Raw genomic sequence first — 144,179 nt, 5'->3', positions numbered from 1 at the left:
GTGATTTTATTCTGAACTTTAACTAATCACGTTTTAAGCAACTTATGATATAAAACAAAATCGGATGGGGGGGGGGGTTCTTCCGAAGTTAGTTGGTGACGATTATAAGTAATTGCGAGATAAGATGGGAGCCAGAAATTAGGGGTGGGGGACTGAAAATGATAATATAATGGATTGATTATACAATATTTAAGATCAACTTGGTAGATAAACATTTATGGACGAGAAAAAAAAAAAAAAAAAAAAAAAAAAAAATTAAAGCTAGCATTTAATACAACAGAAATACATAAATTAAATACTGAAATAAAATGTAGTTATTAATATTTGAATCTTAAAATAAAAAGTGCGAATTAATAGAGAAAATCACTTATCACAACAACGCATTCCGTCTCCAAACTAGTGAAGAATTTAACTTTTAATAGCGTTCAGAAGATTTTTTTTTTTTAAATTAACCGTTAAGAGAAAGCGTGATTTTATTCTGAACTTTAACTAATCACGTTTTAAGCAACTTATGATATAAAACAAAATCGGATGGGGGGGGGGGGTTCTTCCGAAGTTAGTTGGTGACGATTATAAGTAATTGCGAGATAAGATGGGAGCCAGAAATTAGGGGTGGGGGACTGAAAATGATAATATAATGGATTGATTATACAATATTTAAGATCAACTTGGTAGATAAACATTTATGGACGAGAAAAAAAAAAAAAAAAAAAAAAAAAATTAAAGCTAGCATTTAATACAACAGAAATACATAAATTAAATACTGAAATAAAATGTAGTTATTAATATTTGAATCTTAAAATAAAAAGTGCGAATTAATAGAGAAAATCACTTATCACAACAACGCATTCCGTCTCCAAACTAGTGAAGAATTTAACTTTTAATAGCGTTCAGAAGATTTTTTTTTTTAAATTAACCGTTAAGAGAAAGCGTGATTTTATTCTGAACTTTAACTAATCACGTTTTAAGCAACTTATGATATAAAACAAAATCGGATGGGGGGGGGGGGGGTTCTTCCGAAGTTAGTTGGTGACGATTATAAGTAATTGCGAGATAAGATGGGAGCCAGAAATTAGGGGTGGGGGACTGAAAATGATAATATAATGGATTGATTATACAATATTTAAGATCAACTTGGTAGATAAACATTTATGGACGACAAAAAAAAAAAAAAAAAAAAAAAAATTAAAGCTAGCATTTAATACAACAGAAATACATAAATTAAATACTGAAATAAAATGTAGTTATTAATATTTGAATCTTAAAATAAAAAGTGCGAATTAATAGAGAAAATCACTTATCACAACAACGCATTCCGTCTCCAAACTAGTGAAGAATTTAACTTTTAATAGCGTTCAGAAGATTTTTTTTTTTTAAATTAACCGTTAAGAGAAAGCGTGATTTTATTCTGAACTTTAACTAATCACGTTTTAAGCAACTTATGATATAAAACAAAATCGGATGGGGGGGGGGTTCTTCCGAAGTTAGTTGGTGACGATTATAAGTAATTGCGAGATAAGATGGGAGCCAGAAATTAGGGGTGGGGGACTGAAAATGATAATATAATGGATTGATTATACAATATTTAAGATCAACTTGGTAGATAAACATTTATGGACGAGAAAAAAAAAAAAAAAAAAAAAAATTAAAGCTAGCATTTAATACAACAGAAATACATAAATTAAATACTGAAATAAAATGTAGTTATTAATATTTGAATCTTAAAATAAAAAGTGCGAATTAATAGAGAAAATCACTTATCACAACAACGCATTCCGTCTCCAAACTAGTGAAGAATTTAACTTTTAATCTAATGTAATTAACCTGAAATGTTTTTTTTTTTAATTCCATATCCGCGTGTACTGAAGAATACGTTAAATCAGTAATAATTGAATATGTTGAAAGGAGATTAAATCAGTAATACTTGAATATGTTGAAAGGAGATTTCTTTTTTCTTTAGATAGGCTTTTTGCCGCGTGCAGTTCGTTGGGAGTAACGTTCACACCTAGAACATGAAAACGACGTCTTTTAGCCGAATTTTTAACATTAAGAATTAAGAATTAAATTAAAATGAATTGTGGAGCATGTTGCGGACCAGGATATAAAATACCCTAACTCGCTACAAGAAAAATAATGAAACGAATTGAATGAATAAAAACACAGAACTCAAATGCTGGAATAAAATAAACATGTCGTTTATTTTCTGTTGAGAAATGAAAGTCTTCGTGTACACGTGTTCATTCAGCCGTTGACGACTACGCGCGTGGAAGGAATAGAGAAATGCGAAGTGGCAAGCCGGCTGTAGAAAGAAAGGGTTAAACTCAGTAGAAAGTAACGCACATGTCTGTGTCGATGGGCCAAAGCGAAGAGGAGATAGAGAGAGTAAGTCAATCCAGTTCATGGAGAGGAAAAGCGTATTAAGTGTGCTTGCGCTTGCCCCACATTACAGTAGCAGGGAAAGTGACGTTAGAACATGCGGTCAGTTCGTCGACTAAGCAGGTCGAACGCTGGTCCAGACGCAAAAAAGGGGTCACCAAATTTGTAGGGGACTAGGATATATAAATACCCCAATCCTGTTACAAAAGAATAATGAAACGAATGGAATTGAAGGAAACAAAGACTCAATTGATGGATAAGATAAACGTCGTTTATTTGCTGTTGAAAGAATGAACGTTTTAGTTATAACATGTGTTCATGTCCGCGCGTATGTAACCAATATTCGTTGCACGACTGGTGTTGTAGCAAGAAAAGGAAATGTGTTTTCATCTCAAGTTCGGGTCGCTATCGTTTGTTCGCGCGTGGGAAGAGAAATAAGTGTTGTAGTGAAAATTGAGAATGATAGTCGAGTGTGTAGACAAAGAATAGGATATGAGAGTTGACATCAGTTAGTTGTCAGCAACGCGAAGGTGTTCTCAGGGACCAGTAGTTGATACAGAGAGAAAGTGGGAATGTGTACATAAAGTCTGGTAGCTCCTGCCCCATACATAGTAGTAAGTGGGTGTGACGCGCACGAGCGTGCGCCTCCCGAAAGGGGGGCAGCTGGTTAGCCCAACCTCTCTGGTCGAGAGTTGGTTCTAAAAAGGGTTAGAAACAGCTTGTCTCTTTGTTTTATACTCGTTTCCGGTGGTCATTTGCGCATGTGTATTTTTCCTTAGAAAGCGGAAGTGACGTCGTCTATGTGTGTGTTCGTGTGCGCATTACCGTGTGTGTCTATACATGTGAATGTGGGTGTATGTACGCGAACGTGAATATGTGTACATGTGTGGACGTGGGCGTGTATGTTTGTGTGGGCGTATGTATATGACATAGCTTGAAATATGAACGTGTGTTTTTGTGTGAGGCTTGAAAAAGGCTTGTACAAGCATCCAAGTTGAACTTTGAAATTTAAATTGAGAGTTGCTTGGGGTTAACCGATCTTCTGCGTGACCGGTGTAGGTATGGTTGGACAGGGCCCGTTCGAACATACCACCAATCATAAGGGCACAGATTAATTGTATTGGAATTGAATTTTGTGTTTAAATTGACTATGAAAAAAAAACTGTGTGAGATTAAAAAAGAAGAAAAGGTAACTAATAAAATCGGATTAGGAAGATTAATTATGCCCTGACAAGAAGGGTTTCCTCATGTCGTTCCGGAGATGGGCGTGATCAAGCTAATATACCTGTTGGAACCAAGAGTAGATGAGCATCTAGCAGCATAGTAGGTGAGCAGTGGCCGGTATGAGGGGATGTTGTGTGACGTGAAGTGAACCCAGGGTTAGATGGAGTCGCGAATTGTTGAAACCCCTGTATCCCCTGAGCATCGTATTTGCTCTGCTCGTTGTTAGGTGAAAAAGGCATTGATAAACGCTCCACCTGGAGGGCAGTTGGGGAGATCGATGATCGTCAGTCATAACTGCTATAATTGAGATAAGAGATAATTAGGAGACAGAATAGTATACCCGAATATTAGAACCTGTGGAGGTTAAATCGTGAATATTAGATACTAGTGTACTGAGCAACAAGATTATCTAGGAAGCGGCTATATCCGTAATAGCTACAACCCCAGAAGCACTATTCGGAGTGATCATTGAAAGGACACATAAGATCGATAGGGTAACGGATGGATCAATTTTTAAGGGACTTGGGCAAGGTAGATTCAAGAAAAAGAGTAGACCCGGTTGGAAGGTCTGGAGGACAAGGAATCAAGAGCTAGATCTCATAAATTAGCGATCATGGAAGTGGGAATAAGCATGTTAGTAATGAGGAGTATGATTCTGGCGGCAGTGGTGTGTAAGAGGGAGAGTGAGAATGAGAGACAGCAAGAAGCATCTCGGGCCGTTTGCACTGATGTCAGAGGTAACTCCGGCCTAAATCCACCTGCAGGTAAGATGATCCCACCTGAGGTAAACTCAGTTCCTGACGAGCAACCAAATGAACCCCTTCAGAAACCGAGATGTGGAGTCAATGAGAGCGACCTTGATTCTCCTTCTCCTCTGTTTTTTTCGGTGGTATTTACGTCGAGGGGGCACAAGTGTTTGCAGTTCGTCAGAGCATTCACCGTTAAAGTACTTGTAGAACAGGCAGAGGGATGCAACATTTCGTCGATGGGACAGAGTTTAGATGACAGTTCAGGACATCAGATTGGCGACTCTCTTTTGAACCTTGTCTAGGAGCGAGAGACTAGTGGCAGATGCACCATCCCAAACATGACAACAATACTCCATACATGGGCGAATGGTGGCCTTATAGAGGTATAGGATACTTTCGGGCATTAGTAGCTTTCTAGCACGGTAGAGAGAACCTACCTTCTTCGCAGCGGTACTGGCGATACTCTCAATGTAATTGTTCCAACTCATGTTTCTTGAGAGCGTTAGGCCGAGGAGTTTAAAAGATGTACTTTCAGATAAAGTGTCATTGGCCATTGCTATTGGTGGTAGAAAAGGTTTCTTGTAATTATTGAAGGAAACGAGTTTTCTGATTGTGTTGAAGAAAAAATATGTGACGTATAATTTTGATTGAAAAAAAATTCGAGTGACTTTTCTAATTGTGTTAAAAAATAAGGAATAACTTTTTTATAATTTGATTGGAAAAAAACATGAAATTGCTTCCCTTCTAGCATGACAAATCGACGAAGTGGCAACATATCAACCCGATTGCGAAATTAAGAGCAACCAAATCGATTGACGGGTCCTGACACACTGAGATACCTTGCTGACCTGCGAAGCACGGGTCACACCGCTCTCCAATATCACACTGATCGAATGGGCAGGCGGAACGATTCGTGGATACACTCCAAGAGCACTGAAGAAGGCTCATGGTTCACCAATCGATCAAACTCTCCAACAGTTTTTATACGTGTATAGAAGTACACCTAATCCTAATACTCCAACAGCGGTTTCACTGGCAAAAACCATGTTCGCACGGAAGATGAGATCCATTTTTGACAAAATCTTACCAAATCAGACAAAACTGCAAGTGACTACTTGTGTACTCAGTAAACGTTTCACCCTTGCAGAGAGAGTTTCCTTCAAGAGTTACAAAAATAACACCTCATTCTGGGATGTGGGTACGATCAGTAAGAGAGTCGGGAACATAGTACATATCATGCACGAACCTAGACATACATATAAACGCCACCAGCTGTCACTCAGACGACATAAGCGACACACAACCGTTGGGGGAAGAATCGATCGATTCCGCTTTCGAGGCATTCGATCTCGACCCTCCCCAACCAACACCCAAACAACGACGGTCAGTTCGGCAAAAGAAAGTCACCGATCCACTAATGATCGATCCTAAACGAAAGAAATATTAACAGCTTTTACAAAAAAAAAAAAAAAAAAAGCTTGGGAAGTATTGGGGTGGCACCCCTACAAATTCTGACAATGGACTATTCCCAAGATCACTTCCGGTGACCAGGTTCTGCTTTTCAGCAGTCTGAACCCAAGACTCAGAGAGACACAATCGTAACTTTACTTTGTCCTTAAGTTGAGCGGAGTTTCTGTATTTCTGTTTAACATATTATTCATTTCACTGTTTTCGAGTCTTCTCTTTATTATTTCCAACATTTACACCATAAGATTGAGTTTTTGTTATCAGATTGTTTGTTGCTTTGTTGAATGACATCAAATTGTTTGGTTCCCGATAATTGTTTGTAACTGTTCAAAATTCCTTTAATCCTATATTCCCTAAATCTGGTAAACGTATTTGAACAGCTAATCAAATTGATCGAAACTTGATAATGATTTCTGAAGTGAATATTTTGTATTTCTGTAGAGTAGCAATAATGAGTGAAATTACAGAATAAGAAAAGAAGACACAGACGGTGCAGTTGCTAAAAATATAACAAATGTATTAAAGTTTCCGGTGTCGACCGGAAGAAGAGAAGGACAGAATAATGACTGGGTAAGTATCTGGCAAACACCTGTAAATATGATTTGTTATGAAGAGCGAGTCTTTGCAGAACCATTAGCGGTATTAATTAAACAATATGATATTGAATAAAAGCAACTTATAACATCTGCAAAATCTACAAAGGTATTGTTAGGCAGCGTGGCCATATTGATTTTATATGTTGCGTCCGTGTTTGTATTGCTATAATGTTTTTGGGGTTTTTTTCTAGACGGGAAAAATCGTTTCCATTTTATTAATTATAGAGTGGAAATGATCTGCCTTCATAAATCTATTTTTATTTTATTATTAATTTTATTTATTGCTAGACTACCCGTAACCCATTGGGTCAGTATGTTATATCAGCTATGGAATTAATGTATGAGCGTTACACTTGGGACATAAAGAAAATAGTTTTGTAACATAACAGAAACATTTCTATGAAAGTGTATTAAAATGAAAAAAAGAATATAAATAGATGTCGTTCTGTTTATGATTGTTTATTTAAAAAAAAAAAAAAACTTACATCCATTGAATTATAAGTGATGTTCTATACTTATAGGTAAATGTGCACCGAACAGATAGCATAATACTTAGTTAAATTCAAATTTCGTATATGTTTTAATTTAAAGGCGAAAAAAAAAACAATTGGGGCGTTTAAAACTTACACAGTAAAAAAATACGTTTTATTGTCGCGTTGATTATCTATTTGTAATGTAAATTAAAAAAAAAACATTTCGGGGTTATTTATTTATGTTGGTAGTGTAGAAGAAAATGTATGAATGTTTTTAAGAAAGGTGCATTAAAAAATGGAGAATAAATTCCAAGACAAAGGAAGGCAGTGGATTAATCGCCGTTGTAAAATGCTCTTATGGTTGTCAACGGGTTAAAGTAGATTTATTTGTAAGAAAACTGCGTTAAAATAACTTAAACGTAATACGGAAATGAACGATATAAAAAAAATGCAGAAAGTAATAACAAGTGTTTATTTGGATAATTTAAACGTGAAAACAAAAAAAAACAATTGGGATGCTGAAAACGTACACAGTAAAACAATACGTTTTATTGTCGCGTTGATTATTTGTTTATGTACGTATGCGCAACCGGAAGTCGTAAACCGGATGTTACAAGGTCATTTGAGTTTTATAATTATATAGATTATTATCTTTGTATCATTATCTTAATAATGTACAATAAGTTTCAATGAATTCATACAATTCGAACACATATAATAGTGACACATAGAAATTTAAGCAGAAAACACTTACCTTAATAACAGTAGCAAATATAAAATTGACAAGAAACGGATACACTCCAGATCTGACAAGAGTTAGTGACAATCCTGGAATGAAATAAAACAAGGTATTTTTCCAAAATCTGTAAAAATTAACAATTTTCGTTAGAACTATAATAGAACATTTGAGTCGAAGAACAGATGAAGCACGCTTTAACTTTAGTGGGCCATTAAATTGATAAAAACATCATTCTCCAATCACTTCACTGAACTGAAAAGGCATCCGGCCTATAAAAATTTTACCTCGATAAGGAAATGACTTTCAATGAAACCTGGCCATAGATACATTTGAAAGTCAATTTCTAAAAGCTGTACAACATATGCCAACATATGAAACAGACGTTTAATCAAATATGATGATAATGGTAATAATGTTGAGTCACATGCCATTTTTCTAATTGATTACATCTTTTCAAAGTGAAAAATTTTTCAGGTCAAAATCAACAGTTTTCCTTAAAGCTGTTATAGACAACTTCTATTTCATTCGCTTAGAGTACAGCAGACAAGTGGTAAGAAAATAATAGATAATTTAATTTGGTTAGAATTATGATAGACCATTTTATGTGTTTAGAACAATAGACCGTTTTTTTTGGTAAAAAATATAATAGAACATTTCATTTGGTAAGAACTATAATAGACAATTTAATCACAGAACTCTTCAAACCTTTAGGATTATTTGTCACGAAATGCATGGAATAGCAAGAGACACGTGACCATAATGACTAGGACGTTGGTTAAAGTGAGTTATCTTGCGGTTCTGAACAAAGAAAGTAAAAGAATTGAACTGAAAGAATGGAAGACAATGTACCAACATGATTTCAATTTCTAAGATGGTTCTGAAGTTCCATACAAGGTAGATGAAAAAGGACAAAGGTCAAACAACATACATTTAATTATGACAACAATTCAGATGAAGAAACCAAATTTGAAAATTGTAAATAGCAACCACATGATTAACATTTTCTGTAATTGTTTGCTAAAATATTCAAAGTAAAAGAAATATTATCATCATCATCATCATCATCATCATCATCATCGGTTTAATGCCCATTTTATGTGTTGGCATGTGTTGAACGGCTTTAGATAAATTGACTTTCTAAGTAAACTATCTCTGGTCAGGTCTTTATCTATACGTCTTTTATCGCTTCTTCCCTATATTTCTTTGGTCTTCTGTAAAATTCAGCTCAATAAATAAGCAACTACCTTGATGATGTGCTTATAGTCCTCACATAAAAACCATTGTCTTAGTCTCTGGTTACTATTGAGAAATCCAGTTCAATATTTAACTTTTACTTTTACGCAGACAAGAACAGTGCCCAACGTAGGATCTGAGCATCAGCCATAGCTGGAATTGGTTTGTTTATCTGTAAATAAACCCAACAACAGTGAACAATGTAAAGGTGTTTCCAAACAAATATTGATGTAACCTCTTCACTGCAAAACCAAGGACTGGTCTTTCCTTTTTAATATGTGTATAGAGTGTTCGAGAAATGCAACATAATGGCTTTTCACTGCCATCTTCCATTCTATGAGGCAACACAACTCCCAAATCATAAAGAGGTGCATATGTACACGTGTAACATTGATTTGGATCAAAATGATCAGATGGACTGCTGTACACGTTTTCTTTGTCTTCTCATAGGCTTTCTGTTCACACTTTAAAACTACATCCTTTTCCCAAGTGCTAAATATTCGACTTCTTCAGCCATGCCACCACGTCTCCTTTGTTGGTAAGTAGCTTTACCATGACTTTACCATTGCTGCCATAATAACTGCCAAAATAGATCGAAAAATTATTTATTTTACATGGTCGAAAGATGCATTTAAGCAATTAATTCCTTATTCAGTCACGTAAATTATTTCAAGCTAAAAAGAAAACACATACTCGAGACGAATTATTTTGTGTTTTTCCCCCCATGACAAAGATGTTCAATTTTTTTATCTTAACAGAAACAGTTCCTTTTTTTTCTTTTGTCTCTCTCTCTCTCTCTCTCTCTCTCTCTCTCTCTCTCTCTCTCTCTCTCTCTCTCTCTCTCTCTCTAACCACAATAAAATCACTGTCGAGCAAAAGCTCATCTTTTTATGTTGCCATCTTAGACTGCCAATATTGCTTAAATTTGCATACTTGTATTATGTTTGTACCTAAAAAGGGTTCTAGGTTTGTGTGCCATTGCTTCCCTTCAATAGATTAATACCAACGATGGCCTCTTATTGCTATGCCTCTCCACACCATTAACACAATTGTGCAGTGGTCCGTTGTGTCGACAAATTTGGTAAATGCTTATGATAATAATTCACTGCTTCAAAATGGATTTTCAATTCTGTAAGATTCCTGATTGTGCGTGGGCTTTTGTCATTGCAACTACTTTTTTGGTAAAGGAGTTGTACCTTCCTTGCTAACTTTGAACCCTAGATTGGTTATTTCCTCAAGGAAAGAATTCCCATTTGCTTCTCATCAATTTGAAGCCAACTTTGTTCAGCATATGAAATTCTCTCTCTCTCTCTCTCTCTCTCTCTCTCTCTCTCTCTCTCTCTCACTCGTTTTTTTAAGTGACTGTTGTCACTTCGCAGAAAAAAAACATCTTTCAACCTTTTGTCTATCTCTTGTTTAAAAATACTGCATCTTGAACTGTAATTTTGAGAGTTGGTACAGATCCCTATGTGTGTCTCAGTTAATAATTCCTGAGTACCCTCATCCAATTCCAGTTACTGATAGGCATGACCTAAATTCAATTTACTGAATTTTTCATCCCCTATCAATGTGGCAAATATATCTTCAGTTAGAAAATAGCGTAGCTAAAAAATGGAACGGCTGTTTTGATGGTTTGCTTATAGTCACTATATATTCGGATCTCCCCGTTATTGTATTTAACAATGAGTACTATGGGTGCAGCCCACCTAGAATATTATATACTTTTGTAAATGCCTTTATTTTCCAGGCAATCCAATTTTCTCTTCACTCCTTCCCCCAAAGTATAAGGTATAAGCAAGGCTAAACAAAATTTGGTCTCAGCTTATCAATGAATATATTTATCCATGAATATATTTATCAATGAATATATTTATCCATGAATATATTCACGTGCATTTGGTGAAACGAACATATGTAAGTGCCCACTCGGGTTTGTCCGGAACCTGACGTAAACTGCCAGAATATGGCGAGTGTTGATTGAGCACTGGTCAAAGTGATCAGCCAATCAGAAAGTGACAATGAACGTGAATGCGATTACTCAATGAGAAATTACATAATTAGCAGACGACTTTTGCTAAATTTTGGAAAAAAAATACATTCATAATATTTTTTCTAAAACTTTTTAAAAAAATTATCTTGCAAAAAAAATTTAATTTAATTTGTTATGTTTTATTCTTTCGCTTTTCAATGTTTTTTTAAATTGTAATTCGTATCCGATGAATGTTGCTATTTTCTGCTTTGTAGCATTCATAACACTTGCTCCACCATGCTCGACATGATCCACTTACATACACCCGGTTCACAAAATGCACTAGCACCTAATTTTCTTTTGACTTGAAGGGGTTTCACTTGTTCAATAGAACGCCGTTGTTAGTCTCACTCTAACTTCTTCATCCAGTTCCTATCCTGCACATTGAGAGACAGTTGCCTTCATGTTATATCTGTTATCTCCACCATAACAACAATTTTTGTTTATTAACAGCTCTGCCATTATCGTGGCGTTCGTAGGTTGGAAATGTATAAATTCAATCTTTATTACTCTACTCCACCCACCATTTTTCATCCAGACAACTTTTTTCCATGGCGAATCTCTTTTCATCTGTTTGGTCTTCATGCACTATATTCATTGCATTTCAATAGGTTACTCCAAAGTTAGATCCCTTTCATTTAGTAGACATTCCTGCATTTTCACGTCATTTAATTGTAAGTCTAAAAGGTCCTGTATGTATATACCAATCGTGTTTTTTTTTTCAAATTTTAAATGTTCACACATTAAAGCGGCTACATAGTCACTGATAAATTCTCCCTATTTTATCCCTTAACGTATTTCTGCATCAATTCAACTAATTCATCAAACATTTTCCCTTCTGACCCCTTCCTTTAGCATAGTGTTTTGATAAAATAATTATTAAATAATGAAAAATAATGTAATTATCCTAACACTCTTGTACGTCGTTCCATTCCTGTGCAATGTTGTTTCTGCGGTTTCTCTTTTATTTGTCATTTTCTAAACGCTTGAATGTAATGTTGAATATACGCCCAAACACATACACCAGTGTTTTTACTTTAACCTTAATAACCTTCGGATCATTGCTCAGTTTATACTTCCATATCTCTTCTATACTGCGTCCTCTACTACTTATGTCGCCATTTATTATGTTTCAGTTAGCTACATTAGAATTCTGAAACAGCCGATAAAAAGAAGTAGAAGAAGAATCATGGCAGTTGGGGTGCGGTAGTTGATCGAAAGGGTGGGCATAGCACTTCAAATGTTGCTGTGAGGAGACGCTGCTAGATTGATCCAATAGAGAGAAAACAAGAGATATGCCAATAAGAGAAAGTAAGTACCAGGGTGGGGTAAGGGAAGTGTTAGTTAAAGCAATAATTGTGAACCAATCAGCATGGAGGAAGGTCCAAGTATCAACCGGTCTGAAGCCATGGCATTGTTCAAGCAACATCGGCAATTCATTTCGAAGCAAATAGGATCCAACAAATAATAAAAACTGTGCAGCAATATTGTTGAGTGTTTTATAGAACTTGTATCAATAAAGACATAAAAAAGCTGTATATCTAAAAAGAAAATATCACTTTGTAGAAATATTGTTTTGTCTGTTTTGTTCTGTTAGTGTTGTTGGGCATCGGAGGTGTGTGATACTATTGAATGGCTCTATTTCTTCACAGTAAGGACCACCAGAAAAGAGATTAGCTAGGAAATTAATGATAATAGAAAAAAAAAGTGGATCCATTGAACTCCACAGACCAGTGACGCTATGACCATTATTTGTTGACTTTCTGGGTGGCCAGATAATGATAGTGAAAGTAAGATGAAGAGAAAATGGAGGCTGAAAGTTTTCAGTGATAGGCTGAGGGAAAACTGGACATATCTGGTTTCGAGAGGATGCTGACTGTTGATGGATAATGATCTCAGTGTGTGATAAAGAAGGTTGCCATTGGGGAAGGGGGGGTAAAAAAAAACGGACAACAATCATAATGGGTCCTTACCTATTAGAGTATCACACACATACCTCGAGCACAACTAAATTATCCCTACATTTTTTTTTTTACATAGGACTCACCACTTATCAATCACTTATCAAGACCTGGGGCACTCGAGGATAAAGGTTAATGAGTGTACAGTAGTCAATGGGATAATGTCGTAGAAATCGTTAGTAGTGAAAATTTGTTAAATTAGGGGACGATTCAACAAGAATTTGTTTACGTTGTATTCTTTCTACTCTAGCATCATTATTAACGAAGGAAGTTTTCCAATTTCAAGTTGAAAATCAATAGATGTTTTTTAATTAAAAAAATAAAGATTATTAAAAGAAATAAGAGTTAAATTTTCATTTAACATGATTAATTACTATCTTAATAAAACAGAAACTGTATTTTGAATATTAAGAACATAAAAAAAGATGTTTCATTATTTAATTATTACTCACCTAGAAAGCCTGTTCCAAGGATAGATGACACCGTTATAAAATCTACAAGAAATTAGAAGTTAAATCTATATAAATAAAACAGTATATGTATGTGTATGTAAATATCTAACAGATAAACTCTTAAACTACTAGTCACATAACACTGAAATTCTCAGGAAATAATATTCATGCACCAAGGATGGTTTATAGTGAGTTATATCTTTGTTTACATACATGAATAACGCGTACAGACATCGGCAAAACTTACATGTAAAATGTACATTAACCACTAGGAGACATTTTTGCGTTTAGATGACACTGTTACAAAATCTACAAGAAAAATTTGTTATTTATTTAAAAAAATTCATACATTAATAAATCTATATCTTTATGTATATATAAAATGCACTTTGTGTGTGTGTGTGTGTGTGTGTGTGTGTGTGTGTGTGTGTGTGTGCATTTGTCTATAGGAAGCTCTCAGTAAGTATCAAAAATCAATCGAAAAAATCCGATTTAAAAAGAAACAGTCCGATCTTGATCAAAGTCAACACTCTGACATAGCCTAACATCACAAGTACATTTTAGAATTTTTATCACCACACAAGCAGAAGGGTCCAGCATATAAAATCAACAGTAGGTTCTTTGATAAGAAAGGGGCGCGTTCGAAATGAATGTTTCTGTTTAAAGTACAATTTAACCATGATAACTTTTACACTGTAAACTAAAATTCAAGCCTTTATACAAAAATAATTATGATTATGAACAAATGTTTCATACTCCCATACTTTATTGTCATCGAAATCGATGAAATCGCCGATTTTCCAATGAAATCGATTCCCTGCTCTAGTTCAGGGTCCACCGCAGAGAACCAGAAAAAGCTTCACATGCCTCTCCACAATATATTGTAGTCTACATTGCACTGCAGATAACCAACTGTTGCTTAAATAAATTTATTTTTATTTTCATGCCTTCGACTACATTTGATAATTTTTTAATATCAGCTGTATTGCAGTGTCCTAGAATTTTATGCTAGGTTTTCAAGTCGTGACAGGCAATTTTTGAGGGAACCATACTTTTTAAATAATATAGTAGGCAATTTTCTTTAATATCAAATACAGTTCCATTGGGGTATGTCAATCTTGATGTATTTTGGCCAAATTATATATTCGCGCCTTGTTTAATTGCAGCCTGCACGAAAAATATGTCTTGCTTAAATGTAGGTATGAACAGAGCATGTTTTAGAATACAGTTACAGATTTCGCCTTTAATATTTTTTAGGTATATTTTAGCATCGCCTCTTTTCAAGACTATATTATTTATTTGACTACCGTCGGCAAGTTCGACGAAATGACTTTGAATCAAAATTAATAAAATCAGATTCCTTGGAGATAACGTGCGCTGTCGCACCACAGTCTACAAGGAGGTTTTTACCGTTTGTTCTATTGTCAAAGTTACATGTGAATAGAAATGTATGTTCTTCCTCAAAGTTCTCAACGTTTTTTACGGAGTCCATTTTAGAGCTTTTATATCGATATTGGAAACGTTTGTGGTTGGGTCGTCCACAATTATAGCATATAATTTTATTCTTTTTATCAGTTTAGTGAAAATGTCGGTTATATTATTCTCAGACGTCACATAAGTAAGAGTAATAGATTTTTTTCCTTATTTCATCCCTTAGAAAATGATATCTGATATCAATATGCTTTGACCTTGGATGAATCATAGAATTATTTGCTAATAAGATACTGCTCTGATTGTCACAATGAATTATTATAGGTTTTTTACTTAGACCTGGTTTTAAAATAGATTTTAGAAGGGTGTTCAGAAAAATTGCCTCCTGCGCGGAATGAGTAAGAGCCACATATTCTGCTTCACAAGTAGAAAGTGCAACAATTTGTTGCTTTTTAGTTTTCCAAGAGATCATAGGTCCAGTCTTTGACAGTCTAAAACAATACCTCGCTATACTCTTTCTATCCTCAGAGTTAACCCAATCTGAATCCGAAAAGCCTTATAAATTTAGAGGATATGTAGATTTTTTAAATCTTAAAGATTGTTCCTTGGTTCCTTTTAGGTAACAAAAGATTTGTTTTCACGATTAAGGTCTTTAATTGTCGGTTTCGATAAGTTTTGAGATAGCTTTGTTACAGTGTAACATATATCATGCCTTGTTACGGTCATCAAGTAGATGAGGCTCCCTACCATTTCCCTGTATATTCGGTTATCTATGAATTTTGTTTCGGTCCCTATATTTTTATTTATGTCCATTTCGACGGGAGTTGAACGCGGCTTACAATCTTGCATTCTGAACTTGAGCAGAATTTTTTCAATGTATCGTGATTGGTTCATAGTTATAGTTTCATTTTCACAGGTAAATTTTATACCGAGGAACCATGACAGTCGTCCAAGATCGGCCATTTTATATTTTTTATTTAATTCATTTTTAACAGTTTGAAGCGAGTAATATATCGTCAACCCAAAAAACCAAAATCAACAATTTATTACCTACCTTTTTGGTATACATGCACGCGTCTATGGGACATTGTTTGAATTCCTGTTCTATTAAATAATTATGGAGTGTTAAATTCCAATTGTGTGCACTTTTTTTAGTCCATATAACGATTTATTTAATTTCCACACCCAATTTTTATTTTTCATTTTAAATCCCTCTGGAGGGTAAATGTAGATTTCACAGTCAATCGGAACATTTAAATAAGCATTTTTTACATCCATTTCATGTATTTTTAAATTGTATTGAGTGGCAAGTTGTAATAAAATTCTAATTGTCGTTAAATTTGTCGTTGGTGAAAATGTTGCACAATATTCCACTCCAGGAATTTGTGAGAAACCTTTCCACAAATCTTGCTTTAAATGTTTCACTGCCAGAAGCTGTGATTTTTTTGGAAAAAAACCCAGCGTGAAGAAATTACATTTTTATCTGTTGGTTTTGCCACTATTTCGTATGTGTTATTTTCAGATAAAGCTTTCAATTCGGATATCATAGCTTTTTTTTTTTTACACAGTGATCGCCACTTATCAAGGCCCGGAAGCCACTCAGGGATAAGGGTTATTACAAGTACATTACGTTAGTGTGGAGATTTGATGAAGTGTTTACTTAAGGGGGCGGTTCATTAGGAATTTGTTAATGTTGGACTTGAAACATCCAAGTTGTAGTCAGGTGGAAAACAGGCAGACGGAACAGAGGTCCACAGGCGTGCAGTTCTAAGAAAGAAGCTTTGTTCATGGAATCCACGTTTTGATTTAGGCACAGATAAACAGTGGGGGAAATTTTTCACAGTGGATTCAGCTAGATGGGTGTTTTTCGTGAAAGATTGGCGAGGGGGGGACCAGAGATTGGAGTTCAGACGAGCACCTGCCATGGAAATAACGATAAAACAAGGATAGGCTCGCAACGTCTCTTCTGTGGGGGAGAGGTTGCAGGGTAGAGAAAAGGGCATCCCCCACTAAGCCACGAAGTCTATTTTGTACTCTGTCAAGGCAGGATAGGCTGTTTTTAGCAGCTCCTACCCAGATATGGCAACAGTATTCCATCCTTGGACGTACTTGGCTTTTATATAGATAGAGAATTGCATCAGTAGTGAGATATCTTCTGGAGCGGTAGAAGGATCCCACCATCTTTCCAGCGACCTTGGCAACAGACTTGATGTACGTGTTCCATTTCAGATCAGGAGTAATGGTCAAACCCAAAAGCTTGTCAAAACACGGGGCCTCACCCAGACGAGAGCCATCTATCCCAATTGATGCCAGATGGGGATCAGAGCGTTGATGATGTAAGGATAGGAGTTTGGTTTGGATGCATTATAGGTAACCAGCCACGTCTTCCCCCACTGAACCACGCGCTTGAGATCAGAGGAGAGAGAATCCAAGAGAACTTTGTCATTTACAGCCTTTGATGTGTTGCCGTAGATGGTCGTGTCATCAGCATAGATGTCAATGAATGATTTAAGTATGTGTTTAGGGAGGTCATTGATGTAGATCAGGAAGAGAGTTGGGCCCAGGATTGACCCCTGAGAGACTCCAGCATTTATATTGCAGGCCTCCGATTTTTGTCCAACTACCACTACTCTTATGAGCCTATCGGAGAGAAATGATTTAATGATTGAGAAAACATTTCCAGTTATACCGTAGCTGGAAATCTTGTGAAGTAGACCCTTATGCCATACCTTGTCGAAGGCCTTTGATATGTCAAGAGCAATTGCCCTAGAAAGGAAGCCTTTGTCAAGAGATTCACTAATCCTGTGGGATATAACCGTCAGCACATCTGCAGTAGATCTTGCAGAGCGGAAACCATATTGTGTGTCACTAAGAAGGTTATTCCTGCTGAGGTGGTTGACTATTTCTCTATTTAATATGGATTCCAGCAACTTACTCATAACACACAGGAGACTTATTGGTCTGTACTGAGAGGGAGATGACTTATCACCTGAATTCTTAAATACAGGGCAAACTGATGAGGTCTTCCAGGGAGTCGGAAAGCACTTCTCCTTAAGGCAGCGCTTAAATACTTTCGTAAGTATGGGAGCGAGTTCTGGTTGAAGCTTTTTTAACACTATAATTGGGATGCCATCAGGGCTAGTTGCTTTACTGGAATCTAGGTTCTTGATTAGCTTGGCGACCTCATACACGGATATTTGTATGTTACCTAGCTTGTTCTGTGCTATAGGAGGAAATATGGGGAGTTAATGGCCTTCGTCGCATAGGGTAGAATTAGCTGCAAAGTTCTTTGCAAATAGTTTGGCCTTGTCTGACGCTGACGAGATGACCTCTGGTCCATTGATAATGGTTGGGATAGAACGCACACTTCTGTTCAGGATCCTATTTGTTATTTGCCAAAACTGGTGGGAACCAAGCCGCTGATCAGCTACCTTGGATTTAACAGACTGGGCATATAGCTCTCTTGCATTTTTTATTACTCTTTTACAGTGGTTGCTGGCAGTCCTGAAAGCAGTTTTAGTCTCAGTGCATCTATTACGTTGGTAGCTATGGAAAAAGTGATTTCTGTGTGTGATAGCAGCAGCACATTCTGGGGAGAACCATGTCTGGCTGTTAGGTTTTTGTTGGAATTTTTTAGATGGTATGAATTGGTCTATGCCTACAATTAACCATCTGGTCAGATCTGATTCTATAGAGGACACTTCCTTTTTAAACATGGAGTGCAGAGGTAAATCAGATATGAATGTACGGAAGCTATCCCAATCATCCATAGAGTATCGGTATACAGTACGGTGGAGGGGTACGTCTGGGGACTTATTACATTTCGTTTTTATCTTAACTGATACGACAGAGTGGTCGGAGGATCCTAGAGGAGAATGAACGGAACATGAACATAGCTCAGGGGAAGTTTAGAGAAAAAGGTCTAGAAGGCTTGCATATTGATCGGGTGTATCGGGCACACGGGTGGGTTCGCGAACAATCTGAGTGAGGTCATAAGCAATGGCAAAATCATGACATCATCTGTCTTATTTGAATGGGTCAGCCATTCTACATTATGGACGTTGAAGTCACCACAGATGTGGATGTTAGCCGAGGGATGTGAAGACAGTATGTGGTCTATTTTATCAGATATGCTCTTAAAGATAGTAACTCTGCTGTTGTGGGGCCGATAGAGGGCAAATATAAATGCAGTGGTATTAGCAAGTGCAACCCTGAAGCACATATAGGGTAAATTAGGATCTTCTCTAGAGATATCCCTGGCACACGGGAAGCCATCCTTAATGTAGGCACATATTCCATGCCCATGGCGATCTTGGGGGTCAGATTTAGCTGTTAAGTTAGAGTATCCGTTAATTATGAACTCTTCTAGGGAAGTGGTCGGCCCTATTCCAGTTTCACTTAGAAATAATATGTTCGGTCTCGTCTCCTGTAATTGGGTTTCAACCTCTGGAAGGTTGGAACGTAGACCCCTGATGTTGGAGAAGGAGACCTGGTAGTAGGGGTCTACGTTGGAAGATGGGGTTCTAGGTTTAATCGAATTTTTATTCTGGAGATATTTCATGTTGAGGTTTTGGGATTTGGGGAATAGGTCGGCATACTTGGTTAGAACAGTACAGAGAGGGAAAGTACGAGAGAAAAAGACAGGGAATTTTTTTTTTTTATAGTAGCACACGAAAAGGTAAAGCCGTAACCCACTAATATGGCATCGAGAGACCCTACCAGAGACTACTGCATGGTCCAGATCCACTCACCAAATGGCAATACAGCAGTCCCAGTACTTTGCGCCTGCTGATAGGACAGCCTCCTTAGTGGTTTATCCAAGGTTTGGGTCCCTGACTATCAGGCGGATAACGTCAGCCCAGACAAAACGTTTACCTTCAGCACCCTTACTAGTGAGATGGCCACAAGGACAGACAGAGACAGAAAAATTTCCGACATCTCAGACTACTGGTCACCAAGTACTACCGACCTTTAAGCAGCTTTTTCTTCACCCTTTGTCAGAAAAATCACTCATTGAATGAGGACTGAGGGACAAAAAAGGAGAAGCGAGAGTTACTGGAGCTGCCGATAACACATCCACTGTATTATCTACTCTCCATTTTTTTTAAAAAAAGGGAGGAGGGGAATGAGTACAAGTGACTTATTTATATCTAAGTAGTAAGTCCGGTGCTAAGTTAACAATTCAGGACACTTTTGATGATAATCTCCCCTCCAATATTAACGGATGGAAGTTTGTCGTTATCTATCGAGTTTTAATCATTGGAGTTTCACCTTATAATTAATTAAAATCCAATAATTAACTTTTATCAATTTGTAAAGTCGGCTTAATATTAATTTACATTTCCAATTCATGGTGATTTTGTGAATTAATCGCCTCATTATAACTTTCCGGTGCGCTGTTCAACAAATAACAGTAATCCACGGCGTAATATTGTATCTTTTCGATTTGTAAGAAGTCTGGCCCTTTTCGCTCCCTTATTGGATATCGATATGTCTGGTTACTGTTAATATTTTCATTGTGATCAATTAAGATGCTAGGCAATATTTCACGTTTTTCATTCATTGGATCGACATTTTTAAAATTTAATGTATCATTGAATTTTACACATCTAACCCTTTTTATGGCATTTTGAGCTGCAAAGTAGATTAAGTATGCCGGGCTATTTTTATCGTAACCTACGAAAGTACCATTTTTCGCTTTTAGTATTTAGTTTACTGGTGTTTTCTATAAATGCAAAACAATCAGAACCAAATAGATGCATTCTGTTCATTTTAGGTTTTACACCGCAAAACGCTTCATACGGCATTTTTCCTAGCCTCTTATTGAACGATCTATTTCTGATATATGCTGCTGCCATTAAAGCGTACGTCCATAAACTATGCACTAATTTCGATTCGATAAGTAGGCATCTTGTCATCTCAAAAAGGGTTCGCCATGCCCTTTAAGCTGTGCCATTTTGGAAGGGGGTGTACGGCGCCCATTTCTCGTGTTTAATACGGTGGTTAATTAATAGAAGTTCAAAGTCTTTACTTGTAAATTCAGTCCCATTGTCTGAGCGAATACGTTTTACTGAACCGTACGGGGCAACATCAGCTAAATATTTCTTAGTGGCGATGATAGTGTCGGATTTGCTTTTTAGAAAATAAACCATAATTAAACCGGAAAAATCATCAATAAAGTTCAAAACGTACCTTAGATTATTTTATCCCCATCGGGCTGATCGGACCTGCTAAGTAACAATGCACAAGTGAGAGAATTTTCGTAGCATTTTGTCTGGCGTTCGGCTTATATCTTTTGTCATTTTCTAGAGGCTAGGAAAAACGCCATATGAAGCGTTTTGCGGTGTAAAACCTAAGATGAACAGAATGCATCTATTTGGTTCTGATTGTTTTGCATTTATAGAAAACACCAGTAAACTAAATACTAAAAGTGAAAAAGGTACTTTCGTAGGTTACGAAAAAAATAACCCGGCATACTTAATCTACTTTGCAGCTCAAAATGCCATAAACAGGGTTAGATGTGTAAAATTCAATGATACATTAAATTTTAAAAATGGCGATCCAGTGAATGAAAAACGTGAAATATTGCTTAGCATCTTAATCGATCACAATAAAAATATTAATAACGACGACAATTACTGTGCTTCTGACGAAAACAGTAACCAGACACGTCGATACCCAATAAGGGAGCGGAAAAGGCCAGACTTCTTACAAATTGAAAAGATACAAGATTACGCCGTGAATTACTGTTATTCGTTGAACAGTGCACCGGAAAGTTATAATGAGGCGATTAATTCAGAAAATCACCAAGAATGGGAAGAAGCTATGGTATCCGAATTGAAAGCTTTATCTGAAAATAACACATACGAAATAGTGGCAAAACCAACAGATAAAAATGTAATTTCTTCACGCTGGGTTTTTTCCAAAAAAAATCACAGCTTCTGGCAGTGAAACATTTAAAGCAAGATTTGTGGAAAGGTTTCTCACAAATTCCTGGAGTGGAATATTTATTGTGCAACATTTTCACCAACGACAAATTTAACGACAATTAGAATTTTATTACAACTTGCCACTCAATACAATTTAAAAATACATGAAATGGATGTAAAAAATGCTTATTTAAATGTTCCGATTGACTGTGAAATCTACATTTACCCTCCAGAGGGATTTAAAATGAAAAATAAAAATTGGGTGTGGAAATTAAATAAATCGTTATATGGACTAAAAAAAGTGCACACAATTGGAATTTAACACTCCATAATTATTTAATAGAACAGGAATTCAAACAATGTCCCATAGACGCGTGCATGTATACCAAAAAGGTAGGTAATAAATTGTTGATTTTTGTTTTTTGGGTTGACGATATATTACTCGCTTCAAACTGTGACAACACTTTTTTAAGAGATGTTAAAAATGAATTAAATAAAAAATATAAAATGGCCGATCTTGGACGACTGTCATGGTTCCTCGGTATAAAATTTACCTGTGAAAATGAAACTATAACTATGAACCAATCACGATACATTGAAAAAATTCTGCTCAAGTTCAGAATGCAAGATTGTAAGCCGCGTTCAACTCCCGTCGAAATGGACAAAAATATAGGGACCGAAACAAAATTCATAGATAACCGAATATACAGGGAAATGGTAGGGAGCCTCATCTACTTGATGACCGTAACAAGGCATGATATATGTTACACTGTAACAAAGCTATCTCAAAACTTATCGAAACCGACAATTAAAGACCTTAATCGTGCAAAACAAATCTTTCGTTACCTAAAAGGAACCAAGGAACAATCTTTAAGATTTAAAAAATCTACATATCCTCTAAATTTATAAGGCTTTTCGGATTCAGATTGGGTTAACTCTGAGGATAGAAAGAGTATAGCGAGGTATTGTTTTAGACTGTCAAAGACTGGACCTATGATCTCTTGGAAAACTAAAAAGCAACAAATTGTTGCACTTTCTACTTGTGAAGCAGAATATGTGGCTCTTACTCATTCCGCGCAGGAGGCAATTTTTCTGAACACCCTTCTAAAATCTATTTTAAAACCAGGACTAAGTAAAAACAACCTATAGTAATTCATTGTGATAATCAGAGCAGTATCTTATTAGCAAATAATTCTATGATTCATCAAAGGTCGAAGCATATTGATATCAGATATCATTTTCTAAGGGATGAAATAAGAAAAAAATCTATTACTCTTACTTATGTGACGTCTGAAAATAATATAGCCGACATTTTCACTAAAACTATAAAAAGAATAAAATTAAGACATTTGATAACCGAAGTTTTTGGAATCTAATTATGAATAAATCTCTTTTCAGAAACCCAAAAGGAGAAGCATGAACAGTTAAAATCACACCTAAAAAAAAAAGATTTTGTAAATTGTCCCGGGCACTACGTTAAACTGCGACCATTTCTACCTTACTAACCAAATGAACCAATTAATACCTAACATAATGTTTCCAGTTTTTGTTACAAAAAAAAAGCCACTTGTTAAAACCCTTTTGTAAACTTCCTATTTGTCAAATGGTTCTTTTTTATCTCTTTTTTTTGGCAAACATTTGTTAAAACAAAAATTGTATATTTGTGAATTTTTGGGCATATGTTTATATGTATATGAAAAGTATTCTATTTGTATGTTTATATATTTAAAAAGTGTTTATTTTTATATGTATCAAAAGAAAAATAAATAAAAGAAAAAAAATAGCTTCTTTTTGCACACATTATACCAATGTATTAATAATTCTTTTTGACCGATGAGAATAAAGACAAATTCCCATAAAACCAGAAGAAAAAGAAAAAAAAAAAGAAAAACAACAAAAAACAATTATTTTATTGGTTTATTTTTCTTTGTTCATTTATTTTTATTTATTTATTTTTCTTTCCTTTTCTCAAGTGAAACGAAAATTTAATCCGAAAGGATTTTTCCATTATATCAAAAAAGGGGGTGTGTAAAATGTTTTTGACTTCTAATGGGGGCATGAGACGAATGGATTCGCCAATCATTTTTATAACCAACGGCTGTGCTAAACAACCAATGAAAACGTCCCAAAATTATTATAAAAATTGTCTAATTTTGGATTTAATCAGTTCGCCGTTTACTACGCTTCCACGGCTCATATCCGCCCCTGCCGCTGAAGGTTGCAGAAGACCGGTGGGGGAACGGTGTTTCCTGACCGAATGCCGAGCTGCCCTTAGGGCATTGCCGGGGTCCAGGGACCTTGCACGGCCTAGGTGGAGGCTATATGAGGAGTTAGTGGTGGGGACTGCAAAAGACCCACTGGTGGAGCGGCTACATCTGTCGAGGGGGAAAGTTCTCTCGCTTTGGAATTGGGCGCCTGCCAGTAGCTACATCAATAATTCTGAATTTTCAATTACGTAGAGGCTAGTCCGGACGCGTTGCCACTCTTTGGCAGACTAGCCAGGGATTGTAGGGATAGTGAATATTATTATCCCCCGTGCCCACGCTGCTATGATGAAGAGGAGGAGGAAACGAGAGAACACGCATTCTTTCTTTGCAGCAGGGTGTGGAGTCTCTGGGAGTATGTCGGAGGGGTAACGGCTCGCATCGACCCCGAGCGGTCGGTGCCACTTGATTTAGCGTATGTAGTCGACAATGTGGACCCGCCGTTTGACAGGGAGAAACGGTCGGTGTTTCTAGCGATCCTAGCGGTAGCTCGGTTAGTAACATGGGTTACATGTCTGGGCATTGTCTATGAGGGGCGATCTGTTTCCGATCAGGATCTGGTTGTTTATTTTAAGCATCAACTTAAAATAAAAATCAGATGTGATTGGGAGAGATTGCACCGCATAGACTTTGATAGGAGATGGGTGCACAACACTAGTTTGTGCATCCGACAAGGAGCTAGGTTCGAGTTCACGTTTCCACCCTAGTGGTATTGGTCCTAAGGTGCTGAGGTCTATATTTTTTTTCGGAACCCAGCCCTTTGGTTAATACAAGGTTTACCTTGTAATATGGGTAGGAGTAGGGTTAGTTAGGCTGAGTAACCACCAAGAGTGGAAGATAAGTTCTTTATTAGGGCCTAGACTAGGGAAGTAAGTGTATCGATCCTGTCCCCGAGTCTTTATTTTTCATCGGCACTAGGAGAGCTTCCAAAGATGCCCAGTCCACTTGTTTGTTTTGTTCCCGGCCTGTTGTTTCGCCCATTACGTCCTTTATCTTGGAAGACGCCATCCATCCCTATTGACCCCAACCCCAAGTTATTTTCACAGAAGAGCAGTCCTTTAGATCCTCCACTCCCCACTAGGGAACGACCTGCTTGCTTTCACCTCTCCCCAGGGACCGGAAAACAGTGGGCGTTCTAATGGACAAATAGCAAGTAGGATGGGAGGGTCCCCTTACTAACCCGTCCCCATAGGCATTTTGTTTATTTGTTTTCTTTTTCTTTCTTTTTGGGTGTTTCATAGTTTGGCCCCCACCCCATCATCTCACCCCCATATTATAAAAAATAATAAAATAAAAAAAAAATACTTTCTTTTGTTTGTAAATATATATTTTATTTTTGTTTTGTAAATACCATTATTCTTTTTCAACAGAATGCATGAAGTTGCCTGCCATCCCGTAAGCTGGGGAGATGTTTTTAAAGTAGGTCCTGGTAAAAATGAAGGCGTATTTAGCGTGATAGATCTCTAATGTAGAAAAACTAATAAAGTACTTGTCTTTCGTACAAGTCTAGCATAACTTTAGTAAAGACCCGGTTTTCCCCCCCAATCCCCTTACTGGCCTTAGTGCCTAAGCTCTTTCGGACCCCAAATGAGGCCTTGGCAGTAGATAATGCCAAGGCCAGGGCCGAAAGGCTAAATAAAAGTTCGCCGTTTACTACGCCACGGACCGCATTTGATTCTTGGTCGCTATCTTGGTTACTGATCTGAACTACACTGCCATCTTTGTTCAACACAATGTCTCAAAGCTTAACAGAATATAACTACACGTAATAGTTAACTAAAGATGATCATCTCATAAGAAAACCGAAAAAACTAATATAAAATTAATTAAAATGAATGTTTAAAAAAATATGCAAATTAGCTAGATCTTTAGCAGATGAATGCAATTTCACGGCCCATATATAACAAAGTTTTATTTTCTTTTTAAATAAAAAAAAAAGGCCTTTTTTCTTTCTTGGCCTTAAAAGTTGCTGGCTGAGAGAGAAATCTTTTTAAGTTTCAAACAGAAAGGAGATGGACCAACCAACCTAATCTCCACTTCTCTTTGAGTTGGCCTTGTGCCTAAATTTTTTGTTCATTTTCCCATTCGTATTTTTTTTTTGCGCGAGGCAATGCTGTGCTGACGACACATTCCCATGCCCAGAACAAGCTGACAAGCATTTTTGGGGTAGTGTTTTGTTCGCACTCCCCACTTTGTCTGTCGTTCTTTAATCTCCCCCCTCGTGGGGGGATCTGAGCTGATAATTTATGACATTCCCGCGAGAGAGGAACGGAAACACTTTCTCTCTTCCCTCCATTAACTTTGCACTTCTTCTCTCAGTTCTATCTCCCCTCTTGCCCCATTTGGTGCCACTTCTTTTTTTCTTTTTTGGCGCCAAAGTTGGCTCCCCAGTTTGGACATCTCCACGTCAGTCAAAACTGTGATTTTTTAGATTTTTACCATACTCCTTGATTACCCATGGAGACCACAGATACGAGAAGAGAGAAAAAGGAGACAACCCTCAGCATGGAAATGATAACTCCCCCAAAGGACGACTCCCCAAATAGGGGAGCAACTCTAAAAAACGAAAGGGCGTACCATCCGGATAACATGGAAGCAGAGGCAACGGCCCCAAAAGACTGTGTCTGGGGAGCTGCTCCCCACGAGGGCAACTCCCCCAAAGAGGAAGTAAACTGCAAACCTGAGGAGGCACACCCACGAGATCCTTCAAACCAAGGGCAACAGCCCCAAAAGACATTACCAAGGAGAAGCTCCCCCGAGGAAGCTCTCCCAAAAAGAAGAGGCATACTGCCCGGAAATGAATGCTGGCAAGGAGACAGCTGTCTCAAGAGACATCATGAAAAGGGATGCCCCCACAAAGCGTAGCTCCCCAAATAAGGGAGCAGTACTGGACACACTCAAGGAAAGCATGGAAGAATCAACCCCTAAAAAGAAATCCATCTCATAAAACACCTCCAAAACAGCGGAACGATCATCTTACCCCACAAAAGACCTCTTGCCCAAGACATCAGAGGGATCTGCATGGGGTAAAACCGCTGAAAAAAGACTCTCCCCACAGGAATATAAAGACTTGTACCTTACCAAGTACAAAGAATATATTGAGGGGAACATCCTCAAACCAATATCTGGGGACTGGGGAGGCGATGGAGGACAAGGTCCTGTCTTTCATCACTTCGGACATCAGGGAAAATCGGCTAAAGGGAATCAAAAAAGAGGAAATGGCAGAGCTCTTTCAGAAACTGAATATACCCGCCAAGTACATACACCAGAGCAGCTTTGCGATGTGGGACATACTGCTCTCCACAAAAGTTCTCACAGACAGAACTTAAATGCACAGCAGTCAAGCTACTGGCGGAGTACCGAGGTAGGAGAAGAACCCAGGTACAAATATTTAATGGTCCTGCTGAACTATGTACAGAATTGCTGGAAGCCTTCCTTAGTAAATTTGGAGAGGTGGAGCGGATGGACCCAGTGCATTCCAAAAATGGTGTCCACCTGGGAATCTATACAGTAGCAATGCGGGGGTGACAAGAGAGGGCTTCCTAGGTATACCGGCAACAATGTGTGCAGTCAGCACCAACCCTATCCAGGGTTTAATCGGCTTCCTCCAAAAGAGGAAGTTTCATAGGAGTATGAAATGCACAAGCAATCCCCAGCCGCATGTATATCCCCATTAGAGGAGATGACGATGTTAGGGTTTTGCAACTTTTTGCAGGGAGGTTTCGACATACTCCTACATACAGCACCTGGACTTCCAAAATTGGTCACCCATTTTAGTAATGACCAGGCTCAACGTTGCTTAACTTTGGTGATCTGACGGGAACCGGTGTGTCAATGTGGTTATGCCGTATATACCGGCAACAATATCCCTCAAGGAAGCCAACATGAGAGTGATGGTCGAGGGTCGATGCCCTCACTGCTGGTTCTGTCTGAAACAGGGTCACATGGCAAAGAACTACCCCAAAAAAGCAGTTCCAAGCCAATCCGCACCACAGGTAAACACAGTTCCAGCAGTGGGGGTGGCAACAGCCACTGAAACTAAGGAATCGCCGACATCAGCCCTCGAGTCAACAAAGCGCAAGGAGACTAAGGATCAGTGGAGTACAGTGGCAGGATGTAAACAGAATAATACATTTATCTCCACCACCACAGCAGCAGTGGCAACAACAACAGTCGCAGCCACAATGGCAAACAGCAGCAGAAATAACATCATCATCAGCAGCAGCAGGAGCAGAAGCAGGAGCAGCAGGAGCAGTGGCAGGAAGAGCAGCAGCAGCAATAGCAACAGCAACAGCCACAACAGTAGGGACAGCAGCAGCTGAAGCAGCTGCAGCAACAATAACAGCTGCTGCAACCAAAGCTGCAGCTGGATCTGAAACAACAACTACTGCAGCAGCCAAAGCCACAGCCGAAGCTGCAGTCAAAGCTGCAGTTGAAGTCACAACCAAAGCCGCAAAAGCAGCTGCAACAACAACTACTGCAGCAGCAAAAACAGCAACAACCAAAGCTGCCGAAGTAGCAGCAACAACAACAACAACAGCCAGAGCAGCCAAAGCTGCAGCAACATCAACAACAGGAGCAGCAACTAGAGGAGCAGCAACAACCAACAATTCCCACACCAATTGAGACAAGGACCAAGCAGAGAAAAGACTGCTCCTCTGAGGATGAATCCACTAGTGAGAGGAAGAGGAATCCAACCTCACCACACCCCGGGTCATTCGAAAGAAAGAAAAAGAAAAACAAAAGAATGAAAGATGAAGAAAAGGTGGCCCTCCACCCCCTGTGAGCATAAACACCAGACACCACACCACACTAACATCAACACTAGACACCACACAAACACCTATTTCACCCCAATGCAAACTGAGTCACCAGTTGAAGAAGAAAGGAATGAGCCCAGTTCTCCTACTCATGGACTTACCTCAACAGGGACCCTCCCTCTTGAAATGATGGAGGAACTGGATTTTGTAGACCCCCTGTTTATGGCAATGAATTTACCACACTGGCAGACAAAAAATTTAAAACCTTTGCTGGATTGCCAAAAGATAGGGGGAAAATACGTTAATGTCCTCTCTAATTTCTCAGATGCCCCGCTTTTAACAACTTTGGTCAGGCTTCCAGAGGTCACAAGACCTACTTGTGAACAATGCTGGAGGGTTAGGGTTAGGGTTAGGGTTAGGAGGCTACTGAAGGGGCTGTTCCAAGAATGGGACTCATTAGGAAAAATAACCCTTCTCTTAACGAACTGTCAAAACAATGCAAGGGAAGGGTCCCAATGTTGGTTCATCCATCACTCTATAGGTCCCTTAAATTGATTTTCCTTTAGACGTCGGCGGCATTGCAAGAGAAGATCAGGACATGAAAAATCTGACCACCTTAAGTATTGCATACAATGTCAGCATCCTTTCTCCGGCTGACTTCAGAGTTGAATGTGGCACACCTTAAGGTAGGTACCATGGCTTTTAATTTGGCTAGTCTGAATGCGAGGAGCTTGAGATCATTGGGCTGGGCGACTCGCCTCTGGCACAACCTCTTGTCTCTGGGAGTGGATGTGGCTGCGATTCAGGAGACGCATTTCATTTTTTCTGTAGACTGTCAGGTGCTGGCTCAAGATTTTTTCAGCATATGGCAGCCTGCGGGGGAAGGGAGTCTCCTTGCTGGTTAAACGTACCCTGTCCATGACGATTGATGTTGTTCATAGAGATGCAGAGGGCAGGCTGGTTGTGGCCAATGTTGAACGTGCGTTGTGAGATTTCTAGGTGTGGCTTGGACAATTACATTGGCAAAGTGAAACATCCTGATGGACACACTTTGGAATCGAATCGGGAGATCTGCAAGGGGTTTCGAGAACATTTCAAGGAGTATTTTACACAGTAACCCGATCTTGTGGTCCTTGAGTTTAGTGACTATTTGGCCGACACTCCCCATCTCAAGGGGAGCAGATGGTTGTGAAGGCCGGGTGATGGGGTGGGAGGTTTTTAATACACTGAAGCAGGTCAGCTGTGACAGATCGCTGGGACTCGATGATCTGCCATACAAACTGTATTTGAGGCTGTTGCCCATGTTTCTGCCTCTTCTGATGGTGTAACAGGATCCCGGGCAACGCCAGAGATCCCGTTCAGATAGATGAAGATGAGAGAGGATGATATGGTTATTGGGGTTATGCTGACACTTGGTCAAGGAAAGACAGATGTCCATGAGGTTGTCCACCAGAGAAATAATAGCTATTTCAATGAAATGAAAATATAAATCTGATAATGGGATTCTTTGGAACAACAGAGCTGGGGGAGAGAGATTGTTTTCCTAGTTGGGTTTTGTAAAAATGGATGTTAAATAACTATTTGAGAGAGACAGGTACAATAACTTAGATTCAAAATGTCTGCTTTTGTGTCTGGAAAATGTTGTCATTTGGTCCATCTGTTATGTTTATGTTCTAGACCACCAAGCAAGTGATGGGGATTGAACCTTGGAAGATAATACAGTTTCTTTGAGAGAAAAGTCATTTGAATTGAAGAGAAAGAAAAGGGGGAAAAGAGAATTAAAGGCAGATATGGTTACGAAAGAGAAAGAAAAGATTCACAAGATTCATGAAATAATGAAATAGAGAAAGGAAAAGCAATCTTCAAATTACAGAGTGGGAAGAAGCCAATTTTATAAAAACGATTGTGCTTTTAAAAATAAGTCTTTTGCTGGTTAGTATTGAGGAGTGCACATCACCGTGGCCTCCCGCCTGGTGGTGGTGGGGGCAACCCCCCAGAAAAGCTAAGTCGAAAAGCTTCCGTTCCTAGCTGGGAAATTGTTTAAACGAACTTAAGTTGTACAATCTGCACCAGAAAGTCATTGAGAACTCGAAGAACTTAGCTTTCTATGTACAAAGTTTACTATGAAGCTTTCTTTAAAATAATTAGTTTTGTTCACAAAAAGTGCTCTAAATTATTTTTTTTTAACTGTTGAATTGAAACACGTTTTGTTACAGCACCGATGTCAAATTGCAGCTGAGAATGGCAGCATGCAAGCCATTCATTGGAGCATCTACAAAGGATGAACTCAATCCCAGCATCTGACAACAAACGGCCGAAGGAGTATATATATATATATATATATATATATATATATATATATATATATATATATACTCGTTTTTTTTTAATTTTTTTTTTTTTTATTCAAAAGTAATGGACTAGTGAATTCAACCAGGCTGTTAGATAGTGCTCAATAAAAAGAGCTGATAATACTTGTTTATTGTTATATAAACATGCTTACATCCTGCTGCTACAAACAGCCACTTGTTTCAATCAAACAACAGATATCATCAGGCAGCGACTTGACTATTCAAATGTTCAATGAATAATGGATTTTTATTTTAGGTAGGAACTCTTTAAAAGTTGGAGTTAAAAAACCTTAAAACACAGAACTTTAATTATAAGATGTAAAGAGGGAGGGGCAATCTAAAGAAAATTAAAAAAAATATAATGGAGAGAGAATGGTTAGGAGGAGAAAAAAGAAATAGAGAAAGAAAATAAATAGAGAAAGAAAATAGAGAGAAAAAAAAAGAAAAAATATAATATGGAGAATAAAAAAGATATAAAGGGTTATTATAAAGAAAACAAGGGCTAGAAGAGAAAAGAAATAATGATGAAATATAGTTAAAGAGAGAAAGAGACAAAGTAAGAATTAATAGGAAGAGAACCTTAAAATGTTTAGAGGATATAGAAAAGGAAAAAAATCTGCGTGTCAACCAATTTATGAACAATTATACATTTCAGTAACGAGACACGTTATTACAACACAAACAGAAAATACAATCTTAGCGTTAAAAGTGTACATGTACAAAAGTGACAGCGAATATATATATATATATATATATATATATATATATATATATATATATATATATATATATATACAGAGTAAGAGAGGGGGTGAGGGAGAGAGATAAAGAGATAAAAAAAAATCACACAAAATAATTATTTGGAATATGAGAGTAATATAATACTTAAAAAGTGATTAATCTTTTTTAATGCGTTCATTTACATTATATTTCTCTTTGCATATTCGTTCTACTTTTTCTCGGGAACTACTGAGCCAATCTGGCTGGAATTGTATATGGCCCTTTGTTATGATATAGTTTAGCGAACAAAGTATTATGGTTTCCGTTCGTTGCACAGTGAGGTATGAATAGGGAATAGTCACCACACTACTAAATTTACTCTAGAAGTTTGTCATTTTAAATCAACGGGCAAAAGTCGATTTTTAATTGGTTAAAATCCTAGTTTTTAAAATAAATAAACTTTCATATAATTCTGCAATTTAAACTAAGATTTTTATTTCACAACAGAAAATGGATAACAAAACATAAACATTCAATCAAATATTAAATTAAATGGCAAAAATAAAAATAAACTTACATGTTTCAAGGTAAACAGTATTCATGGAGAATTTTGATGTAAATAGAAAATATATTCAATTTGTTTATGAGTTTTTAAAAAAAAAACTGAAGACAATTTATCAAGAAGCTACAAAAATACGACGATAATTAGAAACAAATTCACTGTTAAACTTCAGATGAATGAATCAACTTAAATAAATGTGTTTCTTAGATGTGCACCTGTTTCAAATGAGAATAGGTAGAGTACCTTTAAATTAATTGACGTTTGAGAATATTTGTGGTTCAATAAGCCCAGATTAATCTATGATATATCTTTTGGTCACAGAATTGTACTTAACGATTGGACAAGTTTGAGAAATAATTGTGTAGCAGCTTTCAAATTAAGCATCATAATTTTTATAATAACATGTGCTGTATACCTCAAATGTCCGATTATATAATCACACTTTTAATGGAAGTCACTTCAAACAATCAATCTGCAGGGCAGGTCGTTCGGGGACAATCGACCCAACAACTAACAAGGTAGACACTGGCAAAAGTAAACAGCAAAAAGGCAAAGAAGAATAACAGAACAGGTTGTTTGGTTAAAGACGGGGGTTCGCCTTTGATTTGCAAAGAAAGCGAAAATTCGTATGATCTGGATGCTGGTTGTCCGGAAGGTCGTACGTTACTGTAGGCTAAGGTCTGGAGGTGTGGAACAGGTACTCTAGACGCAGCGTGGTTCAGGGTTGCTCGCTGGGTCTGGAACGATCGGCTAGACATCAGGACGATCCAGAACGCTTGGTGACACTGAGAATGAGGTGGTCAGTGTGAAGGAACAGATGACACTGTGAATGCGGTGTCAGTATTAAGGAACAGACGACACTGAGAACGTAGGGTCAGTGTTAAGGAACGGATGATACTGAGAACATAGGGTCAGTGTTAAGGAATGGACGGTCGGTAGGGAGCCAGGTGCAGGCAAGGTGGCAGACCGAAGGAGCAAGGTGCATGTGAGGTCACAGGTCGGAGGAGTGAGGTTGCAGGCCAGAGAAGCGAGGTGCAAGTGAGGTTGCAGGCCAGAGGAGCGAGGTGCAATCAAGGTTGCAGGCTGGAGGAGCGAGATTGCAGGCCAGAGGAACGATGTGGAAGCAAGGTTGCATGCCAGAGGAGCGAGGTGCAGGCGAGGTTGCTGGAAAGCTGCAGAAGGAGCTGGAAGGTTGCAGGAGTGAGCTGGAGGCACCAAGGGTTAGAAGGCTGCAGGAGTGAGCTGGAGGCACTGGAGCGAACTGGAGGTACCAAGGGCTGGAAAGGCTGCAGAAATGAGCAGGAAGCACTAGAGTGAGCTGGAAGCGCTGGAGATTGGTGGGTCTCAGGAGGCAAGCAGTAGTGAATCACATTTGTAGAAAAACTTATTAGCCCTGATAAGGGCTGGCTGTTTAGCCCTTATAAGGGCTGTTTGAACTGATGTTGAGATGACTGGTGTCGCAGGGAATCCTTTGGCTGGTGTGTTCGGTCGACGTGACTGGTAGTGTCTGTCATCGCTTCGGGAGCCTCCTCCCGCTCCCGGCCTGGACTGTGTATTTATTTGCTTCCCCACTGAGCAAATTAGGCACAAGGCCGTTTTTTAATGTGGAGAGATTGGGGAAATGGGGACCAGCTGGCCAGGGAATAGGCGAGCTGGATAATGACAATTGACATGAACGGTTTCTCCTACATTGACCACAAATAACTGATTGCCACAAAGGCAATGGTCTTATATGTCAGGTTGCTCCCACATATGGTCTTTGAGATTGGCCTGAAGGCCAAAAAGGCTGGCGGTCGGGGCTAGCACCCGACCAAAACGGAAGGTATTTATTTGCTTCCCCACTCAGCAAATTAGGCACAAAGCCGTTTTCAATAGGGAGAGTGAAGGGGAGGGGACCAGTTCCCCCGAGAGGGAACTAAATAGTGACAATTGGTATGAAGGGTTTCCCCTACAATGAGCAATAACTGATTGCTCAAGAGCAATGGTCTTATATATGGTGTTGCCTCCACATATGGTCTTTGATTCCAGCATCTGCCGGAACAGATACTACACTTTGAGATTTATCCCCAGCCCCCGCAGGGGCCAGCCGAAACTGAACAGATTTATTTGCTTCCCCACTCAGCAAATTAGGCACAAGGCCGTTTTACAATGTGGAGAGTGAAGGGGAAAAAGGGGCCAACTCCCCGGGGAGTAGGAGAGCTGGATAGTGATAATTGGTATGAAAGGTTTCCCCTACATTGACCAATAACTGATTGCTACAAGAGCAATTGTCTTATATGTGGGGGTAACCCCACATATGGTCTTTGAGATTAATGCCCAGCCACGCAGGGCAGCCATGGTATTTATTTGCTCCCCTACCGAGCAAATTAGGCACAAGGCCGATTTTTAATGTGAGGAGTGAAGGGGAAAAGAGGGCCAACTCCCCAGGGAGTAGGAGAGCTGGATAGTGACAATTGGTATGAAGGGTTTCTCCTACAGTGACCAATAACTGATTGTTCGAGCAATGGTCTTATATGTGGGTTTCCCCCACATATGGTCTTTGAGATTCATAGCCAGCCCCCCCAGGCTGTCTGTATTCATTTGGCCAGCGTAATGTTAGAGGTATCGCTCCCAATAAGACAAACAAACGACTCTAATTAATTCCAGAACAAAATTTATGCAATCAAAAGTAGCTTGGGAGTTTTTTGATTCCATTTAAATTAATTTCGTCTAAAAGTAAAAATGTCCATTGCCTGAATTATTGACGTATTGTTTGATATATTTGAATTCTGACATGTGTAGCGAAGTTGACGATGGAAAGAAAGGGAAAGTGAATGTATTCACTGAACCCGGATATTGTTCATACATTAGTTCGCATTAGCCAATTGCACCGAAAAGAACAACGAGGGTGGAGAGAGAGAAAAATGGAGGTGGTGATATTGAAACCGTGACAAATCTACTGGATTTAAAGAGATAAAAAAAAGTACTTCAAGATAAAAAAAAAATTACATAAAGATAGATTCTGACCCCGAAAAGAACAATTCTTCTTCCTTTGTCAGAAACATCGCTCATGGAATGTGAGGACTAACAGACAAAATAATGAAAGCGAGAGTTATGTGGTTGCTGGAAGTAAACTCAGTATTCACTTTCTACTCTCCTGTATTTAGAAAAAAGTGACATTTCTCATGATATTTACATAAATAAAATTGATATAAAATTTGGTAAAGCATAGGGTTGACGTAGTGGTATAGTTAAGGAAGTGGCAGACTGCCCCGGGTGCCAGCACAGAATTTATCCAACAGACTAAGATGTCAAAAATATGCTAAAAAAGGTGGTGGAGACACAGGTTTCGTAGGCAGGACCTCTAAATTATTTAATTCATGACCCTCCCCTAGCCCCCTCCCCTGTCCAAAATTTTCTAATAAATTGTTGGTAGTCAGGAAATTTGTTAGTAAGAAAAATAGCAATGTTTTCAAATTTCATGTGTTTCAATCTTGTTTACTAAGAAGATATTTCATAACATTTTATCAGATAATATGGTGTTTTAACTCTGCATCATTAATAAGAACAGAGCGAAATACGAAGCCAAAAGTGCAACAACTTCAGTCTTGCCTATGTAACAATTTGCTGAGATGCAATTTTCCTATGGAGACTATCATATTACAAGGAAAACAGCACAGAATAGTAAAACGTATTGGCAATAATATACAAAAGTGTGAGATTGTTTGTCTAGTCAATGAACAAGATTTGTTGGCTCTTAGGATCTAAACCTCTGCATTAATACCTTGTCTTCCAGTATTTATGTATATGGATCAGTTCATTTGTAGGTAATTCTGCTGCAACACCCTCTTCCATGCTGATTACTATGAAAGGTATATCAGTGTTTCAGTATTTCTTTCTCTTTGGGTGGATCATGGGTGGGCCTATGAACTTCCATTTTCTGCCAGAACATTGTGGATCTAGTGTGGTTTAGGGAGACTTAATATTAAATGTGTCGATTTTTGAAGCCTTCTTTTGAGCTCTTTTTAGTGTGTCCAACCAATCGACGAGGAGAATCATGACAAATAAAAGGTAGGGGATCCAGTTCGGGTTGGACTCCCTAGAAACTGGTGCACCACCAAGTTCAAGCGAGGACGAATATCTGGAGTGGTCAGCCAGCAGTCGGTCCTTGTTGATGGAACCCCACGCCATGTGCGCGATCTTCGCCCAGCTAGTGAAGTACATCCCACAACTACAGACAGCGATGAATCATCAGATGATGAGCTGCTGATGAGTGAGGTCACCGAGCAAGAGAGTGGTAGTTGTAGTTCGTCTGATCAGGCAGGATCAGAACCAGAACCAGAACCACACCCAGAACCAGAACCAGAACCTGAATCCGAGATTGTAAATACCACCCTTCGCAGAAGCCAACAAACTAAGAGGCCACCCCCGGAGTGCACTCTATGTGATCATCAGATCAGGGGGGAGTGTAGTACTTACCAACAAAACAAACGCCCACGTGTTTGTGCCTTGTATAGACATGCGCGACAACAAAACTTGCGTTTTTATAAGCAGAAGTCTCGAGGTTGTCAGGAATCTACAGGCGCATGCGCAAGAGAAGGGATTGAGATAGTGGTATAAAAGGCAGGTCGAGTGAGAAGATTGTTGTTGTTGTTGTCATTGGACGTTACAGTGATGCGTGCGTTAGCAGGTGATTAAGAGGCTGTTTTTTTTTGTGTGTCAAGTCGCGCAAGATCATATAAATCGTGCACCTCGCGTGCGTTAGCAGGTGATTAAGAGGCTGTTTTTTTTTGTGTGTCAAGTCGCGCAAGATCATATAAATCGTGCACCTCGCGTGCGTTAGCAGGTGATTAAGAGGCTGTTTTTTTTTGTGTGTCAAGTCGCGCAAGATCATATAAATCGTGCACCTCGCGTGCGTTAGCAGGTGATTAAGAGGCTGTTTTTTTTTGTGTGTCAAGTCGCGCAAGATCATATAAATCGTGCACCTCGCGTGCGTTAGCAGGTGATTAAGAGGCTGTTTTTTTTTGTGTGTCAAGTCGCGCAAGATCATATAAATCGTGCACCTCGCGTGCGTTAGCAGGTGATTAAGAGGCTGTTTTTTTTTGTGTGTCAAGTCGCGCAAGATCATATAAATCGTGCACCTCGCGTGCGTTAGCAGGTGATTAAGAGGCTGTTTTTTTTTGTGTGTCAAGTCGCGCAAGATCATATAAATCGTGCACCTCGCGTGCGTTAGCAGGTGATTAAGAGGCTGTTTTTTTTTGTGTGTCAAGTCGCGCAAGATCATATAAATCGTGCACCTCGCGTGCGTTAGCAGGTGATTAAGAGGCTGTTTTTTTTTGTGTGTCAAGTCGCGCAAGATCATATAAATCGTGCACCTCGCGTGCGTTAGCAGGTGATTAAGAGGCTGTTTTTTTTTGTGTGTCAAGTCGCGCAAGATCATATAAATCGTGCACCTCGCGTGCGTTAGCAGGTGATTAAGAGGCTGTTTTTTTTTGTGTGTCAAGTCGCGCAAGATCATATAAATCGTGCACCTCGCGTGCGTTAGCAGGTGATTAAGAGGCTGTTTTTTTTTGTGTGTCAAGTCGCGCAAGATCATATAAATCGTGCACCTCGCGTGCGTTAGCAGGTGATTAAGAGGCTGTTTTTTTTTGTGTGTCAAGTCGCGCAAGATCATATAAATCGTGCACCTCGCGTGCGTTAGCAGGTGATTAAGAGGCTGTTTTTTTTTGTGTGTCAAGTCGCGCAAGATCATATAAATCGTGCACCTCGCGTGCGTTAGCAGGTGATTAAGAGGCTGTTTTTTTTTGTGTGTCAAGTCGCGCAAGATCATATAAATCGTGCACCTCGCGTGCGTTAGCAGGTGATTAAGAGGCTGTTTTTTTTTGTGTGTCAAGTCGCGCAAGATCATATAAATCGTGCACCTCGCGTGCGTTAGCAGGTGATTAAGAGGCTGTTTTTTTTTGTGTGTCAAGTCGCGCAAGATCATATAAATCGTGCACCTCGCGTGCGTTAGCAGGTGATTAAGAGGCTGTTTTTTTTTGTGTGTCAAGTCGCGCAAGATCATATAAATCGTGCACCTCGCGTGCGTTAGCAGGTGATTAAGAGGCTGTTTTTTTTTGTGTGTCAAGTCGCGCAAGATCATATAAATCGTGCACCTCGCGTGCGTTAGCAGGTGATTAAGAGGCTGTTTTTTTTTGTGTGTCAAGTCGCGCAAGATCATATAAATCGTGCACCTCGCGTGCGTTAGCAGGTGATTAAGAGGCTGTTTTTTTTTGTGTGTCAAGTCGCGCAAGATCATATAAATCGTGCACCTCGCGTGCGTTAGCAGGTGATTAAGAGGCAGTTTTTTTTGTGTGTCAAGTCGCGCAAGATCATATAAATCGTGCACCTCGCGTGCGTTAGCAGGTGATTAAGAGGCTGTTTTTTTTGTGTGTCAAGTCGCGCAAGATCATATAAATCGTGCACCTCGCGTGCGTTAGCAGGTGATTAAGAGGCAGTTTTTTTTGTGTGTCAAGTCGCGCAAGATCATATAAATCGTGCACCTCGCGTGCGTTAGCAGGTGATTAAGAGGCTGTTTTTTTTGTGTGTCAAGTCGCGCAAGATCATATAAATCGTGCACCTCGCGTGCGTTAGCAGGTGATTAAGAGGCTGTTTTTTTTTGTGTGTCAAGTCGCGCAAGATCATATAAATCGTGCACCTCGCGTGCGTTAGCAGGTGATTAAGAGGCAGTTTTTTTTTGTGTGTCAAGTCGCGCAAGATCATATAAATCGTGCACCTCGCGTGCGTTAGCAGGTGATTAAGAGGCAGTTTTTTTTGTGTGTCAAGTCGCGCAAGATCATATAAATCGTGCACCTCGGTGAAGGTGAAAGTCATAGGGGGAGCAAATAAATACCTACTGCAAGCAAAGACCATATGTGGGGGAAATCCCACATATAAGACCTTGGTCAATGTAGGGGCAACCTTTCATACCAATTATCACTATCCAGCTCCCCTACTCCCCGGGGAGTTGGTCCCTATTTCCCCTTCACTCCTCACATTAAAAATCGGCCTTGTGCCTAATTTGCTCAGTGGGGGAGCAAATAAATACCTCAAAGTGTAGTATCTGTTCTTCAGATGCTGCACTTCCATTTCTTGTTCTCTTTCGGTGGAGGATCAGTCCTTCACGACAGAGACAATTTTTTTTATTTTTGTACCTTTTATCCATGTTAAAAAACGACCCTGGTGTCTAACTCTGTCCCGTGGGGAGGCATTGTAAATAGTTACAACAATACAACACCAGAGTCGTTCAGTGCTCAACTGCTAAGATTGCTCTGGTGGCGGGTCAGGCCGTATTAATGAGTTGTTTGGGATCGTGTCAGGTCGCGTCTATGGAATCATTTGGGACTGTACAGAGTTATGTTGACAGAATTGTTAAGGGCTGTGCCGAGTCATATCGATGGAAGTGTTTGATCCCGTGTCAGGTCGCATCGACGTTATTGTTAATGTTTTGTGTATACAAAAGCGTTCAGGTTACGATTGTTATTCAGTTGACTTGAGTCGTTGCAGTCGTACTGCTGCATGTGATAATAATATATATTTGGGCGTCCGTCTCTTTTCCCTCATAAAGTTACACTTCTCCTGGACTTGGTAGAGAGTAATGAAAGTCCTCTAATGACGCATTCAAACCGGGTGAAAAATTATGAGTAACATAGATTTCTCTCAATCTCTTTTTAAAATAGACGAAGGGCGCAAATGATACGTTACTAGTTGCATATTTTGCTTTAACTTTAGTTCCGCGGCAATTTTCGTACATTTCCCCAGACCAGGGGCAAACATTTCTGCAGATTTTTTTTTTTAAATCTGAAATCAAATTCTCTGTTTCTAATCCAAATGATTCTGCTTTTCTGCAAAAACGTGAATACCGGTAGGTCCCATAAATTGAATTCATGCATCAAGAATGAACCGAGTAAATTTGCAGTATTCTTTAGTACGTAAGCTTTTATTTTTTAGTTTTCTCCAACTATGCAACGTTGGTTAGAAATTCTGCGTTATTGTTGATTTGAGTGCCGTTGATGGTCTTCGCTATTTTGTGACATTTCAACATTGTGGATCTATTCAATTTTTTCCACGTACTTTAATTTAGTATTGATAGGTTTGAGCCTGAATCTAACTGTAATTTAATTTCTTTGTCAATAATTTTTACTATTACATATTTATGTAAAATTTATTTGATTTCCGACAGTTTTCGTTGGGTGCACTCGACTTTTAATTCTATTTTTTTTTTTTTTTTTTTGCTAATGGGAACTTTTTCGTCCTATTTTTTTTACATACCAAACATTTTTAGATATGGCAATCTCTGGCCTAATGCAGACGTCGGTTACAAGGGAAAGGAATTTTTCTTTTTGAAAATTCTTTTTCAGAGGAGTGGGTGATATGCGTAATAATTTCTCATATCCTGGGTTTTATTTGTTACGTGCGTTTTAGTTGTTTGGCTACTTTTTATATGCGAGATGTCAGATTCGATATCTTTACAGTCTTTCGTAATAATTTTTATCTGCTGATAGTCCTCAGTTAACTTTTGTAAAGTTAAACTTGGTTCATTTTCTAATTTGGCTAGAACACGCCTTCTGATTTCTGCATCCAGATGTAAGTCCTTGTGCAAATACGAAACATTTAAAATTGTCCACACTTGAATCTGATAATTTAAATTCGTAGGAATTTTTATTGATCAGAGTCGCATAAGTTGTGAAATCATTTCCGCTGTTTGTAACCAAATTTAAGCATTTACACCACTTATGCAATATAGAGACTTTCAGGATGAAAAGTTTTGTACGGAGTTTTATCGTATCGGCAAAAGAAAGCTCAGAAATTGTACGTGGTAAAATAAAATCCACAAATTTTTATGTTCAGCATTCTTCAGATTGTGTAATAGCAAAGGGTTTTTTTTTTCTGATAGGATCAATGTTGGCAGAAGTCTTTTTATTTTCCATAGTATGCTGCAAACAACTTTTTCCCCGGTACATAGCAGAAATTGTTAATTGCATTCCATATTGAATCTTGTGAAAATGCGGTATTATTATCCGCATACACATTTGTTTTTGTTATTTTTGTTTTTTTACTTGGTAAAATATCTCCTTAATACGAATTTGTCGTTCTTTAGTACGCTGTTGACGATCAAATAATTGCTCTTCCGTCGTTCGAGTTCTTTTTTGTTTCCTTGTTGTTTTCTTTTACCTTAGTCTCGTAGACTTATTTTGTTTTTTTGTGAAAGTTGAAAAAAAACGCTGGATTTGGGATCCACATTGAGTTTGAAATTAGTCGCCAAATATTATATTGTAAACAAGGTATTCTTTGATGATTGAATCCACTTTCGCCAGTGTTGTAGCGAATTTTTGTGAGCACATACTTTCAAATCCTCGTTTGCCAGTGTTATAACCCTAGTTAAAGGGTTACTATGAAAACAGAACACGAGAATAAAGTAGAAAAATGTATTAACAAGAACATACAAAAGTGTGAGTTTGTTCGTCTAGCCAACAACTGTTGGTTCTCCGAATGTAGACTCTGCAATTATACCTTGTCTTCCAGTATGTATGCATATGGATCAGTGTATTCGTAGGTAATTCTGCCACAAAAGCGAACGGTATACTTTTGAATCTTGAAATGCAAAAAAGAATGAAGCCTGTTACTGTGTCTTTATATTTTGTACAGATTTCGGCTCAGGTTCATAAGTTTCTCATCTTAAATAAATTCGTCAGTGCGGACAATATATAAGCTTGTTCTATATTGATTTAAGAATTCGACATGTACTGTAACCGTTAATTAGAGAACACAGTTTCATCGTAAAACTACAAAGGTTAAATATAAGTGATACTGTGTCGAAAAAACTCCTGAATTTGAAATCATCTGTTAAATTGCAGTATCATTTGTCATTTTCTTATTTTTTAACATTTTACCAGAATTGGGGATGTGGCAAGTGTGCAGTTTATTTATTAATGTCTTACACTTATTTTCAGTAATGATTTGATTCCTCGGTCGACCAATACCTTAAATTGTTTTGTTGATGATTCTATTCTATTCTAGCTTACAGTTTGGATTTTTCTAAAAATCGCTTCTCGATTTCTTTTGCAATCTGAAATGCATTGTACTCAGTCTATAGCTGTAAGTCTACATCTCATTAGTCAGTAAACCATGTTGGTTTATTGTCAATACCTGAATATATTTTGTTCATATCCAATGTCTGGAATACAACTGCAGTCATTTGTCGTTATCTAATTACTTTTATTATTTTCTAAGATTTCGTGACTTGAAATGCATACATATATTGCTTAATATAGAGTATTTTAATTTATTTTCTAACGTAAAATGTTTCCTAGAACATAGTTTCTTAGTTAAACGATCAGTGAATAACAAGCTTAGCAGGTATTTGTATTTCTTTTTTTTTTTTTTCGTGACATAGTGACAGACTAGCGACAAATGAAAAATAGATATCATAAAATATGAAGTTTGTTAGAAAATGTCTTCTAATTGTCGGATTAAAAACGAAAAATGGGTACTCTTGCATAGTTTGACCTGAATTCTCGTGAATTCCCGTCAAGCATGGATCGAGCGAGACCGGCAATCATCGGTATCAGCCGAGCTTCGTAACAGACGCAGACTAATGAAAAAAACAAAACAAACCGGAAAAAATATAAATGCAAATAATCAAAAATAACAAAAAAAAACTACCTTGAAAAATGAAAATTTATTTATTTCATTTTAGTATTTAATTTTTCTTTTCAAAATATTTAACAGAAAGTTTTTTTTTTTTTTCTCCAAGAAAAGATTTTTTAACCGTATAATTGTTAGGTGTAAGTACAAGTTTTTGTTGTTGTTGTTGTTGTTGTTGTTGTTTTGTTTTCTTTTTTGTAACCGTATTTTTTTAAAATTATTTTCAAGACTTGTTCAGACAAGTTCTTTTGGTGGCACTGTTCATTTGTAGATCTCCAGGAGAAACCATTCTTTACACGCGATCTTTTTTTAAGTAAACATTTGTGTTTACAATTGTTGCAGTTGCACCTCATTTTTAGGACAGCAATTTCTTCTCCTCGCAATATGAGATTGTCTGCATCGAAGTTTCCATTTCTTTTTCTTACATGTATAGATTTATTTTCTTGCCTGTTTGACGAGTTTGAAAATATATTTGTTTGCCAGTTTTTTTTTTGTTTTGTTTTGTTTTTGTTTTTTTTGTTTAGTCGCTTTTTTCCAATTCGAATGTAGTCTGCTTCCATTTAGATAGCGCTTTTTCTTTGGCTAATCAAACTCCCAAAATTCCAATTAAAAAAAAGTAAACAATAAATAAGTAACTAATCAGAAAATAAAAAATCACCCCGCCCCCTTAATGTCACCTAAAAAAATTACTAAAAGCATAACAGAAAAAAAAATAAATAAATAAAATAAAAAGTCGAGTTAGCGTTTCAACATTTGAACAACGCTCGAATGACACCGATGATTGTCGGTCTCGCCCGATCTATGCTTAACGGGAATTCACGAGAATTCGGGTCAAATTATGCAAGAGTACCGAAGAATGTCCTCCTGTATCAAAGTGCCTTACTTCGCCACTGTCTGAAGGTAAAATGTATTTATCATATATTATTATATAACTAGCTGTACCCGGCCACGCGTTGCTGTGGCTCAGTTTGTTAAAATGGAACACATGTGAAAGTAGAGAAAAGTTTGATTCTTTTTTTCAAGAGAATGTACAAATTATTTATTTTATTTTAACAGATGTTAAGAAAATAAACAGAAAAATACTTCCATCATTAATTATGCAAAAAAAATAAATAAAATGTTGATTTAGTGTTTCAATATGCTTATAAATTACGATAAAACTTGCTGAGTATGCACTGTTTTACGGTTGTTGTAAAAATGGAACGGAAACTTAAATTTCGCTTCATTTTAATCTTTCTTAATTTTTTAATTGCCCCCCCCCCAACGAATATAATCAAAACAGTAACATTCAACAATTGTACTTTATGTATATAAAACACAAAATGGGTGTTTGTATTACTGTACACATAGATTCGAAAAAGTTGTGAAAAAAAAAACAAATATATAACAAATAAATGTTATCAAAGCCAAGATAAGTTACTTTTCTGCCAAACTGGATATATATATATTTTTCGTGTTTTTATTCAATGTAACATATTTATTCAGCTCGAAAACGATACAGTGTTTACCGATGTATTCGAAAATTCAAGATGGCGTCTCACACCCTCTTTAACACCGTAAGTATTGAAAAAGGTGTTATAAATAAAAAACTATACAAAATTTATAACATCTTTTCCCACACTTACCGTGTTAAAGAGAGAATCAGACGCCATCTTGAATGTTCCAATACATCGGTAAACACTGTATGGTTTTCGAGCTGAATAAACATGTTACATTGAATAAAAACACGAAAAATATATCCAGTTTAGTAGAAAAGTAACTTGTACACATAGATTCGAAAAAGTTGTCAAGAAACAAATATATAACAAATAAATGTTATCAAAGGCAAGATAAGTTACTCTTCTACCTAACTTGATATATTTTTCGTGTTTTTATTCAATGTAACATGTTTATTCGGCTCGAAAACTATATAGTGTTTACCGATGTATTGGAACATTCAAGATGTAGTCTGAGTCTCTCTTTAACACGGTAAGTTTGGGAAAAGATGTTATAAATAAAAACCTAATAAAATACTGTTAAAAACTCGCTCAATACATGTTAATGTGACATAGGTTGACATATATTCGGCGTGTTTTTACCTTTTTCTATACTTACGGTGTTAAAGAGGGTGTGAGACGCAATCTTGAATTTTCGAATACATCGGTAAACACTGTATCGTTTTCGAGCTGAATAAATATGTTACATTGAATAAAAACACGAAAAATATATCCAGTTTGGCAGAAAAGTAACTGATCTTGGCTTTGATAACATTTATTTGTTATATATTTGTTTTTTTTATGACAACTTTTTCGAATCTATGTGTACAGTAATACAAACCCCCTTCGGAGGTTGGAATGCCCCCCCCCACCTAAAATGTACTTGGAAAAATCGATTTTATAGTGAGATTTAAGAATGGTTAGTCGAAAAAAAGGGTGAAAAACAAAACAAATAAGCAATAAATAATTATTACCAAAGGCAATAAATGCTACGTTTTTTTACTTACATGAATCAGTTTACTTTATGTTTGAAAGTATTTTCAATTGTTTTTTTTTCTTTTTTAATAAAAGTAAAAAATAAAAAAAAAAGAAGTCGTATTATCGTGACGTCGGACAGCGATCGCCCGATCCATGGCTAACGTGTAGTAACGTAAACCGGCCCCCAAGAAAAAGAACAAAAAGGGAAGTCCATGTACGTGAATGTCGGCTGGTATGTGGTACGGTGAAAAAGTAAAGGAACGTGGCACAAATAGAGTTGGATACACAAGTAATAGTCGTAAAGTGATAGAGTGTAAGTAAAACCCTGGAATATCAGGTTGTTTCGTTTCGTTTTAACAATGGAAAGAGCAGAAAATGAAAAGAAAAGAAAGAAAGAAGGAAAGACCGAAAGGAAAGATAAACATAGGGAAGTACCCCCACCACCATCACCCATAAAGCAAAAAGACAACGAAAGGTAAGAAAGAAAGAAAGAAAGAAAGAAAGAAAAAAAGCACGTAAGGAAAGAGCGAAACGGAAGTTGTGTTTGTGTAAGTAAGTTTGGTGCGTTTCACGTAAATGTCAATTCAGGTTTTCATTAAACTCTAACCACGCGGGTTATAACGAAATCGAAGTAATGTAATTGTGAATTCAATTCCAGGTAACGGATTGCGTTCTGTTTGAATCTAATTTTATTATAATAAATGCTTTATAAATTGTGTTTATGTTTTATGCTAACCAATGGCAAAGTAAGCGTGGTTCGTTTCAGCGTAAGTCCAGTCCAGTTTTTAGATAAATTCTAACCGGTGGTCGGTTTTAAATGTCTCCTGTGAACGGTCTGGAACGGTGTAAGTGAGTGGCGGTGGTAGGATGAATTTGTTAGAGAGAGTTTACTTTACTACTTCCATTAAATGTAACCGATTTTTACAGTGGACTCTCACCAGACAGAATATAGGAAACTCTGATCAGCGAGATCCTTGATATGTAATAACCCTATAACATACGGCAGATGTCGTGATTCAGTTTGTGGATGATACGGCTGCACCAAATGTATACAGGTGCAGTCCTATAAACGTCAAAGTCGGAGGGGAAAAATGAGTTCATTTTATTTATATAGAAGAAGATAGAGAATAGAGATTACATACATTTAGTCTAAAGAAAAATCTAGTTTTCTAAGGCCTAGGGTATGGTTGTAAAAGAAACGTTTTTTTTATTTTTTTTATTGAAGAGTAGTCACATCATTGGTCTTTAAAATGACCATAGAGACGTCTGTTCCACGTTGAATGAAAATCAAAATTTCAATAAATAAAAAATTCGAACGAATTCTAAAATTTTGATTTAGAGCCCAATGATGAATAAATTATCCACTTGTTAACTCTGTTTCGTTGTTCTGTCGCATTATCATTTCGAATTCATATTTTTGCAGTTGCAGCTGACTTTTAATTTATTTTTATAATTGGAAGCTCGATAACAACTTCCCACAAATTCCTTTTCTAACATTCTTTGAAATGAAAGATGTTAGTATTTCTAACAAAGTAAATATTCTCAGTTACACAACCAAAATAAGTTATACTCTCCCTTGGATATTTAAACATCAGATTTAAAACAAAATGATTCATGTCTCAGTCGCCATTTTTTTCTTCAAATATAATCAAAATATCGTCACAGAATTATTTCATGATGTTGCAAAGTTAATTTGTTGAGATTTTCATTTGTGGTTATTAGGTGATGCAAATTCTATACCAGAGTTGAAAGGTTGCCCCGTAAGAATATGCAGGTTTACCATGTGATATTAAAGATGAGAAAGATTCGTGTTTTCAGACTCAAAATATTTAAGATGATTCATAGAATTTTACAGAAAATCACCCATGAATGAATAAAATTGTTTTGTTGTGTCCATTGTTTCTTTATTCGTGCTAAAAGAAGGAGATGTTATTTAATGTTAGTCAGATGTTATTTGGATGCAAGTAATGCATAACTGTGATATAAATACCATAACCAATGCCATAGCTACAATATAGAAGAACAAGATAAACAGATGCCACCAAAACTTTTGGTAAGTGAAGAGGAACTTCCACGTTTCTGAAAAAAAGAAAATAGTAAGCAATGAACTGGTGAGGCTGATGAAGAAATGCAATTGTATGTTGCCAAGCTCGCTACTGTATATGATGTACTGTCCGAAGAAAAACTTTGTTTAGAAATTCCAGGTTTAAAGCAACACCTACAAGTAGCTGAAATAAAGTCGGATGAAGTGAACCACAGTACTGTACTGCAGCTTCTGCAGTTTATCATCAGGTGGAACTTTGTTGAGTCATTGCTATATCTTACGCTGACTCTGTTCTTTCTGACAATGTGTTTCTGTGTCATGTAAAAGAAGTTTACCCAAAACGAAACTTATGGAAAATTACTTCCGGTCAACATGAGCCAGTCGAGACTGTCGGATCTGGTTGTGCTGTCCACTGAAAACAAGCTTACAATACAAACAGATTTTGACCATGTCACCGACCAGTTTGCCACAATGTAAACAAGAAAACATTCATTCTAAGATCATAGTATCGAATGTCATTCTTTTTATACGTAGTTGGTCTGAAAGTGAACAGTTATATTTAAAAAAATTGTTGATTTGAACTGATTCTTTTGTGATATTAGATGTTGTCTTGGATCACACATGTAAACATTAACGTACCGATCAGTAGAGTAAAGTAGAGGTAGAGCATGCATGAAAATTTAGATACATTCAACATAGAGTGAATCAGGGTCATTGGAGTGACATTTCAGCAAACGGCACCGGGTGGCATTTACTCTAGCTATGCTTTTGGGTTGACGCACTGGTACCTGTTAGATCATTGAAGTTAAACAACATTGAGCCTGGTCAGTAAACGCAAAGATTTTTGTTTGTTATATGGCATTCACCGTAAGGTTAGGGTTAAACAGGCTTCCTCTGAGGAGGAGGTGTCAAAGGAATATTAAATTCAGTTTTACTTTCTACTCTCTTTTTTTCTTTCTTTTTTTTTTTGTTTTCATCCAAACAACCAAATGAACATTTTCAGCCTGATATGTCAAACTTGCTTACTTGCCTATTATAGGGAAACGTGCGACTTACTTAACTAGCACGTGTGCATAATTCAACGGGTCGGTCGTGGAATGAAATGAATGAAGAAGAAAGAAACAAAAATGGCTGCCTTATCTCTTTATATGCCTGCAATGTGACCACCCGATATGCAAATAAGATGCTCCTGGTTGGAGATAAAAGAGGGTTGATTTTTTAGAGGGATGTTCATTTTGAAGTTGGATTTCGAAGAAATAAGTTGAATTAGCAGAAGTTCGTTTGGAGTTGAGAGAAGGTGTGTTATGTATACAGAAGTTTGGAAGTTGGAACTTTGGACAACAGTGTACACCTTACCCAGGAAATTAGCGGTCTGACGGGCGGAAGAAATAACACTCAAGTTATTAAATTAACGGGTATATATTTGTTTATGTATGATGTATCTAAATCGATAAATGTTATACAGCATCTCAACGTGCTGTATATATATATATATATATATATATATATATATATATATATATATATATATATATATATATATATATGTGTGTGAAACAGCGAAACAGTACTGTATGTGGATGACTATATATATATATATATATATATATATATATATATATATATATATATATATATATATATGCGTGTTGGTACTATATGGTGTCGTCTAATGGATGGTGATATGTTCATTTGAAGGTATGTCTGTGTGTGTTTATACATATTCAACACAGTTCACGTAACATATGAGTTATGTAACAGTCAATAATTCAGGACGGCGTATACTTGTACCCTGAAGAATTTAACAATTCCATCAACATAAGCACATGATGACCGTTTGGATATTTTATGGGTCCTCTTTGTCTCACTAACACTTCAAGAAAAGCAATTCACTGTGAAACAGTAACATCACACAACTTCTTTTTGTGTGTGTTCTTCATTTATTTCCATTTTCACAGTTTTCTGTTTTCATCAGCGATTTGCAATGTTTTTCACTTTTGGTTCTTACATTGTCTCTAGTTAGTCAATCGAATGCTTTCAAACTGACAAACTCTACAACCAAACTAATTCTCCAACTAAATAACTTCTGCCCAGTTCAAACTCTTATTCTGATTATTCTGTCGTGTGTGCCGTCAATATATAATATCTCTTTCTTTATTCATTAAACTGACGTTTGTCCAGGTCATCCCATTGTTTATTATGAATTATTGTTTATGAAATTAAATTCCAAACTCTTCCATTACGACTTTAAATGTATTAACTTACCTTCCCGCAAATTCCTTTTCTAACATTCTTTCTCCTAGTGAAAGATCTCACACCTCAACGACAATTGACAATCGCAGTGTCATCTTTCACTTTATTTTTTTGTCAGGAGTTCAATATTAAACAGTACATCATAGATGGACCTGATCTTACATACAATTTATGTTAGAATATCTAACTTTTGCAAATATCGATGATTAAAATAGAATATTTGAGAGGATACTGCAGAAATTTTAATACCATTACATAAGAAATATTCAATACTTTTAAAAACAATTTTATACCAGTTTTTCTAACATGAATTTTATGTAAGATCAGGTCTGTCTATGGTAAATTAATCATCAATATTTGTAAATATTTGATGGAAAGGGATACTCCGAATATTGTGAATTTAAATTTTAACAAACCATTTTATATGAATCTTTATTCTTTATTAGTGAAAATGAAAGATGTTAGTATTTCTAACAAAGTAAATATTCTCAGTTACACAAGCAAAATAAGTAATGCTCTCTCTTGGAGATTTAAACATCAGATTTAAAACAAAAAGATTCATGTCTCAGTCGCCATTTTTTTTCTTCAAATGTAATCAAAATATCGTCACAAAATGTCAAGTTGATTTTTTTAGATTTTCATTTTTAGTTATTGGATCATGCAAATTTTATAGCAGAGTTGGAAGGCAGGCTGTTAAGAATATGCAGGTTTACCATGTGATATTAAAGATGAGAAAGATTCGTGTTTTCAGACTTGATATATTTAAGATGATTTATATAATTATGCAGAAAATCTCCCGTGCATAAATAAAATTTTGTTGAGTCCATTGTTTCTTTTTTGTTAAAAGAAGCTAATGTTATTTATATGTTAGTCAGATGTTATTTGGCTGCAAGTAAGGCATAACTGAGATATAAATATCATAGCAAACAGAATAGCTCAAATATAAAAGAACCAGATAAGCAGATGATGCCCAAATTTTTGGTAAGGGAAGAAGAATCTCCACATTCCTGGAAAAAAGAAAATATTAAACATAAATATGAATTGGCGAGGTTGACAGATTGAACATTGTCAACATTATTTTTGAATCAAAAATGAATTATTTTATAACATGAAAAATTGCTTTTACACAGGAAATATATAACATACAAAATTCAGTTATTAGAGTGAAATTCAAAAATCGAAATATTGAATTTCAAGTAAAACCAATGGTACCTACTTAATTGTCATGTCACAATAATGAGCATATCCAAAAACCAAGAAAAACGATAGGGCAGTAAATTATTAATGAAAATAGTTTTCAAAGACAATTAACGAAAATTGAGTTTTACAAAAAAGAAACTGGAAGGTTCAAATTTTTTAACATTGATTTCACTTGAAATTTAATATTTCGATTTTCGAATTACGTTCACAAAATTCAAAATGAAGCATCTAAAATTCAAATGAAGTAACGTTTTACCTAATAAAACACTCATGCTGGGATGTTAATTGCATGTCCTGCATCCATGATGCAGACAAATTTAGAATGATACAGGGTGGAATGATAAAGTTGTCACCCTAAAGAAAACAACACTACAGCTTTATTTTAAAAATTTTGTTGAAAAAAAAAATCAATTCAGGTAACTTGCCGATACTATTGGTCAGTATGCAAGCCTTCTAGACCTTTTTCTCATAACTTGCCCTGAGCTATGTTCATGTTCCGTTCTATTTCCTCTGGGATCCTCCGATCACACAGTTGTATCAGTTAATATAAAAATGAAATACAATAAGTCTTCTGATGTACCTCTTCACCGTACTGTATATCGATACTCTATGGCTGACTGGGATAGTTTCCGTACATTCATATCTGATCTAGCTCTGGATTCCATGTTTAAAAAGGATGTATCCTCTATAGTATCAGACCTGACCGAATGCTTAATTGTAGGCATAGACCGATTCATACCATCCAAAAAATTCTAACAAAAACCTAACAGCCAGCCATGGTTCTCCCCAGAATGTGCTACTGTCATTGTGCACAGAAATCACTTTTTCCATAGCTACCAACGTAATAGATGTACTGAGACTAAAGCTGCCTTCAGTACTGCCAGCAACCAGTGTAAAAGAGTAATAAAAAATGCAAGAGAGCTATATGCTCAGTCCGTCAAATCCAAAGTAGCTGAGCAGCGGCTTGGTTCCCACCAGTTTTGGCAAATAGCAAACAGGATCCTGAACAGATGCGTGTGTTCTATTTCAACCATCATCAATGGACCTGAGGTCATCTCATCAGCATCAGACAAGGCCAAACTATTTGCCAAGAACTTTGCAGCTAACTCTACCCTGTGCGACGAAGGTCATCAACTCCCCATATTTCCTCCTACAACAGACAACACACTATCCAACGGACAAATATCTGTGCACGAGGTCGCCAAACTAATCAAGAACATTGATTCCAGTAAAGCAACAGGCCCAGACGGCATTCCAATTATAGTGTTGAAAAAGCTTCAACCAGAACTTGCCCCCCTACTTACCAAACTGTTTAAGCGCTGCTTTAAGGAGAAGTGCTTTCCAACACCCTGGAAAACCTCGTCAGTATGCCCTGTATTTAAGAATTCAGGTGATAAATCATCTTCATCTCAGTACAGACCAATAAGTCTCTTGTGTGTCATGAGTAAGTTATTGGAATTCATATTAAAGAACTAGTCAACCACCTCAGCAGAAATAACCTCCTTAGTAATATGCAATATGGTTGCTGTTCTGCTAGATCTACAGCTGATGTGCTAACTGTTATATCCCATAGGATTAGTGAATCTCTCGACAAAGGCTTCCTTTCTAGGGCAATTGCTCTTGACATATCAAAGGCCTTCGATAAGGTTTGGCATAAGGGCCTACTTCACAAGATTTCCAACTATGGTATAACTGGAAATATTTTCTCAATAATTAAATCATTTCTCTCTGATAGGTTCATAAGAGTAGTGGTTGATGGGCAGCAATCAGAGGCCCACAGTATTAATGCTGGAGTCCCCTAGGGGTCAATCCTGGGCCCAACTCTCTTCCTGATCTACATCAATGATCTCCCAAAACACATACTTAAATCATTCGTTGACATCTACGCTGATGACACGACCATCTCCAGCAACACATCAAAGGCCGTAAATGACAAAGCGCTCTCTGATTCCCTCTCCTCTGATCTTGAGCACGTGGTTCAGTGGGGGAAGAGATGGCTGGTTACTTTTAATGCATCTAAAACAAAGCTCCTAACTTTACATCATCAACGCTCTGTTCCTCATCTAGCATCAATTGAAATGGATGGCTTCATGTTTTGACAAGCTCCTTGGTTTGATCTTTACTCCTGATCTGAAATGGAACACGTATATGAAGTCTGTTGCCCGGGCCGCTGGGAAAATGGTGGGATCCTTCTACCGCTCCAGAAGATATCTCACTACTGATGCAATTCTCTATTTCTATAAAAGCCAAGTACGTCCAAAGATGGAGTACTGCTGCCACATCTTGGCTGGAGCTTCAAAAAACAGCCTATCCTGCCTTTACAGAGTACAAAATAGACTTTGTGGCTTGGTGGGGGATGCTCTCTTCTCTTCCCTGCAACCTCTCTCCCACAGAAGAGACGTTGTGAGCCTGTCTTTGTTTTATCGTTATTTCCATGGCAAGTGCTCATCCGAGCTCCAATCCCTGGTCCCCCCCCTCGCCAATCCTTCATGATAAACACCCGTCTAGCTAAACCACTATCAGTAATTTCCCCCACACTTTATCTGTGTCTAAATCCAAACATAGATTTCATGACATAGCTTTTTTCTGAGAAGTGCACGCCTGTGGAATTCTCTTCCGTTTGTCTGTTTCCCATCTGGCTACAACTTGGACGTCTTCAAGTCCAACATAAACAAATTCCTGATTAATCGCCCCCTTAAGTAAGACACTTTATCAAATCTCCAATACCAACTATTACTACAATATTATCCCATTGATTATTGTACACAAAATAACCTTTATCCCCGAGTGGCTTCTGGGCCTTGATAAGTGGTGATCCCCATGTAAAAAAAAAAAAAAATGTCCTGCATCCATGATGCAGACAAATTTAGAATGATACAGGGTGGAATGATAAAGTTGTCACCCTAAAGAAAACAACACTACAGCTTTATTTTAACACTTTTATTGAAAAAAAATCAATTCAGGTAACTTGCTTATGTAGTAGAGCTGACATCTCTTCAATGTAGCCGCCTTCAGCCTCAGTCACCATCTCGATACAGGTCCAGAACTGGGAACATACCTTTTCCATAAGCACCGATGGGAACTCAGCGAATACTTGGCAAACTGACTTTGGTGTTGTGGGAGATCATGTTGGTGATGTTCTCAATGTATGACCAAACGAAGTAGTCCAGCAGGTTCAGGCCGGGGGAGGAGGGGGATAGTGAAAGAAAGGTACAAAGTCGTAGCACTCCTTCTGGGTCTCTTTGGACTTGTGCGCTGGTGCCAAGTCCTGCTGCCACACCCAGCGGCCACCTGATTGCACCAAGGGATCACCACACTCTTCAGCACATCCAGGTATACTTTGATGTTAACTTTCAAGTCGACTTCGAAAATATAAGGTGGCATGATGTGATCCTCACTTGAAACCAAAGACCATAGCCGTGGCTGGCAACTTTTTTAAGCTGTGCCCTCAAGCGTTAAACCATCCAGATCTGCATTTTGAGGGTGCTGGCAATGGTCTTGTTGTCATAACTTGGATTGGTAAAGAGCATGAGTTGTACAACGGCGCATCTCTAATCTCACTCATTAGACATTGTGTCACCTTGTGACATGATAGAACGCACCTAACACTCTTGTACCAACTGGTTAACTGATAGATGGTCTATAACAAAAAAAAGAAAACCAGTTTTCAACAAATGCAAATCGAATCATGCCGTCTTTTCTTGTGGGTTGGTTGCGTACAATTTTGTCTTGAATGAAAGAAAGATACGTTTCAAAATAAGAAAATGGTATTTGTGTAAATTTTGAAACGGTCGTATTTAAGCGTCCTCTCAGCTTTGCCCGAACCGTAACGTCAACCATTCGAGTTTGCTTGTAATCTGACGTAAGATGCCAATCAGTCAATCACAATGCACAACAACAAATGAGAAGATGAATTTCGGAAGAAAAGAAAAAAGAAAGAAAAGAAAACTAGATGTTATATGGAAAGCATGGTAACTAACAGTACTGTGATTTTATCATTGTTAGGCAAACAACTGCAGACGTCTGAAAAACATTTTGGTGCATAAATAGTTTTTCAGAGGGTTTCCTTTTAACCTTGTAACAGTTCACAATTTTATTAAGTCTTTCAGAACACGCTCTCCTTTTATGATATGATTTGTCAAGTGTGTGATCCTCTCAATCCCTGTTCCATATACAACCTTAAACATTTATGCAACAACACTTATTCCTGTAATACATCCGTCATGAAACTCATCTTTTGCATCTTCATTCAAACCACATTTTGATGCATAAACAGTTATTTTTATGAGATTTTTCTCACCAAACATCAAATTAAACATTATAATACGATCACTTACATAATTAGCATAAATTATTTTATTTACTTATTTCCCTGCAACTAAAGTTCCAACATGCAAAAATAAAAAAGTGAAATATTTCTCAGTAATTTTAGAAGATGTGTCCACAAATGATGTAAGAGTTTTTTTGTTTTGTTTTTCAGTCGGCTGGCAATATCTGAAATAAGATCTTTATTGCTAAATAGACACACTTCATTTTAGATTTACCTAAGCATCATATCGTTAAAAACTGAACCACCACCACATTGATAAGAAACTACTGGTCCAATGCAAACATCAGTATTGATTTTAAAGAGACGCTTAACGGCTTTTCGCAGTTCATATTTGTTAGTTATTATGAACATTCAGTTTCTATTTTTGTATTCGTGTTCTAATAAACTTATTCATTATTTTTTTTTACATCTTCCAAGAAGTATTTAAAAAAAAACGTCATTATTATTATTCAAAATATTCTTTAAATTAAATAATATTTTATATTAATGCATCGTTTTGGATTGCACAGATAAAACAAACTCCTTATAAGAATAAAAACACATAAATCCATTTTATTGTTGGGCAGATTATTATTTTTTTTAAGAATTATTTTTTACTTTTTTATCTTTGTATCTTGAACTATATTGCTTTTTACTTACTTGTATCTTGAACTCAAAAACATCAAACAAATTAAAATGTGCAGAAAACATGTAATTAATGAACAAAATTTCTCCATCACTTCAAGAAATGCCTGAAAAATAATAACAGATTTAAAGACCCATAAGTAAATAAAAACAAAGGAGGGTTTTGTATTTTAAATTTATTGCAATTGTATTTATTAATTGGTCAAATTCATCCTCTAATTGTTTGTAACTGTTTTCTGACAACATTCTCTGGTGATTGACTTAATAATTTAGATAGTTCAAAGATAATCATCTCAGACATCTTTGTGTTGATGTATATTTTTAAAGAAAACACTTTAGGTGCGATTAGATATTTTCTATATTTATTTAGGTTCATTTCGATTGGCAAGGTCATATGTTAATCTAATTCATTATGTACTGAAAAGATTGAGAACATTTATATAAAAATCAAAAATATATTGACTTACCATTGGGTTTAACATGGTGTTACAGCAACTCACCCATTCACTCATAATGGATTCAGTTAACCATTATATGAGATGCCTTCAATAAGTCTCCAGACCTTTTGTACAAGCATTTAAAAATTGTCATAGACTCGTGAAAATTCAATATTTTATTGTATATATTTTATGAGAAGACTGAGCAGTTTTTTTTATGATTTCATGTTCAAATGAACAGCTACAGCAGGAATTGGAATACACCCCAGTAAAGCCTAATTATCACAGCTGGTGAATTTCAAAATGCAATCTGGACGTAAGGACACTTTAGAAGAATAATATGCAATAAAATTCTGTTTTAAACTTGAAAAAATGCTGCAGAAACGTATGGAAATAAATCGATCATCAGTTTTTGAAAGGCATAAGAGATTCAAGGGAGGCAGGGAGTGTGTGGGGGATCATGAGAGGTGTGGGAAGAGTAGGGAAGTCAAAACACTAGAGTTGATTGATCAAATAAAGAATTTCATAGAAAAGGACTGTTGTGTGTCTATAGAGACAATAAGTGCACAGTTTGAAGTCAGTATAAGAACTGTGCAAACAATTATTTGTGAGGAATGGAAGATGCAGAAGATTTGCGCAAAGTTGTGCTCAGAGAAGATCGTCTTTGTCACAGACTATTTGATCAAGATGGGTATCAAGACAGATCCTCACCTTCCCTATAATCCAAATTTTCTTATAGGCTGCCATTATGAGACAATTGAGGGGATGAAAGAGGCTGCGACGAAGGTCATTAACATGCTCACACAAGAGAACTTCCATGAGGCCTTCCAGAAGTTGTTGGAACTATACAAGTGCAATACAGCCGGAGGAGATTACTTCAGAGAAGACTAGAATTTCATGTATGTACTATGAATAAAAGTGCCCATACAAAAAAAGTCTGGAAATTTATTTTAGGCACCTCGTATAACTTACGAAGTTATTACTCTCGAGGAGAGAAATCTTGCGACCTAACGCAAGACTACAAGCAGTCTGATTAACAGTCGGAAATACCGACAACATTTCTTTGTTTCTTTCTTTGTACAAATATATATATTTTACCTAACCCTGTTATTGGCGTTTTTCTTAATGTCCATTTCCTAGGGCCACACTACATAACAATTGCAAATGTCCAAATATTATGAATAATAAAATAAAAAATCATGTTACTTGAAAATTATTCATATTTTTTTTAAGTGTAAGGAAATAAAGTTTTAGGGAAATGCATATTTTTAAGTTGAATGTCATTTTTTTGTGATACCTTTGATGACTTGATTATCAAAAAATGTGCAGAAAAGTTTTTGTTCCAAATCGGAGGACAGGCACGAACAAGACTCCCAATGGAAGAGTACATAAATACTGGAACTTTGGGGAGGCTTGTTGGCACTTAAATTCTAGAAAAGAATAACGGTGGAGGTGGTGGAGGTGGTGGTAGTTGTGGTGAATGAGAACATTTCAAGTAAAAAATTAAAAAAATGTATATTTACTTACCTTTGGATTTAACATAGCAATTACAAATATTATTGCAAAGAAAATGAATGAGATAAAACTTGAGGTAAATCTGAAAAGAAATGAAAAATGGTTCAATTTTTAATAGAAAATATTTATTCACTAACTCAATTATTGGTTAAGAATAGAAAAGAATTATTGAGCTTTTAAAATTGTTTCTTTATAAAAAAAAATATTCGTATTATTTGGATTATTCAAATTATTGTTCTCATATTGAGTATTATTTTCACAACATTTCGGTTGATGTAACCCTCAACCTTCTTTGGGTGCATTGCGTTGAACTCAAGACTCTTTATGTCGAATTTCAAGGAATTTTTTTTAATCGATGACAGTGGCTTTCTCTTGTTTTGTCAGGTAAAAGTTTTATAATATGTAATTGTATTCTTAGTATCGTCTGTATTGAGGATTGAATTTTCACCTTCCAGATGATTGTCACTTAGAACTGATATAACTTAGCACTTATATCCGTTGTGCCATAGGTCTTGCAAACAATTTTCCTATAAGTTGTAAGAGTCTCAAACCTATTCTTGTTTCAAATTTGTAATCTTATTACAACAGCAGACCAAATAATTAAAATAATACAAATTATCAATCTTCCTCACAAAATTGCAAAATGTAATCAATTAATATCATTTAAGAATAAAATAGATTTTTTTCTCCAGTTGATCACAATGGTGTTGATGGTGTTTCGGTGGCAAGAGTTTCCAATCAAGCATGAATAGATATTGAACGATAAATACAGAAACAGCATCATATGAGTGCAAAAGATTTTCATAAATTAAACTAAAAAATAACACACACACGATGGTCATGAAGCGTCAAAACGGATGTAAAGACCGAGGAGAAAGGGGACCAACCAGACTTGCACTGGTAGGGTGCAGATAGTGCTGAAACTTTGGCATAACATTAAATTTCATCAAGTCATGTTAGAGTCATTATATAGAAAACAGAATAATTTCACAAGTAACAACTATCAAAATCTACAAACAACCAATAAAATGTCTTTTGGCATAAAATATCCCGACAGTCGTTGAGATGCTGTAAAACACAACCAATTAAAAAAAAGAAAAATATTAAAATCAATATACATATAATATATAACACTTACATGATAATAATGGCTGACATGACTTAAAACACAACTAATCCAAAGAATTAAAAATTTAAAATCAATATAAAATAATATATAATCAATCAATAAAACATATATAAAATCAATATAAATAAAACAAAAGTTATAATTAATTGATTGTTTTTCGAGTGTTCGAATTATTTTTTTAAGAAATTTTATCAGAGAGAAGGAGACAAGAATGAAAGATCAACTTACATTTTGGCAATATTTTTACTTCTTTGTGATTCTAGTGAAGAACAGGATGGAAATTTGGATTCAACAATGCCACAAACTGAAAAAAAAATAAATAAGAAGAAAAATTAAGAAAACAAAAACAAATACCGAGAAAAAGAAATATCTGAAATCGATAAAAAAAACCATAAAAATAAATAACATAAAAAATGTGAAACGAATGTGATATGATTGTTCCAAAGAGTGTATTGATTACTTACTGATATGATGCAATGCGGTACCATATGTCATGAAAGAGACAGTAATACTTATTATTATAAATATTCCAACAACTGTGGCTACCCAGAGGAAGTATGGATGTTCATGGCGAATGACCTGATATGGAGAAAAAGAAAAAGAAAAAGCCAAAATGTTTTTGTTATGATTTTGTTGTCTTAAGAATAGAAAATAAAAAGAGGTACAAGACGTTGATATCTTTAGGAATCGCTATGGAAAATGTCTGTAAGTAATTTGCAATTATTTGCCTTCATTCCCAACTTACATTAGATGCATATTATGAAGAGAAATTGAAAAGTGCATTTTTTTTTTATAAAATGAATATTTTTTTAAATCTTAATCAAGTGAAACAAGGCACTTACTGAAATGTAAGGATCATTGTGATCGGGGGCTATATTTAATCCTAAGAAAGTTAGATAGCAAAATATTTGTTTACATTACATTACATTTAAATTGCTGCATTATGGTACAGTTGGGAAAAGCAGAGAGAAAGGGAGGGAATTCCAAAGACAAACAGTTTAAGGAAAAATATTATTAGACTAGAAAGTTTTCCAACATCTGAGAACCTCTACAGAGTAGAATTCTAAGGATTCATCCATTGCCTTGGATGTGTGTTTATTCGATTTGCCTCATGTTGAGAATTCGATTTGCCTCATGTTGAGAATAGGGTTTGGTGTCCTCAGCAAATACATCCATCTTGGAAGCAATTGCATCAGGAAGGCCGTTTATGAAGATCAGGAATAAGATTTAAGAATCGATCCATAGAGAACACTTGCATTAATGTCATGTTGTTTGGATGTTGGGTTATAAAATATAACAACTCTATGGTATATGCATTTAGAGATGACCATTAGGAAATGGAATTTCATAAATTCATATTTTGGTCAGAAAGAATTTTAACATTTTCGAGATGTTGAACTCTTGCTAGATTCATTAATATATGATGAAATAATTTAGTTTGGAATAGGTACACCATTCATCGTATGAGCCAGTGCCTTGACCATATTGAGAGGATCTTATTTGGTCTTGGAATATGTGGTTTGAAATGTTACGAAAGGCAAGATGTTAAAAATTAGTACAAACCTGTTCTGGGTCAGCCGTAAGGAATGGAGAAGAAAGAAAAATGATGGCCACGAGTTGGTCAAGTTTGTGATATGATATGCAAATGAGATGCTCTAGTTAAGAATAAAAAAAAAACTTGTATTTTGAGAGGCTGGGAAGTTTAGATTTGAACATTGAAGAAGCAATTCTTGTGAGCAGTGAGTCGCATTTTGAAATTGAGAGTTTAGACGGCAGAGTGTCAAACGTTGGTGTTGAATTTTTGACCTCAGAACCAAAAAGTAGGACAAGTAACACTTGAGTGCTTTAATGCTCTTTAGTGCAGAATGATTCAAAGATTTTAGCACAATTTCCTGTTTTAGTGCCTGTTAACCTGTTTTCACCAGAATTTTTATGCAATAAATAATGTTTTAATCATGAAACCCATACGTCACGAAAGTTAGCATGCAACTGATGCATGGACATAAACAAACGCCTCATCCACTTGTTGAACCATGCATTGACCTGTGTTTTGAAGACCAGTTGGGCTGGCAAGCTATAAGAGTAAGAATATTTCTTATAAAGGTGTCTTTTTGAAAGTACAATTTGGCAGTAAAGGATTAATGTCTGACTCCCTATCCCATTTTCTGTAGACGCCCGATTCCCTGCTCCAGCTTTACCTGTTAATCCAGTGGTATCACTAAAACATAATATTCCATTTTCTCGTGTTATTAGCGTTGTGGTAATTAAAAACAGAATCTTGATCATTTTAAACAATTCATCTGGTTTTATCATCTCTTTGTCATTGCCTTTATACTTGTGTCTCCTTTCTTGGTTTTAAGACCGATGATCATCCACGATTGACTCTGCAATAATATTTCATTTCAAAGCGATAAGATAAACCTAATTTATTTCAAATTCAATATTTGTAACATATTGGATATGTAATTTTAGACGTTAATATATTTCAAGAACAACAAAAGCTATAAAACGCAGACCCCAACAATAATAGGAAATAAACAATTGCAATCACAAACTTAAAAACAAAACTATTTTCTAATTAGAAAACGAATAAGTGGGACATTTGGCCAGAAATGTGCATTATTCTTACCTGATTCTGTATGTTTGCCAGATCCATTAGCACGCACGTGTTTTTATAATGATTACATGAATCTGTAAATATAGGCTAGTGATCCCAGTTTCACCACTGATTAATCCGCTTCATTTACATGCGATCTTTCTGCTTTATTTGATAGTCCATTAATTTCTTTATGTGACTCAACAAAATATTGTTGTTGTAAATATTGTCTCCAGCTGATCTCGTTTCCATGCTTCAAAGTCGTCAATTTCGAGCATTGTGTGAGAAATGTGACATGTTCTGGACTCAGATGACAAATTAATGCTGTCTTACATATTGGTCTCATTTTGTTGAGCTATTTGGGGCGGGGGGGGGGTAAAAATGTTTAATATCTTATATATTTACTTAAAGTGAAACATTCATCTACAAGCAGTCATGGTAGAAATAGATAAATAGATAGAGAGAGAGAGATAGAGAGTGAGAGAGGGAGGGAGCGTGAGTGAGAGAGAGAGAGAGAGAGACAGAGAGGAGGAGTAAAAAGGAAACTATTGACATATTTGTCAAGAACAATTACAGGAACGGAAAACAATCCCTAATGCAAAAAACATCAAAGTAAAAATAAAAATAAAATAAAACCTCACTCTTAATAATGGCACAGTTGAAATTTCTCCATAGAATAGAACACAATCTCTAATGCAAAAAACATTAAAGCAAATAAAAATAAAAATAAAACCTCACTCTTAATAATGGCACAGTTGAAATTTCTCCATAGAATAGAACACAATCTCTAATGCAAAAGACATCAAAGCAAAAATAAAAATAAAACCTCACTCTTAATAATGGCACAGTTGAAATTTCTCCATAGAATAGAACACAATCTCTAATGCAAAAGACATCAGAGCAAAAATAAAAATAAAAATAAAACCTCACTCTTAATAATGGCACAGTTGAAATTTCTCCATAGAATAGAACACAATCTCTAATGCAAAAAACATTAAAGCAAATAAAAATAAAAATAAAACCTCATTCTTAATAATGGCACAGTTGAAATTTCTCCATAGAATAGAACACAATCTCTAATGCAAAAGACATCAAAGCAAAAATAAAAATAAAACCTCACTCTTAATAATGGCACAGTTGAAATTTCTCCATAGAATAGAACACAATCTCTAATGCAAAAGACATCAAAGCAAAAATAAAAATAAAAATAAAACCTCACTCTTAATAATGGCACAGTTGAAATTTCTCCATAGAATAGAAAACAATCCCTAATGCAAAAAACATCAAAGCAAATAAAAATAAAAATAAAAACTCACTCTTAATAATGGCACAGTTGAAATTTCTCCATAGAATAGAACACAATCTCTAATGCAAAAAACATCAAAGCAAAAATAAAAATAAAAACTCACTCTTATTAATGGCACAGTTGAAATTTCTCCATTTTCTTTTGCCCTAAAGGAAGAAAAAAAAAAGAAATTATTTTTGAAATTTTAAAAGTTATATAATTTTTATTAAATAGAATAAAGTCATTTTTTTTTCATTCATTTTGCTAATGATATTCACCCGAGGGGTCAACTCCTCATGCATAGAAAAATACATGTCCAATGTTATTGATGGTTGTTGTCAAGTACACCAAAAATCTGTACATGGTATTTTGTATTAAGATTCCATAGTTTAGATAGTATTTTGTTGAACTTTAGGTTAGGGTAGGGCTTTATCATTCTAATTTAGCTGTTGGTAAAAATCCATGCACCTCCCGTTTGTTTTAGGGATATGATCAACTTGATCTGCTTAATCCCACACAAGTGACAGGTTATATCAACTCTCTCAACCCAATCCAGTACAGACGTGGATCTGTCAAACTCAATTTTTACCTCATGGACCCGCATGATGGCTGCTACAAAATATCCGTTTTGTGTGGATTTGTTTTACCTTTCCAATGAATTGCAAACGATTGGTTCATGTGAAGACTTGTTTCTTTCGATGATTGGTGAACAGTGCTGAGGTACAATATCAAACACAACCCAACACCTGAAAAATACAAACGAGCATAAAAAATAACTTACATTTATTGTTAACAAGTATAGAACAGTTTAAGCACATTATATATTTTTTTTACTTTCATTATAAGCATATCTTAACATATAAAAAAAAGTTTTATTTTATTGTTCAATGTTTACTATACGATTTGTGCTGGTGGTGGTGGTGGTACTTTTTAGACTTAGGACGAATACAAAGAATTGAATAAAGCTTTGCTATAAATTAATTTATTCTATATTTACAAGTGAAGAAAAAGAATGACTTCTTAGTTGAAAAACACATGTTTATCAAAAGGTTGTCTTTTTCTAAGAGGACATATCTCTATTCTTTAAATTTCAATGTAACAGAGAGGTCACCAAGAGTTATTTCCCTTTCAATATGTTTTTCAAGATTTCAAGATTATATATATATATACTAGAGTACACTACCCGTAACCCGTTGAGTCAGTAGGTTATACTAGCTATGGAATTAATGTATAAGCGTGACACTTGTGACGTAAAGAAAATAGTATTTTGTGACATAACAGAAAAATTTCTATGAAAGTATATTAAAATGAAAAAGGAATATAGATAGATTTCTGAGTCGTTCTGTTTATAATTGTTTATTTTTGAAAAAAAACTTACAGTCATTAAATTATAAGTGGTTTGCCATACTTATAGGTAAATGTGCACTGAACAGATACCATAATACTTAAAATTAAATTCAAATTTTGATATATCTTTTTTAAGTGAAATTGTTTGTTGAAAGTACAGAATAGTTAAAAACACTCTCCCCATGTTAAGAATGGCTTTTTAAATAGAAAATGAAAATAAAATGTAACTTTTTTTCATTTATTTTAAACAAATATTGGGTCAAATATTTATTTTATATGTTAATAATAAGGTCAATAAAACTAATTAAGACAATATGGAAATGAACGATGTAAAAAAAATACAGAAAGTATTAACAATTGTTTATTTGGATAATGTAAACGCGAAAAAAATGATTGGGACGCTGCAAATGTACACACTAAAACAATACGTTTTATTGTCGTGTTGATTATTTATTTGTAACGCAATTTAAAGAAAACATATTTTCTGGGTTATCTATTTATGTTGATAGTGCAGAAGAAAATGTATGAATGTTTTTTAAGAAAGGTGTATTAAAAAATGGAGAATAAATATTTTCAGTGTGTAGGTTAAATTATGCAAAAGTAGCGATTTGTATTTACTTGTTTACGCTGTTATGAGTTTCTGTTTATGTACGCATGTGCAACCGGAAGTCATAAACTGGATAGGGGGTTACAATATGCGTTACAAGGTCATTTGAGTTTTATATTGAAAATATTACTTCAAGTAATATCTATTAGGATTTTCATCTGAATTCTATCAGTGTCTTATCTTCATTATATATATATATATATATATATATATATATATATATATATATATATATATATATATATATATATATATATATATATATATATATTTATATACATATAAAACTACTTCATTTACTCACATAAAATTAATATACGAAAGCATAAATTTATGTGTAAACTTTAAAGAGTCATAGAGTGGATGAATCGCGGAATATTCAGTGTAGCTTAATCGCTATATATATTTTATAACTTACTATATATATATATATATATATATATATATATAGTGTGAAATCAAAACGTCTTCATCAGATGAGCAGCACTTCCTGCCACATTGTGTTTTATCTATTTGTCTAATCAAAAAACACTGAGCAGCGTTACCCATGAAACTCACTAACGGAGGGAAGACAGATACATAAAAAAAATAAAAATTAATTATTGAAATATAAAAACAGTCATTCAGTTGACGATTGACATGAAAACTATTCTCTTAAGGTTTTTAGAAAAGCAAGTCCACTTGATACAAGATCGGGGGGATAGGCATGCAGATCCTAATCTCAGTCTTTCTCTGATTGTCTAACTATAAAAACTTCATCAGATTCTTCAAATTCGTCTCTTAACATACTCAAGCAAAATAACTCGATATCGCTCAGACCAAATCTTTCGGCTTCAGCTAGCACGCAATCTCATTACCCCTTCTTTTGGGGTGGGACAAGTCATGCCAATTATTTAATCTTGTTTTGGGGTGGACAACAATCTATCATACACCCAATTCACAGCGCTAACCTTATGCCATATCTGCTGGTAAGGATTTATATTAGAAGTTAAGGTTCTGGGTTTATTCATGCGTTATTTAAACTTTCTTGCGTTCTGTTTGTAATGATTCTTTGGTTATCTTATGTTTGTTGAAATTTCTTTTATAATTTTAGATCTGGGAAGTTATAGGAAAGTTTGCCATTTGCTTCTTCATTGGATCAAATCTAAAGTTTGATCAAACATAGAGAGTAAATAACATTCCCTGTATCAACTCTTATTTTCTCTTGAACACAAATAGAAAAGGTCATCAGCTTGTTCATATGATTGGCAGATTTTTATATTTTGCAAATTTTATGGTATTTAAGTGTTTAATTGGTAGAAGTCTTATGGTCTTTGAAAGTTATAAGTCGGATTATTGCTTTTTTTCTGAGTTCAAGTTTTAGAATAGCTTTATGTATTGCTACAAAGGACTGGTCCATACTTTATTTTATAAAATAAAGTATGGACCAGTCCTTCGTAGCAATACATACAGATGATGATGATGATGATGATGATGATGATGATGATGATTGACAGATTTTTATTTTTTGCAAATTTTATATTATTTAAGTGTTGAATTAGAAGTATTATGGTCTTTGAAAGTTATAAGCCAGATTATGGCTTTTTCTAAGTTCATAAAATTTAATCAAAACATCTACTGATACTATATCGTAGCATGCACAGTTAAAATGAAAATATTATTTTCAATATTCTTTCTCTGCCATTTGAATATATATATATATATATATATATATATATATATATATATATATATATATATATAGAGAGAGAGAGAGAGAGAGAGAGAGAGAGAGAGATAAATATTGTGTATATATTTTGTGTGTGTGTGTGTTACATGGAAAAGGGATGTCCCCTTTCCATGTAAATAAGAATATTAGATAAGTAGATAAGTAGAACCGAACTCTATAGACAAAGTTAAGAAATGGAATGTTAGAAATTAAGTCTGTTATTAATTCTTTTAGAAATCTGAATACTATATAGTCAGTAAAAGAATGAACAATGCAAATTAAATTATATTTTTTAAAATAGATTAGATTAGAATTGAGGATTCTTTTGTTGTCAAAAGTGTGTTGGACAAACATATGTAAAGCCACGTGAAATTGGTCACGTTTGAAAAACACACTTCTGACATCATAGACAAAGGACATTTTTTCATATTATGGGTTCGGATTTTAGTCAGTGAACAAGAGAGCCAGAGAGTTGGTCAGTTAATCCATCGGAAGCGATAGCGGAAAATATTTAGACTATGTAAATCCAAATTCGAATTCCTGACGCCAATCGACCGGTCGATCGGATGAATAAAGAAGTCATCATTATTTGTAACTGTTGTCTTGTGTCATTTTTCATCACGAACGAAAGGTAATTGTGTTTATCATCTTATAATGAACACTGTGTAAACCCTTCCAAGTTATGTGTCCCATCTCCATCATCATAAATGAAGAATCTCCTCCTCTCTGTGTTAAAAGAACCGTAATATATATAAATGTCTTCTTTCCCTCATCATCACTATCGTTATATCTATATTACATGAGTCTTGTTATATATGTGCCCCAATACGAACTTTGCGTCATCTCTTTAAATATATACCCCTACGACACAACATATATATATATATATATATATATATATATATATATTTATATATATATATATAAAATAAAAATATATATAAATATATATGTGTGTGTGCGTGTGTGTTCGTGTGTGTGTGTGTGTGTGTGTGTGTGTGTGTGTGTGTGTGTGTGTGTGTGTGTGTGTGTGTGTCTTATTTGATTACTTACCATATAATATTCAGAATAGAACAAGTGACAAGCCCCATAACAACTGCTAGTCGATATTTTTTAATCTGAAAATAAATGCAAAATAGAGAATAAGAAAAACTTCAGTACAATATGAAAATAATGACGTCACAAATTTTAGTTGCTATTGACTTGATGACGCTTATGTAAGTTGGATTTGAAATTTTCCTTTTTATCACCATGATTTTACCATTTAGAATTTGCAATCAGAGAAATGAAGCGTCTAGAAGTTCTGGGAATCTGCTTTATTCTAATAGATCTGCAAACTTTATTATTTAATGGTTTATTTCATATCTGTCCATAATCTACCCAAAACACTAGAAAAAGTGCTTTTTTCATTAATGTGGCAAAATTGAAAAAAAAGATAATTTCTTCATATTGAAGTATTGCAAACTTTTTCATAATATTAATTAATAAAACAGAAACATTTTTCATAAGAAAGAAAATAGAAATAGAGAATATTTGCTGGATTTGAAATTTCCTTTTTTATCACCATGACGTGACCATAAATATTTATTTGATTCTCAAATGCACAACTTAAATGAAGTTAAAAAAAAAAGTTTTATTTTGAATGTAAAATAAAACGACAACATCTCATTTTAAAACAACTTTGTTAAGTCATCTTCGTTAACATGTGTATTAAAAGGAAATGAAAGAGAAAGGACGTTAGTAAAGAAAACAATAGGTTGGAAAATCCATGCGATGTTAAATTAATATCCCATTAGCAGAAAAGATGGAAGAGTTCATATAGTAGAATGTGTTGCATGAAAAAGATTGAAATCAGGCTGTGTGTAAATAATTGTGTGTGTGTGTGTGTGTGTGTGTGTGTGTGTGTGTGTGTGTGTGTGTGTGTGTGTGTGTGTGTGTGTGTGTTACATTAAGTTCACGTGTGTACGGCTGTAGCCATGTTGGAATCTTGTTAAATTCGAACCGAGAATCCAAACGACTTGGTGGATTTTGATTAAGTTACAAGAGAGATGTTTAGGCATTGTGGGAAGTCATGTTGGTAATGTATGACCCAATGAAGTTGTCCAGGGACAGGGGAGGAGGGGGGGGGCAAATGAAAGGAGTACAAAGTCATAGCACTCTTTCTGAAGTCAATCCTGGGTCTCTTTGGACTTTTGGGCCGGTGCCGAGTCCTGTTGCTCCACCCAAAGTCTGCCAGCGGCCATCTGATTGCATCAGGGAATCACCACACTTTTCAACACATCCAGGTATACTTTGGTGTTGAATTTCAAGCCGGCATATTTTTGAAGATGTGAGGCGGCATGATGTGGCCCTCCTTTGAAACCATACCAAAGACCATAACCATGAGTCGTTTGATGCGCTGTACCCTCCAGCGTTGAACCATCCAGATTTACATTTTTAGAGTTCTGGCAATGGTCCGGTTGTCATAATTTGGATCGGTAGAGAGCATGAGTTGTACAGCGGCGCATCTCTGATTTCACTCGTTGAACATTTTCAGACATGATAGAAGGCTCTTTTCGCTGTTGGGATTTGTACACAGCAGGCCAATTATTCTACAACAAAAAAAACGGTTTTCATCAAACGGAAATGGAATCATGTCGTCTTTTTTGGGGTGACAAGTTTATCGTTCCACCCTGTAGTTGTTAGTAGTGGGTCTCCTAGCTAAGAAACATGAAGTAAACAGTGGTCTATCTCTTTTATAATCTTCCATAACGTGCTCAGCTTTCCTGAGAATCAGTAAATCAGAAAGGAAGTTAGATGCTTGCACCAATCAACGCTGAACTTAGCAATTAAGCATACATTCAAAATTGTTAACTGTGAGTTGTTGTTGCTGCTATTGTTGTAGCATTTGTAGTCTCTTCTACTACAGAATTGCCTTACAGAAGCCAATAAACTTCTCATCAAGGTCAAACACACAATCGAGCTTGGGATGCTCAGGACCAGTTGAACAATGTGCAGAACAATAAGGGCATCATGGGACACAGTTAAAAAAACATCAACTATACTTCCAGCAACACCAAGGAAGGGTTGATTACTTGACTTAAATTGATCTTCAGACTTCGAAGGACACAGTGAAGGCTGCATATTCCAGGTTCAGATCCCACTTGTAGGCTGTAGAAGAGGACTTGGATAGCTTTTTTAAGTAATCTTTATTTGGGAAGTTCCTCTTTTTTATTATAAAATTACAAAATTATAAAATTCATAAAAAAACTTAATTATCTACAATCTTAAGTTTATTTTCAGTAGAATTTATACTATCTGTTATGGATTACATATTTGGGGGGGTATTTAAATAGTGACTCTAGGGAAATCTAAGATATAGTTAGCATATGCCATGTGCGTATGAGTTACATTAAGTTCACTTGTGCTACGGTCACCATGTTGGATTCTTGGTTTTTGTTGTCAAAGTTGAACCGAAGGCCCAAAGTTTTTTTGCCTCAATTCCAAGGAAAAAGTTTTGAAACTGGTCAGAGCAACTTGATTAGTAGGGCTGTGACAGCAGCATATTATTTTCATTCTTTTGACTCTCGGGTATATATCCGACACAGTCACAGTTAATCAACCAAGAACCAAATCAACCTATAAAAAAACATATAAGATATTAACGGGTATATACTCAAGAGTCAAAACAATAAAAAGAATATTCTGTTATCACATCCCTAGTGATTAGTTACTGTTGCTGTTGTTGTGGTGGTCGTCGTTTGTAGCCACTGCCACAAATACACTGATTTGAACAAAAAAATGATAAGAAAACTGGAAATAACCTTGCTTCCAATAAATATGCAGATTTTATTGTTTAAAAGAAGAACGACACATTCGCAAAAAAGAGTGTTTTATTTATTTATTTATTTATTTATTGTGGCGAAATGTAAAAGATCATTTCATAATATTGAAGTATTTTAAGCTGTTTTATATTAATTATTAAAACTGAGACATTTTCTATCAGAAAGAAAATGGAAATAGAAAATATTTGAGCACTTCAATGTAAGAAAAATTATTTTATAAATAGGACAAAAATAAACCGATTCACATGAAAAAAATAGAAATACCTGTGATGAATCATTTTCAATTTTTGCAAACAAAAACGGCATAACAAAGACACTTCCACCTACAAAAGAATTTTTAAAAGATTAACGTCTAATAAAAAATGTAAATTTAATTTTCATAATTTGTATATTTTAAAAAATAAAAGCTGCAATTATATATACTATATTCTTTATGCAACAGATTTCTGTATCTTCTTTTATGAAAACCAAGTGCAAACTGTTTCATTATTAATTCATCTTTTTAGCTTCTTCGAATGATGTTTGCTATTTTATAAATTGTATCCCTTTTCCATGAGTGAGGTTTAATTTAAAAACATTTACCATTATCCTTTTTTCCTTTCTGTTCAATTTGTATTTATTTCATAGCTAACTACTGATATTGAAGATAAAACAAAATATACCTAGAGTCCTTTTGTCATCCTTTGGAACAAAGAAAACACATCTCCTAAATGTATTGTTATGACTTGTCTCCCCTTTTCACTAGTCTATTATAATTTATCTCCCTTGTAGTAAAATAAGTTATCTCATCTCTATTTATTATAGAACCCTTCCAAAAATGTCAAATAAGAAAGTGCATTTGGAAATGTAAAAACGCATATAATAGAAACATGACCTGAAGACCATGTGCAGTCTCTTAATTCCTGACTTCAATATGTCGTAGAGAATGCTCTCGCCCAGCATATGTTTAAAAGAATTCCAAAGTTATATCCCATGGCATTAAAAAAAAATGTTGAATCCTAATAATGTGAAATGTGTACTCTTTATAGACATGACTAGTGAAAAGGCCGTTGAAATGTACAACACGTTTTTATTTACAGATGAGTTCATTCGAAACTTGTTTTTAGAGTTTGTTTAAGAAAAAAAAACATGGAAACTAGAAAGAAGGGAAAAATATAACTGTTTTTCTTAGCAGACCTAATCACAGAAGTCAAGAAATGCGGAACAACTAAAAGACAAAAAGATATGAAACTGAATAATATTGAATGATTGAACAATACGATACGACAAACCCAAGCCTGAATACAGTAATTAGATTCTTCAAAAATGACGAAATTATTGGAAACCACACGCAAGAATTGGCTGTACATGATATAAAGTCTAGGCAGAAATATCAAGAGTAAGAAATTTGGAGGGATCTCTTGGACATTCTGTTTTATTTTGGCACATGATGATTCTTTATAAAAATTATTCTTTCTCGCTGTTTCCAAAATAAATGGAAGTCGGAAGTAGGATTTTGTATGTAGGTGTCAAACTGAACATTTTCAACCAATGATAATAGTCCCTACTTGTTTGAAATAAAATTAAGACCAAATAAAAATAAACAGAACAAAAAAAAAAATAAAAAGACAGATTGAAGGCAGCACATCATTATGTCCCTTCTCACCGTTCAGCCAAGGAGGCGAAATGAATATGAATCTCAAACTTGCACATCTATATTTTTAATTTCTATTTGTTTTGATTGATGCCTTGGGCATCTCGCCATGCTGTCACCGAATACCTTCTCTACAGACAAATGATCGGATGTATTGTCATATTTGTGTTGTTTTCACTATCTACAAAAATGAATAATAATTGTAATGAAATGTAATGATCGTTGTTTCGAAATTTCATCTTTCTTCTCATTTTCCACTCCTACAATATGCACACACTGATAAGGGCATCTATATACACACTGATAATGATATCTATATACACACTGATAATGATATGTATATGTACACACACTAACAATGGCCACATAAAGCGACTCACTACACATTTACTCACACAAAGCTACAGACTAACAAAGTCAAACCATCACACACACATAGACATACACATGTAGTGAACTACTACTATGATGCTGCTACGGTATGCTCCCCTTATTTCTCTCTTTCTCCCTACTCTTCTACTTTTCCCTTCCTTTCTTCTCTCAACGTCACCAGAGGTTTCAGCCAATCGGAATAGAGGACTGTCCTGGAGGGAGATACAAAGAAGAAATCTCTCTCAGACATGAGCAAACGATAGAAGCATCAACACGCGACAGACCAGTTTCCCTGGGTAAAGACTTTCATCAAAGAAATGTACCATCCTCTTTGTACCCCTATATCTTGGAAACCTTTATAAAACATCATCAATCCTAAAGTCTCGTTGCACTTAATTATAACCCGATGTTTTCTTTTCCACAACCGTTCTTTTTCAGCACTCTTGTTCTCTCTCTAATTTCGGAGGTGCCCCAAAAAGGAGACTGACCGAAATGGTGACCCTTTTTCAAACGTCGTTAAAATCTATGGTAACCGCCATACACACTTTTGACACTTCCAAACGCACCTTTTCGAAACGAACATCTATTCACTAAAAATATATTTACATTATTATAAATTTATGGATTTCTAAATATGTTTTGTTTTGTTAACCACTTTTTAATCTTTCATTTACAGCATCATTTTAATGGATTTAGTACTTGCTAAACGTTGACTTTTCTTAATCATTCATTAATTTTTATAATACACATGTTTTTATCCATTTTCCTCCTTCACTATTTTATAAGATTTTTATATCATTTGTCAGCAGGTCGTCTATATCACAGCAAAGCTAGGAGTCATGCTACAGATCTTGTATAAGTTTTGTAATCAAATTGAATTTTGAATCTTTACGAATTTGCTTTATACATTTTCCAGAAAGAAGTTTGCTATGACCAAAAATTGGACTTTTGAGGATAATTGGAAAGTGTTCGCTACTAGAAAGAAATGCTCATGCAACAAGAGATTCGAGTATATGAGTTAACATAGTTTCATTTTTTACGATGCATAAGTCATTGGTAATAATATTTTTTAAATTAACTTCATCATCAATTTTTTATAGTGTTATAACTATTCAGGTCATCAAATAATATGTGGAGCTTAAGGATATGTTTGTAGTTGTTGGCTTTGTTCCGTTTCTTTTATGCGACCATGTGAAAGATATAAATGGAGCAGATGTTTATTAGTTTGTGTGACTACGGGTGCTTGATAATCTCGTGTTGGGCATTTGTTAGTCTTGATTGAAAACCTGTGTGATGGTGTGTGAAAGTGAAACCTTGCCAGGAAGGGTTGAGGACATGTGTTGCATGGAGAAAAATGATATGAGAATGATATGGTAGATATGTAATGTGAGTCTTAATGTCATGCTTAGATTTGATGACCTAAGACAATATAAGTGAGGAGGGTGCAGAACAGACGTCTTGGAAATAGACTGAGTATAACTACTGCCACCGAGATATAGAAGGCCTGTCAACTGAAAAATGCCTGCAGGCAATGTAGGTAAGATTTATCGAACTGTTACTGTCGATACTATATGACGGCATTTTTAAAAAGAACATTAAAACGTGTTAAAAAAAGAGAAGAAAGGAACCCAATTCGATTAATAATGAAGCTAAACTTTATTCAATATAAAATATAAATATTATCTATGTAAAATTACGTAATTTTAAAGCAATATACAATCTAATACTGATAAAACTGAATTATGAATTTAGGGAACAAACAATTAAAGAAACATAAAACACAATCAATTCTTGGCCTTCGGTATAAGATCACAGTGTAATATCTGTTCTGATGGTACAATTCACCTTTTATGCCCTCGGCCGCTGTAGGAGAAATCCTTCATGACTGAGACAATTTTTATTTTTGTTCCTATCCAGAGTGCCCTTTATTGGGAGCTGGATTTTCCCCACAAGATTATATGTTGAAATATTTAAATAACTATTACTTTTAATAAAGAATTTATATTAAAAAAATTTTTTTTGTTGTTCTTCTATGTTCATTTTCCCCATATTTTTCATCAAAATGTGTTGTATATTTTCATCAGTTACATGGTTAAAAATCATAAAAAATCCTAAAAACTAAGAAAATATAGTAAACATCTATGATATTAAATCAGGGTGTTGGTGAATTTGGGAAAGGACATTACTATTATTGGCTCACATGGAGCTTTCACACAAGTCAACAAACTATCTGATTGGAAACCTGTGGTGTTCTCTGGAGGCTGAGTGACAACAAGTCTCCCCAGACGTCCAGTTCTCTCCACCTCCTTCGATAGCATTTGCAAATGAATTTGCATCATCGCAACAGCCGCTTACAATTGATTTTTCGCCGGCAGTGGCCATTGGTTTATACTGGAATTTGAGTGGCACTAAGCCTCCCCAAAGTCCCAGTTCTCTTTGCGCGTGTCCAACCGAGGCATCATCATCATCATCATCATCATCATCATCATCATCATCATCATCATCATCATCATCATCATCATCATCATCAAAGCAAAGTGGAATAAAAATGGTGTCGCTGTTGAGGCAAAGCTAATAAAAATGATTTGTCTTTCTTAGCCTTTTAGCTAAGATCAAAGTATCGTATCTGTTCTTCAGATGCTACATTTCAATTTCTTCTCTCTTAGTGGAGGAGAAATCCTTTGCGACTAAAACAATTTTTCCTCCACGTTAAAAATGACCCTGGTGTCTAAATCTGTCCCGTCGGGAGGCATTGTGAATAGGTACTACGTTTAATGTAACAAAGTTTTAATATTACAAAAGTAACTAGGAAAAGTAATTTCTGGTTTAATTACAAAATGCCCTGGAAATGTCCCTTCTGTTTAATTATAAAATGCACTGGAAATGTTTCTTCTGATTAATTATAAGATGCCCTGGAAAATGTCCCTTCTGATTATTTTTTGTTTACTTGCCTCTCTACAAAGACGGAGTTGGACATGAGGTCGGTTAAAAATTTTGGGGGGAACCAGCTCCCCAAAAGGAGTACTCTGATCAATAACAAAAATAAAAATTGTATCAGTAATGAAGGATTTCTCTTCCATTAAACAAGACAAAAAATAGGGGGGATTTAAGTCACTGGAATGCTGAGAATTATACTACACTCAGAAATTAATGTTGAAGCAATAGTTGCCTAATCTCTAACTGTGTGAATGTTTTTATGTATTAATTTCGAAAAGCTGCTGAAGCAGTTTATGATTTAAACATTACTTTATTTCAAGTATATTTTAAACAGTAAAGTAGGTGGGGGATATAAAGTCAGTCCTGGAAATTACTTAAACCGTTTACAAGTTAAACATTACTTTATTTCATGTATATTTTTAACAGTGGGATAGGGGATATGAAATCAGTCCCGGAAATGGATGAAACATATAGTAGCAGAATACCCAGCGTCACTCAGGGTCAAATTAGATAGGTGAAAGATATATACTAGCAGAATATGCGGCGTCACCCGGGATTGGATAAGATAGATGGAACATATATACTATAAGAATACCCGGAATTGATTAATGTGTTTGTAATTAAATAATCATCCCAGGCAATATATCACAGTTATTATTCAAGTAAGGGGGAACGACATAGTGGGTTTGAGTTATGAAAATTATTGTCGAAATTAGTAACATATCCAAGAATTATAAACAATGATGAAATTTGAGTTATTTGATTGGTGTGTTTGTAATGAAATAATAAGCCCAGACACTATATCAAAGTTCTTATATTAGTAGGAGGGGGACATAATGTGGGTTTTTAATTATAAAAAATGATTGCCAAAATTAGTAACATATCCAAGAATTATGAAAAATGATGAAATGAGTTATTTGATTGATGTGTTTGCAATAAGCAGCCCAGCAAATATATCAAAGTTATTATTTTAGTAAGGAGAAGGCTATAAGGTGTGTTAAATTTATGAGAAATTATTGTCGAAATTAGTAACATATCCAAGAATTAAAAATTATGAAATGAGAGTTAATTGATGTGTGTGTTTGTAATGAAATAATCAGCCTATACAATATATCAAATTATTATTTTAGTAAGGGGGCGATGATGTGGGATAAAATGATGAAAAATGATTGTCAAAATTAGTAACATATCCAAGAATTATGAAAAAATGACGAAATGTGAGTTAATTGGTTAGTGTGTTTGAAATGAAATAATCAGCCCAGAAAATATATTAAAGTTATTATTTTAGTAGTGTGGGGTTATTAATGTAAGTATAAAATATACAAAGTGATTGTCGAAATTAGTAACATATCTGAGAATTATGAAACATTATGAAATGCAAATTAATAAATAGTTGTGCTTTTTATGAAATAATCGACCCAGACAAAGTATCAAAGTTATGTTTTAGTAAGAGAGGGCGATGAGGATGGTTTCCATTATAAAACATATTGTTGAAATTAGTAAGATATCCAAGAATAACGAAAAATGGTGAAATGTGAGTTTACTTATCGGTGTGTTTATAATAAAATAATCAGCCCAGACAATACATCAACATTATTATTTAAGTAAGGGGAAAGGCAATAAGGAGGGCTAAAATTATGAAAAATAATTGTCGAAATTAGTAACATATCCAAGAATTACGAAAACTGATGAAATGTTAGTTGATTGATTGGTGTGTTTCTAATGAAATAATCATCCAGACAGTTATTATTTTAGTAAGAGAGGGCGATAGGGATGGTTTTAATTACAAAACATTATGATCGAAATGAGTAACATATCCAAAAATCATAAAAAATGATGAAAACCGAGTTTATTGATTGGTGTGTTTATAATAAAATAATCAGTCCAGACAATATATCAAAGTTATTATGGTAGTAAGAGAGGGCGATAAGGATTGTTTTCATTATGAAAAATGATTGTCGAAATTAGTAACATATCCAAGAATTATGAAAAATGATATTATTTGATTTAATGCAATAATGTGTATGCAATGAAATAATCAGACCAGACAATATATCAAAGTTATTATTTTAGTAATGGGAAGGGGTGATGGCGTTGATTTAAATGATAAAAATGATTGTCGAAATTAGTAACATATCCAAGAATTATGAAAAATGATGAAATGTGAGTTAATTGATTAGTGTTGTAATGAAAAAAAATCAGCCCAGACAATAAATCAAAGTTATTATTTAGTAAGGGGGGGGGGAAATATGGCTAAAAATTATGAAAAATTATTGTCGAAATAAGTAACATATCCAAGAATTAAGAAAAATGATGAAATGTGATTTCATACATTAGTGTGTTTGTAATGAAATAATAAGCCCAGACAATATATCAAAGTTATTATTTTATTAAGGAGGGGGGGAGATAATGTGGACAAAAATTATGAAAAATGGTTGTCGAAATTAGTAACATATCCAAGAATTATGAAAAATGATGAAATAGAGGTTAATTGATTGGGTTGTTTTAAATGAAATAAGCAGACCAGCAAATATATCAAAGTTATTATTTTAGTAAGGTTGGGCGATAATGTTGCTTAAAAATATTTTGAAAAATATTGTCGAAATTAGTAATATATCCAAGAATGAAAAATTATGAAATGAGAGTAAATTGATGTGTGTGTTTGTAATGAAATAATCAGCCTATACAATATATCAAAGTTATTATTTTAGTTAGGTGTGCGAAATGGTGAGTTACAAATGATAAAAAAATTATTGACATAATTAGCACCATATCCAAGAATTTATTACATATGAAAAATACCACCGTGGAATTTCCATAGGTCCCGCTAGTTATTATTATTATTATTATTATTATTATTATTATTATTGTTGTTGTTGTTATTATTTCACTCACTAGGAGTTATCTCACAGATCATCATCAGTGATCGCTCACTAGCAGTAACCAGTGATATTTGCTGGAGACCGAGTGACAAGTCTCCCCAGATTTCCAGTGCTCTCCACCTCTTAACTACTCGTGCAATGATTGCACGTTATCGCAACAGTCGTTTACCATTGATTTCTCGTTGGTATCGGCCATTGGTGTTTCCTGAGGTTTGAATGACAAAATGCCTGAACTACATACTTCCAGTGGAAATCTGCTTAGTACTCTCCTATCTCGGACTTTCCATACTCTCTGACCCTTCACAACTAGTTGGTGTGGTGCCAGTCGATGTCATCTATAGTGTTTTTGGCACTTCACGGGGAATGTGGACCTTGCGTAATGTGTTTTCATTTAATGGCTGCTCCATAAGGTTTTCTTTCACTTTCTTCGTATATATCTCATACATTTTTTTTGTAATCGAGCGTGTGTTTTTTTTATTTTTTTTTTAATTAAACTTGATTCATACTTTTTTTTCGTGCTTGTTTTTATTTTATTTTCATTTTATTTTAATTTCTTTTTATTATTATATTATATTTTCCACACTAATATTTTTATTTTTGCTTACATTTATTTTTTCATACATATTCAAATAATGCTTTTGGCTCTTTTTTGCCTCAAATAGAACCTCCAAAAAAGTTTCTGTGATTAAATAAACCAATGAAAACCTTTTGCGTATGCGCTTTTTAGGGAGCAACCATTAAATTAAAACCCGTTCCCCGTGAAATATCTTTTTTTATCATTATTGTTGCTGCTATAATAATAATAATAATAATAATAATAATAATAATAATAATAATAATAATAATAGTGCTTGTGCAGTGTACGCACCATGCTATATTTTAGATAGGATTTTCAAGTTACATTTTATGGTATCTTTTATTTTTCATTAAATTGTTAGATGAAAGTGCAGAACAGTTAGAAAGCCCACCCAGATAAAATGTTATAAAAAAACAAACAAACAAACAAAAACTTTAAGTTTAAATATATTTCAAAGAAATAAATTACGCCCGGTGCTAAAATAATGAATTCATTGATCGTTTTAGTTTAAAAAAAAACCGTTGTGAAAAATGCTTCTAACTTTAAAATATTTGGAAATACTCAACGAAAAGTTCTATTTATTATTAAAAGAACGGACTGAAAAATATTCTCATATAAAAAGTGTTGTTTTGCAGTTTAGAAAAATAAATAAAATGAAATATTTGATTTCCTCAGATAGATATAAAATTCAAAAACAATCTACTTACTATTATATTTTGTTAGATTAAAATTATCCCATTGTGCAATTATTATAATAATTGCAATTATATAATTATCCAAATGGAGAATTGTTTTTTTCTTTCTAGGAGAATAAAATATATGCACAATCTAAGGAAATGAAAAATATTTTTTATGGCCACATGGTTGAACACCGGAAACTTTCTTTACTTACCTGTTGATCTAGTAATGACGTCATGCTGTCATGTTCATTGGCCTACTCTCTTGGTAACCGTGGTATAACACAGCATGAGTATGAATCCAAAAATTTTAAGTTCATGTTTATATTAAAAAAAAGTGAGTGTATATCAATAAAACTCATATTGCAAGATGTTATTTCTGAGACTGCATGCCTCTCTCAAACATGGGCCAAAGTCTTCATATTGTATGAAATATTGTCAAACTTATGGAAGCGTTAATCAGGCTGAGTTTGTGCATGTCACTGTTTTCAAAAAACATCCAATGGTTATTATAGTTATCAAAAAATATCCAATGGTTATTATAGTTATCAAAAAACATCCAATGGTTGTTATTGTTATCAAAAAACATCCAATGGTTGTTATAGTTATCAAAAAACATCCAATGGTTGTTATTGTTATCAAAAAACATCAGATTCAGACATCAATATGAGAAAATCATAAGTTGTAATTCCATCAAAATTTTCACCCTGACCAGACATTTTAATATGTTGGTATTATTAGAAAGTAAAGTCCAAAGAAAAAATTTCCAACCATTATGTTCTCCTTCTCCCAATTCTCGGTATCAAACCCCAGCGCACATCTGTCAGAACTTACTTCTGCCCAAGAGACACATCATCTCTCTCTGACACACAGCTTTTTATCTGAAAAACCGACTGCATCTCATTTGCATATTCTCTTAAATCTCGTTACCTCACGTGACCACCAGTGCATAAACAGCAGGAGCAGCTATGTTTTTAGCCCTTGTACAAAGTCATGTTTGTACTACTTTTTAATATCACACCCCCTTGACATTTAAGATCAATAATTGGTCTCATAATCTGCCATCCATGCCGAGTATCTTTGTTCATGGTGCGACCATCATATAGGTTCTCTTCAGGAACTTCATCAACCTCCTTTTCTTCTGCTGGCAAGGAAACTCTCCGTATGTCTAAGATGTGATATGGCATTCCATAAACTGCCACTTTGTTTTTGGAAAGTACTTCAGTTACAGTACCTCTTCCCCAATGAGTTGTGCTACGAGAATTGGGGGGTCTCACCCACACGTCTTCACCAACCATGATTTCTGTGTGTGCATGTTCCACTCTCTCTGTTACAACCAATGGATGTCGTCATTCGTATGTAAAAATAGATCGGTGTGGCACTAACGTTTCATCTGGGCCAGCCATTGGTGCCATATTATACCAAAATACAACTTCTTGGGGCGAAAGTTGGCTTCTCAATGCTACAGCTTTTATGGTGCAATGGTGTCTCTCTATAATACCATTACCACTTGGGCAGTATGCAGCTCTAAAATATAGCTTAATGTTCCATTTTGCGCATATGTCTCTAAAAAGTTCTGAGCAGAAAGACATACCAACACCTCTTCTACTGGCCTCCTTTCCATAAAAACCTCCTCGACAACTCTCTTCACCTCTTCTGCCATTTCATTTCTGATTTCCCGCCATATTGCTACTCTCCCAGACCCACAGTCAATCATAGTTAAAAACGGTTCATGTTGATAATGCATGATATCAATAGTCAGTCATTGCCGATTTTCTCCATGCAATTCCCCTTTTTCATGTCTAGCCGGCACAGAGTCAATTGATTGACATTCCCTACATTGTTCCACCACCTCTTGGACATCTTGCATTGTTATATGCAAATTAACTTTTCTTGCTAGGTAAAAATTTCGTTCCTTTCCAAAATGATGCATCTTATGCAGATGTTTTAGATGCTCTACTGCACAACAAACCATGTCTTTCTCTTTCCTTAGCCAGACTTTCTTCACTCTGGTCAGCCCATTTGCTTTATTTTTCTGTGATTGCACAGAGTTCGTCAGGATATTATGAAAAGAAGGATTCTATGATGCAAACTGTCTTATCTGTCTTCTACTGCCGAACTGTTACACAACAATAATATAAAAGAACTGCATAAAAAGTGGGCGAACTCTCATATGATCACATACTTCAAAGACAGACACACAAAGAAGAATATAAAACAGTTTCCTTACCTGCACTTATTATGCTCAGAAGAAGAGAATCTTGAATATAATTATTGTGTGAAAGCTCCATGTGAGCCAATAATAATAATCTTTCAGCACAGCACATATGTAACTAACATCATTGTGCTTGACAAAATCTTGCATAGAGTTCGTCAGGATATTATGAAGAGAAGGACCCTATGATGCAACGCTGTCTTGTCTGCCCTCTATTGGCAAACTGTTACACAACGATAGTGTAAAGGAACTGTGTAAAAGGTGGGCAAACTCTTGTATGATCGCATACTTAAAAGACACACACATAAAGAAGAATAAACAGTTTCCTTACCTGCACTTAGTATGCTCAGAAGAAGAGAATCTTGAATATAATTAAAATTATTTGAGGCATTTTCTTGCCTTCCTGAAGTTACAAACAATGTCACAATCACCTGAAATACAAGTAAAATTTAAATATACAATATCTATTAAAAAAAATGCATTCCTGATAATATTTGGTTGAAGTGATTGAGTGTAGAGTGAATATTAAAAAAAAAGCCTTAAGAAAATAAAAAAGGTTTTCGTTCTCTCTCATCGATCGGTTCAAAATGCCGGCAGTTGAAATATTGTGTGGGCGCATGTGTTACTTCCGAATCATTGTATTTTGCCACAGTGAACACAGCATGACATTGTCCGATAGAGCAATTCAACTGAGATGGCAAACAGCTTATATATCTGGAGAACCATTTTTCATTTTTAAAAATGGCTTTCAGGAGAAGCTGTAACTTCATAAATCTAAACTTACGGAATCGAATATAAAAATATAAAGTTTCATCTCTACATTTATGTTCGATAGCTTTATCAAGAAAAAAGGTAGATATAAAAATCTGTTTTGTTAATAAGATAGAGCAGATGTTTATTTGTTCATGTTGTTAGAAATAAAAATTAATTTCCAGTCGCTTTCATATTTATTTGGTCATGTTGTTAGAAATAAAAATTAATTTCCAATCGCTTTCATATTTATTTGGTCATGTTGTTAGAAATAAAAATTAATTTCCAATCGTTTTCATATTTATTTAATCATGTTGTTAGAAATAAAAATTAATTTCCAATCGCTTTCATATTTATTTGTTCATGTTGTTAGAAATAAAAAATAATTCCCAATCGCTTTCATATTTATTTGGTCATGTTGTTAGAAATAAAAATTAATTTCCAATCGTTTTCATATTTATTTAATCATGTTGTTAGAAATAAAAATTAATTTCCAATCGCTTTCATATTTATTTGTTCATGTTGTTAGAAATAAAAAATAATTCCCAATCGCTTTCATATTTATTTGGTCATGTTGTTAGAAATAAAAATTAATTTCCAATCGTTTTCATATTTACTTGTTCATGTTGTTAGAAATAAAAATTAATTCCCAATCGCTTTCATATTTATTTGGTCATGTTGTTAGAAATAAAAATTAATTTCCAATCGCTTTCATATTTATTTGGTCATGTTGTTAGAAATAAAAAATTAATTCCCAATCGCTTTCATATTTATTTGGTCATGTTGTTAGAAATAAAAAATAATTCCCAATCGCTTTCATATTTATTTGGTCATGTTGTTAGAAATAAAAATTAATTTCCAATCGTTTTCATATTTATTTAATCATGTTGTTAGAAATAAAAATTAATTTCCAATCGCTTTCATATTTATTTAATCATGTTGTTAGAAATAAAAATTAATTTCCAATGCTTTCATATTTATTTGTTCATGTTGTTAGAAACAAAACATAATTCCCAATCGCTTTCATATTTATTTTGTCATGTTGTTAGAAATAAAAATTAATTTCCAATCGTTTTCATATTTATTTAATCATGTTGTTAGAAATAAACATTAATTCCCAATCGCTTTCATGTTTAGTTGGTCATGTTGTTAGAAATAAAAATTAATTTCCAATCGTTTTCATATTTATTTAATCATGTTGTTAGAAATAAAAATTAATTTCCAATCGCTTTCATATTTATTTAATCATGTTGTTAGAAATAAAAATTAATTTCCAATGCTTTCATATTTATTTGTTCATGTTGTTAGAGACAAAAAATAATTCCCAATCGCTTTCATATTTATTTTGTCATGTTGTTAGAAATAAAAATTAATTTCCAATCGTTTTCATATTTATTTAATCATGTTGTTAGAAATAAACATTAATTCCCAATCGCTTTCATGTTTATTTGGTCATGTTGTTAGAAATAAAAATTAATTTCCAATCGCTTTCATATTTATTTTGTCATGTTGTTAGAAATAAAAATTAATTCCCAATCGCTTTCATGTTTATTTGGTCATGTTGTTAGAAATAAAAATTAATTCCCTATCCCTTTCATATTTATTTGTTCATGTTGTTAGAAATAAAAATTAATTCCCAATCGCTTTCATATTTATTTGGTCATGTTGTTAGAAATAAAAATTAATTTCCAATCGCTTTCATATTTATTTGGTCATGTTGTTAGAAATAAAAATTAATTTCCAATCGCTTTCATATTTATTTGGTCATGTTGTTAGAAATAAAAATTAATTTCCAATCGTTTTCATATTTATTTAATCATGTTGTTAGAAATAAAAATTAATTTCCAATCGCTTTCATATTTATTTGTTCATGTTGTTAGAAATAAAAAATAATTCCCAATCGCTTTCATATTTATTTGGTCATGTTGTTAGAAATAAAAATTAATTTCCAATCGTTTTCATATTTATTTAATCATGTTGTTAGAAATAAAAATTAATTTCCAATCGCTTTCATATTTATTTGTTCATGTTGTTAGAAAAAAAAAATAATTCCCAATCGCTTTCATATTTATTTTGTCATGTTGTTAGAAATAAAAATTAATTTCCAATCGTTTTCATATTTATTTGTTCATGTTGTTAGAAATAAAAATTAATTCCCAATCGCTTTCATATTTATTTGGTCATGTTGTTAGAAATAAAAATTAATTTCCAATCGCTTTCATATTTATTTGGTCATGTTGTTAGAAATAAAAAATTAATTCCCAATCGCTTTCATATTTATTTGGTCATGTTGTTAGAAATAAAAAATAATTCCCAATCGCTTTCATATTTATTTGGTCATGTTGTTAGAAATAAAAATTAATTTCCAATCGTTTTCATATTTATTTAATCATGTTGTTAGAAATAAAAATTAATTTCCAATCGCTTTCATATTTATTTAATCATGTTGTTAGAAATAAAAATTAATTTCCAATGCTTTCATATTTATTTGTTCATGTTGTTAGAAACAAAAAATAATTCCCAATCGCTTTCATATTTATTTTGTCATGTTGTTAGAAATAAAAATTATTTTCCAATCGTTTTCATATTTATTTAATCATGTTGTTAGAAATAAACATTAATTCCCAATCGCTTTCATGTTTAGTTGGTCATGTTGTTAGAAATAAAAATTAATTTCCAATCGTTTTCATATTTATTTAATCATGTTGTTAGAAATAAAAATTAATTTCCAATCGCTTTCATATTTATTTAATCATGTTGTTAGAAATAAAAATTAATTTCCAATGCTTTCATATTTATTTGTTCATGTTGTTAGAAACAAAAAATAATTCCCAATCGCTTTCATATTTATTTTGTCATGTTGTTAGAAATAAAAATTAATTTCCAATCGTTTTCATATTTATTTAATCATGTTGTTAGAAATAAACATTAATTCCCAATCGCTTTCATGTTTATTTGGTCATGTTGTTAGAAATAAAAATTAATTTCCAATCGCTTTCATATTTATTTTGTCATGTTGTTAGAAATAAAAATTAATTCCCAATCGCTTTCATGTTTATTTGGTCATGTTGTTAGAAATAAAAATTAATTCCCTATCCCTTTCATATTTATTTGTTCATGTTGTTAGAAATAAAAATTAATTCCCAATCGCTTTCATATTTATTTGGTCATGTTGTTAGAAATAAAAATTAATTTCCAATCGCTTTCATATTTATTTAGTCATGTTGTTTGAAATAAAAATTAATTCCTAACCTCTTTCATATTTATTTGGTCATGTTGTTAGAAATAAAAATTAATTCCCAATCGCTTTCATATTTATTTAATCATGTTGTTAGAAATAAAAATTAATTTCCAATCGCTTTCATATTTATTTAATCATGTTGTTAGAAATAAAAATTAATTTCCAATCGCTTTCATATTTATTTAATCATGTTGTTAGAAATAAAAATTAATTTCCAATCGCTTTCATATTTATTTAATCATGTTGTTAGAAATAAATATTAATTTCCAATCGCTTTCATATTTATTTGGTCATGTTGTTAGAAACAAAAAATAATTCCCCATCGCTTTCATATTTATTTGGTCCTGTTGTGAGAAATAAAAATTAATTTCCAATCGCTTTCATATTTATTTGGTCATGTTGTTACAAATTAATAATAAATTTCCAATCGCTTTCATATTTATTTGGTCATGTTGTTAGAAATAAAAATTAATTCCCAATCGCTTTCATATTTATTTGGTCATCTTGATAGAAATAAAAATTAATTCCCAATCGCTTTCATATTTATTTGGTCATGTCGTTTGAAATTAATAATTAATTTCCAATCGCTTTCATATTTATTTGGTCATGTTGTTAGAAATAAAAATTAATTTCCAATCGTTTTCATATTTATTTGGTCATGTTGTTAGAAATAAAAGTTAATTCCCAATCGCTTTCATATTTATTTTGTCATGTTGTTAGAAATAAAAATTAACTTCCAATCGTTTTCATATTTATTTAATCATGTTGTTAGAAATAAAAATTAATTTCCAATCGTTTTCATATTTATTTGGTCATGTTGTTAGAAATAAAAATTAATTCCCTATCGCTTTCATATTTATTTGGTCATGTTGTTAGAAATTAATAATTAATTTCGAATCGCTTTCATATTTATTTGGTTGGTGTTGTTGTAAATAAAAATTAATTCCTAACCTCTTTAATATTTATTTAATCATATTGTTAGAAATAAAAATTCATTTCCAATCGTTTTCATATTTATTTAATCATGTTGTTAGAAATAAAAATTAATTTCCAATCGCTTTCATATTTATTTGGTCATGTTGTTAGAAATTAATAATTAATTTCCAATCGCTTTCATATTTATTTGGTCATGTTGTTAGAAATAAAAATTAATTTCCAATCGTTTTCATATTTATTTGGTCATGTTGTTAGAAATAAAAATTAATTCCCTATCCCTTTCATATTTATTTGGTCCTGTTGTTAGAAATAAAAATTAATTTCCAATCGCTTTCATATTTATTTGGTCATGTTGTTAGAAATAAAAATTAATTTCCAATCGTTTTCATATTTATTTAATCATGTTGTTAGAAATAAAAATTAATTTCCAATGCTTTCATATTTATTTGTTCATGTTGTTAGAAGCAAAAAATAATTCCCAATCGCTTTCATATTTATTTGGTCATGTTGTTAGAAATAAAAATTAATTCCCTATCCCTTTCATATTTATTTGTTCATGTTGTTAGAAATAAAAATTAATTCCCAATCGCTTTCATATTTATTTGGTCATGTTGTTAGAAATAAAAATTAATTTCCAATCGCTTTCATATTTATTTAGTCATGTTGTTTGAAATAAAAATTAATTCCTTACCTCTTTCATATTTATTTGGTCATGTTGTTAAAAATAAACATTAATTTCCAATCACTTTCATATTTATTTAATCATGTTGTTAGAAATAAAAATTAATTTCCAATCGCTTTCATATTTATTTAATCATGTTGTTAGAAATAAAAATTAATTTCCAATCGCTTTCATATTTATTTAATCATGTTGTTAGAAATAAATATTAATTTCCAATCGCTTTCATATTTATTTGGTCATGTTGTTAGAAACAAAAAATAATTCCCCATCGCTTTCATATTTATTTGGTCCTGTTGTGAGAAATAAAAATTAATTTCCAATCGCTTTCATATTTATTTGGTCATGTTGTTACAAATTAATAATAAATTTCCAATCGCTTTCATATTTATTTGGTCATGTTTTTAGAAATAAAAATTAATTTCCAATCGCTTTCATATTTATTTGGTCATCTTGTTAGAAATAAAAATTAATTCCCAATCGCTTTCATATTTACTTGGTCAAGTCGTTAGAAATTAATAATTAATTTCCAATCGCTTTCATATTTATTTGGTCATGTTGTTAGAAATAAAAATTAATTTCCAATCGTTTTCATATTTATTTGGTCATGTTGTTAGAAATAAAAATTAATCTCCAATCGCTTTCATATTTATTTGTTCATGTTGTTAGAAATAAAAAATAATTCCCAATCGCTTTCATATTTATTTTGTCATGTTGTTAGAAATAAAAATTAACTTCCAATCGTTTTCATATTTATTTAATCATGTTGTTAGAAATAAAAATTAATTTCCAATCGTTTTCATATTTATTTGGTCATGTTGTTAGAAATAAAAATTAATTCCCTATCCCTTTCATATTTATTTGGTCATGTTGTTAGAAATAAAAATTAATTCCCAATCACTTTCATATTTATTTGGTCATGTTGTTAGAAATTAATAATTAATTTCCAATCGCTTTCATATTTATTTGGTTGGTGTTGTTGTAAATAAAAATTAATTCCTAACCTCTTTAATATTTATTTAATCATGTTGTTAGAAATAAAAATTAATTTCCAATCGCTTTCATATTTATTTAATCATGTTGTTAGAAATAAATATTAATTTCCAATCGCTTTCATATTTATTTGGTCATGTTGTTAGAAACAAAAAATAATTCCCCATCGCTTTCATATTTATTTGGTCCTGCTGTGAGAAATAAAAATTAATTTCCAATCGCTTTCATATTTATTTGGTCATGTTGTTACAAATTAATAATAAATTTCCAATCGCTTTCATATTTATTTGGTCATGTTGTTAGAAATAAAAATTAATTTCCAATCGCTTTCATATTTATTTGGTCATCTTGTTAGAAATAAAAATTAATTCCCAATCGCTTTCATATTTACTTGGTCAAGTCGTTAGAAATTAATAATTAATTTCCAATCGCTTTCATATTTATTTGGTCATGTTGTTAGAAATAAAAATTAATTTCCAATCGTTTTCATATTTATTTGGTCATGTTTGTAGAAATAAAAATTAATTCCCAATCGCTTTCATATTTATTTGTTCATGTTGTTAGAAATAAAAAATAATTCCCAATCGCTTTCATATTTATTTTGTCATGTTGTTAGAAATAAAAATTAACTTCCAATCGTTTTCATATTTATTTAATCATGTTGTTAGAAATAAAAATTAATTTCCAATCGCTTTCATATTTATTTGGTCATTTTGTTATAAATAAAAATTAATTTCCAATCGCTTTCATATTTATTTGGTCATGTTGTTAGAAATAAAAATTAATTTCCAATCGTTTTCATATTTATTTGGTCCTGTTGTTAGAAATAAAAATTAATTACCTATCCCTTTCATATTTATTTGGTCATGTTGTTAGAAATTAATAATTAATTTCCAATCGCTTTCATATTTATTTGGTCATGTTGTTAGACATAAAAATTAATTTCCAATCGTTTTCATATTTATTTGGTCATGTTGTTAGAAATAAAAATTAATTCCCTATCCCTTTCATATTTATTTTGTCATGTTGTTAGAAATAAAAAATAATTTCTAATCGTTTTCATATTTATTTGGTCATGTTGTTAGAAATAAAAATTAATTCCCAATCGCTTTCATATTTATTTGGTCATGTTGTTAGAAATTAATAATTAATTTCCAATCGCTTTCATATTTATTTGGTCATGTTGTTAGAAATAAAAATTAATTCCCAATCGCTTTCATATTTATTTGGTCCTGTTGTTAGAAATAAAAATTAATTCCCAATCGCTTTCATATTTATTTGGTCATGTTGTTAGAAATAAAAATTAATTTCCAATCGCTTTCATATTTATTTGGTCATGTTGTTAGAAATAAATAATTTCCAATCGTTTTCATATTTATTTGGTCATGTTGTTAGAAATAAAAATTAATTTCCAATCGCTTTCATATTTATTTGGTCATGTTGTTAGAAATTAATAATTAATTTCCGATCGCTTTCATATTTATTTTGTCATGTTGTTAGAAATAAAAATTAATTTCCAATCGCTTTCATATTTATTTGGTCATGTTGTTAGAAATAAAATTAATTCCTAATCGCTTTCATATTTATTTGGTCATGTTATTAGAAATTATTAATTAATTCACAATCACTTTCAATGATTATACTTACTGCCAAAGAGAAAAGGACTCCCTTGAGTAAGGTTAGCACAGAGATTAAATTTCCGATATAGCTGACAGCAAAAATTATGATGAAAGCAAGGCACCAAATGAATACAGGAATTATGTATAAATACCTGAAATTAGGATGAAAAAAAAAACAATTAATAAATCTGTGTTTTATTATTTTCAATATTTGAATTATCAAAGAATTTGTTTGCTACTTTTTAATATCTTTTGATTTTAATTTTATATACAGACGAAAAACAGTATGTATAGGTTAATCATTTACTTGAAACATTCATCAGTTTGTATATACCAATCTCAATGGAGTTAAAGATAAATCATAATTAAAAAGTTTGTTTTATTTAAAAATAAATGTATATAAAGTTTGAAAAATTCAAAGCTCAATGAATTCTTCGTTTAGTTCCAGAGCATATATAACGTAATATAATAGGTCTCAAATTTCCAAATATCATTTTTCTTAGCTGGTAATTTATTGCTTTTTTTTTTAAAGTTAATCATTACAATAGTGTTTCGTTCGTGACTAAAAAGTCTGCAAAATTATTTCTTTGCTGTATTTTTAATGACTTACTTATCAGATGTTCACATTAAAAAAAAACATAGAAAAAACACCATTTTGAACAACTTACATGGTTCATACAACCGAAACACTGTCATTTTAGTTTTTTGTTCTGAAGATTACAATCATACTGCATTTATCTTAACTAATTTCAGTTATTTTCGTATTTTTGTGAATTATCATTGCCCCCTAAGCCATGCGGGAGGGGGATACTCCATCAACCGATTCTGCCATCCGTAGTTGTCGTCGTCTCACCACATTTTTGACCAATTACCTCTGGCACGCTTTGGGTGGGATTGAAACCGCTATCTTCAGACAATGTTCATCTGGAACCGTAGAGATTCAACGTCTCTATCAACTGCGCCACGGGCCCCGAAGGGCGATCAAGGTTGGATTCTTTGATCTTATAAATCCACATTTATTTATTATCTGATCTTCCATAGTCGGGTCCGTACCGATTGGTATATATATATATTATTCCTTAATTGGAATTTTTTATTTTTGAGATGAGCATTTTTTTTTTATGTTAATTTTATTTTTATTTCGGACTATTAGTCTCATCTTTATTAGTTGTTGTTTGTTTGTTTTTATTGGTTCACAACGTTTCGGCCAACTTCCTCTGGCCTTCGTCAGGTGGTAACCGCGACGGATAGGAACTTCGAATCTCCTAACTGCATTCTCAACTACGGATGGCAGTGATGGCTGAGAATGCAGTTAGGAGATTCGAAGTTCCTATCTGTCGCGGTTACCACCTGACGAAGGCCAGAGGAAGTTGGCCGAAACGTTGTGAACCAATAAAAACAAACAAACAACAACTAATAAAGATGAGACTAATAGTCCGAAATAAAAATAAAATTAACATAAAAAAAAAATGCTCATCTCAAAAATAAAAAATTCCAATTAAGGAATAATATATATATATATACCAATCGGTACGGACCCGACTATGGAAGATCAGATAATAAATAAATGTGGATTTATAAGATCAAAGAATCCAACCTTGATCGCCCTTTGGGGCCCGTGGCGCAGTTGATAGAGACGTTGAATCTCTATGGTTCCAGATGAACATTGTCTGAAGATAGCGGTTTCAATCCCACCCAAAGCGTGCCAGAGGTAATTGGTCAAAAATGTGGTGAGACGACGACAACTACGGATGGTAGTGATGGCTGAGAATGCAGTTAGGAGATTCAAAGTTCCTATCCGTCGCGGTTACCACCTGACGAAGGCCAGAGGAAGTTGGCTGAAACGTTGTGAACCAATAAAAACAAACAAACAACAACTAATAAAGATGAGACTAATAGTCCGAAATAAAAATAAAATTAACATAAAAAAATGCTCATCTCAAAAATAAAAAATTCAAATTAAGGAATAATATATATATATAAGATTTAAAGGGTTGTAAGTTTCTTGTCCAGCAATGTGGTCTCCAATAATGAGTAAATTCTCAAATTTTTTAGTGGGCATTATTCTGGTGACGTTACCAAACATGAAGGAGATCCCTATCTATAAATTGCCTTAGAAAAATAAATGTTGATAAATGTAGGAAAAAAGCTGAAGAAGCCTCAGTTATGCTTGTATAAGGGAGTAGCATAGGCATTGTAATAATGCATTGAGTGTCTATCTGTATATGTGGTCTTCTATATTTTTTATTGTTATTTTTTTTTATAAGATGGTGATGGTGATATGTCGGTGAATGGAGGGGAAAAAATTCAGTGAAAATGTTCAGGAGTGAGCACTTTGAAAAAATAGGATAGTGAGGAATGTTGAATGATGAAGGTCGTATGTATGAAAAATATCGACAATGCACAATCAGACGTCAAGAAAACAGAATTGAAATTTTGAAAGGCCATTTGAATAAAACAAAGGTGCATGACACTGATGCCAATCAAACGTCAAACAAAAATGATAATTGAAATTTCCAAAGACCATTTTAAATAAATCAATGGCGTTCAACTGCACTAGGTAGAGGCTCATCGTTTGCCAAAAGAGGGAGATGTCAGATGTCAAAAGTCACAGGCGATTACATATGAGAGGCCTGGATTGAGTTGAGAGTGTTTGTTTTGGCGAGCAGAAGCTGAGAGTTATTCGTTAAATTCCACACAGTGCCGTCTTTTTCCTACCAATCCATTATCCTTGTCCACTAATCAGATTCATCGTTGCTCACCACCAAAACCCACAATAAAGATCTATAAAGATATTTTGACTTAAAATGCAGCAGTTTAAAAATAATTTGTAAAATGGTGGATAGTCAAAAACTACCATAGTCCAGTCCTTATAAAGCGCTGAGAAAATATCCCAAGTATTTCGTAATTGATATTAATGGCAAACACGACGCAATCAGAATAGATCAACTTAGAAAGGCAATTTTTGATAGTGAAACTCAATATTCTACTACTGACAGCATTAAAAAAAGCAATTTACTTTTCTTCAACTGTAAACATTTCAAACGATTCTGAGTCATCCTGTTCAACAAATTTCACGGTAAGACATCTATCCAGATTTGTTCATTTCTCACAGTAAAAATATTGTGTATCATTTCCCATTCTTAATCGGCGTTTTATTTTTTTTTTGTTTTTTTTTTTTGTTTTTGTTTTTTTCTAGAAAGGGGATATGTAACAAATCGTTATATCACAAACAGGTTCACCATGTACGTTCAATTGAAATTAGTGTAAGTTTTTAAATGGATGCTGGTTCGGGAAAACAACAGTTCGACCACACAAACAGATGGCGGAATGTTTACTACATGCTTCGCCATTTTTTTCATTTCGAGAAGATTGAGAGTGTTGCAATTTCGATTGTATCTACAGCACGCGAGAAATATCAAGTTCGTTTTACTGACACATTAGCCTTCCTACCTCCATCGAGAGATATAAAAATCATTAACCAGGAAATAAGCACGCTGAGGATTCACGCCTATGGATAAATACCTTACAAAAAGATTTCTATTTACACAAGTAACGATGAATGACTTTCTTTAAATCTTTCTCTTTTATCCAGACACATGGATTTACGTAGCTGTCTACATCAAAACATTCCTAAACCTGTCGTATGACAAATATAATGGATTTTAATTTCATATTGATGAACATCAACCTTTCCCAATTCCATAATGGATTACCAGGCACAACACCACTCCATTAATAAAACAAAAAACTACTGTGTTAAATAAACTATTTCTTCAAACACTGTGTTCGAGTTGATTGCTAAATTTTTTTTTGTGTTGTTTTTGAGTGTTGCATTTTATTTTATTGTTTTAATTATAAAGGAGTCTATGATATTTAAACGAATATTTAAATGTCATCAATACCCTCCTTTATAAATTGGTGACCCACACGTCAATACTCAAGCAATATCAATTTATAAAAGCTTGCAACTGAGAAGATATGTTCTATCTCATCTCTACGTTTTGACATAGTTTAACAACTCTGACACGTTTACAAACAGACGTCATATTTACGGAACACAGTTATTGTTCAAAACGTTTAATGTAAATATAATTAAGTTTAGATCTCTGGGCACCTCCAAAATTCACCACAGAATTAATCCCCCCCCCTATATGTAAAACGATGTAACTTTATTATAAATTAACATTATCAATATAACTTTTGTACCATTTAAAAGAAGGGCAAAATAATACAAAATAATTTTAACAAAATTTTTTCATCGTACAAATATAATGAAATTGCGGGACGAAAATCGTGTTTACATAATTGACGCTTTAAAATAACGTTCCCATGTAGTAAGCATCTCGAACGTGAAAATACCCGTGTTTAATAAATCTAGCAAAAATCAACTAATGGTCAGATCTTCGTTAAATTTTCGATACTCACCCATTTTAGAATGAAATTAAATATAAAATGCAGTTTCCGTAAAATATACGAGGAGAAATATTTTTTTAATTGTACGTGCCTCCCCCATATTTATTTTTTCGAAATTTGAACAAAATATATTTAAATCTATCGAAATTTCTATTTATTATGAAATATAAGAGTTCAAATAAGAAAAACATATTTATTTTTTTAATTTAAATACACATTGAAAAAAAAATTTACCTTGAAGTTTCAATTAAAAAATGATATAAATTTAGTATTATCATGTTTTTTTTTTTTTTTAAATAGCGTTTTTTCGAATTAATATATACTATAATCAGTTGAATTGCCAAGAAAAAGAAACTTCGTAAACAATTAATTTTTAAAAGATTAAAACGATTAAAATTTCATTATTTTAAAATGTTCCGTTACAACATAGATTTTTAATTAATTGTGTTTAATTTTTTTTTTTTAATATTAAGTTTTAATATAAACATGACTCTTGTCAGATATTTTATCTCCAGATTAAAACCGATTTGAAAATATTATTGCACAAATATTAAGCATTTTGTAGCCCCCGCCTCATATTTTGTTTGTCTCTTTTTGCCGAACAAAAGTATGGAAGCCGTAGTTAAGCAAATGAACATTCAGTAAAACCGTATTTCATATTTAATATACAAATATTTATAATATTATTAATCATTAAACTGTGTAAATCTTCAAACCTAACAAAATTATAACAAAGATTAATTATTAGTTGCAGTTTGAAGAAGACAAACAAAGGTTTTAAAAAATCATTAAGTCGCTTCTGCTTTCCCATAGTTCGTATAGTTAACACAAATCTGACGTCACAGAATCATGCACTCCTTTTTTTCACAATTCTTCACATTCGTTTACGTTTGGCGGTGATCTCACTGTTAATTTTAAGTATATTTAAAAAAAAAAAGGGTGTTATGATGGAAAATAAGAAGAATAAAAAATATAAAATAAAATATTCATACTTGATTCCAAGTAATTCGCCAAAGGATTCACTTCCTGCTAGTGCATAAAGAATCAGAAAACTTGACCTAAAACATAAAAATATAACAATTTATTCAATTAAATATCAGCTTCATATTTTCAAGAAATATATATGTAATTATCTCCCTTGCACTAGTCAATTATAAGTTATATCCCTTGCACTAGTCAATTATAAGTTATCTCCCATTTAGTATCTCGGTAATTTCTCTTTATCATCTAACTTTTAAGTACGCCAAGTGGGTGGTATTGCATTGCCTCAATATTCACATTTACGGCACATCAACCATTCAGGTGTGTTTATAAAAACGAAACCGAATGTACCTTTGTTACCCTGCTCTTGTACCCCTAGGCTGTGTCCCCGAAAGGTTTGTATCCCGCCGTTCAACGCATCTGCAGCAAAAGCTCTCTAAAGCTATAGCAGTAGACGCAAAACTCATTTCTTTCTGGATAAATGGGTTTTATTCAGTCACACTCATTTTCCACGGTCGAAATCACGTCATCGTTTCCTGCCCTTAGAAGGAGAGTGGGGAGGGCCTGTATTTTACTACAGTTTCAGCTGACATTTATTTCTATCTTGCCCCCCACCCCCACCCCAAGAACTCTGCCGACCCACTCTCTTGGAGAATCAGAAACATACTTTTTCTTGATTGTCATTATGTTGTGAATTCATTTGAAGTGTCGTGAGACAAACAAGAGTCTGCGAAAGTAGTTTGTAAGCCACTATACATGATAGACGGATAGTTGAGACTTTCTAGAGATTCTTGCAGTGACTTTTTTTTTTAATTTTCTTATCAGTTTGTTCAAGCTGGGGATGGGGAATCCTACCAGATGCCAAACATTCACCCGCTAACTCAGGTATTCCAACAGAGAAATTTTTTTAAGATCCTGACCGTCCCTTTAAGTGCTATTGTTTGAATCTCTCTTGCACTTGGTTCACCAGGTATATTTGCCAGGTATCTTTTTAAATTGTATTTCCTGAGTTCAGCTGCTCCTATAATAACTGAAATTATAGAGATCTTCTTAAGATTCCAGTTTCTTTTCATGTCAAACATAAGACCTTTGGTATTTCGTTATCTTTTCCTACTCAGTTCTGTTTAACCGAACATTATTAGGGATCCTAACTTCTACAAAGGTTGCTTCTTTCTCCTTCTTGTCCCATATCACTATATCAGGTTTTATGGCTCCATTTTCTAAGTACATATCTGTAGAAATTGAATAGTCATAGTGGATGGTGAATGACTTATTTCTGACTAACCAGTATAGCTGCTATTGTGCATAGGAAGCAAGCATTCCACCATTTCAACTGCCATAAGTCAGCTACAAAGAGACCTAAATTTATCGCGTCAAGAGACCATTGTAAGAGTTTAATAACTGCACCTAAGAGTATTAATATTAAAATTATTAGGGAAAAAACAGAATCACAGAAATTAGGGGCATATAATTTCTGTAAAATCTACAAAAGTTAATAATGGGTTACAAACAATTCCTCCACCATCCATTCACTATGATGCCATTTGCAAGGCAAAAGATAAGGTTTAACTGTTTGCCCAGTGGTTCGCTTTAAACTCTACCTTGAACTTCATAAACCACTCCCTCTGCAAATTTCCTACTAAAGACGGAAATTGAACATGATGAACTGAACATCACCTCCTCCCATGTCATTAAAAACCTTGACACTCCAAGCATGTGGACCTGATCTTATCCTTACTATAGTAATAAAAATACTCTACTTTCCTCTCCAAACTTTACAACAAATTCCTTGCTGAGCTTTGTTTCTCTGATAGCGGGCAAATGCCTCTGTCATACCAGTTTTCAACAATACCACTGAAAGAACTAACTAAGATGCACTGAGACTAAAGCTGCTTTCAGGACTGCTAGCAACCACTGTAAAAGAGTAATAAAAAATGCAAGAGAGCTATATGCTCAGTCCGTTAAATCCAAAGTAGCTGAGCAGCGACTTGGTTCCCACCAGTTTTGGCAATTAGCAAATAGGATCCTGAACAGAAGCGTGCATTCTATTCCAACCATCATCAATTGACCTGAGGTCATCTCGTCAGTATCAGACAAGGCCAAGAACTTTGCAGCTAATTCTATCCTATGTGACAAATGCCATCAACTCCCCATATTTCCTCCTATAACAGACAACACGCTATGCCACATACAAATATCTGTACGTGATGTCACCAAGCTAATCAAGAACCTTGATTCCAGTAAAGCAACTGGCCCTGACGGCCAATTATAGTGTTGAAAAAGCTTCAACCAGAATTTGCCCCCATACTTACAAAACTGTTTAAGCCTTGCCTTAAGGAGAAGTGCTTCTCAACACCCTGGAAAACCTCATCAGTATTCCTTGTATTTAAGAATTCAGGTGATAAGTCGTCTCCCTCTCAGTACAGACCAATAAGTCTCCTGTGTGTCATGAGTAAGTTGCTGGAACCCATATTAAATAGAGAAGTAGTCAACCACCTCAGTAGAAATAACCTTCTTAGTGACATGCAATATGGTTTCCGTGCTTACTGTTATATCTCATAGGATTAGTGAATCTCTCAACAAAGGCTTTCTTTCTAGGGCAATTGCTCTTGACATATCAAAGGCCTTCGATAAAGTATGGCATAAGGGCCTACTTCATAAGATTTCCAGCTACGGTATAACTGGAAATATTTTCTCAATCATTAAATCATTTCTCTCTGATAGGCTCATAAGAGTAGTGGTTGATGAGTAGAAATCAGAGGCTCTCAGTATTAATGCTGTAGTCCCTTAGGAGTCCATCCTTCCTGATCTACATCATTGATCTCCCAAAACACATATTTAAATCATTCGTTGACATCTATGCTGATGACACGACCATCTATGGCAACACATCAAAGGCCGTAAATGACAAAGTTCTCTCTGATTCTCTCTCCTCTGATCTCGAGTGCATGGTACAGTGGGGGACGAAATGGCTGGTTACTTTTAATGCATCTAAAATCAAGCTCCTATCTTTACATCATCAACGCTCTGATCCCCCATCTGGCATCAATTGAAATGGATGGCTCTCGTCTAGGGGAAGCTCCATGTTTTGATAAGCTTCTGGGCTTGACCTTTACTCCTGACCTGAAATGGAACACGTACATCAAGTCAGTTGCCAAGGTCGCTGGAAAAATGGTAGGATCCTTCTACTGCTTCAGAAGATATCTCACTACTGATGTAATTCTCTATATAAGAGCCAGGTACGTCCAAGGATGGAGTACTGCTGCTACATCTGGGCAGGAGCTGCTAAAAACAGCCTATCCTGCCTTGACAGAGTACAAAATAGGCTTTGTGGCTTAGTGGGGGATACCCTTTTCTCTTCCCTGCAACCTCTCTCCCACAGGAGAGACATTGCGAGCCTGTCTTTGTTTTATCGTTATTTCCATGGCAAGTGGTCGTCTGGGCTCCAATCTCTGGTCCCACCTCGCCAATCTTTCACGATAAACACCCATCTAGCTGAAACCACTGTCAAAATTTTCCCCCACTCTTTATCTGTGCCAAAACCAAAACGTAGATTCCATGAACATAGCTTCTTTCTAAGAAGTGCACGCCTGTGGAACTCTCTTCCGTTTGCCTATACAACCTGGATGTCTTCAAGCCCAACATAAACAAATTCCTGATGAACCGCCCCCTTAAGTAATGGCACTTTATCAAATCTCCAATACTAATGTACTGTACACGCAATAACCCTCACCCCTAAGTGGCTTCCGGGCCTTGATAAGTGGTGACTAGCTTGTAAAAAAAAAAGAAAATCTCCTCCCACTCTTCATAAAAAACTTTGAATGATTAATCAAGCTAGCAATTTCCACCATCTCGAAAATGCAAAACTTCTTTCTAAGAAATAGTAGGGATTTAGTCAATCCTGTGCTACTGGTAATCTAACTGAACGTATATACAATGCACCAAAACAGGCAGGTGAAGCCCTTTATATATCAAAAGTTTTTAACAAGATCTGACATGAAGGTTTTCTCAGGAAAATTAACTTGTGCAGTATTACTGCTCGAATATTTAATATAATCAGATCTTTTTTTAACTAAAAGAGAGATCCAGGTTATATTTGATATCTGTACATCCAAACATTGCATAAACGCGGATGTGCCCCAGAGGTCACTTGCACATTTATTATCTATGATTTTCATAAACGACCTCTATGCTAAAACTGTATCTGAGATAAATTAATTAATTTAAATAATCATATAAAATTATCCAAATGCTCAAAAAAAAAATGTTAAATTGAAATAATTAAACCGGCATAATTATAAATATGATAAAACACCATATTAGTTTTCCCTCACTTTGTTGCTCTCCTGCTATTTGTACATCTATGAGCCTCATGTCTTCAAGAGGCAGCCATTTTGAATTCTTTACTTCACTTGACAGTTAAGTTTTAATTATGAGACTAGAATCAGATTTTTCAGAGTTGCCATCGGCATGTTTTCAATAATTTTTTATATAATTCGGGAATTTGACCTTGTGAAAATTTTCATAATTGTGTATGGAGGGCTAGCTATGTCTGGTCATGTGTCGTCAAGGGCTAACTATGTCTGGCTCTCTGCCAAAGACTAGCTAATGTCTGGCCATATACATATGAGAGGAATGGCTGTGATAAGAAGCATAAATTGTGGAGGAGAACAGGTTGAGAATTTTGCAGTGAAGAGAACACGTCGATTTGAAGAAACTGTGTCAATTTCTTTTTTTTATGTTTAGATTACAGTTAGACCTTCCCAAATATTTTTCATTAACGTTTAGCAGTAAGTGCCATATTTAATGACATGAAAGATATATTGAAAAAGTAAATAAATTTTGCAAAGATTTGTAGCTTTTGTTTGTTGTTCATACTTTCACCATTCTGATTTTCTGCATTGCTACTAACCTTCACCCCCACACACACATACACACACGCACACACACACACACACACACGTATATATATATATATATATATATATATATATATATATATATATATATATATATATATATATGTGCATAAAATATTGAATTAATTTAAAAAAAAAAAAAAAAAGGAAGTTAAATTAATACAAAAATTAATAAAATATAAGTGAAAATAAATTCATAAAAATAAAGAAAAGGAGAGTTTCTCGTAGCCACCTTCTCAGTTCTGTACTTAACAACAGTGGAGAACAGTTCAACTAAGTCTATTTGTGAAGATGTGGGCGGCATGATATGGTCCTTGTTGGAAACATTCTCAAAGATCATGTGAGTTTATGGGAATTTTGTCGTCATGATGTGCAGAACTGTGTGCGAACTGTAGATTATTCCCATGTTGTTTTGTGCATTATGCAACTAATCCTGACAATAAACAGAACGTCCTCAGCTCAACAGTATTTGATCTTATTGAGGGGTTCTCTTCGGTCTTGGTTGTGAGTAGTTGGCATTTAACACCTTTCTATTAGGTGTAGCAAATCTCTTGTTAAGCACTTTATTCATAATCGTCACTGATGCCCATTTCTCTTGCAAAGGCCTGCATTGTCTTGCTTGGATCTTTCTGCACCTTTATTGCAGTTTCAAATGACTGCCATGAACCTTCCTGCTAGCCACTGCTTCCACATCACCATCACACTTCCCTAGCTCACATTTTACAGCTCCAAAAGATGCCAACTGATATGAAAAACTAATGGACCAATTTTGAGAAAACCAGATCAACGGACATCAGTATTTTCTGATTAATTGGAACATTTTTGTATATCTGTATAGGAAATAAATATAAGCCTATAAGCATGTGTGGTGCTTCGTCAGTTAACCATTAAAATGTTAAAACATAAAACAAAACAAAAAATCCATTACACATGCTATAAAATAAATATTACAAACAATATATGCTTAGAAATGTCTATTATGTATTAATTGATACTTACAGATCAGTAATTATGAGTGTATCAAAAACATATTTAAAACCATAACCAAGGAACATTTCTGCTAAAAAGTGCAGATCAGGTGATCTTACGGCATCCTGCTTGGAAAGTATAGCTTGACCTAAACAAAAGAAAAAATAAAAAAACGAAGGTCATAAAAAATGAACATTTCTCCTAAAAGATGGAAGTCAGGTGGCCTTATCACAGCCTGCTTGGAAATTATAGCCTGACCTGAACAATAAAAAAAACAAAAACACAATTATGTAAAAACAACAAGTATTCATTGCAAGTAACATTAAACGTTTGACTAGAGTTTAAACTGTTCAAAAGTATTAACATTTTTAAACTAATGAATAACAATAGATAAGCAACAAAAATTTGGCGAATGTAAAAAAAACTTACCTTCATTGTTCGAATGATCTTCAAGTGTTTCATATATATCGTCATTCAATTTTTCCTTTGAGGGTAGACATTTAAAGAAGAAAAAAGGATGAATTTTTAAATCATTGTGTATTAATGGCTGAAGAAATTTCATTGTAGATTTTACTTTACTTCATTCCAAACAAGACACATTTCCACTGAGACATACAGAAGACTTGAGCAGCTAGATATTTGTTCACATTACATTTAAATTTTTGCATGTTGGTAGAGTAAGGGAAACAAAGATCAGGAAGAAAATTCCAAAGGCTAGCATTTTGAGAAAAGAAACTATTCACCGTTGCAGGCAAAGTGCGTTTTACAAAGAGACCCCAACCTCCTGGCATGTTGATCACTGAATGCTGATTGGCATCAAAATGTCCCAACAGCGGCTGATAATCGTTAATCAAATAATAATGAGTTTCCTGTAATGCAAATACATTTATGTCTGAAGACATGAGATCCCTCAGAATGTGAGCAGCCTTGCTTCAATACCTCATGCCCATTGTATTCAAGGAAGCCAAGTTCAAGCACATGTTCATTACACCTGATTAGTGTGAAGCACTTACTTGAAATCCCTAGGCAATCAGGATACCACATAATTGATAGAGACTGACGATCAGCAGTTTACACATAACTCGTCTGTTTCGGACAATATCTCTGTGATCCAATGGGAATATTAATTTGAGTACCCCATAAAAGAAGGGTGGATTTATGTTGGGATTACTCCCTTACAATAGGATTCCAACTGGGACAGGGAGTCATGCCTCTCTTCCACCAATCTCAGGGCTTTGATCATTCTCCATTAGGCTTTTGTGCAGATTTCTTTAACTTGTCACACAAATGTGGTGATTAGATTAATTAAAAGTCAAATATAAACAGGTAAAATTATAGAGGAATAAAAGGCGAATCAAATAATGTATAGACTGTTTAAACAGTTACATTCAATTTAGCTTAAATTTTTAGTTTTTGGGAAAATGACAAGTGCGGACTTTCTTTTTAGCACCACTATATATATTTCATATTCTTGTTTTTGCTATAACTTTTATACCCAATTCATATTATCTCATTTTTTCATTTATTTCTATTTTGATATGCATGCCTCTCTCTCTCTCTCTCTCTCTCTCTCTCTCTATATATATATATATATATATATATATATATATATATATATATGAGGTGCCTTCAATAAGTTTCCAGACTTTTTTCATATGGGTACTTTTATTGATAGTACACACATGAAACTTTAATCCCCTTCAAAGTAATCTCCTTTGGCTTCAATGCATTTGTTGTACTGTTCCAACAACATCTGGAAGATTCTATGGAAGTCCTCGTGTGTAAGCGTGTCAATGACCTTTGTCACAGCCTTTTCCATCTCCACAATTATTTCATAATGACAGCCTCTAAGGTTTTCCTTGAGCTTAGGGAATAACCAAAAGTCACAGAGGGCAAGGTTTGGACTATAAGAAGGGTAAGAAACTGTGTTGATGCTCATCTTGATTAAATAGCCTGTGACAAGGATGGAGTTGTGAACTGGTGCATTCATGCAAATCTTCTGCATCTTCAGTTCCTCGCAAATAATTGTGTAAAGTTCCCACACTGACATCAAACTCAGTACCTATTGTCTCTGTAGACAGACGACAGTTCTTATTCATGAAATTGTTTATTTGGCCAATCATGAAAGATGGTTAAAAAGCAGACTGAAGTATTCCATACGTTTCTATGTCATTTTTTCCAAGTTTAAAACAGAATTTTATTGCATATCATTCTTCTAAAATGACCTCACAACCAGATTGCATTTTTGAAATTCACCAGCTGTGACAATCAAGCTTTAGTAGGGTGTATTCCAATTTTTGCTGTAGCTGTTCCTTTGAATATGAAATCATAAATATTGATCAGTCATCTCATAAGATGTATAGCTGTTAAGTTTCGAGACATTGCGTTGAACAAAGATGGCGGCGTAGTTCAGATCAGTAACCAAGATGGCGACCAAGAATCAAATGCGGTCTGTGGCGTAGTTCACCTCTTAAGTTCTGAGATATTGTGTCGAACAAAGATGGCGGCGTAGTTCAGATCAGTAACCAAGATGGCAGCGAACTGATTGAATCCAAAATTCGACAATTTTTATAATAATTTTGCGACGTTTTCATTGCACAGCCGTTGGTTATAAAAATGATTGGCGAATCCATTCGTCTCATACCCCTAGCAGAAGTCTTGCGAGTTTGAATTGTTATTATATGCATCTTATTTTTATTTATTACTGCTATTTACTTGTTAAATTTGTTATTGCTTTTTCTTCTTCCTCTTCCCCCGGCATTACTGTTTAATTACCGGACTCCTTTTTTTTTTTACTGTTTTTTTTTTTTCTCCTCCGTTTATCCGCCGGCCATGGCGTCTGCCAGCTGTGTTGAGGTGAAGGAAGACGAAGGACCAGTTGGATGGACGAAACCACCAAAAGTCAAGATCGATGTTGAAATATTTATTGAAGAAGCTAGAAAATGCATAGAATTTACGACGGAAACCGGAATAAAGTTGGAACAACCGCGGATACAAGAATTCGCCAAAAGAACTATTTCATTATTTGTAATAGATCGTAAAACTAAAAAGTTGATACGTTCAACCAAGGAAACCGTCACAAAGCTGATTGCTTTAGCAGGATTGAGAGCTGAAGCATAACGAAAGGCAAAGGATACAATACATTAAGGCGGAAGATGAATGCATCACAATGACCAAGAAAGAGATTATAACCACGGACTATATTCTTAGAATGGAATATTTGGGAAGACGTAGAACCACAGTGTCCATATTCGAAGTTCCAGGCGCTGTCCCCGGTGAATACCTAGCCGCCTACTTACTCAAGTTTATGGACATAACGGGAATAGAGGAGGACCACTACAATGGCGTATGGTCCTTCGACATTCTGCTCAACACTGAAGCTTTTTTAAAAATACCATATTACTTAGAGGCTGGAGTAGAGAAACTGGCAATCGTGTCGCAGGCAGAAGACCAGCATGCTGGATATGCAGGAAAGTCGGCTATCTCAACTACACATGCCCCAAAAGAAATCCAGCTGCAAAGACTATCCCTACAAACAATAATAACCGCAAAATAGGTTATGCAGAACCTAAAGACAAACCTCAGACACCAACAGAGACTAAAAATAACGAGATCACACCAGAGGAATTTGAAAAGACCTTCAACGTGGAGAAACAATCCCCCCCAAAAAAAGACAACTGGATACTCGTTCCCCCAAAGAAATCCCCACCCAAGACTTATACTAGTCCCTCACAAAAGAGGAGAAAATAGAAATAAGAACAAGCAAGAACCCAGGGGGCAACAAATTCAAGGCCCTCCTCAAATTGAAAAAAGAAAAAAATCTGAAGAAAAAGAATTCCCTGAATCCCTATTCCCCGAGAAACCCGCCCTGCCCTCAAAAGAAAAGCAAACCCCACTTAAAGCTCATCTTCTTACTAAATCTTCTCTGCCCCATAGAGACACAAAATTGACATCACTCGGCTCCCCCTCCAAAAAGACCCCCAAACCATCACGGTTTTGTTCTCCGAATAACACCCCCAAAAATACACCTCCCCCCTCCCCAATGAAAATAGACATGCCCCCCCCCCTTCAGACAAGAAAAGACAAAAATCGGAGGCCTGCAATATAAATGCTGGAGTCCCTCAGAGGTCAATCCTAGGCCCAACTCTCTTCCTGATCTACATCAATGACCTCCCTAAACACATACTTAAATCATTCATTGACATCTATGCTGATGACACGACCATCTACGGCAACACATCAAAGGCTGTAAATGACAAAGTTCTCTCTGCATTAATGCATCCAAAACCAAACTCCTATCCTTACATCATCAACGCTCTGATCCCCATCTGACATCAATTGTGATGGATGGCTCTCGTCTGGGTGAGGCCCCGTGTTTTGACAAGTTTCTGGGTTTGACCTTTACTCCTGATCTGAAACGGAACACGTACATCAAGTTTGTTGCCAAGGTCGCTGGAAAGATGGTGGGATCCTTCTACCGCTCCAGACGATATCTCACTACTGATGCACTTCTCTATCTATATAAAAGCCAAGTACGTCCAAGGATGGAATACTGTTGCCATATCTGGGCAGGAGCTGCTAAAAACAGCCTATCCTGCCTTGACAGAGTACAAAATAGACTTTGTGGCTTAGTGGGGGATGACCTTTTCTCTACCCTGCAACCTCTCTCCCACAGAAGAGACGTTGCGAGCCTATCCTTGTTTTATCGTTATTTCCATCGCAGGTGCTCGTCTGAACTCCAATCTCTGGTCCCCCCTCACCAATCTTTCACGATAAACACCCGTCTAGCTGAATCCATTGTCACAAATTTCCCCCACTCTACATCTATGCCTAAATCAAAACGCGGATTCCATGAACAAAGCTTCTTTCTTAGAACTGCATGCCTGTGGAACTCTGTTCCGTCTGCCTGCTTCCCACCGGACTACAACTTGGATGTCTTCAAGTCCAATGTTAACAAATTCCTAATGAACCGCCCCCTTAAGTAAACACTTCATCAAATCTCCACACTAACGTAATGTACTTGCAATAACCCTTATCCCTGAGTGATCACTGTGTAAAAAAAAAAAGAAGCCCCTTGGTAGAGATCGAATCACGAAAAAGAAAACAACCCTTCTTTAATGGCAAAGACGTGTGTAAAATCACAGCAGAAGTGGAGAACATAATGAAAGCCCATAATAGAAAAGAATATAGAAACCTCCTCACCTTCAAATCATTCCAAAAAAAGACATTACTAACCCTGAAAATTTTAAAGCAAAACGAGTACTAACAGTTGTCAGGAAACGCAAGGAGGCCAAAGGACTCTGGACTATGCTGGAGGAAGCAAACTCTGCTTTTAACCTGTATCCTCCAGCAGTTTATTTTAACGATAATAAGAAACGATGTGTTGGACAGATCCCCATCAAACTCCATCCTTCACTTTATAGGGCAGTCAAACAAACCTTCCCCCTAGACATCGGCGGTCTGTCCCCTGACGGGTCTATCACTACTGAGATGACCACTGGATTTTTGGGGACAGCTGTCAGTGTCTTGACACCGTCTATGTTTGATCAGATTCCTAACTCTAAGTAACTCAAGATGGCTTCTTTAAGATTAGCTAGTTTAAATGTCCGAGGGTCGTGGGACGCCTCTCGTAAACTTCAAGTTGCACGTGACCTTCAACGCTTCGGTGTGGATATTTGTTGTATACAGGAAACTCACTTCATTCCAAGCGATTATCAGGGTGTGCTCCTTAGAGACTTCAGCTCTATTCAGCACATTATGATACCCACGCAAGGGGGGTTACCTGGCTAGTTAAGCGCACTCTTGATGCGTCGTGTGACCCTATTTATGCAGATCCAGAGGGAAGATTGCTCGTTCTAGATGTTACCGTAAAGGATGTGGCAGTTCGCTTTATTGGGGTTTATGCGCCCAATAACCGTACTTAGTTAGTTTCCTTTTTTTGGCGAATCGAGCCCTTCATGAATCCGTCTCGCCGGTTAGTTTTAGCGGGAGACTGGAACGAGGTCCTGGATCCTGAGTTAGATTGTGGGGTTAATACCATAAGGGATACTAATCAGAACCGGGATGCTAAAGCGTTTCGAGACTTTGTCGACAAGTTTGATCTTGTCGATAAATTTCAAAACGAAAAGCCCGGGGATTTAGCATGGACTTGGACAGGTAGACGCGGCTCCAATCCGGTGCAACTTTCGAGTTACATCGATCGGTTCTTAGTTAGGAGAGTCAACCTAGGGCTTTTAGACTGTCCAAGTTTTCATAGTATACTTTATTCGGACCATAGGCTTGTCCAGGTTCGAGTAAAGTTAGATAGTGTTTAACCCAGGATGGCTAGTTACTGGAAGTTTAACACGTCGTTGTTTGATGTGAAGGACTTCCGAGAACAGCTTCTACTAACAATACAGAGGGAATTGACGGGGGCTATCATCGGGAATAAGTGGTGGGGTAACCTAAAAAAAAGTCATTAGGTCCTTCGCTGCTGATTTTAGTCGCCAGCTCAACCGTAGTTCTAGAGCAGCGAAAGCGGCACTAGAAGATAGATTAGAAAGGGCGGTGGAGGAGGGGGATAGTGCTAGCTATACTATAATTAAGGCTGAACTGGACTCCTTGGATAACAGGGAGGACCAGAGATTACTAGTTAGGGCTAGGTTAAAAAGAGCGTCAAACGAGGCAACAAATATGGCCGCGTCATTGCGTGCGGAGCAGTTTCAATGTTCTGCAGATCGAGACATCGCCAGTGTCACATTGCTGGACGGACGAACCGTAACTTCAAACAACGGAATCTTGGAGGGTTTTCGAACTCATTTTCAGGAACTTTTTACCAGGGAGCCCGGTCTGACTATTGAACAGTTTGACACCTATTTAGCCGACTTTTCTCCCCTTGAGACGACCGAAGTTGCTAGGTGTGAAGGTAGTATAAAAGAGGAAGAAGTCATTGAGGCTTTAAAACAGGTCGGGCTAGACAGAACCCCTGGGATTGATGGTCTGCCCTACGAGGTGTATCTGAGGCTGTCACCCATTTTTATTCCTTTGCTGACCGTACTTTTTAAATCCTGGTTTAGGAACGGGTCCATACCTCAGTACTTTACCAGGGGGATCATTAAATTGTTACGCAAAGATAAAAATGGAGGGGATGGGATAGGTAATTTCCGTCCCTTAATGATGTTAAACACAGAGTTAATGATTTTGGTCAAGATGTTAGCAAATCGTCTGCAGATTGTCTTACATCGTCTAATAAGTCCCGAACAGACTTGTTCTGTTAAGGGCCGGACGTTTCAAGATAATTTGCACACGATACGCTTGATCGTAGAAAAAGTCGACACAAAAGCAGCGCTGATCAATTTAGATCAGTCCAAAGCATTCGACAGAGTAGACCATCATTACCTAGAGGCTGTTCTTCGCTCGGCTGGGTTTGGTCCCCAGTTTCGCCAACCCCAGTGCTATGGTTGAAGTGAATGGGGTGAGGTCGAAGCCCTTCATGTTAACAAGATCAATCCGTCAAGGTTGTCCGTTATCCCCAATGCTATATGTGCTGGTGCTTGAGCCAGTTTTGGGTGAATCCGGTCCTTTGTGGGATTACTTTGCAAGGTGGCTCTACCCGGTAAAGTATACCGCCTATGCCGACGACGTGACTGTGCTTGTAACGAGCAGTGCCGAGATTAGAGTCATCGACATAGAAACAAGTCGGTATGCCAAGGTCACAGGGGCCATAATTAACTACGTTAAGTCTATTGGCTTACGTATCGGTGCCTGGAGGGGTATGCCCCTCCAGGGACCCTTTGGTTGGACTGATGGGCCATGCAAGCTACTCGGCATCTGGTTTGGCCCCAGTCTCCACCTGGAGAAAAATTGGTCAGAGGTATTGGAAGCGGTCAAGGTCGCATCTCATTTGTGGGCCTTGAGAAACCTGTCTTTGAAGGGTCGGGCAGAGGTATGCAATTCTCATATCTACCCCCTGATCCTTTACCATCTATCAGTACTTCCACTCCCGGAGACCATACTAGTTGATCTGGTGCGTGCTCTTTTCGCATTCTTGTGGCGCAGAAAGCAAGCCATGGTTACCCGGTAGGTCTGTTATCTGCATCCGTCTGAAGGCGGTCTGGGTATGCCTAGTGTGGAAATATGTAGACACATTCTTAGGCTGATATACCTGGATCGAATATGTACACCTAGTGAGGGAAACGGTGTCTTCTGGATGGAAGACACTAAGAAAGCCTTTCAGACTTTTGAGAGTGTGCATTCGGCTGAGGGGGAGACACACAAGTTGCTCCGAAATGAGTGCCCTTTCTATCGCTAGTGTCGGCAGGCCTTGAGATTTCTTCTACGGGTCAAAGAAAGCCTCTCTGACACCCAGCTGTTGTCTCACAAGGCGCTATATCGGGCCTTAGTGAGGGGATCCGTTCAAGATGAAAAGATTGAGGAGTTCGGTTTTACGAAGGAGGAGCGCCGCTTAATATGGCCTTGGGCGTCTGGGTCAATCTGCTTCGATAATTACAAGACATCACTCACCTGGCTGGTAATACAAAATGCCCTCTATGCAGCGGGTTTTACGGAGACACCTAAATGTGTCCGATGCGGAGATTGGGAGGAAGACCTTGATCATGCTTTCTTCCACTGCGCCATCGTTCGCCTGTTGTGTGAGTTAGTTGAAGGCCTCATGGTTCGCATGCTGAGCGGGCGTTTTTTTGTGCTGGAGTCGGTTTCCCTGTGCTGCAACTGGGCACCAACCATGAAGAAAGAAGAACGCTATGTTTTTCTGTGTTTGCTAGCAGTTATGAGAGACATGATTTGGACAATGAGATAGAAGGAGGTTTGGGGAGATGAGATCTTCACTGCTCCCCAGCTTGTTCTCATTTTCAAATATCGATTGAAAATGCGAATTAAGCTGGATAAGGTGAAACTTGCTCCAGCAAAGTTCAACGACAGGTGGGTGAAAGTTTCGCGACTGTGTGGAATGAATGGAGCTGATCTTAAGTTCTATTTTTTAATCTGCTTAGGCTATAAGAATTTTGGGTGTTCTGAACTAACGTAGACATACATCGGACCTCCTAGAGTAGGCTAGTTAGGCATTTTTGTTCGATTTTTAACTTAGCTAGAGTATGCATATTGTCATCGTCCCAATCCCCGTTTTTAATTCGCCCCTGCCCCATCGGCCCGGTCTTTTTTTTTTTTTTTCTGCCCCCGCCTTTGGTTCGATAATCCCCAATCCCGGCCTCATTAGGTGACGGATAGACTGTTTTGTCAGTGATGTAAGCCATTTTTGTGGTGTTTTAATAAAGTTAGTTTTTGTGGGACCTACATCTTTTCGACTGACAAAACTTTTTATCTGCCACAATTATTAGTGAGGAGGTTCTTTTTACTAACCACTTTTTTTTCATTGTACATACCATTCGATTATTGTAAATAAGATTTTCATCCCCCCCCCTCACATCATGTATATATATTTGTAATTTTCGGGTGTTAAGTAGGTTGTCCACAGAGTGATTCTGGTATTTTGGTGAAAAAGTCTAGTTAAGTTAACGTTATGTTAGTTAGGGCACCATTAACCCCCACGCCCTTTTTTCGGCCTTGTGTCACATTTTTACTTTGTAAAATATTTTACAAAATAAAATAAATATTTACCCCTATTAGAAGCCAAAAACATTTTACAATATCAATAATATACTGAATTCTCAAGAATCCACAACAATTTTAAATGCGAGTACAAAAAAAAGTCTGCAAACTTATTAAAGGCACGTAGTATAAGGGAATCAAAGAAGTATATAAGGATTCTTTAAATGGAGACTTTTCGATATAATAAGAAAAGCTCGACATGTAGATGGAGCTTAGATACAAGATGAAAAGATATTAATAGAAAAATATAAACTGTTGCATTCATCAACTAGCAGTTCAGCCCGGTTTTGCTATTGTTTATTACTTTATGTTCACACACGCATATATATATATATATATATATATATATATATATATATATATATAGACGAATATTGGCTGAAGAGAGCTTGATAAGGATACCTTAAACGGGCCTTATTATCGGGCTTGAAACCGACAGTACTAATGATCTGTCTCAACTAACAACTTTCTGTACACAAAATATAAATAAATATATATATATATATATATATATATATATATATATAGATAGATAGATAGATAGATATATCTTCTTCTCTATATAAATAAAATGAACTCATTTTTCCCCGTCTGATTTTGACATTAATAGGATTAAAAATCAAGATATTTCATGCAAATATAATATGCACAAACGGCAGAACAATATCTGAGGTGTGTTATAGGCTTATTATTTCTCAAATTCCTCGATAATCTTAGATTTCTATACTTTTTCTGCTGAGAAGTCACGGCCAAAATCGGTTAAGATCAATGGAAGTGGTAAAATATTTTCTCTCTAATAAATTCCTCCTCCCCCTGCCACCACTTAACACCGTTTGGGGATCGTTCACAAGGAACATTTGAGAAGAGAACACCGGTTTGGCTTCGTAGTTCTTTCATGTGAAGTTATTTAAAATCACTAAACTAAGCTGCAGTGCTCTGTGGCGTAGTGGTTAGCGTGCTGGACAATTCACATTATATTTTCACGTTCGCGCCGACCTACCGTAGTCGGCTTTTTTTTTTTTTTTCCTAAACAACTGGAATGGACTTTTCTTGGTGGCTGAACTGTTAATGTTGCAGATGTTTTTTTTTTTGTTTTTTTTCACACTTTATTTTCCTACTTTTACTCATCACTCCGGGTTTGATCCTTCCTACTTACCTACCATAACATTTTTTAAAACTCCCCCCCCCCCCGTCCCGGAAACAAACACTCGGGCAACGCCGGGTACCCCCGCTAGTATATGATAAAGCTTTGCTATTGTTTATAACTTTATGTGCACACACACACACACACACATATATATATATATATATATATATATATATATATATATATATATATATATATATATATATATATATATATATATATATTAAAATGTTTGCCTCATGTCCAGGTAACCTACATCTAATATTTCAAGTGTTAAGATCCAAAATTAGCGGAGGAGTTTGATAGAGTCTGCAAAGGTCAACTCTTTCAACTTTTACTTCTTGGCAGCCAAATTTTCACCCAAAAACTGATTAAAAAACTTGCTGCATGTCTGAATACTCTTTATGTAAAATTTCAAATGTTTAGACCCAAAATTGGTTGAATAGTTTGATAGAGACCACAAAAAGCAAATCCTCTGAACTTTGACCTCCTGGCAGCAAAATTTTCGGCCAAAAATCGATTAAAAAGTTTGCCCTATATCTGAATGTACTTTATGTAAAATTTCAAACGTTAAGACCAAAAATTGGCTTAGAGCTCAAATTATTTTTAACTTTAATCCCAATTTTGACCCCTTAACATTTATAGTTTTGGGCTCAAATCAAGTTAAAAAGTTAGATCCATGTCCAAGTAACCTACATCTAAAATTTCAAGTGTTTAGACCCAATATTAGTGGAAGTGTTTGGTAGCGTTGAACTTTGACCCCTTGACAGTCAAACTTTTGGCCGAAAACCGATTAAAAAGATTTTCCCAGATCTCAATACCCCTTATTTCAAATCTCGGGTCTGTATACTGAAAATTTACAGAGTAATTTGGTAGGGAAATGTAGGCACACAGACAATTTCACTTTTATAGATATATAGATTTGAAACAAGGGAACGCAATACAGAACATAGGGGTTATCAAAGCACTTTATGCCAGACATTTCAGAACCTAATGCTTTTCATCAGAAGAGGAAAGGAGGAAGGAGGTGTTAGGTAACAAAATAGGGATGCAACGTCTGGCAATAAGCATATTAGGGGATCTTATATATGGGATATATTAGGGGATGTTGTATATGGGATATCCATTTGGGTGGGAGTGTTATCCAGGGTATTGTTAGATAATTTTAGTAATTTGAATATGTAATATTGGGGTTTTAACAGGATTGGGCAGTAGAGGCATGGAGTACGTTTTCAGGGTAGGTATTATATGTTATGTGAATTAATAAACTAATTAATTAATTAATTAATTGTGGTCTAATGAATGAAAAATATGCTGAGTTATACAGTTAAAAAAAGAATAAAGGACAAAGAAAAGAATAATAAAAATAAATACTGAAAAAAAAAACGAATATTTTTTACTGCAAAATCGTTGCAACTGAAAATAAATATCTGAATAAAGAGAATGGAAACTAACCTTCAAATGTTTTACTTGAAGAGCATGAGATTTTTGCAGGATCTCAACAATGAAAAATACTATTAGGATCTGAAAGAAAGGAAAAGACTTTATTTTTTTTTAAACATTTAAAAAAAACACAAGATCTTTGAATAAAATATTGTTAAAAAAACTCAACCTGGCTTAGAGCAGAAAAAGAGAAAGATAAAAAAAATGAGTAATTGTTAATATTTAAATTTTGCTCTGGTGAAATCTATATTTCAATTTAATATCTTTTACTGAATTACTTTCTCTTTGAACTAATAAAACTTAATACTTTAATCCCAACATCAACTGATCTTTGAATGAGTAAATATTAACATTTGAATTTTGCTATGATGTTAAATAAAAAATGTTTGTAAACATCTGTAGCAAACGAATTTGCAACGAACACAAGCAGGAGCGAATTATCGCGGCTGGAGATTTTGATTACACTTGCTTCCTGGCTTGTCCAATCAGAAGCCAGCTCTCAGTCACATTACCGAGTTTATAAACGGTTAAATCAGTAACACACACACACTCTCTCTTTCTCTCTCTCTCTCTCTCTCTCTCTCTCTCTCTCTCTCTCTCTCTCCATCTCTGGATTTTGGACTGACAACAACTCCATGTGGAACGGACATGTCGCCCCCAACTTCTTTCTTGAAACTTAAAAAAAAAAAATGTAAGGTGCTACTATTTGGGACAAAATTTGCAGGGATACTATGTACAGAATTGAGCAGCAAGATGTCTGTTCAGAGTATATCTGAACTTCTGTATGTCAGTACAGTCAGGGAAGCAGGGAGCCAGGAAGGAATTCCAAAGTCTAGCAGTTCAAGGAAAGAAACTATTCGAGTAGAAGACTTTCCGGCATTAAGGGATCTCTACAGTGTCTGGAAGAGGATATTGACTGGGGGACGATATATAAGGGGGCAGGGGGCGAGAGTGACTGAAACCGACAACCTCGAAATTGTGTGCTATAATTTACAAGAGTTTAAAATGAATATGTTTGATTTTGAAATTGTGTTGATGATAAGGATAATTTGAAAATGACTGCCTCTGATTTTGAAATTGTGTTTGAACATTTAAAGTGAATAATTCTAATTTTGAAATAAGAATAATTTAGAAACATTTAAAGTGTATATTTTTTTTACGTTGAAATTGTGTTGGATGATCTACAAGAGTTTAAAATGAAAACGGTTTATTTGAAATTGTGTTAATGATAAAGATAATTTGAAAATGATTGTGTTCGATAATAAACCATAAGTAGTTGAAATGATTATTTCTGATTTTTGAGATGATGTTTAAGAATAAATTGTACGCATTTACAATGAATTGTTGATTTTGAAACATGGGAGTAGTAAAATTGAATTTCTAATTGCGTGATTTATAGTAACGCTCCCGTGAAGTTATGACTTAATTATTCTAATTTTCAAATAAAAAGAATGAAGTTGCCTGCGTGTTGTTAATGTTTCTTATGAACAATGATGAGAGGGTTGACTAATTGTCTCCTCTGGAAAAGGAAGATAAAAACAAATAGAATGATCTATGTATCTATTATAGACGCGTTCTGGGTCGTCCAGCACTTGCCAAAAATTTGAAAAAAAAAACGAGAAGAAATTTAGACTGAAATTTCTGGGAATTAAATTGAAATTTTCTTTGAAAGATTTAAATCAATACTTTTGGGAGAAAAATTGCGCGTTGACATTGTTTGAAGAGAAATTAAGAATTTCGGGTTGATATTCTGTGAATTATAATGTTGAAACGAGATTGAAAAATTTAAATCGATACTTCAAAAAGAACATTGGGCGCTTAGGTTGTTTTGAACAGAATCTGAAAAGAAATTGAGAATTTCGGGTTGATATTCTGTGAATTAAGTGGAAAAGAGATTGAAAAATTTAAATCGATACTTCGAAAAACAAAAAAGTTGCACACTGAGGTTGTTTTGAACAGAATCAAAAAAAATAAAACTTACAAATTGATACTTCTAATTAAACTGAAAGGTTTAAAAAATAATTAAACAAATCCATAACGAAATGAAGCCACCGGCATCAACTGGTGTTTGGTTTAATGTGTAACAAATGAATTTTGATGGATAAAAGAAAAGACTACTCTAATCGTGACAGGGTTCATGAAATCTGTCTTTGCAAACGATGAGACGAGGAAGCTGAAAATGTGTCTGCTTAACAATGGAAAGGGGAAAAACAGCAGAATGCGGGTAACTGAAACCGGAAAGAGGGAATCCCCTGTCAGCAGCAAGCAATGTGCACGCAAGTCAGGTCTCCTCTCGCCCTTGTCAATTAAACAAGGCGGTTAGCAACCAGATTTTTCCAGTGTTGCCCGGCTCCCATATTGTGGCTTATAGCGAATTCTGCTATGTTGATACTATAATTCGAGTTTTTGATGATTTTTAAGGAAAAATTACTTAACCTGCATGCACATCACTTGCTGCTGACAGGTGATTCCCCCTTTTCGGTTTCAGTTACCTGCGTTCTGTTTTTTTCTTTTTTACCCAAGTGCCGAAGGTTAATATTTGTTGTTTAAAGAAGGTTAATTCTTTTTATTAGAGAAATTGAATTTTCGATGAGTTTGAATTTTGAGTGTATAGATAGTGCTATATGCTTATGACATGGAATACGACCGGAACAATGATTGGTGTTTGAGGGTCTGAGGTTTGGATGTTCACTTGCATTGGCTGAGGGCTGCGTTTTGAAACAAAGGGTCCCGCCCGACCGTGTAGCCAATGGTAGCGGGTTGGGGGGCGGTTCAAGCTCCGGATGTCTTCTCGGTCGATCATTCTAGTATTCGGTCTATCACCAGCAGGTGGGTGTGGCAGACCTCATGTGAGAGATTACAACAAGAAAAATCTAACGGCGGTGAAATAAATGAGCAGAGGTTGATATGATGTGGGATACTGTGTGCCTTGCGTGGAGCTAAAGCCCTAACAGAGTTAAATTCGTTTGGAAATCCCTGTTGTCACCAGAGTATCACATTCATTCTGCTCGCCGTTATGTGAGAGTTTGTCAATGAGTATTGAACTTTGAATAAATGGTGAAGATTTAGATTGTCATTCGTAAAACAATGAGAGAATTAAAGTGACTGTTAAATCTTGAAATGAAAATGTAAAGCATGAATATAAGGGAAAGAATTCTCCATTTAATGACGGAGATGAACCTGTCCATGCTAGAATACTCGATGGGGCTCGTATAGATGATAGGAGCCCTGAGAGTGAAAAAATGATGTCGTCCTTAGGAAGACTAGTGAAGTGAAAATCACATATTCATGCCGTCAGTAGCCTGGTGAGTGATTGAAACCTATAAGATATTGATTGGAAAATATCAAAACGGAATCGATAAGTTCAATAAGGCTAGGCAGTCTTTTAACTAGTACTTAAGACAAGTGAAATGATGATCACGCCAGCACACTAATCAGTGACATTAGTGAGTGATTGGAACCTGTGGGATATTGATCAGCCAATATGAAAGAGGAATCGACAAGTTCACTGAAACTAGAAAGCATTTAACTAATACTAAGGATGCAGAGGAATATGCTCGAGTATTAAGACCTTTGTGGGATGAGTTGCGGTTATTATAACCCCAGTGTGCTGTACAACGTAATAATCTAGGAGGGTTGGAAAACAAATCAAGAAGACAGTGATTCCTATAATGGGCAAGGCATTGATATAAGACTGTTGAGGCTATAAACTGCCCATTGCGGGTCCTGTTGAGGACATATTCATGGAAGAAGTATAATTCAAATATGTAAATCCTGCATATTTTTTTAATTGCACTCATATTTAGTTTAATGTTTATTTTAATTTATTATTTCACTTTTGAAATTGGTTTCATTTGTGGTAGATCTCCAAAGCGTTGGACTGATCAGATACACAATGATGCATAAATTCCATTGTTAACAGTGAAAAAATGTGGAAGGATTGTGTATCGAAAGATTCGTAATGTATGTAAAGTACAAAAGAGTTATATGTTAAAAGCCTTTCTTTCTGCATTCATTTTGCCTTTTAGTGTCATTCACACAATCTTCTATACTTATCAGTCATCTTCCCCTTCTCTACTTTTTACATAGAACCGGTCAATATCTTACTAAGGTGGAGTGCATTGTACATGCTCATTAGTTTTCTAGTCAAGATGCCTAAGTTCTTGTTTTGACTAGAATATCTCAATAGTAAAAACCCCAAAAAGAAGCTTCGGGCGTTTCAAAATATTATCATTGCAGTCTTACACATAAATATATCTATATTCATATCCTCTGATTCTCCCTATACTTTGACCATTCATTCGTGAAATAGAATTTTTATGAAAGAAGGTACATTTTCTTGACGGAGTGCTAAAAAATAGCAGTTTATTTTTAAATGAGTTGGAGCAGCTTCATTTTGAAAATGTGGAGCGTGAAAAAGTCAGCTTCAATTTGGGATGTGTGAAGAAGAGCTGAAGCAGCTCCAAACATAATAGAGTATATAAAACCTTACTTATATGTAAAAAAAGAACCTTTGTTTCATAACGTGTTGCATTTGTTCATTCATATTACATATTTATAAAAAAAAACATCAAATTCAATCATGTAATAGACATATAATCATGTAATAGACATCACAATTATTTACATACGACATTCTCTCTTTAAAAGATCAATAATATATACAATGATATGTGACTGTCATTTTTTGTGTCAGAATTCCTTTTAACACACTCATAGAAATGTAAACAAAACAAACAAAAAAAACTTACATGAACAACAGAAGCAGTTAAAAAAGCCACAAGAAATGGATACAATCCAGATTTGTCAAGTAATAATGGCAATCCTGGAATGAAATGAAACAAGACATTTTTTAAAAATGTATAAAATTAACAATTTTCGTTAGAACTATAATAGAATATTTGAGTCGAAAGGCAGATGAAACACATTTTTACTTTAGTGGGAAATTACATTGATAAAAAAAACATTGATCTCCAGTCACTTCACTGAATTGAAAGGGCAATAAAAATTTTACCTCAATCGAGGAAATGATTTTCAATGAAACCTGGCCATAAATCACATTGAAAGTCAATTTCTAAAAGCTGTCCAATACATGTCGGTATATGAAACGGACGTTAAATCAAATATGATGGTAATAATAATATGAATTTCATATTGCACTTTTCAATCGAATTATATGTTTACAAAGTGGCAAATTTTACAGGTCAAAATTAACAGTTTTACTTAGAACTGAAAAAGAAAATTTCTTTTTGGTTTGAAGAATAAAACATTTAATTTTATTAGAAGTAAAATAAACAAGTGGTAAGAAACATAATAGACCATGAAATTTTTTTTATTCCTTTAGATTCACCGCTTATCAAGGCCCGAATGCCACTCAAGGATAAGGGTTAATGAATGTAAGGTAGTAAGTAATATAGTAATCATTAATGGTGTAAATTGGGTGGAATTTGATTATTTATGAGCTCAACATTGGATTGGAAGGTTACCATGTTGTATTCAACCGGTAACAGTGTTCCACAGGCGGGCAATTCTGGGAAAGAAGCTTTGTTCTTGGAAGCTGCGTATAGATTCAGGCACAGATAGAGAGTGGAGGAAATATTGCTTGTTGCTAGTCGAGTGTTTTTTTGTGAAAGTTTGGCAAAGGGGGACCATAGATTAGAGTTCAGTCGAGCACTTGCCATTAAAATAATAATAGAGCAGGAACAGACTCGCAACATCGCTTCTGTGGTAAAGAGGCTGCAGGGAAGAGAAAAGGACATCACTTAGGTTTTGAAGCCGGTTTTGAACTCTATCAAGGCTGGATAAGGCATGGTGGCAACAGATTCCATTTTAGAGCTCTTATAAAAATTGCATCAGCAGTGAGATATCTACTGGAGTGGTAGAGTGATCCAACCATTTTTCCAACGATCTTGGCAACAGATTTGATGTATGTGTTGCATTTCCGATCAGGAGTTAAGGTTAGTCCCAGAAGCTTGTCAATACATGGAATTTCCTCAAGACGAGAACCATTCAATTCAATTAGGGCATAATGGGGTCAGAGCAATTATGATTAAAGGATAGAAGCTTAGTTTTCGATGCATTAAAATTAATCAGCCACCTTTTCCCATTGCACCATGTTCCCAAGATCAGAAGAGAGAGAATCAGAAAGATCTTGATCATTGCTGGCCTTTGAAGTGTTACCATAGATTGTGGGGTCGTCTGCATAAATGTTTAAGAATGTGATTTCGGAGATCATTGATGAAGATCAGGAAGAGAGTTGGATGGACCCTTGAGGGACGCCAGTGTTGATACTATGAATTTCTGCTTTCTGTCCATCAACGACTACTCTTATAAGTCTAATGGAGAGAAAGGATTGAATAATTGATAGGATATTTCCAACTAATCCATAGCTGGCGATCTTGTGAAGTAGATCTTCATGTCATACTCTATCAAAAGCCTTTTTAATATATCAAGAACTATTGCTCTAGAAATGAAGCCCGGTCAAGAGATTCACTAATCCTGTGATATAACAGTCAGTACATCAGCTGCAGATCTCGCAGAACAGAAACCACATTGCATGTCACCGAGTAGGTGATTTTTGCTGAGATGGTTGACAACTTTTCTTTTAAAGACTGTGCAGACTGATGAAGTGTTTCAGGGTTGGGAAGCATTTCTCCTTAAGACATCGTTTAAACAGTTTTCTAAATATTGGAAGTAGTTCTAGTGGAAACTTTTTGAACACTATGACTGGAATGCCATCAGGGCCAGTTGTTTTACTGGAATCAAGGTTTTTGATAAGTTTGGCAACATCACGTACAGATATTTGTATGTCACAGAGTGTGTTTTCAGTCACAGGAGGAAATATGGGGGGGGGGGTATGCGGCTTTGATCGCAAAGGGTAGAATTTGCTGCAAAATTTTTGCCCAAGAGTTTAGCTTTGTCAGATGCTGACATGATTACCTCAGGTTCATTGATGATGGACATACTTCTGTTCATGACCCTGTTTGTTATTCGCCAAAAGTTGGTAGGAACCAAGCCATTGTTCAGATACTTTAAAATTGAAGTACTGAGCATACTAATCCCTTGGAGTCTTTATTACTCTTTTACAATGATTGATTTGGTTTCACAACATCGATGCAACGACAATGGAAATAGTGATTTTTGGGCTCAATTACAGCGGCACATTCTGGGGTAAATCACAGCTGGCCGTTGAGCTTTTGCTGGAATTTCTTGGAGGCTATGAAGCAGTCTATACTGACAATTAACCATTCAGTCAGGTCAGATATTATATTTTTAACATGGAATGCAGAAGTATATCTGATATAAATGTTCAGAAGTTATCCCAATCAACCATAGAGTATCGATATACTGTATGATGGAGAGGTACATCTGAAAACTTATTAAATTTTTTTATCTTAATCGAGAAAACTGTGATCAGAAGATCCCAATGGAGACAGAATGGAGAATGAGCAAATTTCTATGCAAGTTGTAAGAAAAAGGTCAAGGAGACTTGCATATTGTCTGTTGGAGTTGGGCAGATGGGTGGGTTCAAGAACAATTTGTATTTGGTCATAGACAATCGATAAATCATGACAGTACCTCCTCACGTTATCCATCTTGTTTGATAATAGACCATTTCATTTGCTTAGAACTATAACAGACCATTTCATTTGCTTAGAACAATAGACCGTTTTCTTTGGTAAAAATATAATCTAACATTTCATTTGTTTAGAACTATAATAGAAAATTTAATTTTAATGAAGACAAAAATTTAAAAAAATCAGGGACTAAAATGTCTTTATGAGAGAATTTAACTAAAACATTAGTTTAGAAACCGTAAAAAATAGCTACAGACAAAAATTTGTCTTTGGAGAGTGTTAGCCTTAATTTGAGAGGCCAAGACAAAATATTTGTAATAGTGTCCCCAAATTCAAAGCCAAGAGCTGTAGAAATAAACAGTTGTTGGATTTTCAAAAGTGCACGTGTTCATAGCAAACAGATGTGTTATATCAAAAAAAAAAGAAGAAAGAAAGAAGGAAAGAAAAGGCAAGAAAAAATTTATGAATTATGAAAAATATAACTTTTGTTACTAAAATTTATTTTTCATTATTGCAAAATATTTTACAAGTTTCTACTAATTTTAGAATTTATTAACATAATTGTCAAAAACGGTAAAATGAAAAGTGGAATAGAATCATTTAGAACAGCAAAACTCAATTATGAGCAATTAATATAAGGCTTAGTCTACAACATGTTTTTTTTTAGTAAAATCGTCATTCTCTACATGCATCTAACCAGAGTCTAATATATGAACAAGAAAATTCAATAATAAAAGCTTAATCCGTTTCATGCATTTCTTCTTACTTCTGATTTGAATCTTGAAAAAAATCTTAATAAAATTCACTGCCTTAATTATAAAGACAAAACATTTCAACTTATGAATCGTGAATACGAGTTCAAACAACTAAAATAATTACCTCAACAACATTAGATTTAAATGTGTCTATATGTACAGAACTTTTTAAGCGTGTGCACTTCAAACCTTTAGGATTATTTGTTGTAAAATACATAGAAGAGCAAGAGACACGTGACCATGATGACTAGGATTTGAGGTTCTGAACAAAGAAAGCAAAAGAATTGAACTGAAAGAATAAAAGGCAAAGTGTACCAACATGGTTCCAATTTCCAAGATGATTCTAAAGTTCCATACAAAACAGATGAAAAAGGTCAGAGGTCAAACAGCAGATATTTAGTGATGACAACAATTCAGATGAAGAAACCAAATCTGTAAATTGTAAATAGCAACCACATGACTTACATGTGTTGAACGACTGTTAAATGTTTTTCACTCCTGATGGAGGGTATGACACCAATGATTTCGATGATCGTTTTTATAACCACCAGCTGTGCTAACCAACCAATGAAAATTTTCCAAAGTTACTATAAAAATTGTCGAATTTTGGATTCAATCAGTTTGCTGTTAACTATGTCACGGACCGCATTTGATTCTTGACTTCCATCTTTGTTACTGGCAATTACTTTACACTCGGTATCAGGACTGCACTGCTTCTCCATCACCATCTTTGTTCAACAGGATGTCTCAACACTTAACAAGTTATGCATCCAGCCATCGTCTTTTCTTTGACAGTTCGGAATTTAAATTCGAATTGTGGCAGGTAAAATTTGTGGGGTATCTAAGGATTCGAAAACTACACAAAGTGATACAAGCTCCAACAGAGAATCCTAACGACCCCGAATTTCTCGAAAAGAACGCGTTTTTGCAGAACTAATTCCATGCTTAGACGATAGAAGTCTGTATCTGATTATAAGAGACGCCTTGGATGATGGACGAAGAGCATTGAACATATTAAGAGAACATTATTTATCAAAAGGGAAACCGAAAATTATATTACTATATACAGGACTAACGTATCTGAAACGTGACGAGGATTAAACTATTACCGACTACGTCATAAGGGCAGAAACAACCGCCAATGCCTGAAAACTCTCAGGTGAAATAATAAGCGATAGCTTGTTGATATCAGCGACCTTCAAGGGACTTCCAGCCGATTTTAAACCATTTACAACTGTTATAACGCAAAAAGCAAACCCATAGATTTCAGTGAATTTAAAGTGGCATTGCACAATTATGAAGAGACTAATCGGATGCTCGTGCACAATAATAACTCCAGCAATATTATGAAGTTCAAAAATGCTTCTCGAAAACAGACACCACCAAATTTCGCACCTCACCGCAACTTGTTCCCCAAAAGTAATTTTCCCAAGAAAAAGAATAAAATTATCTGCTATAATTCTGGACGACCCAACCACAAAAGTTTCCAATGTTGATATAAACACTCTAAAATGGACTCTGTAAAATATGTTGAGAACTTTGAGGAAGAATATACATTTCTATTCACATGTAACTTTGATAATACCGCAAACGGTAAAAACCTCCTTGTAGACTGTGGTGCTACAGCACACGTTATTACCAAGGAATCTGATTTTATCAATTTTGATTCAAACTTTAATCCACAAAGTCATTTTGTCAAACTTGCCGAATGATATAGTCTTGAAAAGAGGTGATGCTAAAATATCCCGAAAAAATAATAAAGGCAAAATCTGTAACTGTATTCTAAAAAAATGCTCTGTTCATACCTACATTTTTAAGCAAGACGTATTTTCCGTGCAGGCTGCCATTAAACAAATATTAAGTTTGGCCAAAACAAGTCAAAATTGATATACTCCAATGGAACTGTATTTGACATTAAAGAAAATGGCCGACTATATTATTTAAAAAGTATGGTTCCCTCAAAAACTGCCTGTCACGACTTGGAAACCTGGCATAAAATTCTAGGACACTGTAATACAGCTGATTTAAAAAAAAATTACCAAATGTGGTCGAAGGCATGAAAATAATATCCTCAGACGATCTCCCAAATTGTGATGTGTGTGCACAGGGGAAAATGACAAAATATATAAGCAGAACGCCAGACACGAAAATTCTCTCACTTGTGCACTGTGACTTAGCAGGTCCGATCAGCCTGATGGGGAGAAATAATCTAAGGTACGTTTTGAACTTTATTGATGATTTTTCTGGTTTAATTATAGTTTATTTTCTAAAAAACAAATCCGACACTATCCTCGCCACTAAGAAATATTTAGCTGATATTGCCCCGTATAGCTTGGTAAAATGTATTTGCTCAGACAATGGGACTGAATTTACTAGTAAAGACTTTGAACTTCTATTAATTAACCATCGTATTAAACACGAGAAATCTGCGCCATATTCCGCCTTCCAAAATGGCACTGCTGAAAGGGCATGGTGAACCCTTTTTGAGATAACAAGATGTTTACTTATCGAATCAAAATTAGCGCATAGTTTATGGATGTACGCTTTAATGGCAGCAACATATATCAGAAATAGATTGTTCAATAGAAGATTAAGCAAAACACCATATGAAGCGTTTTGCGGTGTAAAACCCAAAATGAACTGAATGCATATATTTGGTTAAAATTGTTTTGCATTTATAGAAAATACCAGTAAACTAAATAATAAAAGGGAAAAAGGTATTTTTGTAGGTTACGATAAAAACAGTCCAGCATATTTAATCTACTTTCCAGCCCAAAATGCCATAAAAAGGGTTAGATGTGTAAAATTTAACGATACATTAAATTTAAAAAATGGCTGTCTAGTGGATGAAAAACGTGAAGAAATATTACCTAGCATCTTAATCGATCACAATGGAAATATTAATAACAACGACAATTGCAGTAGAACTACATATGAAAATATTAACCAGACACGTCGATACCCGATAAGGGAGCGAAAAGGGCCAGACTTCTTAAAAATTAAAAAGATATAAGACTACGCAGTGGATTACTGTTACTCATTGAAAAACGCATCGGAAAGTTATAATGAGGCGATTAATTCAGAAAATCACCAAGAATGGAAACAAGCTATGATATCCGAATTGAAAGCTTTATCTGAAAATAACACATACGAAATAGTGGCAAAATCAACAGATAAAAATATAATTTCTTGACGCTGTTTTTTTTTTTTTTCCAAAAAGATCACAGCTTCTGGCAGTGAAACTTTTAAAGCAAGATTTGTTGCAAAAGGTTTTTCATAAATTTCTGGAGTGGAATATTTTACAACATTTTCACCAACAACAAATTTAATAACAATTAGAATTTTATTACAACTTGCCGCTCAATACAATTTAAAAATACATCAAATGGATGTAAAAAATGCTTATTTAAATGCTCCGAATGACTGTGAAATCTATATTTACCCTTCAGAGAGATTTAAAATGAAAAATAAAAATGGTGTGTGGAAACTGAATAAATCGTCATATGAACTAAGACAAAGTGCTCACAATTGGAATTTAACACTCCATAATAGAACAGGAATTAAAGCAATGTCCCGTAGACGCGTGAATGTATACCAAAAATGTAGGTAATAAATTTAGGTTTTTTGGGTTGACGATATATTACTTGCCTCAAACTGTGACAACACTTTAAAAAATGTTAAAAATATGGCCGATCTTGGACGACCGTCATTGTTCCTTGGTATAAAATTTACCTGTGAAAATGAAACTATAACAATGAACCAATACATTGAAAAAATTCTGCTCAAGTTCAGAATGCAAAATTGCAAACCACAGACAACTCCCGTCGAAATTGACATAAATAAAAATATATAGACCGAAACAAAATCCATAGATGATCGATTATACAGAGAAATGATTGGAAACCTCATCTATTTGATGACCGCAACTAGGGCATACATATGTTACATGGTAACAAAGCTATCTCAAAACTTACGAAGACCGACAATTAAGGACCTTAATCGTGCAAAACAAATCCTTCGTTATCTAAAAGGAACTAAGAAACAATCTTTAATATTCAAAAAATCTACATATCCTCTAAATTTAGAAGGATTTTCAGATTCAGATTGGGGTAACTCTGAGGACAGAAAAAGTATAGCGGGGTATTGTTTTAGACTGTCAAAGACTGAGCCTATGATCTCTTGGAAAACTAAAAAGCAACAAATTGTTGCCCTTTCTACTTGTGAAGCAGAATATGTGGCTCTTACTCATTCCATGCAGGAGGCAATTTTTCTGAACACCCTTCTAAAATCTATTTTAAAACCAGATCTAAGTAAAAAACTATAGTAATTCATTGTGATAATCAGAGCAGTATCTTATTGGCAAATAATTCTATGATTCATCAAAGGTCAAAGCATATTGATATCAGATATCATTTTCTAAGGGATGAACCTTACAATTGAATAAAAAAACATATCATAAAACTTTAATTAAACTTGGAAATACGATTTAAAAAATAGCACTGATTAGCACCAGAAATTGTTAGGTGAAATACAGAAAAGTTTCTACCAAGAAAACCATTACTTTTTTTTGCTAATCTTACCAAGGGGAGGGGATGGTGTTTTGTCACTATTCTGTGCTTTCAACTAACAATTTATTAAAAAAACAAAAGGTAAATTTTCACATTAGGTCCACCTCCACAATTTTTAACATGGGTAAGATGGGGGTGTTTATTTTGAAAGCAGTTCTTAACATGGGGAGAATGGTAGTATTTATTCCAAAAGCCGTTTTTAAAAGATGAAAGACAGGTAAAAGGTTAAAACACGTGGTTAGACATGGGTGTTGTTTATTCCGAAAGCCGTTCTTAATATGGGGAGGTTGGGAGTGTTTATTCATGGCCGACAGTGAATTATAGTGCATAGTACATGTCTTTATATCTCGAAACTAATTGCCTCTGCAAATTTTAAATGAGATTTTCTTATTCAGCATAGTCGAAAATTGTGGAGGTGGACCTAATGTAAAAAAAATACCCTCCCCCCAAAAAAGATATTGTGAAATTTAAATTTAAGCGCGGTACTAAAAATAAAATTAGACAGAAAAATACACCTTTGGGTTTGTACTTGCACAAAGACTTGAAAAAGTTGTCAACAAAAACAAATATATAACAAGTAAATATTTTCAAAGGCAAGATAAGTTACTTTTCTACCTAATTGGATAATTTTTAGTGTTTTTATTGGGTTTGTACTACTGTACATATAGATTCGAAAAAGTTGTAAAAAAATAAATGTATAACAAATATTATCAAAGGCAAGATATGTTACTTCATTACCAAAATGGATAGGTTTTTTTTGCTTTTTTTAATGTAAAATGTTTATTCGGCTTGAAAAACACAGCATTTACTGCCATATTTGAAAATTACAAATGGCGGCAGACTGTGTTAACACATTAGGTTTGGGAAAATGAGTTAAAACTAAAAAACTATACAAATACTGTTAAAAAACACCGAATACATGTCTGCCTATGTCACGGTAACATATATTGAGTGAGTTCCTGACAGTATTTTGTATAGTTTTTTAGTTTTAACTCATTTTCCCAAACTTAACGTGTTCAACACAGTCTGCCGCCATTTGTATTTTTCAAATATACAGATAAACACTACATGTTTTCGAACCGATTAAACATTTTACACTAAATAAAAACACTAAAATCTTATCCAGTTAGGTAGAAAAGTAACTTATCTTGCCTTTGATAACATTTATTTGTTATATTTATTTTTCAACAACTTTTTTGTTTCTGTGTTTAGTAATACAAACCCGTTTTATTTACCATAACGTTTAGTCGGCTCGAAAAACAGTGTTTATCAGTGTATTTGAAAAACACAAATGGTGACGGACACCGTTGATGATGTTAAGCTTGAGAAAATGATTTAAAACTAAAATACTATACAAAATACTATCACAAACCCACCGAATATATCAACCTATGTCACAATAACATATAATCAGTAGGTGTCTGACACTGTTTTGTATGGTTTTTAACTGACTTTCCCAAACTTAACATATTCAACAGAGTCCGCGACCATTCATCTTTTTCAAATACATAGATAAACACTGAGTTTTTTGAGCCGATTAAACATTTTACATTAAATAAAAATACTAAAAAATTATCCAGTTAGATAGAAACGTAATTTACCTTACCTTTGCTTTCATTTATTCGTTTTTGGACAACTTTTTCGAATCTATGTATAGTAACCCCCCCCCTTACCCAAATATTAATTAAAAACTCACATTTTTTAATACAATAAAAAGAAAACTATGTAGCGTTTCAACGTTTTAGCAACTTTCGTCTTAATCCACTGAATGTTGGTCGAGCCCAAGCCATGATTGACAGTAACTCCCGAGGATCCGGATCCAATTCTGCAAGAGTACCATTTTTTTTCATTTTAGCCTTTTTTTTTTACTTTTTGGAGTGGATTGCTGTACTAAGAATATAAGAAATATGCATTTTCTCTTTTTATTAGAATTTTCTATTACACCAAATTAAGTCACAGCAATGCGTGGCAGGGTACAGCTAGTATATATATATATATATGTATATATATATATATATATATATATATATATATATATATATATATATATATATATATTCGAAAAGTGTTTACTTTTATATGTATAAAAAAAATGGCTTCTTTTTGCACACATTATACCAATATATTAATTTTTTTTGACCAATGAGAATAAAGACAAATTCTCAGAAAAAAACAAAAAAAAAATATTATTTTATTTTTGGTTTTATTTCTTTCTTTCTTTATTTATTTATTTATTTTTCTTTTCTCAAGTCAAACCAAATTGAATCCGAAAGGATTTGTCCATTATATCTAAAAAGGAGGCGTGTTAAATGTTTTTCACTCCTGATGGGGGTAGAGATTTATTTTCTGCCCACCTCAGCAAAATGTGGCATAAGGCCAGAAAGTGGGAAACCAGCAGGCTCCCCTAAAGGAGCGCCACTCCTGCAATTGTAAAAATTGCCTGAGTGACCCCATAGGCATTCCCCAGTCAGGGCGCCTCAGGCAGTAAGCGATAAACTTACTCCACCGGAGAGCCCAGTGGCAAGGCCTGGGAGGGTGGACCTCCTAGGTATTACCCAGACGGTGTACTTCAGTCCGACAGGTGCTGGGCCGGTTCCCGGCTCCTCACCTGTCGGACTGAGTGTCAAGAACGGATCCTTGACGAGTACTTCTACCCTGTCTCCCTGCAGCCGAAGCCGCTAGGAGACCTTCCCCATCAGACGAGTGTGGGGGTATGACACCAATGATTTTGACGAACCACCAGCTGTGCTAACCAACCAATGAAAATTTTCCAAAGTTACTATAAAAATTGTCGAATTTTGGATTCAATCAGTTCGCCGTTAACTACGTCACGGACTGCATTTGATTCTTGGCCGCCATCTTTATTACTGGCAATTACTTTACACTCAGTATCAGGACTGTACTGCTTCTTCACCACCATCTTTGTTCAACAGGATGTCTCAACACTTAACAACGGCTTTAAATAAATTGACTCCCAAAGTAAGTTACATCTAGACAGCACTTCATCTAATTCCCAATATTTCTTTGGTCTTCTGTAAAATTCAGTTGAAGGGATAAGATAGCTGTCGCATGGAGCAACTGCCTTGATAGTTTGCTTATAGTCCCCACATAAGAACCATCACATATATTTCATTAGTTGCCTTAAATGTGCGTTCCCCTGAGCCGCCAGTGGCAGACGACTCAGACAGTCAGAAATACCATTTAGGAATCTTGCACAATATTCTAGCTTGTAATTATAGACAGACAAGAAGAAGGCCTAATGTTGGACTTGAGCATCAGCCATAGGTTGAATTGGTTTGTTCATCTGTAAATAGACCCAACAACAATGAAAACTGGAAAGGTGCTTCCAAACAAATATTGATGTAACCTCTTCACCACCCAACCCAGGTTTTTCCTTTTCAATGTGTGCATAGAGTGTTTGAGAAATACAACATGCTGGCTTTTAACTACCATCTTCCATTATGAGCCAACCCAACTCCCAAATTAGATGTTTTAATTATAGGCAGACAAGAACAGGGCCCAACGCTGGGCCTGGGCATCTGTCATAGCTGGAATTGGTTTGTTTTCTGTAAATATTTTAAAATCAAAGCGCTTTAAGTCTTTAAAATACCATTATTTTGTTCAGAGATGAATATTTTTCACATGCTTTAATAAATAATAATGTAAATGATATATTTGAAGAGTTTTGAGCAAATAAAGTGATGAAAATCTTAACGCTATAAAACAACGATTTTCGTAACTTTTTTATGAACCTCCTACTTCTATAAATGAATGGTACCACGTTTCTACGAGGAATTGCATGATGAAATTGGGAAAAACATCATAAAAAACATCAATCTCATTTATTGTCAGCGTACAAAATAAAGTGGTCCATTCGTTCTTTCTTTGTTGATTTCATATGATTTCAACATGACGAAAAATTATTTTTGAATATATTTTGTATTCCAACCAATAAGTAAATCAATGTTTTTATTATTTTCAAATGTTAAAATGATAATTCTATGTTGATTTTTTTCTTTTGGTACTAGCCATTTTAATTAGTCTATCTCTTCTAAATATTAACTCCTTTTTCAGCCAAAGTAAACAATTTGACTTGATCGCTCAGTTATAAGCAGCAGCGGATATTTACTTTTTTCATGTTTAATGCCCGACAGTTTTGTTAACTATGCTTATAGGTTTATTTTGTAAAACAAAACAAAAAAAAACAACAAAAAAAGAACATTTTTCTGTTTAAAATGAATGCAATTTGTTGTTCTTGTATAAAATAGTCTCTCCTTCAAGAAATATTGTTTTCACGTGACAATTATTTGTTGACTTTCTGGTGGCCAGATAACAATAGTGAAAGTAAGATGAGGAGAAAATAGATGCTGACAGTTTTCAGTGATAGGCTGAGGAAAAACTGGACATATCTGATTTTCAGAGGATGCTGACTGTTGATGGAGAATGATCCCAATGTGTGATAAAGAAGGTTGTCATGGAGGAGGGGGGGGCGGTGTAAAAAAAACGGACAACGATCAATACATAATGTTTGGGTCCTTACATATTAAGGTATTACACACTTACCTCGAGCACAACTAAATTATCCCTACATTTTTTTTTTTTTTTTACATAGGACTCATCACTTATCAATCACTTATCAAGGCCCGGGGCACTCGAGGATAAGGGTTAATGAGTGTACAGTAGTCAATGGGATAATGTCGTAGAAATCGTTAGTAGTGGAAATTTGTTAAATTAGGGGACGATTCAACAAGAATTTGTTTACGTTGTATTGTTTCTACTCTAGCATCATCATTAACAAAGAAAGTTTTCCAATTTCCAGTTTAAAATCAATAGATGTGTTTTGTTAATTTAAAAATAAAGATTATTAAAAGAAATAAGAGTTTAATTTTCATTTAACATGATTAATTACTATCTTAATAAAACAGAAACTGTATTTTGAATATTAAGAACATAAAAAAAGATGTTTTATTATTTAATTATTACTCACCTAGAAAGCCTATTCCAAGGATAGATGACACCGTTACAAAATCTACAAGAAAAATTTTAGATATTAATTTGTTATTTATTTTTAAAAAGTCATATATTAATTAATCTACTTATATATAAAGGACACTTTGTGTGTCTATAGGAATGCCTCCAATCAAAAATCGATAATTAAAAAATCTGATTAAAAAAGGAACAGTCCGATTTTAACTAAAGTCGACACTCTGATACAGCCTAACATCACAAGTACATTTTATAAGTATTATCACTGCACAAACAGAAGCATACATAAGAGGCATACAAAATCAGCAGGAGGTTCTTTTATATGACAGAGACGCGTTCGAAACGAGTGTTTAAAGCACAATTAAACCATGATACTTAACTTCTGCATTTAAAACTATAATTAAGCCTTTCTATAAAAATAATTTTATAGAATCAACAGTGGGTTCTCTATTGTGAAATATAAACTACAATGAATTGTGCACTAAATCACTTCCTGGGGGCATGTGAAGTTTCCTCCTGGTCCACCGTGATAAGACCTCGAGTAAAGCAGGCAATCAATGGACTTGATTGAAAAATGGGCAATTTCACTTATTTTGATGACAATAAAAGTATTAGAAGTGTGTAATATTCATGCATCCTAATTCAATTCCGGGGAAGGTCGAATCTCTCTGTTAGGATCCATTAAAACAACATTGGACGGGAGATGTATTGATTTAATTTAATTTTTATCTGTTTCATTTTTTCTGTCTATTTTTTCCATGTTAAACATTAATTACAATTATCTTGTAAATCCTTTATTAAAAAAAGAAGCTTGCTAACAAGAACAAAAGATGATTAACTTAAAACACAAAGGATGCCTATTGGTCTTAGTCTAGGAAAAAACCAGGTAGGAGGAAAACAGCAGGAAGAAGTTCCAGGGTTCTGTAATTCTTGGTTAGAAGTTACTGGAATAGGAAGCAGTATTATAATGAAGTATGAAAACAGGGAATTGACCAATAGATCAGATAATTCTGACAATTGAGAGAAGTCTTGTCAATATTATGGTTTCTAATCGAATACCTGTGTCATTCCAACGATGATGTTTGAGCCTTGGGATCTTTTGAAATTCGGTTGACAATCTCAAGGATCACATGACTCTGGGAAGGAGCTGCAAAAAACAGCCTATCCTGCCTTAACAGAGTACAAAATAGACTTTGTGGCTTAGTGGGGGATACCATTTTCTCTACCCTGCAACCTCTCTCCCACAGAAGAGACGTTGCGAGCCTATCCTTGTTTTATCGTTATTTCCATGGCAGGTGCTCGTCTGAACTCCAATCTCTGGTCTCCCCTCGCCAATCTTTCACGAAAAACACCCGTCTAGCCGAATCCACTGTGAAAAATTTCCCCCACTCTTTATCTGTGCCTAAATCAAAACGTGGATTCCATGAACAAAGCTTCTTTCTTAGAACTGCACGCCTGTGGAACTCTGTTCCGTCTGCCTGCTTCCCACCGGACTACAACTTGGATATGTTCAAGTCCAATGTTAACAAATTCCTAATGAACCGCCCCCTTAAGTAAACACTTCATCAAATCTCCACGCTAACGTAATGTACTTGCAATAACCCTTATCCCTGAGTGGCTTCCGGGCTTTGATAAGTGGTGATCACTGTGTAAAAAAAAACAAAAAAACTCAGTATTGTCTTCTGCAATTCTTGTACTGGATGTTTTTTGTTTCATACCTCCAAGTTTTTGGAGGTAAAACAAGGTTAGTGGATTACCTCTGTCTTAAATTGATGATGAGGCAAAAGGCATTGCATGCAATTGAAAATTTATTAAGAAGGTGGTGAGTTTCTTCAGAGGATTTTGAAACTAGAGCAGTAGCATCTGCAAATGGTTTCCTTTAGTAGGGGTTTGGCTTTAAAATGCTAGGGATGAAAAAGCCCATCCATAATTCGGAAATGAAACTGTACACCTGCGTTCTCATCATCAAAAGCACGTTTGAACATCACTGAAAAGAACAGTGTTATGACACAACCTTGTTTGTATCATTGGTTACCACAAAGAGTTCTGAGATTTCTCCATAAGAAACAACTCGACCTTTCATCCCTTCATGAAATAAAATGACATGAAACATATTACCTGAGATCCCGAATTACGAAGGACTTTACAGAGCTTCTTTCTTGACAGCGTCAAAAGCTTTTGATAAATCACCCTTTTTTTGTGAAGATTATAATATGGTTAAAATTTTGTGACAATTTATAAAAAAAAGAACCTATAAGTTCAAACCAATAAATATGACCAAATTTGCCTACATTTGTACATATAGTGTCCTGGCAAGCCAGCTTTAGGTTTGCTGCTTTGTGATTGATTTTCTTAGTTTTTATTTTTATTTTTAGGTTTTTGCTTGTTTGTCCTCCCTGCGGTATCTATCTATCAATCTATATATATATATATATATTGAAATACTCATATCTTTGGTTCTATAGGACGAAACTACATGAAAATTTGCAGGCTTTTTAAAGATACTATTCTATGGTTAAAACTTTAAGACAATTGGCAAAAAAGGAACCTATATTTTCAATCAATAAAATATGCCAAAACTTGCCTACATTTGTATATATAGTGTCCTGCAAGCCAGCTTCAGTTTTGCTGCTTCGGTTGTCATCCCTGTGTCCTTGCAAGGCCACTTATATATATATATATATATATATATATATATATATATATATATATATATATATATATATATATATATATATATATATATATATATATATACTAACAGGGAGACCCGACGGTGCCAGGAATTTAATGATGATCAACGAATGTGTCGCACTCCCATATTTTTATTGCAATCGAAATCAGTGAAATTGGCCATGCAAAAAAGTATCATGGTTTATTGTGCTTTAAACAAAAACATAAATTTTGAACGCGTCCCTGTCATATCAAAGAATTTATTGTTGATGTTATATACCTGGTTTTTCTGCTATTTTGATAATAAAACTTCTTAAATGCACTTGTGATATTAGTTTGTATAAAAGCGTTAACTTCTTTATTTGTTCCATTTTCGATTTTCAATACTTATTGTGGGCATTCTGATACAAAACTTACGAACTAAAACACCCGGACACACAAAGTGAATTTTTTTTTAATCGATCTGACCGTTTTGGAGTACATAAAGAACAAACTCACACATACACAGTTCTTTTACATAATAGTATATATATATATATATATATATATATATATATATATATATATATATATATATATATAAAGCTGAACGTGTGTGTGTGTGTGTCTGGTCACGAATAGGCTCCTATATCGTTGACTATTATGGAAAACTGATCACATATAATGATAGAAGATGTATCGAGGATCAGGAATGGGTATGTTTGATCTGGCAGAAGGGTGGTTCATAAAAATTGTGGTGTCTGCGTTCGCGCCTGGCCCCCAAAGCATGGAAATAAAAAATGAAAAAAAAAAAAACGTTTACACAGGTTTTTGATATAGATGTACTTAAGAATACTTTGATAAGTATGTTTCAACTTTAATAGGGATGGTATAATAAAATTGTGGGGTCTGCGTTCGCGCCTGTACTCCATGGAAATATGGCACAAACTTTAACAAATACTTTTCATATCTATCTGCGTAAGTATACCTTGATAATTATGTTTCAGTTTGAAGAAGTATGGTATAATAATGCTACAAACTTGAATTTGATGATTTTTCATAAATATGTAATATGAATGAATGCAACAGGTTATAAAAAGTAAGTTTTTTTTACATGGTATTATAAGTTGTGATATTTTGAACGGAATTATGTAATTAATAATGTCATAGCTTGGAGCGAGAGGGGAACAGCTTCCTACATCTACATTTGCAATCAATATTGATTGATTTGCTCACACAAAATAGATGCTGCATTTGTTATGGATGAAAAAATTCCGATATTTCACATAGTAATTATAATATTAAACAGAAATATTAAATAAAAATATTAAATATTACATATGATAATTACCATGCACCATAAAGGTTATTGTTTGTGTAAAAATTAAATGAATTTAAGTTTTTTTTCTTCTGTTTTTATATTCTTCAAAAACTGTTCAAGAATGAGTTATCAATAGGAGAATGAGAATTTTTCAAAGTTAGAAACATCGTTTTCCAAATGAAAATTTCGAAACAGTTTAAATATTCACTTATTAATATTTTGAGGTGTTTAAATGAACTTGAAAAAGAATTACATTGCCGATTATAAAATTTTCTAGAAAAAGATTTCTGCTTTAATAGAAAAATGTTCAACAAAATATTTAACCGGAAAATTATGTTACCGAAAACTATTAATATTAAACTATAAAAAGGAAGATACTAAAATTAAAAAGAAATACTATTTTATTTACACTCAATTAGATGTGGCTTATGAACTAATAAAAATGTAATTGTCATTTTCTTACACTTTTTAAGATTTTAAATATTTATAATTTTTCTTATTATAAAAAATGATTATTATATTGATTACAATTTTTTGACAGAAGAAATAAAATGAATTGCATATAAACATTAGACAATTTTTTTAAAATCATCTAATCATAAATATTGTCAGATTTTGTAAATAAATTTTGTAAAAAATTATTATTTATTAAATTGATTTTAACTTTTTTATTTAAAAAAACAAACGAATGAAATATTTAAAATCAGTAAATTATCAATATATCTATAATATAAAGCTGAACGTCTGTGTGTGTGTGTGTGTGTGTGTGTGTGTGTGTGTGTGTGTGTGTGTGTGTGTGTGTGTGTGTGTGGTCACGAATAGGCTCCTATATGGTTGATTATTTTAAAAAACTAATTACATATAATGATAGAAGATGTATCGAGGATCAGGAATGGGTATGTTTGATCTAGCAGAACGGTGGTTCATAAAAATTGTGGTGTCTGCGTTCGCGCCTGGCCCCCAAAGTATGGAAATAAAAAATGAAAAAAAAAAACGTTTACACATGTTTTTGATATAGATGTACATGAGAATACTTTGATAAGTATGTTTTAACTTAAATAGGGATGGTATAATAAAATTGTGGGGTCTGCGTTCGTGTCTGGCATCCATAGAATGGAAATAGGCACAAACTTTAATAAAGACTTTTCATATCTATCTGCGTAAGTATACTTTGATAATTATGTTTCAGTTTGAAGAAATATGGTATAATAAAATTATGGGGTGTTCGCTCGCGCTTGACCTCCATAGAATGGAAATATGTCACAAAGTTTAACAAGGTGTTTTTAATATAGACCCACAGAATATTGTGATAAGTGTTTCAGTGTGAACAGGTATGGTATAATAAATTATGGGGTTTATCTATTTTATATTTACTTTCATCATATTTTGCTTTGGTTTTGAGACTCTCAAATTCGAAGCTATCTCTTTACAACCCTTCCTTTTCATACCCTATCATACTTTCATAAATCAGAGTCCATTTTCTGTAGGCTGTTTTTGAACCCAATCACCGAAGGGTACTTTTGCTAGTATATATATATATATATATATATATATATATATATATATATATATATATATATATATATATATATAAGTGTATGTATGTATGTATGTATCCTTCCATCTGCAATCCCGAAGGTAAGCAATATGTAGTTTGGTCTTTCTAGGATTTGTGACTACTTGGGATTAGCAAATGACGTACGCAGATCACGAAAGTTAAGCAATATGTAGTCTGGTTATTCTAGGATGGGTGACTACTTCGGATTACCAAATGACTTATGCAGATCACGAAAGTTAAGCAATATGTGGTCTGGTCATTCTAGGATGGGTGACTGCTCGCGATTACCAAATGATTATGCAGATCATGAAAGTTAAGCAATATGTAGTCTGATCATTCTACGATGGGTGACTACTAGGGATGACCAAATGACTTATACAGATCACGAAAGTTAAGCAATACATAGTCTGGTCATTCTAGGATGTGTGACTACTTGGTATGACCAAATGACTTATGCAGATCACGAAAGTAAAGCAATATGTAGTCTGGTCATTCTAGGATGGGTGACTACTTCCGATTACCAAATGACTTATGCAGATCACGAAAGTAAAGCAATATGTAGTCTGGTCATTCTCGGATGGGTGACTACTCGCGATCATCAGATGACTTATGCAGATCACGAAAGTTAAGCAATATATTGTCTGGTTATTCTAGGATGGGTGATTGCTTGGGATTACCACAAATGACTTATGCAGATCACAAAAGTTAAGCAATATGTAGCCTGGTCATTCTAGGATGGGTAACTACTTGGGATTACCAAATGACTTATGTAAATCACAAAAGTTAAGCAATATATTGTCTGGTCATTCTAAGATGGGTGACTACTTGGATTACCAAATGACTTATGCAGGTCACAAAAGTTAAGCAATATGTAGTCTGGTCATTCTAGGATGGGTGACTATTGGGATTACCAAATGATTATTGCAAATCAGGAAAGGTAAGCAATATGTAGTCTGGCCATTCTAGGATGGGTGACTACTTGGTATTACCTAATCCCTTATGCAGATCCTGAAAGTTAAGCAATATATTGTCTGGTCATTCTAGGATGGGTGACTACTTGGGATTACCAAATGACTTATGCAGATCACTAAAGTTAAGCAGTACGTAGTCTGGTCATTATCAGATGGGTGACTAATTGTGAATAAAAAATGATGTATTTAGATCACCAAAGTTAAGCAACAATGAGTTTGGTCATTCTAAGATGGGTGACTATTTGGGATTAGAAATGATTGATGCAGGTCAGTAATCACTAGATTGTTATAATATGTAAGTGAGCTGCCTTTGATGGAGCTTCATTGTCGAATACCATTAGAATAATATACAATCATTGTTATGATATGCAAGTGACTTCCCTTGGATGTAGCTTTGTTATCTAACACCATTAGAATAATATACAATCATTGTTAAAATATGCAAGTGACCTCCCTTGGATGTTGCTTCGTTGTCCAATACCATTAGAATAATATACAATCATTGTTATAATATGCAAATGACCTCCCTTAGATGTAGCTTCATTGTCGAATACGATTATAATAATATACAATCATTGTTACAATATGCAAGTGACCTCCCTTGGATGTAGCTTTGTTGTTGAATACCATTAGAATAATATACAATCATTGTTATATTATGCAAGTGACCTCCCTTGGATGTAGCTTCATTGTCGAACACCATTAGAATAATATACAATCATTGGGTCAATATGCAAGTGAACTCCCTTGGATGTAGTTTAGCTGTCGAAAACCATTAGAATAATATACAATCATTGGTTCAATATGCAAGTGACCTCCATTGGATGTAGCTTCGTGGTCGAATACCATTAGAATAATATACAATCATTGGTTCAATATGCAAGTGACCTCCATTGGATGTAGCTTCATGGTCGAATATCATTAGATTAATATGCAATCATTGTTATAATATGCAAGTGACCTCCCTTGGATGTAGCCTCATTGTCGAATATCATTAGATTAATATGCAATCATTGTAATATTATGCCAGTGAACGCTCTTGGATATGGCTTCATAGCTGGATATTTGTACTAGCGTAATACCTAGTGTTGCCGGGGATTGTATAAGAAAGGTGGATATGTGTACTAGCAAAATACCCGATTTTGTCTGAGATTGGATGAAATAGGTGGGATGTTTCCTAGAAGAATACCTGGGATCGGATCAGATAGGTGGATATTTGTGCTAACAGAATACCCCATATAGGAAGATGGTGTGATTATGTCGTAAAATCATGAAAAATTATTGTCCAAATTAGTAACATATCCAAGAATTATGAAAAATGATGAAATGCGAGTTATTTGTTGGTGTGTTTGTAATTAAATAACACGCCAGACAATGTCACAAAGTAATTATTTTAGCAAAAGGAAAGGATATTATGTGGGTTAAATTATAAAAAACGATTGTCGAAATTAGTAACATATTCAAGAATTATGAAAAGTGATTAAATGTAAGTTATTGGATTGGTGTGTTTATAATGAAATGAACAGCCCAGATATAGTCTTAAAGTTAATATTTTATTAAGAGGGGGTCCGTTATGTGGGTTACATCATTAAAAATGATTGTAGAAATTAGTAACATATCCAAGAAAAGTGAAAAAGGATGAAATGTGAGTTATGTGATTGGTGTGTTTGTAATGAAATTACCAGCACAGACAATGTTTCAAATGTATTATTTTAGTAAGAGGAAGGGGATTATGTGGGTTAACGCATGAAACATGATTGTTGAAATTAGTAACATATCCAAGAATTATGAAAAATGATGAAATGTTAGTTATTTGATGTTTATGGTTGTAATGAAATAGACACCATAGACAATGTCGTATGGTTGTTATTTTAGTAAGAGAGGGGTGATTATGTGTTTTTAATCATTGAAGATGATTGTCGAAATTAGTAACATATCCAAGAATTATGAAAAATGATAAAATGTGAGTTAGTTGATTGGTGTGTTTATCATGAAATAACCAGAGACAATGTCTCAAGGTTATTATTTTAGCAAGAGGGGAGGGGATTATCGTGATTAATCATGAAAAACGATTGTCGAAATTAGTAACATATCCAAAAATTATGAAAAATGATGAAATGTTAGTTTTTTGATTGGTGTGTTTATAATGAAATAAACAGACCAGATATTGTCTCAAAGTTAGTATTTTAGTAAGAGGGTGTCGATTATGTGGGTTAAATCATAAACAATGATCGTCGAAATTAGTAACGTATTCAAGAATTATGAAAAATGATTAAATGTGAGTTATTTGATTGGTGTGTTCGTAATTAAATAGACAGGCTAGAAGGTGTATCAAAGTTGTTATTTTTGTAAGAGGAAGGGGATCGTGTCGGTTAAAGACGGGGGCGATTTTTTGGGTTACTTCATTAAAAGTAATTGTCGAAATTAGAAACATATCCAAGAGTTATGAAAAATGGTCAAATGTGAGTAACTTGATAGGTGTGTTTGTAATGAAAAAAACAGCCATACAATGTCTGAAAGTTATTATTTTAGTGATAGGAGGTGGCGAAATGTGGATTAACTCATGAAAAATTATTGTCAAATTAGTAACATATCCAAGAATTATGAAAAATGAAGTTTTAACTTTTTGATTGGTGTGTTTATAATGAAATAAACAGTCCAGTCAATGTAGCAAATTTATGATTTTAGTAAGAATTGGGCGATTAGATGTGTGCACTCATTAAATTTGATTGTCAAAATTCATAACATATCCAAGAATTATAAAAAATGATGAAATGTGAGGTATTTTATTGATGCGTTTGTAATGAAATAAACAGCCCAGAAATGTCTCAAAGGTATTATTTTAGTAAGAGGAGAGGGATTATGTGATTGAACTCAGAAAAAATGACGTTTGAAATTAGCAACATATCCAAAAATTATGAAAAATGATAAAATGTCAGTTATTTGATTTGTGTATTCGTAATGAAGTAGACAGACCAGACAATGTATGGAAGTTATTATTTTAGTAAGAGGTCGCGATTATTTTGGTTACTTCATTAAAAATAAATGTCCAAATTAGTAACATATCCAAGAATTATGAAAAATGATATAATGGGAGTTACCTCTTTGGTGGGTTTGTAATGAAATAACCAGCCATACCATGTATAAAATTTATTTTAGTGATAGAAGGGGGCGATAACGTGAATTTCTCATGAAAAGTGATAGTCGAAATTAGTAACATACCATAGCCTATGTATCAAAGTTTTTATTTTAGTAAGAGTGGCGGCAATAATGTAAGTTAAATCATGTGACATGGTTGTTGAAATTAGTAACATATCCAAAAATGATAAAAAATGATGAAATGTGAGTTATTTGGATGATGTGTTTGTAATGAAAAACCAGCCAAGACAATGTCTCAAAGTTATTATTTTAGACAGGTGAGCGATAATGTGGGTTAAATTGTGGAAATTTGTAACAATCCAAGAATTATGGGATTTAACGAGATACGTCCACATATATACTTACAGATTACCTGGAGTCACCCTGGATTCAATGAGATACATGCAAATGTATGCAAGCAGAATACACGGTCGCCTGGGATGTAATGAGATAGATGCAAATATATACTAGCAGAATACTTGGCATTGCCTTGGGTTGAATTAGATTGATTGAAATATATACTAACAGAATACCTTGCGTCACCCAGGATTTAATGAGATTCATTGAGATATATAATAGCAAAACACCCAGCGTTTCCCGGGATTGAATGAAATAGGCGAGAATATATATTAGTAAAATACCTGGCATCGCTTGGGATTTGATGAGATAAATGTGTTGTATATTACCCGTCCTTTCATATACATGCTATAAATGACCTACCCTAGGTAAGATACAATTATTTCATATGTGTAATACCCGTCTTATGTAGGTAAAATATTCTTTTGTTCGAAATAACAAATGATACATAAACATACAAAATTCCTTTCTCATAAGAATAACAAATATATTACAAAACCAAATTAAATTTTCTCATCGTTTATACGGTCCCGAGCAACGCTGGGTATCTCCGCTAGTTAAATATAAAATTAAATGGCAAAAATAAAATATTACTTACACGTTTCAAGGTAAACGATATTCATGAAGATTTTTGGTGGAAATAGAAAATGTATTCAATTTGTTTGTGAATTAAAAAAAAATGATAAATATTTATCAAGAAGTTACGAACAGACGATGATAATTAGAAATAAATTCACTGTTAAACTTCAAATGAATGAATTCATTTAAATAAATGCGTTGCTTAGATGCACAGCTGTTTAAATTCCTTTTTATACTTTTATGGTATTAATTGGCATGTGAGAGTATTTGTGGTTCGATAAGCCCAGATTAAAAAGAAATTACAAAGAACGTAATGTCTGACGAAAAAAAAAAACTTGCAAAACTTGGTTTACCAAATACGTGTGTTCACAAACAAATCTATAATGTATAATTTGATCGCAAAATTTTAAGCATGACTGAACAAGTTTGAGAAATAAGCATGTATCAGCTTTCAACTTAGCCATCACAATTTATTATAATAACATGTATTATATAACTCAAATGTTCGGTTATATTATTACAATTTTTATGGAAATCACTACGGACAAAATTTGAAGCCACTTTATCTAAGGAGCTAAAAAAAACTAAGCTAGAGACTGGGGGTATAAAATCTATTCATTTTAAAGTAACGTGAGCTATTCTTAAAAACTTGGACATAATACTACCGTAAAACATATACAAAGGGCCTTTGCTATTTTTATGCGGCATACAAACTATTTGAAAATAGAAGTTTCTGTAACATGCATCCAGGAGATAAGCGCCCGCGTGTTTGCGTGTTGTGTGGGTACGTGGGAGAGACGGATGAGGGGAAAAAGACTTACCTCGAGACCAGCTCAGCGTTACCGACCAAAAATAGAAAAGAGGGACCAAGATGGCGACCGCCGTCTTTTGTAAAGTATGATGTCTCGCAAAGTCACACGAATTCTCGGAATATGCAAATTTAGCCGGCCTAGAACGACGATAAAAGCGGGTGAGGGGAAAGACGTGGAGAGTGACGATTGAGTTGGCTGGGGAATCGTGTGGCTGTTGCTTCTTGTGCCGTGTTGAGGATATCTTACCGTGTTAAAGAGAGAGTCGGGCGCCATCTTTAATTTTTCCTTACATTTTTTTGCGTACAAGCTATCTCGGCCATTTGGCCTCTAGGACTATGACCGAGTCGAAATTTGACTTAAAGCTCATACCCGAGTTTGACGGGTCCATGTCCATCGTCGACTGGGTTGAAAGGGTCGAGCTGACGTGCGACCTTTGTGAGGTGAAAAGGGTACACACTGTAATTCCCCTGAGATTGGCTGGGGGTGCCTTGAGTGTATATCAGCAACTCAGTGCTGCCGAAAAGGGAGATGTCACCGCAATTAAAGCTGCGCTGTACAAGGCATTTGCCATGGATCCTTGTACGGCCTATGAAAAATTTGCTTCCCGAAAACTTCTACCGGAGGAAAGCGTGGACGTTTTCTTTGCTGAGTTAAAGAAACTCGCAGTTCTGTTCGGTGGAGGGGTGTCGGAGCGGACGCTCGCGTACGCGTTTGTGGCGGGCCTTCCCACTCGGGTGAAGCAGCTACTGAGAGCCTCAACCAGCGTTTCAACAACGACCATGGAACACTTGATGGAACGTGCTCGAGCCATCATCAAAGATGAGGAGGACCTGGGGGAACCAGTTGTGATGGCGACACAGACAGGCCAGATTGGCGCTCGGGAGATTCCGAATCAGAACCCTGCAAGCAATGGGAAATGTTTTCGCTGCGGCCGACGCGGACATTTTGCAAGGAATTGCACCAACAGGGGGCGTGTGCGCTGTTTTAAGTGTGGCGGTTTGGGGCATCTAGCCCAAAACTGTGCGGGAAACGTATCAGGGGAGAGGACGTCAGCGCCGCCCTGCTCCCCGAGCAAAATTTGAACAAGGCGCAACCAGTAATAACCGTCTACGTAAACAGGATACCCTGCTCAGCACTTCTCGACTCAGGCTGTTCGCATACTATAGTGAGCACCAGGCTGTGTCCAAGTTGGACTAAGAGGAAGATCAAAGTCACCACGATAGGAGGCGAGACCCAGACATGCTGTGGAGCTGGAACTGTCAAGATCTACACGGACACCGGTGCAGCCACTAAGATCAATGTGCTCGTGACCCAAGGAAATCTCCTGGGGTTTGACCTGTTGCTCGGATACGATGCCATCAAGGCGCTGGGGGGAGTCGCAATTCATCGGGATGGAAAGGTGCGATTCTTAGAGGCCCCAGTGTGTGCAGCGCTCCATATCGATCGGCCGGATTTTACAGTGGACTACGACTCGCGCAAGAGGGCCTGGATTGCATCTTGGAAGTGGACCGAGGGAATGGCACCGACTAAACTCAAGAATGGGGTTGCAGAGTACCCTATACCCAGTGAGGCCCGAGCAG

At 34.9% G+C, this 144,179-nt stretch overlaps 1 protein-coding gene and 1 pseudogene across 2 annotated transcripts; both read right to left on the bottom strand.

The window, feature by feature from the left end:
• Positions 1–27,657: 27,657 nt before the first annotated feature.
• LOC145291668 (5S ribosomal RNA) lies at positions 27,658–27,776 on the bottom strand (annotated as a pseudogene).
• Positions 27,777–50,149: 22,373 nt separating this feature from the next.
• On the bottom strand, positions 50,150–142,209 carry LOC145291378 (uncharacterized). 2 transcript variants are annotated; one of them, XM_080137166.1, is made up of 18 exons: positions 141,807–142,203; positions 131,213–131,254; positions 118,077–118,150; positions 113,338–113,406; positions 101,559–101,613; positions 101,160–101,277; positions 95,253–95,318; positions 89,873–89,996; positions 81,958–82,057; positions 70,598–70,656; positions 67,563–67,627; positions 63,495–63,593; positions 62,972–63,014; positions 59,431–59,545; positions 59,195–59,270; positions 57,850–57,919; positions 55,901–55,992; positions 50,150–50,738 (listed from the first exon to the last, which is right to left on the bottom strand). In XM_080137166.1, the coding sequence occupies exons 1-18, from the start codon at positions 141,829–141,831 to the stop codon at positions 50,603–50,605; spliced, it is 1,428 nt and encodes a 475-aa protein (XP_079993292.1). In that variant the 5' UTR covers positions 141,832–142,203; the 3' UTR covers positions 50,150–50,602. The 2 variants fall into 2 exon arrangements, with proteins under 2 accessions (XP_079993292.1, XP_079993293.1); XM_080137167.1 differs by lacking the exon at positions 55,901–55,992 and having other exon boundaries at positions 141,807–142,209.
• Positions 142,210–144,179: the final 1,970 nt, after the last annotated feature.

The sequence above is a fragment of the Euprymna scolopes genome, chromosome 12 (assembly GCF_053919585.1).
Source record: "Euprymna scolopes isolate OS-2025 chromosome 12, ASM5391958v1, whole genome shotgun sequence".
NCBI classification, from domain to species: domain Eukaryota; kingdom Metazoa; phylum Mollusca; class Cephalopoda; order Sepiida; family Sepiolidae; genus Euprymna; species Euprymna scolopes.
The sequence above is the reverse complement of the archived record's forward strand: the minus strand, read 5'-3'. Positions and strand labels throughout refer to the sequence as shown.

Coding starts and splice junctions, on each gene's coding strand:
- LOC145291378 (XM_080137166.1), bottom strand. CDS start 141,831: ATGAATATCGTTTACCTTGAAACGT. Junction 63,594..67,562: donor TCTATTCTGAATATTATATG/GTAAGTAATCAA, acceptor TGTATTTTTCAG/GTGTTGGGTTGTGTTTGATA. Junction 50,739..55,900: donor TTTTTGAGTTCAAGATACAA/GTAAGTAAAAAG, acceptor TCTTTTTTCCAG/GAATGTGGAGATTCTTCTTC.